The sequence below is a fragment of the Mixophyes fleayi genome, chromosome 6 (assembly GCF_038048845.1).
Source record: "Mixophyes fleayi isolate aMixFle1 chromosome 6, aMixFle1.hap1, whole genome shotgun sequence".
NCBI lineage: Eukaryota > Metazoa > Chordata > Amphibia > Anura > Limnodynastidae > Mixophyes > Mixophyes fleayi.
Genome location: NC_134407.1, coordinates 55,355,093 through 55,499,271, shown reverse-complemented (window position 1 = coordinate 55,499,271; position 144,179 = coordinate 55,355,093). Strand labels below are relative to the sequence as shown.

Sequence of the window (144,179 nt, the reverse complement as noted above, 5' to 3'; positions counted from 1 at the left end):
TTTGAAGGTAAAAACCAACAGAAATCGTCCCAAAATGATTGCTTAAAAAATATATAAAAAGTGTAGTGGAATAAATAATAATCCTATAAGATAAATCATTCATTCACATATTTGAGACTTGCTAAATACTAATATTGCAGTGAATGTCACAATTGTAAAAAGCCTTTCAAGCTTTTGATGTTCAACCTGGGATAATACGTGCAGTTTCCTAGATGGTGGTTTTTATGTGGATGATAACAAATGAAAGGTGTGAGATATAATGTTCCGATGTACCATACGATGTAACCTGAATGTGGTTTTTGCAGTCCAGCAGTAGGGCAGTAAAAAAAAAAACACAATAAGGAGCACCAGTCCCCCTGGTTATATCAAATAACAATTAAACATATATGGCAGAATACACTCAGATTCCTGATAGTCATAAAAAATATTTATTTAACATAAAATCAATAACATAAATTATGTATATAACTATATTGCTATTATCTATAAACTTAATTAACATTCATATCACATATAAAATATTCACACAAATGTATATGGTTATGGGGTTGTCCAAGATGGTAAGAACAATAATTACCAGATTATCAAATCTAATGTAAAAATCACATATTTTATATATATATTATATATCCTAATATCAAGTCCTCTCTGGACATTGTTAGTAATTCAAACAGTACCTGGAGGGATCGACTGGCCAGCTCACCCTCCTCTGTAACTTAATCACTCGTAATGTGATGGACTGTATGATATCCACGTGTCTGGAAATTCAAATATGCAGCAGTAGGACAGCGTCTCTTTCCAAAAATATATAAATGATAACAGAATCCATAGAGGTCTGAGAATTTTCAAAGCATTTTCTATTATAGATGATTTGGAATTAAATAAAAATGGGAAACCACTCTGGACAATTGTTCCCTGACTTTGATGAGATTATTGGTGTCCTATAGGGAAAGAAAGATTAAAGAGGTGACCAATAAGATAGATGAAATCGAACTTTCCCTCCTTGAATTTAAAGAAGCACATAATATATCTCTGTTAAAGAGTTGTAAACAAACGAATAGAAGAATATGAGAGGGAACTGATTTCCCATAAAGATACAAAGTTTACTAGAGATGCATCTGATCAGGCCAGGTTAGAACTTATTGGAAAAAACAATATTTTTAAGAGAGCCTCCACCTTTCCCTTGTCCCCCTATATATCTGATCCTTTTGGTGTTAAATCTAAAACCAATGATCACAGCCCACATCATCAATCCACATCATCCAGAATGTCTAGAGAAGAAAATACTCAAAATGATATCTCTTATGTAAAGGATTCTACCTTTTCAGAGGAACGCACAAAAAGAGAAATACTAGATATCATACCAAGACTCAATCTGCTCCCATAACTCGCCCAAAGAAATCCACCTCATCTTTATATGAAGGAGAAAGCACTTACCCTTTTTTAGAGAGATAGACCAATGCCGAAAGGTTCTTACACAGAAACTGGTATCAGGAGCTGTCTATAAGATCCCCAAAAACATATCGCAAATACGAGGAAAGAGAGTGGGGAGAATGCTCAAAAAGGCGAAATTATTATTAACTGATTTACAATCGATTTTTAATATATCAAAGGTCACTTTATCTCAGGATCAAACACAATTGCTTGCTAAGGGATTCAATTTTACTCTCAGTTCTAATCCCAATTTATACAATTTATTCACTGAGCTAAATAGGTTTGTTAGATCATTATGTAGAAGATATTTAGCACAGAAAAATCTAAACAGTAAAGTATGTAAAGTATGTGAAGGACTCCCCATTGACCTAGATGATAATAGCCTAACCATTCTAGAAAAATTATGGGAAGAGAATCAGTGCCCCGTGAGTCCTATTGAGACTACCATTCTTCCCATATTTCATATTAACAATAGAAACAATTTGGAGGGGACCTCACAGAGATCGTTATTCAGAAAAATATCTAATTTCTTTAATTTGGTTAATTCAAAAACCCAGCTATACAAATGTTTTTATAAAAAGACACTAGGGGATTTTAAGAAGCTGTGTGATCAACACCGTAGGAAAGATATAGGATATCGAAATTTATCTAAAGGGGAGAGAGTAGCTCTGAAACCACTCCAATCCAATCCAGCGCTGACTATTCAGCTGATAAAGGAGGTGGAGTAGTGGTTATGAACACCACATATTATGTTAAATAATCTTTGAGACAATGAGATGATTTTTCCTTTTATAATAAGTTGAAATAAAAAGCCCACTGGAGAATATATGTCTGAACTAAAAGTACTCTTAACTAAAGCACTAACTAGTGGAGTGATTTCCAAGGAGGAGTTTTCTTTTATTTCACTGAGCACCCTTATCACCCCTATTTTTTTTTTTTTTGTCTAAAGTTCACAAATCATTTATTGATCCACCGGAGAGACCTATTATTTCGGGAATTGGGTCTATCATTTCTAATCTGTTTTTTTTATGTTGATCATTTTCTACAACTACATGTTTTGGCCCTAAGATCATTTATTTGTGACCCTACATTTCTTTTGTCTCAATTGGAGTCGATAGTATGGGAACCAGATTACAGCTTCCTTACGTTAGATGTACAATCTCTGTATACAAATATTACAAATGAGAAAGGTATTGAGGCCATTTGACAAGTCCTTACGGAAGAAGTAACTATTACAGAACTTCTTCATTTATTTATTCTGAATTCCACACTATTTATTCTCACTCACAACTATTCTTATTGATACCATTTATTATTTACAGACACTTTGCATGGCGATCGGGACCAGGTTTGCCCTGAGTTTTGTCAATCTATATGTGGGCCAACTGCTGCAGGAAACCATACTCTGGAATGGTCTTTTTGGGGCAAACCTGGTTTACTATGGCCGCTATATAGTTGATTTATTTATTATTTGGGAAGGGGTTATGATCAGGCACTACAATTTGTTTCATATCTTAACACCAACATGTTTAATATGAATTCACACATTCTTTTGATTCACATGAAATTAACTTTTTGGATATCAAGCTCTCAGTCCAGGATAAGATTATCATTTAAAAAAATTATAATAAATCTGTTAATGTTAACAATTTTTTACATTTTGCTAGTAGTCTTTATAAACTGTGGATTACCAACATTCCCAAAAGCCAAATGAACCATTTGAGATGCAATTGCCCTTTAGAAAAAATATTTTTTTGATACAGGCAGCTGATATGTCTCAGACTTTTGTATGACTAGGCTATCCAGAAAATATAGTGCAAGACGCAATAGATTGGGCTATGAAAAAAGAGTGTACGGCTTTGAATGCCGCACATGCGCCCCAGATATCTTCTCAGAATGTATTTCAGATATCATCTTTAGTTTACGAAAAAAACAAATATTGAGGAGAAAAAGACTAAAAGACATTATCATATTAAAGATGGGGATACAATCAAGATTCTCTGACATTTATATCCAAATTCAATAACAAATCTCTATCAATTAAAAAAATCATTATGACGAATTCAGATCTTTTAAAACAAGATGCATTATTAGAAATTTATCTGGATGAGAACTTAAAAGTGGTCACCATTGATAACTGGCTACCACCAAAACCTTCAGGGTGTTTCAAGTGTAATAAACAGATTTCTTTAACATGCAACACCATGACTAATGTTGTATTCCCTATTAGACAATTTATTAATTGTGAAACCACATATGTATTATATTTATTACAATACCAGTGTGGAGTACAATATATTGGTAGGACCACTAGATCATTAAAAACTTGTTTTAGGGAACACAAACTGAACATCAGCATTGGCCTTCAGATGCACAGTTTATCAAAACATGTTTTTCATGCACATAGTAAGAATGTGAGTGGCCTTAGATTGTTTGGATTGGAACATATTAACAAAACTATTCGAGGAGGAGATATGTACCAACATCTCTATGAGGCAGAACCCATATGGATTTTTAGAATGCAGACAATTATTCCTGATGGTCTGAACAAAACTATCGATTTTGTGGATCCTTAGGTACAATGTCGTGTACCTATTCACGTTTGTGTGGAGAGTTTATAGTTTACTACATTGCTTTCATTCTAAGATTAATCCCTTTCCACATCGATTGATTGATCCGGATAAATGTTGTAAATATGAGAACGGCTCTCTATATCTATAAGATACTAGGATCTTATACCTGGAGACAGGTGCGTATAGCTACACACACATATAATAATAATTTTTATAATTTATTATTATTATTATTATTATTATTTATATATTTTAGGAATTATCTATGTACAATTTATTCAAATTTAGCTGCAATTGATATAATATGATTGGGCTTGTTTAAATTCACATAACTTTAAAGATCAATCAGTTCAGGGAGATTATTTCACTTTAGTGCTATATTCATTCTTCTTGGGTATATGTGTTTATGTGCACATTTTTATGTGTTTATCGAGCTATAGTTTATTAAAGTAATTTTATCGCTTACCAATAAAACATTGTCCAATGCGATTGTTGTTGTTCCAACGCACAATGTATTTAATTGCAAAATATAGCAGGATTTTACAGCAAGCCATTATTACATATTAAAGATGTTACATTAAAACAGGAAAGTATAAAAACACAGAATACATTACATCTTCCTTATAGTGTTCACCCTGCTCCAGTGAATAGAGCCATGCTCTCAAGTGGCCAGGATCAAAGAGAGGTTGAACAAAAGCCAGCATGCTTGTATATACTGTACAGATAACACTTAGTGAGGTCTTCATTGGTCTAGGGTTAATGATATTCCAGTTCCTTGCAAGTTATAGGTCAGTTCATTTGATCCTTGCAAAGGGTGAGGGGAAACTGACCCACACAATAGTATTTTTGAGCATTAATCTCATATTGCTTGTATCTTGCAATCGCTAGATGCGATCGCTATTCCGTCCACACCGGGTTAATCTTGGTGAAATAAGCTTTAATATGAGACCAAACCCTTTACCTTTTAAAACACCTGAACCATAAATACCTTTACTACAGTATTATATATGCATAAATAAACAATCTAATATATTTTACTAATAAATGAATGTGGATTGGAACCATAATAAATATGAACTATATATAAGTGAATGTGTAAGTGCGAGTGTATGCGTGCGTTATTTATCGTGTGATTGCGCCATGACACATGGAGTACTAATTGCAATCGCAAGGTAAAACAATATTAATCAATATACTTTCTTTCATCCAATTATTCGACTTTGACAAGTTATATGTATATGTAAACTTATATGTATTTTTTAGTTGCTATTTAAGCACTTCCTTGTAGGAGTAGGGTTACACATATATAAGAGACAATATTGTGGAGATCGTTATGAGACACAGGACTTTTCCAATGAATTAATTTTCAGGGTTGGACTTACCACCTATAAAAGAAAGCTGGGTAAGGACTCCCTCATTGTCTTTGAAAAAGTCTAAGAGACTCAGACGAAACGCGTCAGTCAGATAGGATACAAGGTCCACACTTTGTTTTTTATTTATTTTTCATATTGACTATATTTCAGTTTCTTATTGGATAATAATAGTAGACTATTACCATCATGCTATGAACCTAAGCCGATTATGCTAAGAGACTAACATCTACCGTGCAGAGTTTTGTGGGATAACTCCAGTATAGGAAGCGGGTGTTTCCACTTACACTGCCTGATGGCTGCAACATCATCCAGACGACAGCGAGTGTTCTATCAGCGCTCCAGCGTGATACCGCTACTATGGAGTCCACATTTGTGCCAACTGATTTCAAATTAAGAAACGATTGTTCATATTCCTAATGCTCAACTGCAAACACCACATTCAGGTTACAATGTATGGTTCATCGGCCCTTGTAGTTCGACACCGCCATCTTGGAATCTGCACTTATTATCCAAGGTTGAACATCAAAGGTTTGAAAGGCTTTCAACAATTGTGACATTGACTGCAATATCAGTATTTATCAAGTCTCAAGTATGTGAATGGATGATTTATCCTATGGGGTTATTCTTTGTTTCCACTACACTTTTTATATTTACTAATTTTGGGACTATTTCTGTTGGTTTTTACTTTCAAAGTATTTACCCATCAATGTATTGTTTCTAATTAGTATTTTTTGGTAATGAACACTAAAATCTTAACAATTGATACTGCTAATTATATGCATACCAGTGCCAACAGAAGTGCATAATTACATGCTGGAGAGTAAGTGCAGCTTGGTGAATGTGCATCTCGCTAATTATACATATTCCTAGGTGTTTTAACACCAAAACTAGCATATTTATATGGTTTTCATTTGGGTATTTGTCTTTAATTTAATATATATGTTTCTTTTTTTATTTTAATGATTTTGTATAATAAACTTATCATGTTGATATAAAGAGCCGTCCTCCCTCATATCTTCAGTAACTATGCCAGATTGGACATTTATTTGATTTTATTAATATTACTCATTATATTATTTACTCTTTGTATATATTTTTTCTATATACTTTATCATAATTTAATTTTATAATTTTCGGTTATGGACAACGTTGTATACTAATCTTTTTTCTTCCTTGTAAGAAAAGGGACTTTGGCATGATCTTTTTTATTACAGCTGCGACATAACATATAATATTGGTATCATTAGCTCAGCGCTGGATAGTTTTGTATGCACAGACACATATAATTACCATTTGTACCTCTTGAGACTGAATTTGACAAATAGTGTTTGGATTTAGAGGACACTTTCGACAACTTTTGCATTACTCCTGCATTACTTTTTTACTAGTAATACTGCCAGTACTGGTCTGCTCCTGATCTGTACAGTGATCCATGGTTGCCAAGAGGAGTAATGTTACTTGAACAGATTGGAGCTTCTTGTAGATGCCTGTCACCACACCAGGGGACCGCTCAATGAGACAGGGAAAGGAAGGATTGTTATCTTACAATTCTTATTACACTGATCCACAATATACTTCTAACAAACAACTTTTATATTTTATTGGTTGGTTGTGCTGCTCTGAGTCACCGACATGCTCACCCTCTTTACTTTTTTGGGGTGTGTAGCTGCTGCTGACCAGCACACACACTCTTTTTTAATTTGGATGTCACTGAAAGACCCTTCTAAAATCGACACGTATTGAAAAATAGAAAACATTAGAATATATAGTGCTTTTTTGGGGTGTGCAGCTAGCTGCATGCTGACCCTCACAAACACTCTTTTTTAAATTTAAATTTCACTGAATAACCCTTTTAAAATGGACAAGTATTGAAAATAGAAAATATTAGTATATAATAATACAGTGTTTTTTGGGGGGTGAGCAGCTGCTGATGAACCTCACCCACAAACACACTTTTTTTAATATGGATGTCACTAACTGAGCCTTTCAAAACTGACAAGTTTTGAAAAATACTTGAAAAGATTACAATGTAAATCTGTTTATTTTTTGCCTTCTGCTATTAATAGACAACAAAAGCACACTGTTTTTTAACCAAGAAAAAAAATATACTAGTTCAGAATGAAATCTATCTAACTCAGTCTGTATATACTGTCTAGCGCTATGATATCTATTAACAACAACCAGTTGCAAAAGTGTATAAAGTGTATTTCAGATTGAAATTAAAAGCAATTGATCAGCAAACTATTCTAGCTGACAATTCTCTACAGAACTGCTTTACAATAATGACACGGTTCTATTTCTTTCCTATGTTCCTCGTTCACCCTGAATGCTGTTTTCTGAGCAGAGCACCACAGCTAACTTCCTCCTTACACACTGTCTGTTCTAAACGGGCACTGAAGAAAATGAGGGAGGACTATGTATACAAAAGAAAATTTTTCCTGGAAATGACGTTTCGCCTTGTTTTGAGATCCGAGCTTGGCGGGAGAAACCGAGTTACTACTTGGTTTCACTCGGATCCGTAATGTCGAATTTTGTCGGATTTCACATAATCCATATAGTCCAGCATATATTTTATATTCTAGGACAATGCTTTTCAACTGAGTTATGAAGCTGAAAAACATTATGGAGTTGAAAAGCATTGTCCTAGAATATAAAATATAAAATATATGCTGAATGCTATTATAATATTATTTAGTTTTAGAAGGATGTAATAACATCATTGTCACTCAGCAATGTTATAATATAACAAATATTCCAAGTCCGTCATTCATCTGCAGTCAATCTTTCATGATACTCTGGGTATTTTTAGACTCTCTCTACTCACAAAAGAGTAATCAGCATATTTAAACAAGTGTTATGGCATTCAACACCTGTATTTTAAATGAGAATAAAATTAGTGGCTAGCCTACCTGAGGTAATTTTATACATTGCATAGTAAAACTATCATAAAAGAAAGATGCATTCCTCTGTTTTGGATAAAATTATATCTCTTTAAGAAACAACAATTTGTAAAACAACACACACACACGCACACATATATATGTATATATATATATATATATATATATATATATATATATATATATATAGATAGATAGATAGAGAGAGAGTAAACTAAGAGGACCAGACAAGACTAAATTCATACTTACCAACTCTTCCTGAATGTTAGGGAGACTCTCTGAAATAGGGGTGATCTCCCTTACTCCCTGAAGAGTCAGGCATTCTCCCTGATGCTGAGCCAGTACAAGACGTGGTTGGCTTCGCCATTTGTGGCATGATGACACAGTTCAGAAATTGTGTCCTATGTCCATGTATTGATGCCTATGGTGGTGGCCATTTTCATGGAGACCAAGATTTAATCATAGACTGACAGGTAAGACAACATGACTTCAGTAATGGAGACAGAAAGGTAAAAGACACTTCAGTCTCTAGAGATTCATTAGCTGCTTTTCTTTAATGCATAGTTGCCTACTCTCCCGGAATGTCCCGGAGACTACCGCATTTCTGGGAGACCTCCAGGGAGAGCAGGGCAACATCCAGGTTCTCGCCCCCGCAATAGATAAGTGGTGGGGGGCGGGGCTTAATGACGCAAATATTGTGTCATCTTAGCTAAAATTATGTGATTCGTCCAGCCCCGCCCCCGCACGCCAACCTCCCCCAGAATCTCCCTGAAACCAACGAGGAAAAGTTGGCAAGTATGACTAAATTATATCTCCAACAACTGAGAAAACATTCAGGCACAGAGTGGAAAATGTAATATAAAAAATTAAAACATTAAAAATAAGGTAAAATCTTTCTATATAAATAATAAATAATATTAAAATATCTACACCAAATAGGCCCACGCTACTGTATTTAGGAATCGCCTACATACCTCTAGAATGGAGACACAAAGAGAAAAAAACAAAAGAAATACAGCGCTCTGAAGACTCTATAGGGTTAATAGTACACTTAAAAATAAAAATAAAAAAACAGTTGCTAAAATAGCAGAATACTGAATAATGAGCTGCAAGCATACACTCTATGGAAAATACATATAATTTTATTACACAAGCTAAACTAATAAAAATAAATATATAAATATATATATATATATATATATAAATATATATATACAAGTTAACCCGTGCATGATACTCATGCATTCTAGTCAAATCAAGCTACTTAAGGTGTTAAAAAGGTTGTTGTCATGCATTTGGGCCTAGCCCAGGCCTCCTCAGGGGAAGAGCGTTACTTCCCGACGCAAGCGCCCTTTTTTAACGTGGTTTTGTCCACATGTCACCACCTCATCATTTTTCTCCATCACCTCATCCTTCATCTTCATCGCCACATCCTTTATCAAGCTACTTAAGGTGTTAAAAACTCCCCACTGTCACCCCCGGCAACCACCAACCACTCCCAACTGTCACTTCTCCTTCAAGAAATATATAGGTCAGTGTATAACTCTGCCAAGCAGGTGGCGCTGCAGCTTGTTTGTTTTTTTTCCACACACGTCACTAGGCATTTATATAGTAGATATATATATATATATATATATATATATATATATATATATATATATAGGGCCGCCGAGAGGGAGGGGGAGCGGGTACTAATTACCCGGGCTCGGGCATGCCAGGGGGCCCAGCCCAGGCCCTCGTGCTGACGTTTTTTTTTTGTTTTTTGTTTTTTTGTTTTTTTTCAAAACTAATTTTTTTTTTTTTTTTTTGTTTTGGTTTTTTTGCGGCTTGGGGGGGTTACTCGGTCGTTGGTGGGGGGAACAGGGTAGTAAAAAAAAAATATATTAATACTCACGTGATCGCGGTGCCGGCATCCCTCCTCTCTGCTGCTCTGTGCTCCATTCAGACTGTCTGAATGCCGGGTGTGACATCATCATGTCACGCCCAGCATTCAGTCAGTCTGGAGCAATGGAGCACAGAGCAGCAGAGAGGACCAAGAAAGAAGAAAAGGAAAAGGTAAGTAAACAAGGGGGGGGGCTGTCATAGAGGGGTTAAAAAATGATGGGGGGCCTGTCAGAGGGGTTAAAAAATGAGGGGGGCCCTGTCATAGAGGGGTTAAAAAACTAGAGGGCCCTGTCATAGAGGGGTTAAAAAACGAGGGGGGGCTGTCAGAAGGGTTAAAAAATTAAGGGGGGGCCTGTTATAGAGGGGTTAAAAAATGATGGGGGGCCTGTCATAGAGGGGTTAAAAAACGAGGGGGAGGCCTGTCATAGAGGGGTTAAAAAGCGAAGGGGGGCCTGTCATAGAGGGGTTAAAAAATGAGGGGGGCCTGTCATAGAGGGGTTAAAAAACGAAGGGGGGGGCCTGTCATAGAGGGGTTAAAAAATTAAGGGGGGCCTGTCAGAAGGGTTAAAAAATGAGGGGGGCCCTGTCATAGAGGGGTTAAATAACGAGGGGGGCCTCTCATAGAGGGGTTAAAAAACGAGGGGGGGCCTGTCAAAAGGGTTAAAAAATGAAGGGGGGCCTGTGATAGAGGGGTTAAAAAATGAGGGGGGCCTGTCATAGAGGGGTTAAAAAATGAAAGGAGGCCTGTCATAGAGGGGTTAAAAAACTAGAGGGCCTTGTCATAGAGGGGTTAAAAAACGAGGGGGGGCTGTCAGAAGGGTTAAAAAATTAAGGGGGGGCCTGTCATAGAGGGGTTAAAAAACGATAGGGGGCCTATCATAGAGGGGTTAAAAAACAAGGGGGAGGCCTGTCATAGAGGGGTTAAAAAGCGAAGGGGGGCCTGTCATAGAGGGGTTAAAAAATGAGGGGGGCCTGTCATAGAGGGGTTAAAAAACGAAGGGGGGGCCTGTCATAGAGGGGTTAAAAAATGAAGGGGGGCCTGTCAGAATGGTTAAAAAATGAGGGGGGCCCTGTCATAGAGGGGTTAAATAACGAGGGGGGCCTCTCATAGGGGGGTTAAAAAACAAGGGGGGCCTGTCAAAAGGGTTAAAAAATGAAGGGGGGCCTGTGATAGAGGGGTTAAAAAATGAGGGGGGCCTGTCATAGAGGGGTTAAAAAATGAAAGGGGGCCTGTCATAGAGGGGTTAAAAAACGAGGGGGGCCCTGTCATAGAGGGGTTAAAAATGAGGGGGGGGCTGTCATAGAGGGGTTAAAAAACGAGGGGGGGCCTGTAATAGAGGGGTTAAAAAACGAGGGGGGCTGTCATAGAGAGGTTAAAAAATGAGGGGGCCTGTCATAGAGGGGTTAAAAAATGGGGGGGTTTGTCATAGAGGGGTTAAAAAATGAGGGGGGCCTGTCATAGAGGGGTTAAAAAATGAGGGGGGTCTGTCATAGAGGGGTTAAAAAATGAGGGGGGCCTGTCATAGAGGGGTTAAAAAACGAAGGTGGGCCTGTCATAGAGGGGTTAAAAAACGAGGGGGGCCTGTCATAGAGGGGTTAAAAAATGAGGGGGGGGCCTGTCATAGAGGGGTTAAAAAACGAGGGGGGGCCTGTCATAGAGGGGTTAAAAAACGAGGGGGTAGGCCTATCATAGAGGGTTTGAAAAATGAGGGGGGGCCTGTCATAGAGGGGTTAAAAAACGAAGGGGGGGCCTGTCATAGAGGGGTTAAAAAATGAGGGGGTCCTGTCATAGAGGGGTTAAAAAATTAGGGGGGGCCCTGTCATAGAGGGGTTAAATAATGAGGGGGGGGGCCTGTCATAGAGGGGTTAAAAAACGAGGGGGGGCCTGTCATAGAGGGGTTAAAAAACAAGGGGGGGCCTGTCATAGAGGGGTTTAAAAGCGGGGGAGGCATGGCACAGTGGGATTGAAAAAGGGGGGGAGAGCAGCATAGTATAGTGTGATGAAGGGGAGCCAGGTGAAGGGGGCAAAATCAGCATGGAGGGCGCAGTGTGATCATAAGGCATGGCGATGATGAAGGGGCACATTATGGTAATATTGGAGCTGGAGGAAGGCCTAATTATTAATCGTGGGTGGTATTGATTTAACGCCAGGGTTGTTTGGAATTATCTAAATGTAGCAATTTTTTCCCAAATAGGGCCTTCAGCATTCCAGGATCGAGACAAGCGCAACTAAAGAAACATGCAGCCACAGGTGGTGAAAGTGAGAAGAACAGGTAGGAGAGAGCAGGACAGTGTGTGAAATGTTGTGATTCTAGTAGGGACAATGGCAATTTTTGGTGAGTGTTGTGCCCAATGTAAGGTGCAGGCCAAGACTGAACTCTTTGTGTACACACTGCATTGTTTGTATACTACACTGTGGTGCTAGATGTCCTGAAAGTCAGGAGTGCTTGGACATATGTGACGCTCCGGCAAATTGAGAGCCTAGTGATTTTGATGGACGTGTTAGCCACGCCCCAATGGTGTATTTGCCACGCCCCCAAATGCATGACCACACCTCCGCAAAATTTTGCTAACATTTTTTTAGCATACTTGACTGTAAGGGGGGCCCCATGAATTTGTTGTACCGGGGCCCTGAATTCCTCTTGGAAGCCCTGTATATATATTGTAGTATAGTCAAGGGAATAGGTACTATCTCCTTGGTGAACATCAGCAGTAAACCACACAAGTCCAGAGGGTTCAAGATAACTGCCACAGCCAGTTTATTCACCAGCTTGTAAACAAAACAAAATATAAACAAAATCCTAGCCGTCTGGCTACTAGCTAATACATTTAGCAAGACCCTCTCTCAGAACTACAACAAATTATTGCTCACTGCAGAAGAGTGTCTCAGGAGGCAGCTCACCTCCTCCCCAGGTCTGAGACACTGGTTGCATATCCCAGCTGCCTTTTCACAGGCTCCTCACAGGTGCATTTCTTGTTCAGTCTGTTTAACCTACAAATGACAGGAACCTGGGACTGCCATTTACCACTTGCCCAGAGCTTCTGTCACATGGAGAAAAAAATTCTCTATAAATAAAATCAACACAGGTGGATCACCATGCGAAAGTGTAAAATGTAGTAACCCCCTACAGATATGGCATCAATAATACTGTGGAGAAGCATTCACTTATTAGATAATGCAGCCTGTATCAGGCATCAATCCAAAAATATCATAGTTCCGAAAATGCTGATTGAGGCTAGTACTCAAGGTCCGTGGTTCAATTTTCAACACGTAACTCTATTGAAATCATGCTTACAATATATAAGCGTGGCCACTTTAGCTACTCAATTTTAAATCTATTGGAGAATAGAGATGTAATGGCTATAGTGCTCCAATGGATTGGAAATTGAATGAACACATGTAACTACAGAAGTAAAAATACATTTTCATCCACAAGACCCTCCAGGAGGAAAAAACACTTATGTTCCAATAATTTAAAGCAGAAAATTGCTTGAGCAATAGAACATATGTGAAAAGCCCATCAGGGATCTTTTTCCAAACCATTTAATGACTGAAATGCACATGTACACATGTACTTTCATATACCTTTCAATTTAGTGTATATAAAATATTGTTTTGTTTTGCTACACAAGCACTATTTTGTGTTTGCGACCAGGTACTAAGACACTTCTTAAAAGGGTACTCATGCATTTATAAGGGATATACAGAGCAAGGATTAAGTTGTTAAAATGTTATCTGTATTTAGCATGTGTTTTTATTTATGTACTGTTTTTCTGCTTAGACAATGATTTACAACGCTGTATGAATGAAATTATGCATATTACAAATGGTGGAGATTATGGGTGATACTATAGCTGTTGCAGGGGGGGCAATGACTGTGTTGTGCTCATGTGAGTGAGGCCCGTCAATGTTAGCCTAAACCTTACACTTGCCCATGCTCTGCTATTTGGAGCATGTACAATGGGGGGATATTGAAGTTGAAATAGCATTAGCTCTATAAAGCTAATAAGTCAAGGTATTGAAAATATTAAATTACCTCAATGTGAAAATAACTTATACCCTACCTAACCTTGTTTCTGGGAGAGGGATTTTGATTGAGCTTTATGCATGAAATGTAACAGGTACCTGTACAAAAAAGTGCTGCTTTCCTTGGCAAATACTTTATTGTTATTACCATTCCAGGCTATGGAAGATGCCAGGAACTTCTGGATCAGGCCTCATCTGCAGTCATCACTAATGAATCTATTTCTCTGACTCATTGATTTATAATAGCAAAGTAAAAAAGTTAAAATGTATTCCTTTGTTTATGTAGATTTGCATGTATTCCCTACATAATGGCATGAAATAAAAAATAAATTTGCTACATAAGAAAAGCCATATCTTCCTCCATTCACACACATACATATACTCATATCTATTTAATGGCTTTTAACTAGGATGCTGAGGCTTGGTACTTTCCCGCATCCTCAGAACTGAAATTATGGCAAACGTCATTGTTTTGTTGTTGGATCTTGCAGGTTTTGGATTCCATAAGTACCTCCCTACCTGGAGATCCAGCGCCATTTCTCAGACAGACACAGGAGGGGTAGCAGCGTTCTTGCCAGTCTCCAGTAACATTGCTCACACAGAAACAGGGGTAGCAGACAGTGTTCTTGTCACTTTCCAGTCTCCACTGACATTGCAGAGTGCCTTTGCTCCCACAAAAACAGGGGTAGCAGACAGTGTTCTTGCCACTCTCCAGTCACATTGCTGAGTGCCATTGCTCACACAGAACATGGGTAGCAGACAGTGTTCTTGTCACTCTCCAGTGGCATTGCTGAGTGCCATTGCTCACACAGAAACAGGGGTAGCAGACAATTTTCTTGTCACTCTCCAGTCTCCAGTCACATTGCTAAATGTCATTGCTCACGCAGAAACAGGGGTAGTGTAATACCATGCAAATCACAGGTATATTACTGTATGCAATCATTCAGAAAACTACAGTTAACAGGAAGTTAAATGCAAATTGCATCTGGTATTTTGGGATGGGCAAACGGCAGTGAATGAACTTGAAAGTTCAAGGAGAATCTTGGGGAAAAGGGGAGGAGCCAAAAACAGACTGGCTAGTGTGAGAAGTGGTGTGTGTGACTGCTGGCTCAGCTAGTGTAGATCTTCCCACAAAGAGCCACTGAATGCTATGGCTGAATTGCTGTCCTGAGGGATGTTTGCAGCCAGCCCAGAAAGAAGCACCTTTGCAGTATAGGAAAAGACCTCTTGCAGCTGCCCATGAGATGTTAGCAGGATTTATATGAAGACAGATAAGTTTCTTTTGCTTTGCTATGTTCAAGTTATTTAAAGGAGACCTCAAACTTTGTTATTAAAACCTCTGAGTGAGACTGTAATATGCTATTGAGAGGTGTTATAGCACTGTCCAAAGGAAGAGTTTGTTCCAGCCAAATCTGCTGTGTTTAAAGTTATCTGCAGGCTGACTGAAACTGCCTAAAATAGTTGCTAATGAGAGAATTGCAAGTTGTTTAATCCTAGTTGCTGGGGAAAAGATGCTTATTCCATTAGATGGATTGCTAAGTGGTTTATTGTGCAGAATTGCTGTTGTTTACGGAGCTTAGCAGTCACGCATGCATCAAGTTAATTACTGCTTTCACCTTGTACAAGTAAATAAACTTCATGTGTCAGCTGAAACTTCGCTTAAACCTGTGGATTATAATTTACCCGCTTGAGTTCTGTATATCATAAGTAGAACTAGAAAGCATCTGACCTGAACAAGTGGATTAATCCTTGTTGCATCTCTGCTGATTTTTGTCTGATAAGTATACTTGGTATAATTGCACTAAAAGTATTGTGATTGCTTGGTCTAAATTATTTGCTGCTGCAGCATTTATTGTAATGGTCTAATTAACTTGTAGCAACTGATTGTCTCCTAAAGTATCTATCCAGTGAAATACATTTCACTGAAGCACAGTGCCTAAATTTAAAGTGGGATATATTTATTCAGTAATCTAAGTGTTGTGTCGATTTATGCTTGCATATCGTTAAACCAAGATTCCTAGAATATTATTTATTTTGTGACATGTTGTATAACAATGGATTTTGATTTTATCATGTTATTACTTCTCTATACTACTGCTATTTATCTGTTGCTGTGCTAAAGCCTTATGCCACAAGCAAAGAGGATAAACCCACAAGTTTATGCAATTTTAGCCCTGTGTTCCTTGTTTTATTCCAACACTACTGGGAGGACCTTTGCCTCTCTACTATACCACCGGGCCCGTAGAATCCTTCTTTATACTACCACCCACCCCGTTACTGTAATAGACAGTAGGGGGTAGCAGTGTTCTTATCACTCTCCCGTGCCATTGTACAGTGCCATTGCTCACACAGAAAAATTTCACGTGTAAAAGCCGAGCTGGAAAAAAACAGTAAGGCAATAGAAGAAACCATATGTTCGGAAATCCCTGAGGATAGTCTATGCACAAGTGCTATGTCTAAGCCTGATCTTTCTGATACTGTACTCATAAAGAAGCCTCCTTTCACCATTTCTGCAAATGTGTAGATGACCAGCCCAAGTGTAGTTGGTGATTTAGAAACTGAGGATGCCAGTATGGATTTGCAACAGAATGAGGGGGATATTTGTGTAGCTGACTGCTAATTAGGATGTTGATGTTGATGATTATGTTTGTTTGTATAAGTCCTATACCAGTGGAATTGTTTTTTTGCCAGTAATGAGAAGAAGACCATTGTCATGCCTGGGTATAAGACCTAAATATCCACCTCTTATATATGGAGTTATTTTTACCCAAAAACCTGGCAACAGTTGTCTAGCCACGTCTAGCATTTGTAAAGCCACGGTCAGTAGAGATAGGGACCTTAACCATCTAGGAACCTCATCCATGTTACACCACTTGCAAAGAGTTCATAGGAAGCTTTTGGGAAAATCAGAAACTTATGCTAAAAAAAATAACATCAAGCAGTTTAGCATCAGCTAGCTCCCTTATCTCAGTTAGGTCACAGCACCTGCAATCTATACTGACAACAACTTTCTCATCAATATCCTCACAAGTGATCAGAGTTAGTCCTGCATCCAGGTTGCTAAGGCTAGATGACTCCTCCCCTATCCAGGATTCCTCTGAAGAAGTCTTGAGTGTTAGGCCCCCTGCTGCTGCTGCTGGAAGGGATTTTCATCCCAGAAGCAGACCAAGAACAAGACTACTAGTAGTTTTCAACAATTGACTGTTAAACAATCCTTTGCAAGAGGAAGCAAGTCCGATAGCTGTCGCACAGGCACTATGGCGACTATGCTAGTATTAGATCTGCGTCCAATATCCACAATTAATGCAGCTGGTTTTAGACAGTTAATTGAGGTCCTGTGTTCCCGTTGCTAAATTCCAACTCTGCACCATTTTACTAGACAAGAAATTCCTCACCTGTACCAGAAGGTTAAAAAATGTAATTATTAGGTTACAAAATACCATTCTACCCACTGTACACTTACCTCTCTCTGTACACTTACTCTTAGGACTCTCCTCAGGATATATGATTTCTGATAACAGCACCAATATTGTGAGAGCATTACAGCTGGGAGAATTCCCTGATTTGCTCACAAAATCAAATGGGTGGTACCAAGCACTTCAGACACAATTGTGGCACTCCTTGTCGCTGAAGTGCTATCATAAACATACCTGTCCTCGTTCCAGTGCTGTCTGCTCTCTGTTGTCGTAAGCCACGCTTCCGGGTATCGGCAGTCACAAGATCGCAAAACTTGGGGCGGGATTTTGAACTTGCTGGCTATTTAAACCTCACTCTGATACTCGGTGAGTGTCAGAGCAACTTGAATGCTTCCTGACTCCAGATTCCTCGTGCTGTTCTGTTCCTTACCTGATTTCTGTGTACCAGTGCTGCCTGTCTGACCACTCTGATTCCCCTGTGTTTGTTTATCGACCCGGCTTGCTGATGATCCTCTACTGATATCTTGTGCTCTCGATCCGGCTTGTCTGACATTGCACCTGCCTGCTGTTTGTTCTTCTGCTGCCCGATCGTGTACCGAACCTAGGAATCCCCTCACACTGAGCTTGCTTCTGATTCTGTACCTTGCCGCCCGATTGTGTACCAGATACAGTTACCTGACTACCTGTTAATCTCATCCGCTAGTGCTACATCCAGAGGCAAGCCAGAGGACCTCGACCTGCGAGCTCCCGGACGCTAAGTCCATCCCACCTTGCGGCGGTTCTTGGTGAACATTGGGGTGTCCCTTAGACTCCACACCTCTGGTTGGCCAGCATCAATCGAGATTAGCACTAAGATCCAGCGTAATCCGTTACAAGTGCTTGGTTTGCTAAACTGTACATGTCCATTTTAACATATTTCCAAGGACAATTCCATATTGCACTGTTTGACATTTAGGCCTTGGTCTATCAGCTTATGTAACAGTCGACAGTTCAGGTGTCAACAGTATTGCTAGGTTGCCAATTCACATGGTGGACAGTATCATTAGGTAGACTATTTAAATGTGGACAGTATTATTATAGGGCTAGGGATATGGGTAAGGACAGGCCTAGGGACAGGTCTAGGGATAGGAATAGGGACATGCCTGGGGATAGGGACATGCCTTGGGATAAGAATAGGGACTGGTCCAGGGACAGGTTTAGAGTTACGGATAACACTGTCTACATTTGAATTGTCAACCAAATAAATACTGACTACATTTCAATTACTGTCCTAATAATACTGTCAATGTCAATATATTGTCAACTTTATAGCCTTGTCTAGTCTGCTGCCCATCAATCATAATATGTCAATCCAACATAAGAGTGGGTGGGAGGGCCCAAAGACAATTCCATCTTGTACCACTTTTCTTTTCTGCCACTGCTGTGTGGCATTGTTTCCTATATGTTATATAAACTGCCGTGTGTTTGTGCAGTTGCTCTGTCACTTAGTAACCAGCCAGCTCGCTGCAGTCTTACAGTTCATTGACAGCACTGTTAGCTTAGCTGCTTAAAGCCCAATGGTAGGTTGTTTTGTGGGTGCCCAAACAAACCAAGCACTTCAGCCACAAAAGTGGCACTCCTTGTCACTGAAGTGCTTGGTTTGTTAAACTGTACATGTCCTTTTTAATATCCAACATAAGGGTCGGTGAGTGAGCCTAAGAACAATTCCATCTTGCACCACTTTTCTTTTCTGCCACTACTATGTGGCAATGTTTCCTACATGTGATATAAACTGCTGCGTGTTTGTGCCGTTGCTCTGTCGTTTAGTATCTAGCCTGCTCACTGCAGTCTTTGGCTAAAAGCAGATGCAAAAAGTATTGTGACCTGTGAGGTGGTCAAAATTGACTGAAAATGACTGCAAATTAGTGTTATTGAGATTAATAATAATGTAGGAACAAAAAAGAGCCAAATTATGTGATTTTAGCAATGTAAAAAAAATATACAGATCCAAAACCAAAACACGTGAGGGTGGTTTTGTCAAAACCAAAACATGAATTTAATACAGATCCAAAACCAAAACCAAAACATGGGGGTCTGTAAATATCTCTACTTTAGACTAGAGTCTTCACACCCTGTATAATGTTATTTTACAGATGATTTGGTTTGTTTTCTATCCATTGTTAGCTGTTTAGCCTGTCATTACTCACTGTCTACATACCAGACTTCTTAAATATTACTGAATTTATAGATTACTGTCTGTTACATTTTGCTTTGTAGCAAATATGTGTCTACTTTATTTTATCAGCTCTCAGTTGACAACAAAAAATGCTTTTAACATAGGCATACCTGTATAGGCATAACACAAAGGTTATATCTATAATATAATAAAAGTAGTACCTATAATAAAATAGAGTAAAGTTTCTAATTGAGTATACTATATTAGATGTATGTTTTTCCAAAATGCTTATGATCAAAAATTGTATAAGCCTGATATTTGAGATGCCAAGATGACTAGCTTTTTGTTCTATATACATTTCTTTTATCCCAAATTATTCATCACACATTGTGGATGACTTTCTTTATTATTTCCCACTTGACCATTGATATAGTCATTTGAATTTGCCTCAGTTGAGTAAAGAATTATAATTTACATTTCTGTATGATAAGGCAAAAATATTTAAATGTATCAGTGATTGTCTTGACCTCTACAAGCTTATGTGCTAATATTCATGATATTGCACGCAACCTTTCATAGAGCTATTAATTGGGTGCATACCTAATCATAACTTGATTGGTAGCTGGTCATAATATTTGCTTAATTAATTTTTTGTGGCAGATGTCTTGCTGACTGTAATAATTAATCTGCATGCTTCTTGGTGTGTTCCATCTCTGACAGGTTCCGTTGCATTGTATATCCATTCCGAGAGAAGTTGACCCTACGAAAAGCTATATTCACCATCGTCATCATTTGGGTTCTAGCTCTAATCATCATGTGCCCATCGGCTGTCACTCTAACTGTGACCAAGGATGACTACCACTTTATGGTAGATGACTACAATAACTTCTATCCTCTTTACTCATGTTGGGAAGCTTGGCCAGACAAGGAAATGCGGAAGATATACACAACTGTCCTATTTTCACACATATATCTCGCCCCTCTCACCTTGATAGTCATCATGTATGCTCGCATTGCTTTCAAACTCTTCAAGTCATCTGCCCCAATCCGAGGATCTGTGTCTGAAGAACATGAAGGTCGTAGGGTTTCTAAGAGGAAAATAAGGGTAATAAACATGTTAATTATTGTAGCACTGTTCTTTACACTCTCTTGGTTGCCTCTGTGGACTTTAATGCTGCTTACAGACTATGGAAATCTCAATGACCATCAGCTCAACCTGATTGCTGTGTATATATTCCCATTTGCCCACTGGCTCGCCTTCTTCAACAGTAGCGTGAATCCAATTATTTATGGCTACTTTAATGAGAACTTCCGCCGAGGTTTTCAGGAGGCCTTCAAAGTTCAGCTCTGTTCGATGAAAAGAGAGCACAAGGACACATATTCAGAGAGAAAGAACAGTGGGTTTATGTTTGGGGTACGGAACAGAATTTTTGTTGAAGTACAACCCAGTGACTCTGCTCAAGGCTCAGACTCATGCAATAGTACCAGTGCAAAGGGTGGTATGTTCTCTTTAAGAAGTGGGAGAATTGCTCATCATGGTTTGGTAGTAGAGGAGTTAGACAATAAAAGCTCCAATAACACTGTCAGTATACCAGCTTGGGATATATAAAATAGACATGTTATGGATGGCAGATAGTGCTGAAATTAATATCACCAGTATCCCTGAGTGTTGATACAGGATTAATGTAAGAAATGAGTAATGTCATTTTATTTGGTTCCCAAGAGGATATAGAGTAACACTAATGTCAGATTGCACATGTTAATTGTTTCAAGTGAAGGGATAAAGGCATTTAATTGACTATCAACATTTGATGAGATATTCCAAATGGGCTTGCATATGTTGTTACATATATGTCGAAGGAGTTTTTAATGACACATGCTAAACTAACAACAGTACATTATTATTACATAAAAGAAATCCGTAGTGGATTTTATTCAAACGTTCAATTAAAATAACAGTATTGTTGAAAGACGATGAAAAGGAACTTGCTTTTCCTTTCATTATGTAGATATCCACTGACTAGTGGTGCAGTGGGGGGGGGGAGCAATTGGACCAATCAAAAGCTGAAATCTCTTGAAGGAGGTATGTGGTAGTGCATTAAACTAACAAAGCCCTGTGTATGTCACTGACTTTGAACCCAGGGACAAAACTATAGGGATTTGACAGCTATAGGGCCCGGTGGAGAGGGCGAGGGCCAGTGAAGCTTCTGCATCTGCTATGCCTGCTTCCACTCTTGTGAGCATGTGCAAGAGGGAGCGGTGACTCCAAGAGGATCAAATATGCAAATATGAGATTACTGTTCTAAAGGGAAATCCTCTGGTTGTTTTTTTGAATGTACAGTACATGAATATGTTTTATTTTTGAATTCTGTCTTCTACAATCTGCATAATGGGGAATATTTAGAGCAAGGATAAAGGTGGCATTGCCCACAACCACTAGTCAGATTAAAAATGTAATTTTTCAAGTGCAGTTTACAATATAAGGCAAACATTTTATTGGTTGCTTTGGGAAACATCCCGAAGCCTTCCTTTGAAGAAGTGACCCTCACTGAATGTTTATGTAGTTTAAAACTTTGGCTGACATGGAAAAACTTTGGACCATATTCATTAAAAAAAACACATTACTTTAGAACACTAAACTGGAGCAAAACTGTTGCACACTTGAGGCATGATTTAGGGTTGAATGTAAAGATGCCCCGTTTGTTTCTGCACACTTTCGTTTCCATGTTTGTAGTAATGTTTGGATGCATCTTAAGATATGTACAACCTTATATCTAGCATATAGATGCAGATATGCATCAACAATTATTATGAACTTCAAAACTTTCAACCGGATTATGTAGGTGCGAATTTCAGATCTTATAGTTAACATAATTCTTGATTTGTAAGATGCATCTCAAAAGGGTCATGTTTGTTATGTACATGTGTAGTGCACCAATTCTGTTCCCAGACACATCTTTACATCGAACAAATGTACTTACATGCAATCCATAGGTAAATTTATAATTGCAATTACACCTTTTTATCATTGTGATTGTTTGCAAATTCTGGAAGTCGGAGAACATAATGCTTATTATCATTGTGACCTTTTATGCCATGAATGTATACAGGTTTGCACAATTCTGCGGCATAAGATAGACACACATATATTCCAATGTAGAAGGACATTATTTAATTCTCTCTTATTGTTATCACTCATCCCTGCCTAAGCACAATGTTAATCATGTAACTTTTGATAAAATATTCACAAGTTAGAAGAGTACAACTTGAAAGTACAACTGTAAGAAGAGAATTTTATAAACCTTTTTTTTTTAAAAAAAGCTCACTAAAAACAGGAAAACAAATTAAGTTATTAAATTAGCAGTTTCAGATGATAAACTCATCAAATGGAAAACTTGCAAGTGGACTGTAAATTAAATTTTACAAATACATGTTGATTTTGCTTATAATATTCTACAAAACTCTCTTTACTGTTTTTACCATAGATTGCAGAGAAGGGCTACTTTATAGTGTACCATACATTTTCATTGAAACAAAAATATATATTCACAGACATGGAGGGCCCTGCTGAACTCCCCAGGCACTGTCAGTCTTTATAAGACCATCTGCCCTACATGTCTGTAAATGTAATGTACATAGATAACTCATTTTTTCAGCTATTAACTATGTTTTTTATGTTGAGGTAAAATATATGGGGTTTTTTTACTAACTTTTTAATGTTCAGATCCAGGTGAAGGAATTGCCAGTACAAATGCAAAAGTTACTTTGAGATTTTACTGTGAAAATAAAACTAGATTATGACTACCATTGACCTAGGTAATACTCACGCTACCGGTCTGCCATACTCCTAATCCTAGAATCATCACTTCAATCATATTACCCCAAATCCAGATAAAATCATTTCAGAGTTTCATTTTTAAATGCGATAGTAAATACTCTGCTCCCAATGTTAAATAAGCAACTTGTGTCAAGGTCATTAGCAGACAGCAAGCTCCATGTCACAAATCCATTCATCATCCTTTCCCTAAATTGCAGAGCATGCACAGTAATTCCTCCTAAATCCCATTACTTAACACCGCTGGGCCTGACAGAACAATTTTGGGACTTGGGCACGTACTCCAACCATCTCTGTTATATACACCCCTGCCACTGTGCCCTTTACAATTAACATGCAAAGCTGTACCATGTTCTAACAATGCATAGCACAGCCCTTTCTCTTCCTGAACAGTTATGAATTTATCTATTTAGCATCTTACCTGATTACACAACAGCATACTGCATCAAAAACCTAATCTGACCTTTAAAATAAATTATTTATAATACTACTAGGGTTTTCCGTCCTTGCTTCCTGTTGCATTATTCATCTTGTTAAATATGCTGCAAACGTGTCTGACTACCAGCACCTATTGCTTAATCTATAAGCATGTTTGTATTCTCTGGACTGTAAATTGTCTGAAGTTCTTATCAGATATGAGAATGCTGTCCGTTGATTTCTACTACTGTGATGCTGTGGCCAGAAAACAGCATTACACTATTATTCATTTAACATACAGAGTTTTGCTAAACCAAATTAAACTTGAATAGCATTTACCATTTTTCCACTTAGATGTATTTATTGTAAATGTGGTGATGGCTCTAGAATCAAGCAGAAACTGTTCCTTGATTTCAGTGATTTTTGATATGTAGTCAGCAATGTAGTAGATAGCAACAAGCTGTGAATGTACAAGTTTACATTAAAATAATAAATAAAAAGTCTGTGTCTTAATAAAGCACTTTTATCACCTTTTGTTTATATTAATATGTTAGTTTAAATATTTTTGGTTAACAGACCTGGGGGTAAATGTTTCAAGCTCCGATTTTGAAAATCCAGCGATTTTCTCGTGGGTGTTTCATCTCGCAGATGTATTAAAGTGAGATTTCATGTAAAATTACTAAATGACTTTATTAAAAGTATGTGGTTGTTAAGAGAGTGTTGTGGTATATTTAACATTTTATATTGTGGAACTACAGGTCCCAGCCAGCCGTGTGTGTCAGGGCATGTTGGCACTTGTGGTTCTCCAAGTGCCAGCATGCCCTGGCTGCCATGGGTATGCAGGTGCTTGTAGTTATACAAGTATCAGCATGCCCATACAGCCTGGGGTTGGTTGTCATTATGGCAGGGGGACCCCTGCCACATATCACCTTGCTATAGTGCCACCCACCTGGCTGGTTTGCCAAGTGCAGGTTGTATGAAAATCGGGGTACCCAACGCAAAAATTTTGCCCCGATTTTCACGCAACCAACAGTAGGCTGGCAGCACTAGTGGTAGGACAGGGTTTACTTTTATCTATTTTTACACATTTGACAGCTGCCGGGACCTCCGTCTCTATAGACAGAACAGTGTAACAGTGATGTATTTACTAAACACGCAGGTAACACAGGAGAGTTAGCTAAACACGGGAGTGTTTGACATCGCAGCAAAGAGCCAGCCAGAGATGATCAGTGATTTTTAAGATCAGAGTAAAAATCACAGTTTAATTCATCTGGAAACTTGGAGACTAAAATCGCGGGTGATAACCCGCGATTTTCCGCGATTTTAAAACGCTAAAAAAAAATCAAACCTTGATACATTTACCCCCTGTTCTTTTATCTATTGCTAATGGACATCTCTAGTCCCAAAGTATCAGCTGAAATCAAAGGGCTTTATAAAATTACATTGTAAAGTCGTGGAATTCTGTTTTACTCATGATCTTTGGAAAAAAATGTACACAAGTAAAATTCTTTACTTTCTCTAATAATAAGACAAAACAATAAATGGAAAGTCTGTGGAAGCTACATGCTGGCACAATTTTGTCTAATGGAGTGCTCATGCTGCTTTTCAGTAGACAAGGTTAACAGTCTGATCAAGCAATTGTTCAGTACAATAATAAAATATGCACTCATATTTTATTTATTTGTATTTTTTCTGCTGTCACAATGTAAAAACAGATATGTACTATAATTATCAGGTGCACACAGGATTTGCAGACTCAAAGCGGTCAACCTGGTTGGAAGTTAACCATGACAGAGACACGAAGTCTAACGTGGCATAGGGCTTCGCCAGAGACCCCCGCAAGGATGTAAGGTATTTACTGCTATTACCGCGCAGATCACAATAATAGCAGTAAATGGAAGTGGAATGTGGGGCTGGACAGAGCATGGGGAGAGAGGTGGCTGAAGAAAAAATGGGAGGATATGAGGCTGGAGAGAAAAAGGGAGGATAGGGGGCTGGAGAGAGCAAAAGGAGATAGAGGGGATGGAGAGAACTATGGGGGATTCATGGGGCTGTCGGTTGGAGAACATGCAGGATTTTCATTGTGGCACATAAAAAAATGCTACATAACTATTATAAAACATAATCAGTAATATATTCAAAAGGCAGTGAGGTCTTTATCAGCAGTAATGGTCTCTACTACATGTGGGGGAATTGTGTAACTGTTTAATTTGGTTTTGGGGCTTGTGAGGTAGAAGGGAATGTTATTAATTTACTTTTGGGCTGCTGATGGCAGGGAAATATGTTTATTAAATGGGAATTGTGATGGGACCAGGCCACACTGCCAAGATAACATCTCCCACCGGCCCTATCAATCTGCAGGGATTACATGGACTGTCACTCCAGGACCAGATCTTAAATTGTGCTCAGCAGACAGAAGGAAAACTTATTGCGGACATGGAGGAGTAAGAAGGAAGGAATAGGAAGTGAGGGACAGCTGGAAGCCCTGACATGTAACAAAAGCATGGAAGAGGTAAATTTCAGGAGGGACTGTGTGTTATTCAAGATCTGGAGGTGGGGAAAGATAAGAATTACCCATTCTCTTCTACGGGACTGGGCCAGACATTGTGGCAGGGACACAGAAGCAGAGCCACTGTGGAAGGCCAGCTCATTTCCACTCCCATTTCAACCCCCTGGCTCAGCACCCACCAATGTTTAAGGAGAGACCAAGGGATTTGCCCTGGGAGGGGAAAACACATTGGCAATTTTACCATGGACATAAAAAGCCAGTCCACTGGGGGTGTGGGTGTTCATTCTGAGGATTGATTCCTTGAAGGTGTGGCACTGATTGGTGTTGAGTTTCTGTTCTCTACCAGCAGACCTGGTGATCATTGCTGTCCTGTACCTGGGGAAGCAGACTTTTGCTTCATCTTGATCCACTTCACTACATCTGGAGATACTCACCAGGTTCTAGGTAAATTGGTGCACCCAGAACTCCACCACGCTGGGAGAGAGTTGGCCAAGCGGCCAGGAACAGCAAGATACCAAGACACCCTGGTCTTTCTGTTGACAGATTATTTTGCCTGTGGAACTTTTGTGTGGCTAAGGTGGGTGGGACTCCTATTGACACTGGTGATTCCCTGACCTATTTTTTAAAGTGTGTAAATTTATAGTCTGTTGTTTTACTGTATGAAAAGTAAAGATATCATTGTATCTTTGGTCCTCCTCCTTGCCTGTGTGATTTCTGAAGAGGGGCTGAGTAATCTAATGAGCTTCAGTTCTCAAAAACAGGTATCCTCACAGAAATGCTATTAATTTAATGTTGGGGCTGTTTGGGAGGAAGGAGGCGTGTTTATTAAGCACAAACAATATTGATTTAATGTCAGGTTGGTTTGGGGGGAGGCCTAATTATTAAACATGGGTGCTATTAATTGGCATATTAATTAAATGTGAATGCTAGTAATTAAATCCTGGGGCTGGTTCAGTGGAAGGAGGTCAGATTGGAGGCATAGATTGTTAATACTGCTCTGCTTTCCAGGAGGTGAATAATAACTATCTCTTTTCCAAAGATTACACCAACATTCCAGGATCCAGCCAAGCAGAAACTGAACGTAAGACACCAACAGCAGCACCAGATAGTTAAAGCTACAAGAACAGGTAGGAGAGTGCAGCACCGGGTTGGAAAATTATCTTGCCCTTGTAGAGAGCTATAGGATGGCTACACCTCCCTGGTGCTGCACCATCACTGAGAGGCAGCATCTACTTAGATCAAGGGGGAGGGGCGCCAGATATCTCTGTTGCCCAGAGAACTGAAATATCTAGTTATGGCTCTGGGCACATATACGCAAGAAAAATATGTTAAGACTAAGGGATCAAATCTTCAGTGTTCCCTGCAAAGCAGACAACTCCTCACCCTTGCAAAATATTTTCTTTAGAAACAGAAGACCATGGGTTTGATTCTGACCAGGGCCCTATCTGTGTGGAGTTTTATGTGCTCTCCTCATGCTTGTGTGTAGGTGCTCCAGTTTCCTTACAGAGCCCAAATACATTGTAGTGGATTAATTAGCTTCTGACAAAATGGTCCCTAGTATGTATGTGTGTTAAAGAATTTACACTGTAAGCTTCAATGGGGTCAGAACTGATTAAATATTCTCTGTAAAGTGTTATATATGGTATTACATAAATTGAGGTTAATAATAATAAAAGGTTCTATATTTATTGACACATTCATACATAAATGCAGACATTCAACAACTGTTGTTTATGATGTTGACCTGAAACTCCAAACAGGGCATACATCACAGACAGAAAAATTACTTGATTTTCCTATTTAGAAAAATGTCACAAGTAATGTTCCTTAGGAATAGAGTTTTGTTCTTTCACTGTAGTTTTAAGCTTTCATGCTGGTTCATTTTCTACTACTTTCCTTATTATTCTAGAGATCCCTACTCTTTACCGACTTTATTATGCATACATTCGCAATTAGAAACCTCATTAGTGGGAGGGGTTGCACAGTATAACCTCTTTTCAATATAGATTGCCTGTGTGCAGAATCAAGGTTCAGGTAGAGTGGAGGGATAAAATAGATGGAAAGTATACTGAGGTTATAATTCCTTATCATATGTAAAATAAAATAAAAAATAAATCAACCTTGAACTGCTCTATCAGCCAATAGGGGCTTCACATCAGAAACCAAATATACTTGCAGAATATGTTTGAAATAAACCACATTTGCACAGAGCAGTGAAGGGTCATACTTTATTTGCACATGATGGGGAATGGAGAAAATCCTTACGCGTGTATTATAATTTCATGCTCACAACAGAGCCGTAAGGAGGGTGGTGCGGGCGGTGCGGTCAACCAGGGCGCAAGGCCAAGGGGACGCAGCAGCCGTCCGCTACCTGCCTCTGTAGGGCTCTGGTTACGTGTTAAAGGGAGCATGAAAACCTTCTGACCAAGGCATTCCATTGGGTACCAAGATAGAATCACATATATAGCCCTTAAGTTCAGCAGTGGAACGCAAATGCGTTCCAAATGCCGAACTTCCTGCTAGTGGAACGCACTGCAGAACTTAAGGGATGAAGAATCCAACTCTCTCGTAAAAAAATAAGATCTCTCTCTCTCTCTCTCTCCATTAAGTGTTAATTGGTACAATTACACATGTTTACATGGTTATAGTGCTGGCTTTGCATAAGGAAAAAGGGGAGCATTACATTGAGCTTTCATTTCTTTTCTACAGAATGTGACCATATTTTTCATCCTTTACATATAAAACACAAATTCATTGGTGCAATTCATTAACCCATCAGGACAGTGTGGACATCTCTAGAAATGTATCTTATGTTTGTTAACCAAAGAACAGTTTCCTGCTTTTGTATGACCCAACACATGCACCTAAGCTGATCATTTTTCAACTACAAATGTTTTGTACTGATTGGTTCAGTCTAATACGATCAGACTTTGTTGAAATGTTCACTTTTGGTTTTTTTTCAGTTCAATTAATTTAGCAAAGTAGGCACTTTTTAGAAAGATTTAAACTCGGTCTACAAACGTGCACTCCATGTGCGCGTGCAATTGCTGTTTTGTGTGTTCTTTTTTTGTTTGACATTTTTCACCGGACATTGGTGACCTTCAAACCTAACTGGTGTTTATTGGGACTTTGAGGCACTTCAGGCTGTTTTTAATAACAATTATTTGTTATTTAATCTTAATTATATCCTTTATTGGGGCCCTTGAAATAAGCTCTAACAAAGTGTTTTTGTTGTTGTGTTTTGTTTGTTATCCTATAGTAATGCTCCCTGCCCCATTGGGACTTACAGTCTAAATTCCCTAACAGACAGACACGTTCTTATTTGAGTATTAAGTGCATGAGATATTAGAATACCTTTCGCTATATATTTTTTGCATACTTTAAATGGTCATTAGGGCAGAGAGCCGGTTGTTAATTTATTTCAATCCCACCACTGTATGTATATATATATATATATATATATATATATATATATATATATATATATATATTTATATATATACACAAGTTAACCCGTGCATGATACTCATGCATTCTAGTCAAATCAAGCTACTTAAGGTCTTAAAAAGGTTCTTGTCATGCATTTGGGCCTAGCCCAGGCCTCCTCAGGGGAAGAGTGTTACTTCCCGACGCAAGCAGCCTTTTTAATGTGTGTTCATGAGGTAAAATTACCTCACGAAAATGAGTTTGACCCCTCAACTTATAAATTTAGCCTTTACTACCCCTCCCACAGGGGGAAGGGGGGATGATGGAAGTTAACTGACTTGACTATTCTAATTTTTTTATCAAATAATGTCAGTATACCAATTTTCAGTTCAATTGGATGAGCCCTTTCTGAGAAAATAGTTTTTTCCACACACACACACACACACACACACTAACGCACACCTCTACACATGTGTGTTCATGAGGTAAAATTACCTCACGAAAATGAGTTTGAGCCCTACCAAATTTCAGCCCTTTTTGAATTTTTTTTCCCACACACACTAAGAATTTAGTAGGTCAGTGTATAACTCTGCCCAGCAGGTGGCGCTGCAACTTGTTTTTTTTTTTTCACACACACACAGATGCCACTAAGCATTTATATATTAGATATATATATATATATATATATATATATATATATATATATATACACACAAGTTAACCCGTGCATTATACTCATGCATTCTAGTCAAATCAAGCTACTTAAGGTGTTAAAAAGGTTCTTGTCATGCATTTGGGCCATGGCCAGGCCTCAACCACCAACCACTCCCCACTGTCACCCCCGGCAGCCACCAACCACTCCCAACTGTCACTTCTCCTTCAAGGAATATATATATATATATTTTAAATCTTTATAAACACTTTTAACAATTAACAAATTAAATTAACAAATTAAAAACATCTTAGTATACCAAATTTCAGCCCTTTCTGAATTTTTTTTTTCCACACACACACACTAAGAATTTAGTAGGTCAGTGTATAACTCTGCCCAGCAGGTGGCGCTGCAGCTTGGTTTTATTTTTTCCACACACACACAGACAGACAGACTAACACACGCCACTAGACATTTATATATAAGTTATATATATGTATTTATATATATATATATATATATATATATATATATATATATAATAGGTATATATAGATATAGATATAGATAGATAGATAGATAGATAGATAGATAATCATGCATTTGCAAATATGTGTAACAGAATTATTTCAGTAAAGTGCTAGCCACACCCATACATTAGGTTGGTCACACCCACTTGTCAAATGCCACTCCCACTTAGATGGGGGGCACCGGTGCCCTGTCTCGCCCAGGGCACTAAAATGTCTAGTTACGGCACTGGCTCACAACACTGGGGGAATGGGTTTGATTTGAGATGATCGAGTTTCCTCCCACAGACTGTAAAAAACATACTGGTAGATTAATTGGCTTCTGACAAAATGATAGTGTGGTAAGGAATTTAGACTGCAAGCTCCAATGGGGCAGTGACATTCACTGTTATCTGGAAAACATTGTCTTTCCTCCTCCCAACCACCCATCCCACCATGACCTCTCCATTGTCATTAACAACACTACCATCTCCTCTGTCACCCAACTCCGCTGCTTGGGTGTCACCCTTGACTCCTCTCTCTCTTTTGCCCCCCACATTCATTCTCTTGCCCAAGCCTGTCGCTTCTAACTACGCAACATCACCCGCATCCGTCCGTTTCTCTCTCAGGAGGCCACCAAAACCATCATACACGCACTCATCATCTCCCGCCTGGATTACTGCAACCTCCTCCTCACCGGCCTCCCCCACTCTCGTCTCTCCCCCCCTCCGCTCTATACTCAACGCGGCCGCAAGACTCATCTACCTCTCACGCCGCTCCTCCTCTGCCTCCCCTCGCTGCCTTGTCCTTCACTGGCTCCCCTTCCCCTACAGAATTCTTTTCAAACTCCTCACCACCACTTACAAGGCTCTCTCCCACTCTACTGCTCCTTATATCTCCAACCTCCTCTCCATTCACACTCCCGCCCGCTCCCTGCGCTCGGCCAATGACCGTCGCCTCTCCTCCACTCTGATCACCTCTTCCCATTCCAGAATCCAGGACTTTTCCCGTGCAGCCCCCCTTCACTGGAATGACCTCCCTCGCTCCATCCGCCTCTCTCCCACTCTGTGCTCCTTCAAACGTGCACTCAAAACTCACCTTTTTCTCAAAGCCTACCACCCATCCACTTAACCCCTATCTCCTCCGCTCATTCTCCCCTCTCTCCCATTGCCTCAACTGGCTTCTCTTGTGCCTGGTCTGTCAACCCTCCCTTAGGATGTAAGCTCGAATGAGCAGGGCCCTCTTCCCTCCTGTCTCCTTACCCGTTCTTCTGCTCCGTGTCTATTGCATCTGCTTGCCTGGAGTTTCTGAAGTATTGGTACTTTTTGTTTATTGTTCTGTACTGTTATACCCCGTATAGTCTACTGTTTGTACTATGTGCGGCACTGCGGAAACCTTGTGGCGCCTAACAAATAAATGATAATAATAATAATAATAATAATAAAGCGCTGTGCAACATGGCAGTGCTGTACAAATGAACAATAATAAATAAATAATAATAAAGACTTGAGCTAAACATGGTCAATGAACTTCTGAAACTGAGGAGTGGAAAATCCCTTCCTATGGAATGTAAGCTCTCATGGGTAGGGTCCTCTCTACCCTAAGTCTCATGTTCATCTACCTCGTAACACCCTGATGTCATGTCTTATGTTGAATTTTCTGCTGTTTGTTTATTGGCACTAATGCAATTTGTAGCTTTGTACATACGAGCTGTAATTGTTAGCTCATGACTATCCATGTTTGTGTTATGATGCTTAATTGTATTTATGTATCTGTTATCATGTTTATTGTATTCATATATGTCAAATCTGTATGATGATTGTCTGTCACAACTGAATCTGTGGCACCCTGTAAATAAACGCTGATGATTATGACGACGATGGCAGGCTTGTGATATATGATGTAGAGTGGATAGTGGTTAAGCAGTCCTATAACTCTTCTCCACTGGACCTGAGATGTGGAGTTTTATGGGCCCCGAGGGAGAAGAGATCATTACAGTTACGGAACTCAGAACATTTTTTTTCAGATTAGACTGTAAACTTAAATGTAAAAATTAAATGAATTTTGTGCAGCAATATCATAAAATAATTTGCAGACATGACAATTCGCTCTTTAAAATCCCACTTTGAACTTTACAACATGACATGTCCCTCTCTTTCTATAATCCATGAGATGTACAGTATATCCAGTCTCCTGTGTACACATGAATTTTCAACATAATTTGTAAAATATCATTGGGACAAGAGCGGAGGCAATATCAATAAAGTCCGCCTGGGTACTGTTCTTGGTAGAAAGAATGCCAGTGCACTTCCACACGGGTTCTTAAATGTTTCCACATGGCTTTACCACATGTATTTTGTATTTACTGTTACCTTTGCTGTAGCCACCCTGGGACACTAGTACCGTCGAAATGGCACAGTACACTGCATCCATAGACACAAGGCGCTGGTTGTTACTACTCCAGGTACCAGGACTTTGTGCCTTAGCAGCCGGCCAACTTGGACTAGAAGTGATGGTCCAGAGTCCAGGGACTGCTGAGATACCCACAAGTGATAAAATGGGAGTAGGACTATGCTATCACTATGTACATGATAACACGTTAACTTAAGAAAACACTACTCCTTTGTTTATTTGGTCAAAGTTTACCAATATTCAGTACCACTAGTGTAACTGCAGAACCTCTACCAGGGGATAAACTAGAACTATTTACAGTACCCTGCAGTGTTGCTCAACATAAAGCTGAGGAAGAGCTAGAGCAAAAACTATGGGAGAACAAAAACGTATCAGAAAAACATTCAAAATGAGTTTGAATCATTGTTGTAAATAATTTCATTTAGTGTGTTAGTTAATGGGATTCCACCATGCCATAGATCAGGAAGTGGACATACACCTTAGTGTCCAAATATTGTAGCCGTGTATCATTTCAATACAAAATCAATCAAGAATACATTAGATTTCTTCATGTCATTTCCAGATTTCTTTGTTTTATTTCACCTTTCAGCAATTAAGCTTTAGCTTAACAGAAGTGAAATAATGGAATATGATTAGTAATTTACATATGTGGAATAATGGAATATCATTACTAGTTTATGTTTATAATCTAGTAACAAAGTGAGAGGCTGACCTCATAGTCTGTGAGTGTTGAATTACAAGCAGCAGCCATCAGAAGTGTGTGTCAGTGAGAGGTGATCACAGACAGCACATGTGTGATAATCAACAAGCAGGTCTTGGATGAAAGCGGTGTCAGGCAGGAGGAAGCTGGGAGAAGTAACAGACTACAAAATAATGTTTTGTTCTTGTGCGCTGATCAGTGATGGATGAGATAGACATTGTATAGAGAGTGGTCAATGTGAGGTTTAGGTGTAGGGATCGTCATTTCATATTATTGTTTGTGATTATAACTTTTGCAATTAGTGTTTGTGAAGTAATCAGAAGGTTTTACTGCAGAAAAGACATGGGTAATCAAATAAAGGTGTACTTGCTAGCTTAGTATTAATATTTATAAATTAATTGTTTAGCACCTCATTAATCTTAAGAATAATATTTATCACTGGATATAAAACACTTTAGGATCTATTTATCATAGGAAGAAGAGCCTGAATCTGGTAAAATCAGGGGTTTTCATCAGAGATAGGGCTTCTCTCTATTTAGCAATTGCTCAGCTCAGCTGCCTCGGGGATCTTATAATGATAAATATTGCTGATTTTTGTAAATAGACCCCATACTTTGTTTATTTGGGAATGTTGACCATCTGCTGAATTTATGTGCAGCTGATTTTCATCTGAAGTGTAGTAGTGTTCTCCCTTTATTTTAGTTGTAAGGGGAACCAAGATTGAATAAGCAACCATTAGTACACCAGCAATCATTGGTAAACCAAAAGTCCAAGGATCCTTAACCAGAAGTTGCTTTGAATTTTTGAAAGTCTAGCAATATTATCTGAGGTGAAGCATAGTAAAATCTAAAAGGCTAGAGATCTGTCTATCACTGGTGTGTGTCAAAATAGGAACAGCAGAAAATGGCATCATGTTCTTCAGGCTTTCTTGCCTACTGCAAGATTAAACTATGTGTAACACCCTCCCAGATAGGGTGTGTACAGGGGTGTGTGTGTCTTTATAGAATATTCACCTTTTACCTTAATGTCTTCTGTGCAGTGTCATCACCTTTTCAGGGTTCAGTAGAATCTTCGCTGGGTAATGATGATGAAATAACAACACCCGAGTGAGACTAAGGAGCCCTCTGCCCACCTACTTTGGACCACAGACACATAAATGACAAGTTAACCCGTGCATGATACTCATGCATTCTAGTCAAGTCAAGCTACTTAAGGTGTTAAAAAGGTTCTTGTCATGCATTTGGGCCTAGCCCAGGCCTTCTCAGGGGAAGAGCGTTACTTCCCGACGCAAGCGCCCTTTTTTAACGTGGTTTTGTCCACATGTCACCACCTCATCATTTTTCTCCATCACCTCATCCTTCATCTTCATCGCCACATCCTTCATCAAGCTACTTAAGGTGTTAAAAACTCCCCACTGTCACCCCCGGCAACCACCAACCACTCCCAACTGTCACTTCTCCTTGAAGAAATATAAAGGTCAGTGTATAACTCTGCCCAGCAGGTGGCGCTGCAGCTTGTTTGTTTTTTTTCACACACGCCACTAGGCATTTATATAGTAGATATATCAGTACACCAAACGGATCTTTAGAACCCACACAGGGACATTTAGTGGTGGGTATAGACTCCTAAAGTTATTTATACGTTTTTTCTATCAAAATTTTATATCATTCTTTTTCAAAGGGGTTACTGAGGGTATTTTATAAACATAGATCAAGGAACATTTATTTACAATGGTATTTTCTAAACTGTAAAAATATATTTGTCAAGCAATAAACACAGTTAGTTTATATGCTAATTACAATCCTTTATATCTCTAAGAGGTACTTCTTTCCCACTTATGCTTGCTAACTATTAACCTACAATTTTACTATAATTCCTAAACGCAGTTCACATAAACCATTACATATCATACACAAACATTGGCAGCATAAACATATATTAGCAAATATATTTTTCAAATCTTGACTTTAAATATAATCCACTGGGCAAAATGTATGAAGTAATGACATAGTTCTCTGAATTTCTCAAGTGGGTACAAAAATTGCAGCTCCGTAGATGATCATTCATGTCACAAATCACACTTGCAATATTTTTGCTTAAATGAAACATGTCTCAAAATCCTGTCTCCCTTTCCCTGCACTATACTCTTGTCACTATATCACAGTCCTGCAAAAGCATCTCACAAATTATCTTCAGGTCTCCCCACTAAGTCCAGATATATACACAAATATGTTAAAGGTGATGTACTAACCAACGAATCTCCAACATCCAGTTGCAGCTTGGCTCTCCTCTGCAATGGATTCTGGTAGTTCCCTCCACTCGTCACCAAACCATCTTTTCTGTTTGGTCCACACCCCTCTCTCAGGCTTATATTTCCATATTTCAGCTTCCTCCACTCTCCAATCAGCTCTCCAGCCGCTTAACAGGAGTTTTCTGTCCCCTATCAGCTCCATTTCTGCTACTTTCTCTGTTCTATCTCTCTCTGCTCCTTTCTTCTTCTTCTGATGCCCTTCTCACCCCTCTCTCAATCTGCCACTCTCAATCTGTCTCTCTACTACTTGTTCAGACACTCAGAATCTCCAACTGCCATTTGTAACTGCACCTTTTCTCATGCCCTCCTCCCCACTGCATGTTGGGGATGTAGTTCTCTACCTGCAGGGGAAGTTTTTAAAGTGCATGCATGGACCATTCGGGTCCCCGATGCTACATATGCTTGCAATCTAAAGTTACAAAGTTGAAAAGAATATTGTGCATTCCAATTGTTTACTTATTATAAATCTGTATACTTCTCAAACTATGGTTACTATGTTGTTGTTGCTGTGCTTGAATTGTTTGTTATATGTGCTTTTTTGATATATTATACATTATAATCTTTTTTTTTATTTCTTAATCACTATAATAATATTTACATATTATAAATAAAGAACACATATTTAACGCAAAATACAAATGTATCAATTTCTTTTTTTAAATCATTTTTTGTTATATAAAGAAAGTGCTATACAGGGAATATAAAGAATCCAGATTTAGTTATTCACCCCAGTAGTATGTAGCATATATGTGCCTCGAGATAAGTTAGTTATGTATCAGTTGTTTCAAAATTAACTTCTTGGAAATGTACAATAACTGTAAATAATAAATGTAAAAAAGCAGCACATTTTTGTAGTATTTGAAATATGTCTCACAATTTAATGTAACAGTATCACTGCTGATGTTAGCAATACAACCTTTGCACAGTTATATATTCCTGCATGAAAAAGGTCACGATATTGTACTCTTTTTATTCCATTGAAGTTTCGTTATGAAGCAAAAGAATGGGAAGGAGGGCCGGGTTAAAGCGTCAGGAGATGGTAAATAGGTTACAGTTTTGGTTATTTGGTATGGATAGTGTTTTTTTTAATTAGTAGTTCATTCCTCCCAGGAGAGAGATGCCTAGCTGCTTAAAAGGGGAATTTCGGTATATAAGGCAGTACAGGACAAAGATAAAGCCCGCACCAACCGTGAGCAAGGGAGAGACAATGTCTGGTCTGTAAGTACACATAAAGGTCCTATTTCAAGAGCATTCATTTCTTTTGTAATTGGAGAAATAACAGGAGGACGTTTCCCCTTAAACATGGATCTTCATAAGGAGATGTGCTTTGTCTCCCTGAAGTTTAGATAAATATCTGGACTCACTACACTTAGGCCAGAGAGGGTGGAGAGTTTTAGAAGGGCAGGGGATAATATGTACAATATTGTTGGCATTGTCCAAAATTTTGTGTTCAATGTGGACAAGTATATGGAAGGGGGGGGTAGGGTCTGGCTTCTGGGGGGAGTGAGAACAAATTTATAGGGTTAGGCATATAGCAGCTTTGTGTTCCATATCTGGGTAACGCCAAGTCACCATATTTCTTGGGAATATGTAAAGAGACTGTAAAATGAAAAAGAAAGCACTTTAAAGAGGGAAATAAAACCTTATTAAAATGTGCTTCCATCTCTAAGTAAAGCCCTGAAAATGTGAACAGTTTATACAGTTTGTTAAACTTGGAGGAAACATCATTAAAGTTCATGCTCAGCAGTATGTGAGAGAACCATTAATGGAACAAGCTAATTAGCTATGGGCAATGATGTGATGTCAACAGTCAATCAAAAGCTTTAATAGTCTTCTGATTGCAAATTTATGAGACCATTTCCCTCCTACAAATCACCCTCCTGGTTTATGGAAACACCATTATATCAAGATATTATAAAAGAGTTGACACTTTTCAAGGAATCTGTTAGAATGTAATCCTCCACATTTATTAAACTTACTTTAAACATAGCTTTGGTTTAGAATATTTTGTATGAACATGATATTATTCAATGTACAATAAATATATTTTACAACTAAAATAAAATTTCACTTCACTTGAAAGCAATACTGCAGATAATGGGCCTAATTCATTGAGGAAAGGAAAGTAAAAAACAGAGTAACTTTGCACCTTGGCAAAACCATTTTGCATTGGAGGGGGAGGTAAATTTAAAATGTGATGGCAGATTTGGAGATGGTGTAGGGCATGTCCTAGATCAACTTTAAATTTCAGTGTAAAAATAAAGCTATCAATAATTTGTGTGTTAGATGAAAAAACAGGCAGTATTTAACTTATGCACAAAATAATAAACTAATTTGCACCCCTTGCATGATTTGTCCAGGAGAAAATGTACTCCTTTTTTTGCCTTACTTACCTTAATGGCTCAGGCCCAATATGTTTATTGTTTTAATTCCCTATGCTGCAGTTTGCTATTTCAGATCTCTTTAGTGAATTAATTTTACATGTGTTCACAGTGCAGATTTAAGCATTGCTGTTAGATTTTGAATATTTTTGTACAGAAAAAAGCCTATTGAAACAATCATGATATCATTTAAACTGTCTTTGGTATCATTCACGCAAAAAAGAAATGGAATGAAACCATGGGTTAGAAAAGAGATCATGTCAACTCATATAAACAAACAATGTGTTGCAATACTTTGGAGATCAAAGAAACACTCCCTTCTGAGTCCACATATATTTTATATGAAACATTTATAATTCTAGATGAAAAACTTTTAAACACAATTTAGTTTACACAATTAACCTAATTTACTCCACCCTCAGACACTCTCTTAGAAAGGTCTGGTAAAAGACTATTTTTATAAGCTGCTTCACTGTTCTTGTTCCTTTTGCTAATGTCAAAATTGCTGCTGCAGAATCTCTGGGAAAGCAATCAGCAGTATTATACACTGATTGAAGTGCTTTTATTTACAATCAAATAAAAAAGGGGTCACAGTGTCCAAAATTATATCGCTTAAACACCACTGTAATTTAAACATAGTTTAGTCAGCAGCCAATTACATTACCAGTAAATGTTTTTTTCTTATGTTGTGTCGCTTTTCTTACATTTTCTCCTGGTGCACTACAGACTCCAGCACACCCTGGATGCCATGGCATGCTGGCACTTGTGGTTGCATGCCCAAACACTTAAAGGCACCTGGACATGCTGGGACCAGTAGTGCACCAGGTCAAAATTATTGTTTACATCTATCTTTTACTTATTACATACTTGCCGACTTTAAGAAGACGGCATCCAGGAGCTCCCTGGGGGAGGTGGGCATTTCGGGGCGGGGGTTATGCAAATCGCCGGAATTTTGGGCCCAAAATTCCCTGAGAATCGCACCATTTTGGCTCTAATTCTGCCCACTTCCTAGTGAAGTGAGCAGATGCAGGAGGCTGCCATACTCTCCCAGGAGTCTGGGAGACCTACCCGGAATCCGGAATCATGTACGACTTATTACTACACACCCACTGCACCAGGGGTGTGGGAAGAGCTCTAGTGCTATTCAGCACGGGGCTGGTCAACGATAAGGGGGTACACATTTCTTTTACAGGCCCAATCCCAATAGGGAATACAGCCTTATGCCAGCTGTCACTATGGCAGGGGGATCCCATGCTGCCGGATGTCGTGCTATAGTGCCACTAGTCCAGGCTTGTATAACCTAGTGCAGGTATTGGTAATTTTGGGAGGATCCCACTCTATTTGTCCCCCTGAATTTGCCAATACCAGCCTAGGGTGGCAGCACTAAGGCTAATTTGGTCTTTTGGGGAATGTGGGTGTCCACTTTTTGACCACTATTCTTTATTTGTCAGGTTTATGGCCCGTAACGAATGATACTCTTGAAGCAAATCTTACTAAAATTGAAGCAAATTGTGTACAATTCAGATTCTCATGCATCATAAGATATCTGGGACTCTGAAAACAGAGTAAGGTACATATTTTAAAAGGACGCAAGTTACACTTATTTTTTAAGCATAGATTGCATCCAACACTAAATAAGGCCCTCAAAACTAAAGTGTGCTCCAATATTAATGACTCTATAAAATTTTAGATGAAACATTTTGTGAATTATTCAACAGCATCTGTAATATACTTGTTGGAAGGTACATGCTGTAAGTCAATATAGAGGAAAAAACTAAGCATCTCATGAAATAGAGAATACAAGACCATGGCAGAAAATAAAGCAGAAAGCCACTCTGATTCATTTTAACAATAAACACAATTAAAATTCCTAAGATTTTTTCATTTAAATCATAAAACTTGTAAAAAAAAAAAATAGGGAAAGAGAGAGAGACATTCAAAAAACACTTTCCCAAAGGTAAATGTTTTGGATGTATAGATACATTTGCCTGTCTCATGGTCTACATGAAAGTTACAAAACTGCCTGTTATTTATAATATATTCAGAATATTTTTTAAAAATATATCTTCTTATATTAGTTTAACACTTGTTGCTCTTAGTATATTACTGTCCCTTTCCCTTCTGGTATTTTATTTGTGTATTATGAAAACTGTTTTATTGTTGTATTTTTATGACATCAATCAAACAATTTTGATTAAATCATATTTCTTTATGTTTATAAACATACTGTAAATTCCATAAATGTTGGATTACCTGTACTTGGCAACTATTTATTTCACCATAGTTGCATATATCATACTTACCTACGATTCATACCTTCCTTCCGGAAGATGGTATGAAAAGTGGTCGTGGTTGGGGCTTGGTTATGCAATTTGCATATTCAGGTAGCCAGGACAATGTGTATGATACCATAAATCACATCATCATGTTTCTGATCACTCAAATTGCTGGGCTTGATGATGCGAATTGCATCATTACGACATATACCCACATACTTCACAGGCCGGTGAGTGGCCTTCAGAGAAAATTGCCTAATCCCCCGGGAGTCCAGGGGGTCTGTCAATAATCCAGGATTCTCTCAGACAGTCCTGGAGAGTAACTGTGACTTATACTCATATATGGGCTATAGGACAAACATGTGGCACATATTCTATGCTTTTCTACATTTGAGATTACCCCCGCAGCTTTATACTGCTCTTTACCCCACCAAAGATAGCAGCTGCAGTCTAACATGGCTCTTTTTCCCACTGAATAATGCTGCTGCACCCCTATTGCACATGAACAGCTTTCTTCAATTCGGTGGTAGTCAGCATATTGATGCTGACTACCCCAACAAGACTTACCCCGACGTGTTCAGAGCGAATGCCTTCTTCCCGACCAGGCTCCTTCCCGACTGCTGTGACCAAAGACTTGAAGGCATTGCGACAAATGAAGATGGCAGCGACAGTTGATGACATCACCGGCGAGTGCGACGCTGTTATCGGTGCTGTTAAGGGGGTAATGTAAGTATGCGGCATGGACAATGTACTTTGCAAAGTGTTGATAATGATTATCATTATTTCGTACCCCACCCCTATTGCAAAATAGCACCTTGCCATTTTGTCGCATAGACTCCCACTTGTACTTGTGCGGTACGAAATGCTGATTACCACAATTGCGACAACAGTTACTGCAACACTAAAATGCTGATGGGTACAATTCCAACATGTACGAAATACACAGTTACCTAAAAACTAATAGGCAACATTGCCGCCAGCCGTGCTATAAATGCCGACAGCAGAAAAATGCCAGCAGTGTGATTGTTGTCACTTAAAATCGCGATAGTTACATTGCCAGTATTAAGGGGGCAATGCAAGGATCCGTCATTGTGGTAATCATAATGATGACTACTACCAAAAACATCCATATTGGAAGTGTCTGCTGCATGTGCACCATAGGGAATGAAATCTTGGACACATATGCACTCAATACATAATATTGATCTTTAGCTATTATAAATACCATGAAGGTTTATGAGCCTTTATCCCATTGAGGATGTCAATTTTAGGAAGAAATGAGTAATGGATATTATAAGAACTCAGATAATTTCTTGTGATTAATGAATATTCTATCTCTCTGAAATCCTGAATTGTGACCAACTAATAAGGAGAAACACAGAGGTCTTCAAGATCATATTTTACAGATAGGTATAATATTTTATAAGTCGCCTAGCAGTTGATTTCACTGATTAACTGTTACATAAATACCCTTATCAAGAGATAACTTACCTAAGAAATAAAGACATCTGAGGTTTGTTTGGCAAAGAAAGGTGAGAAAATGTATTAAAATTAAAGATGTTCACTGACACCTGTGTTCTGGTTTTGGTTTTGGATCTGGATTCACTTTGTGTTTTAGTTTTGGCTTTGATTTTGGATCTCGTCTAAGATCCCTATTTTTTTTTTTTTGCTAAAATCGCATATTTTTGCTTATTTTCCCCCTACATTATTATTAAGCTCAATACCACTAATTTCAAGGCATTTGCAGTCAATTTTGACCACCTCACAGATCACAATATTACTTACATACACTTTCAAACAAAGACTGCAGCAGTTCTTGCCAGTGATAAGAAAAAGATCATTGTCACGCCTAGGCATAAGACCAAAAAATCCACCTCTTATGTGTGGAATTATTTTTACCTAAATCCTGACAACAGTTGTCTAGCCATTTGTAGCACTGTAAAGCCACAGTTAGTAGAGGTAGGGATCTTAACCATCTAGGAACCTCATCCATGTTACCTCATTTGAAGCGAGTTCATGGAAAGCTTTTGTGAAAATCAGAAACGTATGCTAAAAAATAACAACAAGCAGTCCAGCATCATCTACCTCCCTTCTCTCATCTAGATCCCAGCACCTGCAATCTACACCCCCAACACCTTCATCATCAATATCCTCACAAGTGATCAGAGTTAGTCCTGCATACAACTTCTATGGTGAGATGACTCCTACCCTATCCAGGACTCTTCAGAAGAATCCTTGAGCGTTAGGCCCACTGCTGCTGCTCCTGCTGCTGGGTGTGGATCTTCAACCCAGAAGCAGACAAAGAAGAAGACTACAATTAATTTACAATGATTGACTGTTAAACAATCCCTTGCGAGAGGAAGCAAGTATGAAAGCTGTCACCCAGTCGCAAAGCGGATCACAGAAGCCATGGCGACTATGCTAGTATTAGATCTGCGTCCAATATTCACTAATAATGCAGCTGGTTTTAGACAGTTACTTGTGGTTTTCTGTGCCCATTTCATAAATTCCATCACAACACCATTTTACTAGAAAATCTATTCCTCACCTCTACCAGAAGGTTCGTAAAAATGTAATTATTGGTCTACAAAATGCCATTCTACCCACTGTACACTTAACCCTAGATATGTGGACAAGCAGAACTGGGCAAACTAAAGATTATATGATTGTGACAGCCCACTGGGTTGGTGATTCAACTTCACCAGCAGGGACAGCAGCAGCATGTACCCAAGAGTGTCACATTTTTCAGAGGCTACTCTGTGTATCATCTGCTTCACTAAGAGGCATATTATTATTATTATTATTATTATTATCATAGATTTGTAAGGCACCACAGTGCTCCACAGCGCCGTGCAGTAGGCAAGACAAGGACATACATAAAACAAGACATACGTAAAACAAACACAGACAAGGCAGACAAAATGAATGGAGACATGAAAACAAATGATATGGAGGACCCTGCTTATTAGAGAGCTTACATCCTAAAGGGAAGAGGGCACAGCTGAAACAAGAGGAGCGAGTGTGGCTCAGAGTGGAGATTGGGATAGTTGTAAGGGTGCATTAGTGTGAATAGTGTTATCGAGGATAAGGTCACCTCTAAAAAAGAGATGGGTTTTCAAAGAGCATCTAAAGATTTGAAGGCTGTGGGAAAGTCTGATTGAGCGTGGTAGAGAATTCCATAAGTGTGGAGCAGCATGGGAGAAGTCTTGAAGACGAGAGTGAGAGGTGGTTATCAGGCACAAGACAAGGCGCAGGTCAGAGGTAACACAGCTGACAATATGTTTGAAAAACTGAGGGATGTCATTGAATCCTGCTTGGACTCTCCTGAGGATATGTGATTTCTGATAACGCCACCAATATTGTTAGAGCATTACAGCGGGGGGAATTCCATCACATTCCCTGTTTTGCAAACACAATCAAGTTTGTGGTACAGAGCTTTTTAAAAAATGACAATGACATGCAGTAGATGCTGTCTGTGTCCTGAAATATTTAGGGTCATTTTCGGGATTCTGCAACAGCATGTAGGAGAATGCAGCAACTGCAAGAAGAATAGAATTTAGGGGGAATGTACTTTAGTCCAGCGCAGTGGAGAATACTTTCCGTGTTGTGCCAGGTGCTGAAACCACTTGAAGTAGTCACCTGTGAAGAGGGTGCAGACACTGTTAGCTTGAGTCAAGTAATTCCCCTAGTTTGACTTCTTGAAAAGCAGCCAGAGAAATGAAAGGAGGACATGAAACAAAGCAATTCCGTTAATTATGTTGGATTTGTAGATTAAGTACTTTATTCACTTCGCCAGGATCCAAGAGTTATCAACATCTTGAAATCGGATCATTACATTTTGGCAACTGTGCCTGATGCTAGGTTTAAGAGCTCTGTCTTTTCTTTCTTTCACACTAACCCAGATCTCAAGAGATGCAATGAGCTCCTGGTCGGCAAGCTGACAGCTCAAGTGGTACATGACAAAATAACGTCTCCTCCTTCAGTTTCTCTGGAAATTGCTGCTAGGAAAAAACTTAGCTTTCCCAAGACACCCAGTGGTGATGCAGATGAGTCTGAACAACATTTTTACATTTGGTCTGGTCTAAAAGAATTGCCCACAAATCGTAACAGCTCTTCCATAAAATGAACTACAAATTCCATGAGGAAGGCCATTACCGGCATTTACATCAAAGTACATAGACTTCTGTAATGGTGGATTCCAGCGGGGATGAATTAGTGATGTTTGAGGATGATGTACACACTGATGAGGGTAAATATGACGCTGCCCAACTGCACTGGAGACTGGCAAGAACTGTGCTACCCCTTCTGTATCCCTCCCGGAAATGGTGCTGGATCGCCGTGGAGGGCGGTACTTATAGAATCCAAAACTCATGAGATCCGAGATCCAGCGATGTAACAATGACGTTTTGCCTTGTTTTCAATTCCAAGGGTGTGTGAAATTACCGATCCGGCTAGGCTCGGTACTCGGATCTGCTAAGTTCAGGTGTGTTCAGTTCTCGGGGAACCAAGCCTGAGCATCTCTAATTAAAATTAAATTAATTTAATTAAAGTGGTGGCATATAAAAAGCACGACCAATCAGGGAGAGTGTTACTAACAATGAACCTTCCTTCTAAAGAAGAGTGTTCCACTGCACCAGAATGTGTCATTTATGGCTGTTGATTGTTATGCTTTCTGCCACCAAGACCCTTCTGAAAGAAAAATACAGATTCAACATCAATTACACATCATAATCAAAAAATAAGGGACTGTGTGGGCAGGGAAATTTCCAAAGGCAAGAGGCAGTAGCCAACCTATGCATATGTTTATATAACCTCCCCAGCTCAGGCCGTCCTCCAAAACCTTCACTGATTGGCTAACAAATTGCAATTAACAATCCCTGCATTTTATTAACTCTTGCAGGACACAACTTTTTTATTTTACCACAACTTGGGCTCTTTTGGGCCAATTACCTTCCCTCTGTTATTCTTATATTAGGTATACATTCACTTTGCACCCTTAATTATGAGCACATTATGCACTTTACAAACTTACTGCACTAGTAGGCACCTTTCCTATTTCTTTCAGATCCACATCACTTAAAACAAAAACAGGTGCCATAAGGATGGCAACTAACTTAATACCTTTCAGGGATTGTCTATATACTTTGCACTTTGAAAGTTATTTTACACTGAAACAGAGCTTGAGTACATTGAGAACAATATGAAACACTTGCAGAAACCTGCATTTCCTTCTCTTTATTGCTACAAGAAACTGAATATATCATACTTTAAATGTCAAATGAATGAATCATTAAATGAATCCCAGACCTAAAATACAAATGTCTCTATGGGAAAAGAAAATGTTGCAACATCCGAATAGGTTTCTATAATATGAAGTGTCAGAGCTAAGGCACGTGTCAAATAGGATGCAGATTGTCAATGACTTATTGCACTCATCCCAATCCATACACCTTCCCATATTTACCAATAAAGGTTGTTTGTGTGATATTACCCATCAATGTTCTCAAGCATTTGCATAGCAGTTCCAACAGTCTGTGAGAGCTAACACACCTGCATATGATAATCATCTTATATAACCAACCTGTTTCTAGGTTGTATTAGTACAGACATATACTAATAAAGATTTCAGAATTGACATTGCCAGCATTGTTAGGAAATCATTTTTGGTGCCTCAAATGCTAATTTCCCATTGTAAAAGTCCAGCATTGTAAAATGTACCTGACACCACTCACCAGCATGACACATAAGAAGCACCCACTGAATTCAGGGAAGATAAAAATAAGACATACAATGGCAGAAATGGGGGAGTGACACATACTTGCTAAACTGAAAGGACCATTGGTTTGAGTCTTTAGCAGAAAACCCTGTAACATTAAAATACTAAACAAAAGTTGCTTCCTAGTCATCTTGCTCAGCAGTAACCAATGTATGTAATCTCCAGTTCATCCAGAAAATCAGAAGATCCTTTGTATTTCAATGCTTAAATAAAATCTCCTCTTTGGCAAGACATATTCACACACTATAGACATTGAGATCCTAAGAAATATTTGTATGGGGTTTCCAAATATAAACTATATAGAACAATGGAGTGCTATTCAATTCTTCACATCACGTTGATATATTCAGTATATTTACTGAATATATCCCTTGCCTGTGACCCTAATGCTAATTTAACAGTGAACAGCTACCCAGACACCAGACAACTTATTCAGCTTTGGTAAAACTGAACAATAAAAAGGACAAGTTTAAATACTTTACATTCATCCAACAGCCCAAGCTTTATGGACAAGTAACACTCCCATTTTGCCTTTTAAAAGGAGTTATCTGCAGGTGTTCTGCTTGATTAGCCCCACTGCAGACATACCCTGTCACCTTGATGTTAGCTGTGGAAAAAGATGCTTCTAAACCACTTCAAAATATGTCAGATAAATCACACTCTATACTATTATACTGTCACATATATGCCATCCAGCCACCTGTGTATCTTTGAACTAGGTGCACTGCTGTATCTAATTCCTCTCCTAGAGGTCTGTGGGCCTTTGTCACAATATATATATATATGTGTATGTATATATATATATATATATATATATATATATATATATATATATATATATATATATGTACATACACATACACCAGCATGGTATATGAGTCCTCCAGTATAGTCTACATTGTACAATAAATATGATTCAATGGCAGGACCTGGAGGGCATAAGTGACATTGCAGGTATTTATTTCAGTATTTAATTGAACTTTCTTGACATTTTGAATAATGCTTCTTGACTTTTGACTCAGATATTTCAGGCTCCTGTATTCCCCCAACCACCCCAATACATGCCAGTGGGTCACATTAGCCTCATATATTAACATTGTTTTTATTGTTTTCATTGCTTTTAGGTCCTCTTTGGTAATCTACCTTTCTCCCCTGCTATTTGGGGAAGTGTAAGTGACCTACACCAGTCTAGCAAAGGGGATGCTATGGATTACCGTAAAGTCATTGGCAACATCTTGGACCGACTCTCAATAACCCCAGAAACTTATCAGCAGCACTTGAGACTGGAAGTTTTCTCACTGAATCATAGGCTTCAGGCCTTAGCCCAATGTTAGAATGATTAAGTCAACAAATGACTCCAGTCGGGGGTACAAACAGCTGCTAAGATTGTGGAGGCCATGGTTTCTGAGTGTTCCTTGATAGAGTTTTGTTATGTTGCATGGTGGGTTTGCTTTTATCATGTTAGGATGATTGCAAAGGTTGTCAGATGTTTATTTATAACCTTATCAGTAATATTAACATTATCATTTTTATTTATACTTTCTTTCTGTCTCACCACCCCAGAATACGTGCACATCTTCTACCATTTTATCCCCCCCAATAATTTATTTGTATTAGTCACTTATGTCCTTGACATTTTGAAATGTGAAATAATATTGAACCCACTAAGAAAGCCACAAAGCCGTGACAAAATACATTATAAACAGTTTGAATCCTTTCAATTTTCACTCCTTACATGCGGACATACCACTAAAAGAACAACCACACATCCATCACAAACTTCAAGTTCCTTTCTATGAATTCAACAATCTCTACAGAGTCTTTATGTTGTCTAGGAGAATAGTAACCTATCTTTCCCACTTAAGGCTTCTACACTGTTGCCTCTCTCTATGCATTTTACAATTATACAATATTGTACTATCAACTGTGAGCATAATCATGTCACATTTAGCCAGGAAAGTGAAGCAAAGATCATGCAGAAAGCTTTACTTAAAAATAAACACTTCAGTTATTTTAGGCACATTATTTCATTCAGTATTACTCAGGCGTTCACATATGTGACTTTACAATAATGGCTTTACCTGCTCCTTAGATAAATACATTTAAAAGAGAGCAAAAACTGTAGATTATATCCACCAATTAATTATATTCATGATGGCACATAAAAAAGTATGGTAAGTTTATCTTCCTTTCAATGATGTCTTAATGGTCGATGAGAATCAGCAGGTAGCCTTGGGAATCCACTTATCCACAAAACCTTTGTGATGAACAACAAAGTGTTCTGAGGCGTGCTTCAATGCGCCCAGAGCACAAATAAGAGCATTATCACATACAAATACTTGAGTCAGGTTCCATTATCCCTATACTCCCATTCGACCATTCACCTAAGCACTCAAGTTCCTTTCTGTTTAGTTAATCTATTTAGTTTTTATTTTAAGTTTTTATTATTTTAAGTATTTTTTATATAGCAGCAAACATATTACATCTGCTGCAGAGAGACTAAGGGCTAGATTTACTAACCTGCGGGTTTGGAAAAGTGGAGATGTTGCCTATAGCAACCAATCAGATCCTAGCTTTCATTTATTTAGTGCATTCTACAAAATGACACCTAGAATCTGATTGGTTGCTATAGGCAACATCTCCACTTTTTCAAACCCGCAGTTTAGTAAATATACCCCTAAGAAGTCATTCCCATCATTCCCACACCCCATTGGAGTTCATCAGCTAAATTTCCTACCAAACAGACACACACAAACACAAACATACTTGTTTTTATTGCATCTTGAGTACACATGTCTGGAATTTGCCACATAAGGACACCCCTTTCCTAATGCCCTATCAACAGGACAATCAAACAGGTTATAATCATGGACAAGCATTTCATATCACTTAATTATTTTTATTTCTCTCAGTATGGATAGCTCAGCCAAGATGCATGCAATGCAGTCATGCTTTTCGGGCACCCTGCATCACTGAATACATTTCATCATGTGCTTCTCCACAGCTTTGACCATGTCTCTGTCCCAGGTTTTTCTGCACATCATGAAAGTGAGGAGAATTGTCCATTACAGATGAATCTGTGAAACACAGAGAAAACCATATGCTTTGAGTAGCTACAACAAACTTTGAAAGTTGTGTCTGCACTTTGGTCATGTGTTTCCGCATCTTTACATTGTTTCCCTTCTGAAATGAAAGTGTCGACTGAATGGATGCCCATTTGTCTCTCTGGTTCAGGGATTTCATCATTATCTGACTCATCTTTGGAGCTTGACAGGTTCTAAAGCAGAACGGATATATAAATAATAGATTTAGATGATAAACATGTAATCCACATATCGGATTTAAGATTTCTAACCTACCATCTGGATCAATGTTCATCTCTTCCAAGTTCTTGCCTTTGAATTCAGCTAGTCTTCCCTTCTTGAGAGCCATTAAATGCTTGCTGATCTTGGATAGTTGAAGGGTATCTTCTAGGAGGCTAAAATTCTGCTGTTGCACCCTGATGTTGCAGCTGATCTTGGCAAGTTGAAGGGTACCTTCTGGGAGGCGGTAATACTGCTGGTGCATATTGATGTCATGCTCAAGAAAGTCTGCCAACTGATCCAATTCTGTGTCGTTTAGGTTGAGAACTTTTGAAAGAGTAGCAACATGCTTTCGAAGCTTCATGAAAGACAGTGGGAATTTTTAGCTCCACATTTCTGAGCAAAGAGGTGTATACAATCAGAGCCTCTGAAATGTGATAAAGTGGCTGGTCTTGCAAACATGTAGACATTTTCAACGCCCATTCTACATTCTTCAAGCTTCTCTGAAAGAAGCTCCATTGCACTTTGCATTGCTGGTGTCAGCAGGTTTGGAACTTTCCTACCTCATTTCTCCTTTTATTCGCTTTGAAGTGCCAGCAGAGCTTTGTCTCAAACGCAGAAAGAAATACTTCCCTTTGAATTCAGTTAGTCTACCATTCTTGAAAGCCAGTAAAAGTTTGCAGATCTTGGCAAGTTGGAGGGAACCAAAGAAGCCTTCCAACTGATCCAGTTCTGTGTCATTTAGGTTGAGGATCTTGTCAGAGTGACAACATGCTTGCAAAGCTTTGTGGAAGACAGCATGTGGGGGGATGTTTGGCCCCACACTGTCATGGAAAAAAGGCATATGTAATTGGAATCTCTGAAGTGTGACAAGGCAGCTGGTCTGGCAAACATGCAGACATTTTGGGTAGCCACTCCACATTCTTCACACTTCTCTGTGAGAAGTACGATTGCGCCTTGCATGGCTGGTGTCAGCAGGATAGGGACTTTTCTCCCTCATTTTCCATGGATTTCAATCAAAGTAAAGTGCCGGCAGAGCTTTCTCTCAACCTTGGAAAATACTAGGGCCATATCTTTGGGGAGATCAGCGGTATCACTTGAGGAGAAGGTAGTCAGCAACATCTTGGAAACTTCCTCTTTCCTTCTTCAAATGAAAAACATCATCTGTGGGTGACCTTCGCAAACAATGCCCAGATTTTAAACAAAGGCTCTGTGAATAAATAGTTGTGGTACGCCTGGTGTTTCTCATTAAGATTTAAGTGCAACTTGTCGCATTTTCAGTGAAAGGTAAGAGATGAGGCATGTTTCATTTAGACTCCTTCAGAGATCTTAAGGCAGCTGATGAGATCATCTTGTCTCATAGATCTTCCTGAGGTTGCATTTTCTACTATAACAGTGCAGCCCTTCATAATTTCTTCACATTTCACAATGCTTGAAATCTTTTGCAAGCCATGCTCAAACTTCAGTGCCAGCCAGGGGCTCATTAATGTACCGGTTTCATCATCATAGCTAGTTACCAGCTTGATCTACTACCTACTTCGTCTACTACGTGCATAAGGCTACTGTTACATGCCTTACTGGCAAGTTTTTGAAGGATGTGCTCATGTTTGCCAACATCTGACCCAGTTCAAGATATGCTGTTCCATCTGTGCGATGTAGCTAGTATATAAAATGTAATCTTGGGTCAAATCACTGAAAAGCTTCCAAAAGCCACCACTGATGTCAGGTGGAACAGGCTGAAAAAAGGCACATAGAGACAGATTTAGGTTTGTCACACCTTGGTTTAGCTTACATTTCTTCACGGTATACAGGTATTTTCTTGCAAACAAGCCTAGGCTAGAAGCACAGTGCATGAAACCTTTGAGATCCATGTCTCTTCCTGGTAGCTTGCATGGAATAAAAACACTGTGTCCTGTCCTTATTACCTCATAATTGTGTAGAAAGTTGCATACGCCTTTCCTGCTGCCATCAGATTGAGGATTGTTGTGCCTAGTCTCTGTGTTCTTTCATTTTGTTCTGCTACTTCCACAACAGTACATCACTGCTGCTGTTGCTGGTGTCTGAACCATTCTCCTCTGAAGGGTTAGGGACATACTCATCTCCACTGCTCTCCAGGCTATAATCCAACCCTTCACTACTGGGCTGTGTCAAGTCCCACTATCCCTACTTTCCTTTCAGCAGGAGAAGGCTGTGATAGTCTCTCTGTTTCCCGTTATGTGTTAAAGGAAAGAAAAGCTGCAATCACCTTCACTTCTGGCTCACATGGTCAAATGTGTGTATTAGCCTGCAGTTTCACCAAATGCCAGTGGTGGGGTGCACACACTTTCCCCTCCACGACATAAACACACACCAACAAAAGTGACTGGATATGCTAGAGTTTGATGTTGAGTATATTTGCAAGGTCTCCTGCATTGAGTAGCAATAGTCAGTATCTTGGGGACCTTATTTTGTGTCCCCATGTTGTCTGAGTTTCACACAGTGTTGGTGTGTAAACAGGTCAATGTTCCCACATATATAGCAATACAAGCACACACACAGGGTCCATTTCTTTGTCAGGAGCCAATGAATCTTTTTGAACTGTGGGAAGAAACCGGAGTACCCAGAGGGAACTAATGCAAACATTGAGTGAACATATAAACTCCTCACAGATAGGGCCCTGATCAGAATCAATTATTGACCCAAACGAGGCACAAGTCTACAAACATCTCCTTACATATGGACATATGTAAGGACACACACTTGGTGAAGTCACCCTCGTAGAAACTCAGTAGCTGTTACTAAAATTAATCTGAAGCAAAGACAGAAAACTGTGCAGATGTTAGGTCATGATGTTCATTGAACCATTGTGGGTAATTACTTTATATTTTATAGATCTAGTACAATTTCCTTTTAATTATTTTGATATATATGTTGCCACCTTGAATATTTTTGAGAATGCTATCAATACCTATAAAATTGTATTCCTTACTTTTGCTTTGGATGGAAAAAAAATGTTGCTTTTTAAGTGGTTTATTTTGAATTAAGCATTTATTACTATTTTATTAATATTAATATGTTCAAGCACTCTGGTTTTCAATTTATGAATATGTTTGTCAAAATACTGTATACCACATGGACAGGTCTAAAGAGTCTAAAGATAAAAGGCAGATTTGCTTTGGTAGATGATTTGTGTTTTGATAGCGAATGTCTCTTTACAATTGGAGCATTTTAAGTAACCAGCATGTGGTATAATATGCAATAGAGGAGTTGTAGGTAAGGGAGTTTGGGAGTACGTTAATAAGGTTTTCGGTTTTAAGAAAAATAATATTCAGACAGTCCTTTTATCTGTTAAGGCTTTGTTTCTGCATTTATTAACATGTAATACATTTGTTCTGTTCATTCTTTTCACACTTGCTAATGCTTTTAGTAATTGGTTCTGGATATTTTTTTGTCTAAAGCTAACAATTGTTGTTGGCCTGGAAAATATCTTGTGCAAACTTAGTTTAATCATTAATAATTAACTATAAGGAATATTGCTGATGAAATATTTGCTGTGGCAACAGGTAGGATCTAAATAGGAGTTTACATTAGTAGTTTTAAAATAAGTAGCGGTGCGTTTGTCACTGATTTTATACAGATCCTAAGACACAAGTAATGTATTACTTCTTTGAAAATAGAACTAGTAATTTTCAAATTGTATTAAATATTATCCAAGTTAATTAAAACAGAAAGAATGGAAGACTAATCCCCACCCCACACCATAAGGAATAAAACATAAAACCTTAGTTTAGCAAAATAAATACTGGCACCCCTGCACTTTTTTCAAATAGCTCACTATTTCCTCCAAACACAGCTGAAATCAACAGCTATATTTTGTCTACAAATTTATTTATCTGCTAATATTACATAACTTTTGTTTATGAGTCTGAATTTAAAACTGTATATCATTTTAAATAAGAAAATGAAAAGAAATGGTCTTGACAAAATCATTGACACCCTAGACTTAATACTTGGGAGTGCAGCCTTTGGTCAAAATAACTGTAATCATCCACTTCCTATAGCCATGGATGTGCTTTCTGTACCACTCTACTGGCAGTTTGGTCCACTCTTATTGGGTGAATTGCTCCAGTTCTCCCATAGTTGAAGAGCACCTTCTCCCAACTGCTGTTTTCAGATCTCTACATAGGTGTTCTATGAGATTTAGATCTGAACTGCTTGCTGGCCAATTCAGAACAGTTCAGAGTTTTGTCTTGAACCATTACTGAGAGTTTTTTAAGTGTGTTTGGGGTAATTGTCCTGCTAGAAGACCCATGACATTCGATAGAGACCCAGATTTCTGGGTTCCTGTCGCGGCAATAGGGTTTCTGGAATCTGTCTCGGGACCCCTGGGACTAGCTGTGGCAGAATTGTAGTGGAAACTGGGAGAGGGACCACACAGAAGATAACAGCTGGAATCTATACACAAGCAGTTGGAATGAAGGTGAATCCACACGAATAATAAATAACCAAAGTATTTATTTCAGCAGGCAGAATAAAGCTGAATTCACACAAGGGTTATTGATTTGCAGTTCACATAACAGCAACAGGTTGAAGCAGCTGAATTCACACAAAGGGTTAACGGTTTGCAATACATATAACTGCTACTAGATGAAGCAGCTGAATTCACACAGAGGGTTATTGGTTTGCAGTTCATATAACAGTAACTAGATGAAGCAGCTGAATTCACACAGAGGGTTATTGGTTTGTAGTTCATATAACAGCCAGCAAGATGAAGTTGAACTCACACAGAGAAGTCCATAACACAGCTGCAGGAAGTGGCTGAATTTCTTCAGAGGATAAATGGTGGCGATCTGTATACAGCAGGAGGATTGAAGCAGCAACCAGGGAAACAAACAGCAACTGTGGAGATCAGGAACCAGGAACTAGAAAAATGTTGCACTGGGAATTTGCTGAGTGTAGGAGGAGACTCTTATAGTCTGCAGACAAAGCCAATTGGTGAATGAGATCAGGTATTCAGACTCAGCAGGACATTTTACAAATGTCTCACCCAAGATGACCGCCTCCAGTACTGCAGACAGAAGTCACGCTTGTCCCAGGAAAGAATGCTGCATTCGACCAGGAGGGAGATGTACGGTGATATGGTACCGCCGAGTGGTGTAAACAGGACTAAAACCCCAATTCATGACAGTTCCAAAATGACCTGATAATCTCCAGATTTCATGATTCCAGTGCCAGATGCAGCACCACAACCCAAAAACATCACCAAACCTCCTCCATGTTTGACTGTGGGAAAGGTATTTTCTTTGAAAGCTTTATTTTGATTTCTGTGAACCTTGAGATGATGTGTTTTACCAAAAAGCTCTAATTTGTTCTCATATGTCCACAGGATATTCTCCTCCAAGGAATTTGGCTTGTTCGGGTGTGTTTTGGTAAACTGAAGTTTTCTAATGTCTCTCTCAGCATTGGGGCCCTTCTGGCCTTCTAATATATAGCCAACTTCAAATAAAACAGAAACCATTGTACTTTGAAGCTGTTTGGCAGTTGATCAATTTGCTTTTACCAGCATTCACACAAAGTGAAGGATAATCACCTGCTTGAAATCTAATATTTCTGACTACTTCTAAAAGGTTTGCCTGACCCATTTAAGGACTTCTGTGTGTAATAAGCTATGACTGTTTTATTGTGTTTTATTCCACTGCAAACCTAAGAAATATAAATGTGAATACCAAAATATTTTTCCCTTTCACCAATTTTCTGACAGAAATAGTGCATTATTAGAAAAAATTGTAAACATGCCAATATTTTTGACCACAAATGTATGAAAAAGTGATTTTTCCTATAATATAGAATTAGTATATACTTTTATTAGAAGTGTAATTATTTGATGCTAAATGGTTAACAAACCAGTAAATGGTCAGAAATAATGTACAATATTTTTCAGCTGGAAATAGTGGCAATTATGAGCAATCACAGAAAACTTTCAAGTATAGAATGGTGTAATATTTATATTCCAGGTGGTTAATAAAATACATGGAAAATGAATAAGCCACATTCCAATAAAGATATAAATACTTAGCTAAGTGCATGGTCTTCTCATCAGCTGGTTTCCACTGGTTTAATTCTGGGGATGTGGAAAGCCTTGCTGTGAACAGAAGGAGTCTAGGTACATAGAAGTTGTTTTCTTGAAAGCTTTAGGCTGCAGAAATCTGATGTGCGCTGATTTGCAAGTGAACTGAATTCTGTAAGCAGCTTATTCTCCATTATGATTGTGTTTACAGAAATATTAACAGTGTTCCATAGAGTTATTAACATCCCTGACATCCCGTAATTGTACTGGAGTTGCAGGTATGCAGAGTGAGTGCTGCTAGTTGACTTAAACATTATGTTTAAATGATTCGTAGTTCTCTTTCTTAGTGATAGTGATAGATTTGTCCACAAAGTCTAGAAAGATTATTTTAAAAAGTAACCTAAAAGCAGACCTAGGGGTAAATGTATGAATCTCCGGATTCTTCATCTCCGGCGTGTTCAGCCTCTTCAGCGCTTAAATTTAAAGTGGCGCTGCATTGTAAAGGGAAACTACAAACACTAAAAACTGCTCTGTAGTCCTATATGTGAGTCAACTCACCTCTCCCACTGATGTTGTCCGTTCCTCATTGGGTAATAGAAGAGCTGTGAGCAGCCTATCTGAGCTCCAGGACGTTGAGCTACATGGGATCTCTCTCCCTCCTGCTTGTGCTGACCCTGCAGCCCACCCTCAGTGAAAAGCAGCCTGGTGATTTACTTCCAAAACTGCTTCACTGTCAGCCGTCGGGGTGCCCCCTTGTGGTCGGAGTAAAAACAACATGCATAAAAAAAAGACAAAAACAAATGAATGAATGAAAATGAAAATATAAGATAGTGTGTGCCGCCAGGCCCCCTGGTGAGCCTGGGCGCTGTACAAGAGTACCCCCCATACCCCCCTGATAGCGGCCCTGGCGTTGTGTACAAAATTGCCCCTATTGCGAAAATCTGCCAATTACATTCACCTTTCTTTTGAGTGTCTGGGGAATATCATGGACCAGGCTACTTCAGTCTCATTGCAGTGAACATGCTCCATATGTCATGCTATTTTTGAGAGAGGTTTCTCACAGTACAGGCAGTACTGATTTTTGTTATACTCCCTGGAGCCAGCGCTGTTTCTGGATAGTTTCTGGCTCTGTGTTTAAAAAATTGCTGCCAGCAGGTCGAGCGAGAATGGTCGTGCATAGAACACATTTCTGGGTAACTGCACTGTACTCCACTGCCAGGCAATGGGACATCACCGCTGGTGTCTGAACCTCTCTTCTCAGAATTTCCAGGGGCATACTCATCTCCACAGCTCTCTGGTCTACAGTCAGACCCACAGATGGGCTTTGTCATACTCCACTGTCCCCATTTTACTGTCAGCAGCAGATGGATGTGACCATGTCTTATCCCTTTTTTGTGTAAAAAGGCCAGGAAAGCTGCAGTCTCTTCCTCTCCTGCTCGTAGTGGGCCATATGTATTGAAGGTAAACTGACCTCTAGCGGTGGCATGCACACACACACTTTCCCCTCAGATCGAACACACGCACATTTTTGGTCCGACAAAAGTGACTCGTGGGGACATGCCAGATTTTTTTGCCAAGCATATCAGCTAGGTCCCCTGCATTGCATAGCCTTGGTAAGCTCTGCGGGGACATCATTTATTGTCCCCACTACGAACAAGGTCCCCAAACTGTTGGTGTGTAAACAGGTCAATGTCCCCACAAGCAAAGGAATGCAAGTACACACATTTGTTTTCTCTTTTTTTATATACTTTTTCAGTTATTTTAGGATCTATTAGAAAAACTCAACACAGAGGAACAGAGGAAAACTGCCATTAACACCAGGAACCTCATCTAACCCATGTAGCACAACAATGACCTGCAGTGTGCTCTGTGAACCTCCTGGACAGGCACTAGTGCCGGACAGGAAGAGGTTATATGTGCATGAGTAATACTTTAGCAGTACAACTGCTTCTTGTGTGGGCAATTGTGGTTAGAATTGTACTGTACTCTCTAGTTCCAAAAAGTTAAATAAAACAAAAAAAGCAAAATAAATAAAAAAGATCCCACAGACACCTAATTAAGATGTTCCCCTGCCTAAATAAAAGGCAACAGGGCTAAGCAAAAAACAGTAATTTACAAACAGCAAAGGCAGACATGCAATGCTTTTTATGTACGCATATGGACCTCTTTGTTAGCACAGTTCTTCTCAAGATACACTTTCACTTCAAAGACTTTGGAAATACCACTGTGAAGGCATTCTGTGCCTAGTTTGGGGTTTGGCGAGTACACACAATTGTTGGGTAGGAACAGTAATTACATCACATCAAAGTCCAACCTAATACTTCTTTAGGAACAGCCCTGTCTTTAAACCTTTTTGTTTCTCTCCCAAAATACTGCTCAGTTCAGTTTTATTTATGAATTAAATGAATCATGAGAGTTAGGGGACATTGGACGGCCTTTTTTTACATATGGCACTTTTGTATATTATTACATAAGTCCAGTGCAAATGGAAGGTGCATATATAGATATAAGGACAAGACGTGTTTTTTTTCCAATTTTGCACTTAACAAATGTCCTTTACAGTAATTTATAATTAACCTGGTTTTTATTTTCAACCCAGGCTAAAACATCTTAAGAACAAGTCTACATTTCAAACCACTTAACTGATCCCATAGATCAATACCATCAGCTCCCGCATTACTGACTACCTAGTTTGGATGTTCTTCTAACAATGGACAATTAAGCAACTCATATCAATTATCTGCCAGTGGCAAATGTCACAAATTAAGTGCTCCATATTTACTGAAGGTTCTTAGATGTAAATGTAGATATATATGATTTATATGCATTTGGCACAATGTATAGTTTTGCATATTGTGCATTTTCTATTTGTAGCTGTGAGGTTTTATGCCATATGTACTTTTTTTGTGAAAAGCAGAGATTGTGACCTGTGATCATGCGTTTGTGGAAGCTGTACATATACATTATCAATGTAATTGGGGCAGTCCAGACTTTTACAATGTATACTAGTTTTAGCTAGTTGATCAGTTTTCTTTAATTATGAAATTATAAATGTAGAAAACATAAAAATCGCTCAAGTGAATTATAAATAGAAAGCTGAAATTTTGAAAATAAAGTATTTACGCATGAAGGTGTGATCGCACATAGACGGTTTTTTATTTACTTTACAGCAAGTTTTGCACCTCTTTATTAAATGTGAAACTGAGCTGACAGTCATTTTCCCCGGTGGCTTTCCTTTAACCTAGTATTCACTTTGCAAAATCGGTCTGTGGGGAAGACAGGTCCAGTGCTACAATGAGGCAGCTTCCTAGAGCATCTTTTGATGCAAATTTATGTGTTAATGATGAAAGTAATCTCTATATATTTCTTCCTCTCCTCATCCGCTCCCCGTTTGTAGGGTGACTGTCCCAATTCAATGCTGTGTCTGGATGTGTCCCTGACTGTCCATTGTTTCCTCCAATTGTGGGGGGCATGATCTGCTATATTTAAAGTTTTTAAAAAAATAAGCTAATGGCGTGCTTTCCTGAAAGCTGCATGTAACATACATGCACTTACTCTCTATTCTAACACATGGGAAAAGGCTAGACCATACGTTATGAGATGTTACTGCTGTGCCTAATATTAATTTACCCTTATTGCACTTATTTGCTGGTCTGAATTGTTGCAGCGGCTTTTATGTAAGAATTCAGCACTGCTGAAAGGGGAAAGCACAATTAAAACAACCCTTACCTGTCACTGAAATATGAATATTTTACATGCAATGTATATAGAAAACAATATATATGTATTACCCTGCTAGTAATTCTGATCTGCAAAAAGAAGACATTGTATTAGTACAATTTCTTTTATTCATGTCTTAAACACACTCTTTCTGGTTTAAAGAGTAATCAGAGGACCTGTGTATTAATATACATGTGGTACATTTAGATCAGCACATGAATGAAATTGTATATTAATTATGTTCTCTTTGTGACGTAATGTTGTCTGTGTGATGGCTGTGTGAAGGGATAGGACAAGTAGCAGTAGAGAATGGTGTCTCAGGACCCCCTGTCCCTCAAGACCCCCCGCCCCCCAAAGATGTAGGACAACTATTAAATGGTGTATGTTTAGCCGTAAGCACTGTAACTAAGAAGTACATACACCTCCACTTTCCTTGCCAACAATTCCTAAGTGCTTCCTCTAGGGGTCTGTGGAAATATTTGTAATCATAAAAGAAAATATCATTTATATTATTAAGTTTTATTCTGTAATAAAAAAAGATTGCCAGCAGTTCATCAACAGTACAGAGAAACTGTATAACAGAACATAAATTACACATGACTTCTTAATTCAAATGAATTTATTATGAATCAAATTACATTTTAGTCATGTTTAAAGTCTATAATGTACTGATGAAGTAATGATTTGTCCTTTATGGCCCTGTTTCATATTAGCTAATTTCAAAATATTATCTCTCTTCTTTAATATGTAGTTCTTAATATACCTTGTCATTGTGTATATATGCACAACTGAATAATACTATGTAATTTGGTCTTCATGCTGGATGTAATTTACAGTATCTGTTATTTTTCTTTTTGTTGTGCATGATTATATTTATTGCAGGCAATTTTCTTGAATATGCATAAAAAGGAAGCACTTGTTCTCCGTCTACTATATGACCAACCAACCAATTGGCAAAAAACAACTATTATTTTATTAAACATATCATACACAACATGTACAAATGCAATTCAAATGTATGGACAAACCTGTAATAGATAAAAGTTTTGAAAATAGTACTCATACATACATGTATACATTTTCTGTCTATGTAATACCTTGGTGATATTGTTTTATAAATGGCTTTCTTATTATAGTGTATTATTTGTGGGGATAGGGAGCTTACTTATACTACAGGGGAAAGGGTCAATTTTATAAAATAATTTTAAATATTTATAATTGTTCAAAACCTGATCCATCCTTATGTACAAATAGTGTATCTTACATTGCTTAATTATGCTTGTTGTGATTTGTCCTGTAGTATGTTTATAGTTATAATATATATGATTATTAGAGATGTCCACTGACCCCCGTGTTTTTGTTTTTGTTTTGGATCTGTATTAACTTCTTGTTTTGGTTTTGGAAAAACAGCCCTCTGTGTTTTGCTTTTGGATCTGTATTTTTTTTAAAAAAATTGCTAAAATATGCTAAAATCACATAATTTGGCTCTTTTTTTGTTCCCACATTATTATTAACCACAATAACACTGATTTGCAGTTCTTTCCAGTCAACTTTGAGCACCTTAATTTGACCAACTTTGACCACCTTATAAGTCACAATATTATTTTCATCCATTTTTGGCCAAAGACTGCAGTGAGCTGGCTGGATACTAAGCAACAGAGCAACGGCAAAACCACACTGCAGTTCATAGCACATCTAGGAAACATTGCCACGCAGCAGTGGCAGAAAAGAAAAGTGGTGCAAGATGAAATTGTCCATGGGCCCTTCCTCCCACCCACACATATGTTAAAAGGGTTTTTAACAATCTCACACAGAAACAGAAGGGTTAACAGGTACAGTTTAACAAACAGAGAACTTCATCAACAAGGAGTGTCACTTTGTAGCTGAAGTGCTTGGTTTGTTTGGGCCTCCACAAAACCACCGCGCCACTGACCCCTTCAACTCAATGGTAATGACAAAATATTCATTTGATCAACATAGAGCACAATAGCATTTAACATATAATATACAACTGGTGAGTATAAGGCACAATTGCGATAACATCTTCAATAACAATAAATCAATTTTTAGGTAAATCACTTAACATTAACATTCAACTAAAACATTTGGTGCACCAATATTATCCCTGGTAACGTTACCATATTTTACACTCAGTCCTGGGCTGACCTGTGCACAGGAATTTGTAGTACATTAGATCTGTCAGCATGGAGGAAAGCAAGTGGAGGAATCTGTGACAAAGGGGATTTGCAGACCTACTGTACTTTCAACCAGAGTTCCTTCATATGATGGACTTCCAGCAGTAATACCTCTTATCTCCCTCAGCCTGTTCCTGAGGTAGTGAGCAGCTACATGGAAAGATTCAACTCAGATTTCTTATCTCTCGGTCTGTCTTCTTGTCACTCATAAACCTCATCTCTCTCCCTCAGTAGTCTAGAACTTTCCTCTCCCCACTGCCTTCTGGGAGTTCACAGTTATTACCAAACTCAGTGGACTTGTTGCTATGACACAAACTCCTCCTTCCTGCACATCCTCCTGGGTACTGACCTTTTCAGTTCAACTGTCAATTGTCAACTGCCATTCCCACTGTATCTCTCTCAGCCTCTATTAACCCCTTGTAGCCCTGCATTCCAAAAGCGTATATGTACTTCCTCTGTGCTGTTTAACAGGGTTTTGGGGCACCACACATGTACAGTTTAGCAAACCAAGCACTTCAGCGACAAGGACTGCCACTTTTGTGGCTGAAGTGCTTGGTTTGATTGAGCCCCCACAAAACAAGCTACCAATAGTTCAGCTGCCTTTAGCCCACCAGTGCTGTCAATGAACTCTACAGTGGCAAGATGTTGTTGGTATCATCCTCACACTCATCAGAGTGTACATCATCCTCACACAATGTTAATTTATCCCTGCTGGAATCCACCATAACATAAGTCTCCTCATGGAATTTGTAGTTCCGTTTGATAAACATCATCTTTTCCACATTTTTAGGAAGTAGCCTCCTATGCCGATCGCTGAAATTTTTTTCTGAGTACACACTGGAGAGTGGGCAGCTTAGGTATTGCAAAGCGAGTTTGTACATGGGTCTCCAAATTGCCTTCTTGCGTCCCAGTATGTAAAGGGACTGTCTGACATTCTATTTGTACGCTGTCATTAAAATAATCCTTCACCACTCTTTGGATGTTAATAGTAGGACCAGGTGGAGTTACGGCATGATTTTTGGACAATTCTTTTAGACCAGATCAGATGTCACAATGTTGTGCTGACTCATATGCATCACCACTGAGTCTCTAGGGAAAACAAAGTTTTGCAAAGCACACTCCATTTCATAGCACATCTAGGAAACATTGCCATACAACAGTGACAGAAATGAAAAGTGGTGCAATGCTTGGATTGTTTGGGCCCCCCCAAACAAGCTACCAATGGGCTCAAGGCAACTAAGCTAACAGTGCTGCCAATGAACTGTAAGACTGGTGCTAGCTGGCTGGTTATTAATCAACAGAGCAATGGCACACAGCAGTTCATAGCACATATAGGAAACATTGCCCCTTCGGCCCTACCAAGTTATGTTTGATTGACATAACATGATTGATGGGCAACAGACTAGACAAGGTTATAAAGTCGACAAAACATTGACAGTATTATTAGGACAACAATTGAAATGTAGGCAGTATTTATTAGGTTGACAATTCAAATGTAGGCAGTATTATCCCAAACTCTATCCCTAGACCAGTCCCCAGACTTGTCCTTAATCATATTCTTAGCCCTATAATAATACTAACCACATTTGAAGAGTCTAACTCATTATACTGTCCACCATATGAATTGGCAACCTAATTATAATGTTAACATCTGAATTGTTGACTGTTACACAAGCTGATAGTCCAAGGCCAATATGTAAAACGGTGCAAGATGGAATTGTCCTTGGGCCCATCCTCCCAACCATATGTTAAAAATGACATGTACAGTTTAACAAACCAGGCACTTCAGCAACAAAGAGTACCATTTTTGTGGCTGAAGTGCTTGGTTTGTTTGGGCCCCCACAAAACAAGCTACCAATAGCTTAGCTGCCTCAAGTACAACAGTGCTGTCAATGAACTCTACAGTGGCAAGTCATGCACCAGTGGGAGCAGTTCTTGCCAGTGATAAGAATAAGGCCATGCCTGGGCATAAAACCAGAAAATCCACCTCTTATGTGTGGAATTATATTTACACAAATCCTGACAACAGTTGTCTAGCCATTTGTAGCATTGTAAAGCCACAGTCAGTAGAGGTAGGGACCTTAACCATTTAGGAACCTCATCCATATTACACCATTTGAAGAGAGTTCATGGCAAGCTCTTGGGAAAATCAGAAATGTATGCTAAAAATATAACAACAAGCAGTGCAGCATCAGCTAGCTACCTTCTCTGAGCTAGACCCCAGCAAATACAATCTACACCGCTAACCCCTTCATCATCCATATCCTCACTAGTGATCGGAGTTAGTCCTCCATCCAAGTTGCTAAGGCAAAATGACCCCTATTCAGGATTCCTCTGAAGAATCCTGGAGTGTTAGGACCGCTGCTGCTGCTCCAGAAGCAGACCAAGAAGAAGACTACTAGTAGTTTAACACAACAATTGACTGTTAAACAATCCTTTGCAAGAGAAAACAAGTATGCCAGCTGCAAGAAGAATAGAATTTGAGGGGGAATGTACTTTAGTCCAGCGCAATGGAGAATACTTTCTGTGTTTTGCTGAAAGCATTCGAACTAGTCACCTGTGAAGTGAGTGCAAACACTGTTAGCTTGAGTCAAATGATTCCCATAATTAGACTTTTGGAAAATCAACTCCAGAAATTGCAGGAATAGATGAAACAAAGTAATTCCGCTAAATATATCAGATTCATAGATCAAGTACTTTATTCACTTCGCCAGGATCCAAGAGTTATCAACATCTTGAAATCGGATCACTACATTTTGGCAACTGTGCTTGATCCTAGGTTTAAGAGCTATGTCTTCTCTTTCTTTCCAACTGACCTAGATCTCAAGAGAAGCAATGAGCTCCTGGTGAGCTAGTTGACAATTCAAGTGGTACATGACACAACAAAGTCTCCTCCTTCTGTTTCTCAGACAACTGCTGCTAAGAAAAACTTAGCTTTCCCAAGATACCCAGTGGTGATGCAGATGAATCAGCACAACATTTTGACATCTAGTCTGGTGTAAAAGAATTGCTAAAAAATCATGACAGCTCTGCCGTAAAATTAACTACAAATTCCACGAAGAAGGCCTTTACCAGTAATTACATCAAAGTACAGAGAGCATACCAGTGGGGATGAATTATTATTGTGTGAGGATGATGTACACACTGATGAGGGTGAGAATGAGGGTCAAGATGATGGCGCTGACAATGGCACTGGAGACTGGAGAGTGACAAGAACACTGCTACCCCTTCTGTTTCTGTGTGAGCAATGGCACTGGAGACTCGAGAGTGACAAGAACACTGCTACTCCCATACTAATGGAATCCAAAACCTGCAAAATTCGACAACGCAACAATGACGTTTTGTCTCGATTTCAGCTCCGAAGATGCAGCTTGGTACTCGGATTTACGATGTTGGAAAACCGAGCCTGAGCATCCCTAATGATTGAGTGATTGATGATTAATTACTATGTATAATAGTTCTCTGTAGGGTTGCTTTCTATTGTTCTCTGTATTTCAACAGTAGTGCGGTCATTGCTTTGACAAGCTGTGACAAAATACTTTGTAGTTAATGTTGTACACACAGATAAAAATAACCCTCCTACCTGTTATTTCTTTTATTTGTAATGACATTTGGTGGTATTTTTTTTAAAGTACTACGTTCTGCATGCTTCCAAAAAAGATGCTGTCTGAAGTCTGAGTTGAAGTCATGTATTCCTTGACATTTAAGACCAACACTATTTACCCTTCATTGAACCAGCCACTGCATCCTGTGATCCAGAAACAGTGGCATACTGTCCCTGGTGCTAGTATAACACTAGTGTCAGTGTTCTTAAATACCACGCCATGCCAGCTTACATGATCCTATATGGCAAAATGCTAAGCACCAGAAACATATAATGTAGTTAGTAAATATGCCAATTTGTCTTTAGCAATAATGTATATTATTGTTTTCCTTTCACGAAGTCCTTTGACTTCAGGTTCACTAAGAAATCTTTCATTTGGAAGACATCAACAAGAATTCACAAGGGAACATAAGAAAAATAGGATTACATTTGCTGAAAGATCTTTCATGGGATTATTGGATAATAACTGAATATATAAATGCTTGAGGGCAAAATGAATAAGGAAACATAAAAGAGAGAATACCAGACTGTCAAAGATTTTTCAGATTCTTCAAAGTCAGAAGGATGTCTTCCAACTCTGTTATCTTGATCAAAATGGCACTTCACTCCGTTCAGTAATGGGCAGATTCTTTTTGGATAACAATTCATACTTAAAGAAAGAAACAGCACAAGGAAAGTTAGCTCTTTTGCATCTAAGATGCTTGCTGATCAACCATGTCATAAAAATGATAACGAACAGGGTTACCAGTAAAATCATCAGTCAAAATGTGGAGTTTTTCCAACTACAAAATAGTAATTACATTATAATGTTATTTAGGATTAGGACTGTGGAATTAAGTGGGTGGCCAAATTGGATGATTTCTGTCCATTGGCCATTAAAGAAAGCAGCTGGACAAGTTTTAGACAACATGGGGATCTGTTGAATATAGAGTTCAAATATAGCATTACACAAAGGATGACAGAAATAATCCTTTGTGTAAAACTGTGGATTGCTATCAGGCTTCATGTTCATTTTTTGGGCTCCACAAGCATTGATATTCGGCCAGTTGCCTGGTATTGTCAATTATATTGTGTTATCAGTGTTATCAACAAAGCTCCATAATAACTTTTTTAATTTTTAACAATTTTTTATTTTTTTCTGATAACCTAATTGTGTCTTTCCTACCCCTGCAAGGTTAATGTTTATGCCTTTTGTATATTGTAAAACATACAAATAAGGATGGTTTACCCAAGGGTTTGGTCTCTATTTCTGGAACAGGACATGCCGCAGTAGAGAGGGTGGCAATTCTTGAATGCATAAACTGGATATTCATCATTAAGGTCCCCACTAAAGGTGCATGGGCAAGAAACAAAGCCATAGATTAGGAATCTAAGGAAGAATGGTTAGCAATAGGATACAGGTAGCAGGACTCACTGCTCCTACCTACATCTAGATTAAGGACTTGAATCATAACTTGACCACACTGAAATGACTCAAATTGAGGGCACCAGAACGGTGATTCTAGGAGAAGCAAGAGCAATAACATGTCTGTAAGGCTAGTGTTTTTGTAGGCAGTTAATGAGGGAACCTGGATAAGTCAAAGTCATTAAAGAATAGCACTGAACTCACCAGGGAAAAGACCAGTACAAATAAGCAGTATCAGTGGAGTAGCATCTGGGGCTGAAACAATCTGCTTACGTAAGAGAATTAGTGCCGGTTGTACGTTCTACATACGATCTACGTCACATCCACTGTTATCACAGTGCTGGTACCCAGGCACTTGTAACAGATTGGGGAAAAGGAACAGAGACCTGGCAGTGCACTGCATCCACTTACACCTGAAACTTCCGCATGACTACACTAGGAGCATCTATGATCAGAGTGACATTCATAGCGATATGGTCATCTCTATCATTAGAGATGCTCATATCCCCCAAATGGGCGGAAGTGGATGTATCGCCAGATAAAGGTATCTGAAGAGTTTGATTTCATAGAGTCATATTCTGTACAATAGGAGGGGTTGTGTCTGCAATGGAAGGATGTCGCTGCAAAAGAGGGATTTCTGTGCAATGGCTGAGAGGGTCTCTTTGTGCAATGAGTGAGGAAGATATCTGTCCAGTGTAATGGGTACATCACTAATTAATAGGGCGGTCACTATAATGGGGTGATACCTGTGACGTATGAAAAGGGGGGTCTCTGTGCAATAAGTGGGTGTTTGTGTAATATGGGGGTATCTCTATCCACAGTTTTGGATAATAAAGAGATGAGATCTGTCAATTTAGACTGGCACTTCCATATTTACTTTAAATCCACCATTAACAATAACCCTTCTTACCCAGTGACATAAAACTACTGCTCATTTTGTGATTCATATTATGAAGTGTTTAGCTTACATTTCATTTTATCAGTTCAAAAGTAAGTCTGCCCCTAAACTATATCATTGTAACTGAAAAGCTTGACTTATTAAGGTGTGATCATGACTTATGTTTAAATTATAACTGGAGTCTTGTTCTAGCCTGGAGATCTATTCTGAGGACCTAACAAGAACTCTACCAAATATTACATACCACAAACAGATACTCCATGAGAAGCATTGCTCATGCTACCATTTCTGATCTTCTGAAGTTTTTCATTTACTTCGATGAAATTACATATAAGCTGTTAGGTGGTTTATAAAAGTAAATAAAAAGATCTGACCACTTTGAAGAGCAAATTTGAACAAACCATGTAAGAATCTGAAAATGTTACTTGGCAAGGTTTGATATTTAGATTGTTCAACTGTTTGTGTAGAACATCCAAAATTGCCCAGCATAATCATAGGTTAGAAAGGGGAGAATCTCAAAAGGAGCCAAAACCAGAAATAGCCACACAAGTACACTTATATATATATTTACTTCCCATTTACTGGTATCCTTGCACTATGCATTCTAAAAGATGTTACATAACAGTAGTGGCAGTGTTTTAATAGTCAAAAGTGTGAATGTAGAGAACAAGCACTGAAATATATCTTATGTAGGAGAAATCTTTCATGGTCCTGGTAAAGGGAGTTGCAGATAAAAGAGCAGCAACTTTCTCTCAGGCAAGCTTAAAAATCGTTTTTACAATTTTATATTGACCAAAATTTTTATAAATGTAACTAAAATACACCAAAAGTGTTACAAGCCGGAGCAGTGCCCAGCCACCGCTACTCACTGCTCAGCTGCGTCCCGGCCGTCTCCATGATGACCAGAACGTCACTTCCGGTATTCGGTTAGCTGTCAGAACGCTGTCCTTTCTAACGCCTCATCCCGGCATCGGGTGCAGCCGGGAGCATGCGCATCTGTCTAAATTTATCATTATTCATCTGGGGGTATATTACCTCCTCCTGAGCTCCCCTGCTCCCATTGGCCAACTTGTTTATATAAGGCAGGGAGGGCTTAGCCTCCCTGCCGGTTATAGCGCTCAGTTACCTGTCTGCTTGCCTGCTCCTGTTGCTTGTGAAACCTTTGGATTGATTACAGTGTATGACCTTTTACCTGGAACCTGGACCTTGATTGTTTGCTCGTTGTCCTGACCTTTTGCCTTGTTACCCGGACCTCCATTGATAGCTACCAGCACTGACCTTTTGCCTGTAACTGACCACGTTTTCTGCTTCAGACCCTAAGATGTTTGGCTTGTCCCTTACTCCGCTTATACCATCTCCCGCTATCTAGGGCGGCAGTACATTCATAAGCTTGTACTACATTGAGTTTAAGTCCTGGGGGATCTGAGTACCTGTGAGCGTAACCAGCTCTACGGGAAAGGCGGCTGCTAGAGGTGAAGACCTATACAACTGGTTCTACAAGCTTATGATAATACTGTCAGCCGTAACAAACAGTTCTCCAAAAGTAAAAGTAATAGCAGCCTGTAAATGAGACAAAGGTTCAGTGATGGTAAGTTGCTCATAGCCCTTAGCCCTCATAGAACTCAAAAACGGATCCAAATGAAGAATCTCATGGTTTCATCTAATATCATCTTTTATCTTGTTAGAACTACTATTAAAACAAGAAATGAATATAGGAACATTATTAAAATATCAACTTTAAATTTCAGTGTACAGATAAGCTATCAAGTATTTGTGTGCTACAGTCAGTATTTGTCTTATGTGCAAAACAGAATGCTAATTTGCACCCCTTGCATTGTAACATGGTTTTGTCCAGGAGACTGAAATAAGAAGTTTCTCAAGTTAAGATCCTTAATGAATTAGGCCCTGATTGCAGATTAACCCGGTGTTGTGTAATAGTGATTTTTTAGTGAAGCAGTGCTTTTTATTAATTTTACATATTTTGAATAAATACTTTTTTATATAAGATGGAATTCTTTTATTAATTCAGAGATCATGAGCACAGTCACATTTTTTTCCTTTTAGCTTTTAATAAATGTGTATCAGTTTACACTGCTACAAATTAACTTGCTTTAGTAACTACTTCTGTAGCACAATAGAATTACAATTATAATTGACACAAGTAAAAAAAATAGATAGAAGTATATATTTCTATAATCAGAACAGATATTAGTAGGACAATATTGTTAGTATTTGCTAGCAATGTCCAAAGCATGCTTTACTGTCTAAAAGAGGCTTCTGAATGGAGTATCTTTTAGTTGTTTATTTTTTGAAGTTTTGGTGGCCAGATTATAAATTTTCTTACATTTATTATTATTATCATTTATCATTTATTTGTTAGGCACCACAAGGTTTCCGCAGCGCCGCAGAAATACATCTGAAAAACATAAAGCATAGGTTGAGATATATGATTCGTTTTCATTAAAGCATAACTTTATCAATCTATTGGTCTGCCCAATACAAATGTTGCTACATAGGCATTTAATAAATATCAGCTTTATTGTCACATGAAAACTCCATCCACTACCGGTCCAAGCACAGTTGTCAGTGCTTTCCAATTTTTTTAAAAAAATGTCTGCAGCCAAAGGTGAATTTGCCTTTTCGAATTATTGAAGTTTGGGGACTGTTCACTCCATCCAGGGGCTCAACCGCGGTCTGCAAAGATGGGTGCTGTAGTCAGATCCAGTTTTATGAAGAACTTGCCACAGTGGTAGAGAGGTTTGGTGCCTTTCAGCAAATGACCAAAGCACTTGCACAAAAGTACTTTGAATGTGGAAAGCCAGGCCACTTTCACTACCGGAATCCATGCTGTTTTGTTACGCATGTTGGGCCTGCTTATCCAAGCATGTTGTCCCACATCAGTAAGTCCTTATTTGTTCCGAGTGACTGTGCTTATCAAACAAAATCTTGGTTTATCGCCTGCTGCATATCCTGTGTACCACTGATCTCTGCTTACATGTTCCACTCGCTAGTGGTAATCGCTGTGATCAACGCCCGCTACCTATCCTGCATGCACCGCTGACCTCCGCTGATCCATTCCACCCTCAAGTGGTAATAGCTGTGGTTCATCGTCTGTTACATATTCTGTGTACCGCTGACCTCTTCCTATCTACCCCTCCATGGATAGCCCTATATGGGTCATCACCTCCTCCTCTCCAGTGTTCTACTAGAGACTCATGTGCCCTACCCTTCATTGGGTCTCATTCCTCTGTCTCAGTTAACCTCTCAAGTTACCTCTCTGTTCTGTCTCACTGGGAACTTCCCTAGAGGGCTGCGACCTGCAGGGTGGAAGCCGCTAAGCACAAATCTCCTTGATGGGGTTAAGTGCCTCGGTTCATCCAGTAGTCCTGGTGACGTCTCCGGCCTCCTCTGCTTTACGCCTGGCTACGCCTTATAAGTTCGATGGTAAGTCTTGCAGGGGCTTTCTGAATCAATGTCTTATTCAATTTGAACTTCTCCTACAGAACTTTCCTTCATCAAGGTCCAAGGTCACGTATATCATTTCCCTCTTATCTGGGCAAGCGTTGGCCTGGGCTTCTCATCTGTGGGAGCGAATGATAATCTCCTAAATGATTGTTCTGCCTTCATTTCTACCTTCCAAAGGATTTTCGATGAGCCAGGGCGAGTCATCTCCTCAGCCTCCAGTATCCTCCGGCTACGCCAGGGTTCACATTCTGTGGCCCAATATGTAATCGAATCTTGGACTCTATCCTCCAAGCTACAGTGAAACGATAAAGCCCTGGTGGCTACCTTTTGGCAAGGTCTCTCTGACAAGGTCAAGGACACTCTTTCCTCACAAAAATTACCAGTTACCTGCTTAGGCGCTCCTCTGTGTCCTTCAACAAAATCTGGTATCCATGGGCTTCATATTGCAACCAACCCCTGCTTCAATTCTAGTCGTATTCGATTTGTTACTGGAAATCCCAGATCAAATTATCACCTTCTGCTAAAAACTTAAAAGCGTGAATTCCCCCTCCCCTCCATTAACCATCCCAATCTGCTCTTTCCCCTCCCCCATTTTGCCCTATACCATCCCCTTGCTGCCCCTTCTTTACCTTTTTCCTTTTATTGATATAATTTAAAACAAAATAACATCTTTATGGTACCATGCTCAAATGAAGCTGAATTTGTTTGTAAAAGCACTGTGAGAGGGTGTTACATACACTGCTAAATTTGTTAAATTTGTATGTGCATTTATCACTCACTAATATACCTCCCAAGAGTTTTATATTCTGTAATGCTATTCAAGATTAGATGTTATTAATAAAACATATTTAAAAGAAAAAAAAAAAAATTACCAGCTACCTTGGATGCCCTAATCTCATTATGCAACTGAGTGTACATCAGATTCCATCAAAGGTCTTCTGAAAAGGAGAATCCTAGACGTTAATCCTTCCGGTTAGTTCCCCGGTTTCAACTTCCTAGCTTGTCTTATGAGCCTATGAAATTGGGTCATTCTCGCAGAAGACCTCATCGCCGACTGACTTAAAACAGCAATTAATAGCCCCAAACCACCTCACCTTATATTAATAGGACCCAATATTAAATTAAATAGCCCCACCAATAAATTAAATTGCCCCACCATCACCCCACAAATAAAATAGCACTCATTAAATAATTAGCCCCCACCTGCACCCAACCATTAATTAGCCTACCTGCCATGCTACATTAAGACCCCCCTTCCCTCACATATATTAACATACTGTCCCCACACAAACTATTTTAACATACTGCCCCCACACGCATTATATTTATATACTGTCTCCCCACACACACTTTATTTATATACTGCCCCCCCACCACACATACTATATTTATATACTGCTCCCCCCCCCCCACACTTACATACTATAGTTTATATAGTGCCCACACACACACAATAATTTATATAGTGCCCACACACAAATATATATATATAGGGCCCACACACACAATATATATATATATATACTGCCCACACACACACAATATATAAAGCACTACAGAATATGTTAGCACTATATAAATAAATGATGATGATGATATATAGTGCCCACACACACACAATATATATATATAGTGCCCACACACACACAATATATTTAGTGCCCACACACACTATATATATAGTGCCCACACACACACTATATATATATAGGAGGCGCTGCCACATGCTTTAGTAATGAACCTTGTACACCCAGCGCCTCCTTAAATTACTACCTTAAGAAGTCGGATCACATTTACACTCTTGAAGGTGACGTCATCGCCCGCTGCCGGCTTGTTCAGGTGCCGCAAATGAAGAAAGTCTGCGTTGGAAGGTGTCATTGTTTTCAGACAGTTGGTGATGAGCAGGGGCGGGCTGGGCCAGACAGAAAATTAATATTTTGGGCCGGTGCATGAACCGGCCCAAGTCTCTATTATTTGGTGGCTGGCCCCTCCTCGGCTTATTACATGGGACGTACACCACGTGACAGGTGTGTACAGGTCCTTGAGGTACTCCACTGGTAACCTTTCCTCCTGTGAATGCACTCCATTTACTATAACTCTCTGTTTTCTACCCTGCAACCAAGATCTTATCCATTCAATCATCTTAGAATCAAATGCCAGGCTTTCAAGTTTATTCAACAGTCTGCAACGTGGGACAGACATTTAGTGGGGGCCTGACTTCTAGACCCTAAAAAGGAAAATACCTTAAACAAATATACAATACAGTAAAAAGCACCACCACACAATGGCCACCTGAATACAGTACAATGTGGACAGAACGGGTGCACTCTTGAAAGGACATGGAGCCTCCTAACTGCTACCAAGCCTGATTTACACAGGTCTAGTGCCTGAATTATGTGCCCACAGGCTAATCCCGTTCTTTATTTGGCCACAGACTAATCCTGTAATTTAACTAGAAACACAGTGTAACCCTGCAATCATTTGGGAACATAAGCTAATCCTACAATTAAATGTGGACAGAAGCTAACACTGCAATTAAATTGTGCTACAGGCTAAACCTCCAATTAAATTGTGCCCAAAGAGAAAAATACAATTAACCTAAACACTCTTAATTACCCAGGGCCCCTACTGCTGCACGACAATAATGCCCGAAAGATGCCAAGGGATTTGTGCCCAAAGTGTATGGAAAGACAGAGTGCAGGCACGGGCCTGGAAGAGGGCTGCCCAAAGCGTCTTACCTGACTCTTATAACTTTCATTGCAGCAGGGGGAAATTGTGATAGCTCTTAGCCATCGACCTGCTGCTTCTTCTGGAGAGAGTCTTCAGCAGTCTTCTTTCTTTCGCAGCTCTACGGCTCTGCGCAGTCAGCGTCTTCTGCCTTCTCTCTATCAGCTTCTTTCGTTCTGTCCAGCGCCTTCTTTCTTGTGCTTGCTGCTCTCTTCTCTTTTTTTCCCTGGCGTTTTCTGTCTTGGGGGCACATTTATCATTATTCGGCAAAAGTGAGAAATAGTTATCAATCCTTATCGCAAGGATAAGGATTGAACTATTTCTCACATTTATTAAAAAGGGAACACAGAGACAGCAGTTCCGAAAAACTGCTGTTTCTGTGATAGAAAAAATCACACTTACCTCCCTCTTCGGACGCGCTGTCTCGGGATCTCCTCTTCTTCCTTCAATTGCGCATGTGCAGTGCACATGCGCACAAAGTCCCCACTCTGTCTCTGCAACTATCGTTGCAGAGAGAGCGCGCTGAGTGACAGGGAGGGATCATGTGATCCCTCCACACATGCGCTGTCCAGCTCTGCTCTCCGGAGCAGAGCTGACAGCAGTGGATTTGTTCAATTAGGATGATGTACGCCAGCTTCAGCTGGCGTCGTTAACATGACAAGTTCCCGAAAAAAAACATTTTTCGGGACTTGTTAGATTGCGGCCAGGAGCAGTCACCATTCTGTTGAATGGTGACTGCTCGCAAAAACGATCAGGAGTGCAAAGCAGCAGATATCCATGATATCTGCTGCGATGCACCTTTAATAAATTTGCGGAGGGCACATCGGGACTTTAATTCCACGGTAAGTGCACAATAGTGCACTACCGTGATTTGTTAAATATGCCCCTTGATCACACCGTCTCTCTGGAGCTCCTTTCTGGTGAATCTCCAACGTTCAACTGAAACCACTCCCAGCAGGATGGCTATATAATAGCTGCCTTGTGGGTGCGCCAAAACGTCAATTGACTGGCGATGAGGCCTGGCTGGCTCACTGTTCCTGCCACTGATAGACTGGAAACGATTTACTGTCACCAGTGTCAGAACCTCGAAGAAAGAAGAACTTACCTGCATACAGCCATCAATCAGTCTCAGAGGGGCACCATCTCACAGCTTGATAAGTTGTACAATGTGGGTTTTTTTGCTCTGACTGTTACAGCCGTCAGGACATATTATCAGGGGATCAGAGTGAATTGCATTTTTCTTATTTTATATATATAATTCCACTTGAAACTAAATGATGATTTTTCCATTGGGGTTATCCTTTAAGCCTGTAAATCTTAAATTTTGAATGATGTTGTGAGGAGCACATGTCCAGCAGTAAGGCGTGTCTTAAAAAGAACATTTTGACATATACGAATAAGGTGCTTAAAAGTGAAGTCCAAATATCTGTATTCATTTAATGATCAGACAGTATCATTGATAATATTATTGCAATTTTTCCAAGAGTTGTTTGTGCTTTTACCATGTTTCTTGTTTGTCACAAAACTATGTACGAAAGTTTAATAAACACCCTGATTCTTGCAATGAAAAAACTCATCTGCACAATGTAAAGCAAACTGCATTTAAGTAGGCTGTCTATCAGTTGGTTGGAACAACTAGGGCATTTTAAACATTGTTTTATTAGGGCTCCTGAGATAAAGTAATGAAGTAAATGCCCTTTTGCTTTAATTACTGTACGTAACTCATCTCTCAGTTGTACAGTGCTGTGGAAAAGGCTGGAACTGTAACGTCCCAGCTGTCTAATCTCTGCCTTGCACACACGTGGGACACTGACATACTCTGAGCCATTGCAGTATAAACTCCACGTGGCGCCTGCACAATACCGCGACGTCAGGCATCGGGCGTGACTCCAGCTTGCAGAGCCCTCATGACATCAGCCGCCTTTCATTCATTATGCAGGCTGTGCCACGCCTATTCCTCACATCTAGCTGCTATTGGCTAGCGGAGAGGAGGGTATGTGCTATATATTATTATCCTTTGACAGAAGCTCAGGGAAGTAACGCCCACGTCCTGTGCAGCCAATGAGACGAGACCCAGGAAGGCGTGTGAGGGGGATATGTTAGCGCTGCACCGCCCGGCGTGTCCTCGCCTTCTCTTCCATCAACCCTGAGCAGACGGCATCAGATCAGCACCATGTCATTCAGCACTGAGCAGAGGGCTAAGGCCAACAGCCTGGAGTACCGGCTCTTCTTCAGTGAGTGAATATGCTGCGGTATATACAGTCCCTACTGAAATGTGTACTGGAGCTGGGAAAGGGACTGGGTAGTTTCTATATGGAAGGCCTACATTATACAGTTATATGGAGTATTACATAGGGCGCAGATGTGAATTAGAGAGGTGTTCGGAGCCTGGAGTGTGCTCAGTTTATTGATTCATATTATAAGGTTCTGAAATGGGCTCCAAATTAACAGAATATTCTATAGGTTCTGAAATGGGTTTACAGCTAATACAGGATAGTGGTTTTGAAGTGTATATATACAGTTCTTAGATTGTTATATGGTTTTAAGTAAGTGGCAAATCCTACAAAATTCTGTTTGGGATAATTGTATATCTTAATATGTAGGAATAACCCTACATGCTTGATAAAGACAAAAAAAAGTCTCAAATCAAGTGATTCAATAACTCCTCTTATTTTGTTATCTGCTATATATATTAATACTACCAAGAGTTGATAGGATCTAAATTGCCGTGTGTGTCTGTGTGTGTGTCTGTGTCTCTCTTACCTTCTGTCTCTTATTTTAAATATGGGTGTCAGGATATGTTCTGAATTGCTAACAAGGTAATGTGTACACACACACTTTGCATAATGCTGCATTGAGATGTTGGTTTAGAAAAGTTTCCATTCCAAATATTGAGTTTTGTGCTGCTATATTTATTGGATAATGCAATCAATAAATATATTAGAGGTCATTGATAAAGTGCCATTCATGTTCTGAATGTACTAGGGGACAACATGACACTTTCCTGGTCGATAACATTTGCAGAGTATTCTTCTAGGTACATTGATACTGCAACTTTCATCAATAGCATATACAGTTTGTTGGCAAACTTGGTTATAGGTCATGGGTTTCCAAACTTACAGCTCCTGGTACACCTTCCTCTTGTATAACATGTAAATTAGGGGACACACTAGTTGAAAATGACAATGGATGAGTAAGGCTGGGTACAAACTAGAGCTTTTTTGTACAATAATCGGGGAATTCAGCCGACCTACGACTGTTCGGTTGGAAGTCGGGTTAGTGTATAAAGTGACACGATGGTCGGAAGTCGTTCTAAAGTGTTGCTTGTCAGCTCATTTAGTTGGTTGTACAGGTTAATATTTAGTGACTAGAACAGTGGATTCCAAACTTTTTCAGTTCAAGGCACCCTTAAGGTCTCAAATTTTTTCAAGGCACCCCGAAGCCAAAATAGTTACCAAGTAGCCCCCCGCCTGGCTTACCACTGTCCCTGGCCAAGGCACCCCTGTGAGATCTCCAAGGCACCCCAGGGAGCATAGGCGCACAGTTTGGGAACCACTGGACTAGATTGTTGCTGAAGACTGGTGGTGAATGAACTTGGTCATCAGTAATAAAGGTTTACATGAGAATGTGCTGAGGGCTGTTTATTACAATTCGTGCATAGGAACCTGTTTGGTTAATAGACCGGTAACTGTCCACAAAAGTCTTCTAACCAGTTAGACCAATTATATTTGAACTTTTTTCCCCCTTTCTCCTTGAAAATCGAAGATAGTATCTATGCTTGCTATGGGTTGCATTGTGTTTTTTGCTTTGTGTAACGGGTGGGGTACGCGTACACCTAGAAATCCTCTAACTAAAAGACAAATCTGTAAAAAAAACGATATAAAGAAAAGCAGACTTGCCTGTATACCGAAGTTGCAGCTGTCTGATTGGTACAGGATGCTGACCCCAAGCGAGTCCGACTACTGAGGTGTCCGTCAAGAGATTTGAACGTCAGTGTGACTTGTATTCCTTTTAATTTAAAGCTGTAATGTCAAACCTTGCAGGTTAAGTGTTGAAACACTTAACCAAACATTGCCGTTTTAAATTAAAAGGCATAGAAGTCGCACTGACGTTCAAATCTCTTGACGGACACCTCAGTAGTCAGACTCGCTTGTGGTCAGCATCCTGTGCCAATCGGACAGCTGCAACTTCGGTATACAGGCAAGTCTGCTTTTCTTTATCGTTTTTTACAGATTCGTTTTGTAGTTGGAGGACTTCTCTGTGTCGTTATGGTGGTAATTGTAAAAAAGATTACCACCGATGTGTAACTATTTCCTGTTGTAGCTGTGTTCTGCTAATGCAAGTTGGTTGTTTGGACATTAAAATGTAGTTGTTACAATGGCAGGAGATGCTAAAAAAACCAAAATGTTTACCGACACACACATACTTTTAATATCACTCTCTTAAAGTAGTGGAACAATGGTCTGTGGTTGGGACCCTTGAGGTTTGGGAGATGCTTGTACTAAGGGTGTCCTAGGCTCACTGCTGGATGAACTGTTCTACACCTTAAGAGGGGAACACAGGAAGTCCCGTCCACCTGTAATGTGATTAGAGCTAAATAGTTTATTCACTGCCCCATCCCTACCCACTCTCCAGCCTCATGCTGCCTCTCCACCCTCATGCTGCCTCTCCACCATGCTTGTTTAATGTTGATGTGTAAGGAAAATGTACAAAAGTTAGCCAGGGATTCTATTAAGTTTGAAAAATCTAAGGGAACCCAAAGAGAGACCCAAAACTATATACGTTCAATACTCACCCTTAATCGCTTAGCTGACTGTAACCATAACAATTTCATTTCAAAATGTTGCATTTTATTTACACTTATATTAAACAAGTTTGCCTGAGCGTTTACAAGTGCCTGGAGTAAGAGCAGTGAGTGGTACAGGGCCTATTTTGCTCTCCTATTACTCTGCATTTGGTTTGAGCTATTTTGCTTTGTACTAGTATGGACATTGGTTACTCGTATCTGTAGGTTCTAGGTTTGTTCAAATAAACAAAGCCATTTCTAAGCTGTCAAACACTCCCTACTGCATTAATTCCCTGAGTTGTACTAAATTACTTGCAGGGCAGTGTACGTGAACGACATGCAGTTTTGAGTCTGTTGTACTATACAATAAGCATACCTATATATTTTACTTCCTGTAACAGTCAGAAATATTTTTCTCCTTAGGTGTGGTGTAAGTAAACGTGGAACATGGGAATCGGCAATGTTACATCTGAGGTGTTCATGGGTTATAGTAAAATAGGCTGTTTGCAAAGTGGATTATTGTTTTTTTGTGTTACTCCTTTTAATGGCCAACTCAGTCCTTTGCAGAATAGTTATGGTTATTGTCTGAAGGTTTGTAGGAAAATATACTGTGTGCACATATGTTACAGTACTCTCCACGCTCAAGCGCTATTCTCTCTGCTGCCTGAGCTGTGCTTCCAGGTCATATGACTGCAACCCGGGATGGGGATTTTGAAATTGCAAAACCTATTTAAACCATGTTCTGACACTTGGTTGGTATCAGAGCAACTTGTAGGCTTCCTGGCTCCATTATTATTGTGAACTCCTTGTGCTGCAAACTTTCCTGCCTGACTCCTGTATACCTGTGCTGCTTATCTGACTACTCCAGTGTTTTGTGTACCGACCCAGCTTATCCTGACTTTGACACTGCCTGCTGATTCTGTACCCCGCTGTCCGATTGTGTACTAGATCCGGCTTGTTCTGACTACGAGAATCCCACTCAGCGGTCTGATTACTACTCGCATCCTCTTCCTACATGCCTTTCTGTAGTGCCACATCTTCGGTGGACCACGACCTGCCAGCTCTAGATTAGCACTAGATCCTATTCACTTTGTTACAATATGTGAGGCAGATATATATATATATATATATATATATATATATATATATATATATATATATATATATATATATACACACACACACACTTATTTGGTCATTGTATGCCAATACAGTTTACAGCACAGTGGTTATCATGACAACACCTTGTCAGCAGCAAAAATTGTGATTGTAGAGCTGATGGCGGTAATGACAGTGGGTGTAATAATGCACCCAATGTGTAAATTATAAGTCATTGAGATCTGCAGTGTTTTGGGACAATGAATTAGGAAGTGACCTCTGATATCCTTTTACAATAGAGGTTGTGTAATTCTTTAGATTACATGAGTATTAGTTTTTAAACAAAATTTTTTTTTTTTTAGTATTTTCAATACAATTTTAATGGCCATTTTATTGCTTGGCGGTTTACTCCCTTTATGATCAATTTAATGTTCATGTTTTGGTGTTGTACCTGTTCCACGAGAACAAGCTATTTAATTTCCTAGTACACACAAGTGAAGTGCTGTACAGAGAACTCGTTCACATCAGTCCCCGCGCCATTGAAACTTAGTCTAATTTCTCTGGGACACACACACACACACACACACACACACACACACACACACACACACACACACACACACACACACACACACACACACACTAAGGTCAATTTGTTAACAGCCAATTAACCTACCAGTATGTGTTTGGAGTGTGGGAGGAAACCCAAGCAAACCATGCCAAGGTCAGGAATTGAACTTATGACCCCAGTGCTGTGAGGCAGAAGTGCTAACCACTAAGCCACCATGCCTGCCAAGGTGCTCCCTCAATAACAACATATTTTCCAAATTGCACAAACAGGGCTACACTCAAGGACTGGCAATCAATATAAATGACTTTAGCATTCAGCAGGGATATAATTTAGATAAATACTTAACTGATCTAATAACAAAGAACATCTGGAAAAGTGAGTAGAAGGTTCAGCAAGAATCAGACTTCCGGTCACAGGTCACCTTAGTGACAAGCATGTGTCCTTAGTAACTGACAGCAGCAAGGGGTGAAAGTGTGACGTGAACTAAACTTCCTGTGACAGCCTACTTGGTAACAAGCATGCGTCCATAGTAACCCTTTCTATGACAATAAAAAGACCTCTAACAGTGTTAATTTCCTAGCAAAACCACTGAAAGAACACGACAGTGGGGCACACCTTATGGAACCCATTATTGGCCTTTGTCAGTCGCATCTTGAATCAAAACACTTATTAGTGAACTACAAAAATAAGCAAACATGCAAGAATAACAGATGCATAACTAGGAGAGAATGTGAACAAAGGAAAAAAAATATACAAGCAGGCTAGGCTGGGGATGTTAGAGAAACTATGCCAATTTACATATACAGCTTTTTTAACTTGAACATTCCCAGGCTATGTATTTTCATGACCAGACCTACCTGGGCATGAGTGACATGTGTATGTGAAAGGGTTAAGCAAAACCACCTGACTTGTCTAGAAATGACCAAATCACCCACATCATATCTAGAACATACTAATAAACACAAAACTCAACTGCCATTAAGAGTTAGTTCTTAATGGCTATTTTATGACTGATTCCCCCAGAATGTAATGGTTGTTTAATCAGTTACTGTAAACCAAACCATTCCCTGCATGTATGTAGTGTTCTAAAAACAAGCCTGACACAGGAATTTTTTTAAGAGCACAAAGTCAGAATTTTAATATTTTATGACAAGAAGTCTGAGCTTTAATTAATAAAAATGGTGATAAAGTGACCTCTAGAAACAAATGTAAAGCAGTATACATTTCATGCACCTATCTCCACGAGAAAGGCTTGAGGGTTTGAACAATTTTCAGTAGTAGACTAATTCCCCAAAATTATCAATGTTTAAGATAATTTTCTAATTTTTTTTTTTTAAAAAATCTTCTTCGTTCTTGACCAAACACTGTTATGTGACATCACAGCAAGAGTTGTGCTGGTGTGCTAATCTGTTTTGACCTGCTTTATTGCCCTTTGTACATTGTATACAATAAAAACTGTCATTGCAAAAAAAGTTTTAAACAATTTAATAGAATGTTTTTCAAATATCTGTGTTTTTATTTCTTTGTCAATAAATAGTACTTGTGTATTAAATTGTGCACCCCTACTATGAAATATATATAATATGGAAGTTGTGAAGGATTTCTGTGCTGGTTTTATATGCTCAGGGGACTCCTAAATGACTTAGTCAGGGCCTAAGAGATCCAGCTTCCCTAGACTAATAAACATTTAATACCCCCCCCCCCCCCCACCCCTTCATGTTTGCATTCATATTTTGCATTCTGCTGAATATCATACTGAACACAACCACTCAATGCACATAGAGAGCTATGTTGACATATGTTGAGCATATATCTGAATCTTATTAATGAATAGTTCGGCGTATAGGAATACTCCTGAATGTGAATATTCAGGAGTATTCTCCAGCAGTCAAATTTAGACAGACTATGCTTTTCACTTTTACCTGTTCCATCTTGTCATTTGTCTGGCTTCTAGAAAGTTGGTGTCCTATTTTTAAATTATGCAAAAAATGTATTATAATGTAAAATGTTAACAAACTCTGATTAGGCGCTTTTGTTCAAACCCAGCAGTCCATTATGGCCAAAAAAACTACCCATAGCACAGGCATATAAAGGCAATAAAATATATGAAAACTTGCAAACATCTGCCAGCCCCATCTAACTAGTATTGTGACTGCCACATGATGCGGAGGTCATGCCCACCCCCCAAAGCTGCTCCCTTCAGGTTACTTAATTTGCCCCTTAATCAACCCCTTTCTTTTCATCTCGCTATTTAGGTTCCTCTCTGCTTCCTCCTTCTGCAGGGTCCAGCACTGCAGCTATCTGTAGTTGACTGTAATTCAGTTTACACAAATTTCCATGTATCTGGTGTATTCAAAATTAATTGTGCAAATGTTGGAAGAGGGAGATATTTGAGCAATGTGGTTGAGTTTTTTTCCAATAAGGAATCTACAATGGGCTGGTATGTTAGACGTCAGTAATCCTGGCTTCTTCATTGCACTGCAGCGTATGTGTACCTTAAAAATGAACAAAGCTTTTTGACCAAATGTGCATCCACTGTTTGTTTTATTTTTTCCATACTGTTTGTAATTAATTTTCTTTAATGTGGTGTAATCACAGCACACAGCCCCACCTCATCTCTTTTAAGGTCTGTCCATACTAGGTCCCTAAAAATTATACAGGTTTGGCAAGGAGGGATGTCAAACTTGCCTTAAGTCATTATTTTAGATTAAATCACATTTCCTTGTTTTTTGAATTATATGAGGTCTGATATATAGATCTATATCGATAAGTCTCCCATATATTTATAAAGTGTGCTATGCTTAGATTACTTGTCACCTCGGAATTTTAATTACACTAATATGTAGTTAAAAAGTTGAGAAAAAAATGCACACAAAGGGGGGAAAAACAGTTTACCTGTTGGTCCTGAAGAGAGCTTTTATTTCGGCAAGCTATTCATCTATTCTGTGCTCTCCTCAGTCTCCTTTCTCCAGATTGCACAGCAGTAAAGCTGTGAGGTGTTGGAGGAAACTGACATGGGAACCATCACATTGCAGTATGAAAGCTGAAGGTGAGTCACTGTCAGAGAAGAGCTCACTCCTGGGACCAGCTGTCTCTGCAGCTCTACTGTTGTGCAGTCTGGAGGAAACTCTGGTCATGAGCTAAGATCTAAACTAAAATGCAAGTTAACAAATATATATAAAAAAAAATCCAGTATTTTCTGTAGCTGCACACAAGCTATTTTGTTACCCACTGTCTTAGACTCAGGCAGACTGCAGGCTGCTTCAGTAGGCTGAAGGAGCACATACATGTTGCAATATTTTGGACCATTTCAGAACTTGCTGGCTGCAAATCACACTAAGTCTTAGACCAAAAAGACTGCAGTCTCCAGTCAAAACTTAAAATATAAAGTTTATTGTCTGCACCAGATGCAACAATTATTCATGTAAAACTTTCAGTGGATTTTCCTATATTTCCTATCTAATACATTTTATACTATCATCACTGTGGGTGCTCTTCCAGAATGTTTCACTTTTTGCCATAAAAGGAAGAAAAAAAGATTCTGTAGAAGACACCATTCTAATCGGGATCTATCTGGATCTTATGGTGCTATCCGTTGGCCATACTTACCTACTTTTCTCTCCTCTCATTTGGGAGGGGAACTCCAAGTGGCAAGTGCAGGGAACATGTTGATACTATTTACGTTGTCATGACCACAGCCCCGCGGCTCAATGTTGTGTATCTGGTGGCAGGGCCTTGTTGATATGATTGGTGCAGCATGGTGGCTTAGTGGTTAGCACTTCTGCCGCACAGCACTGGGGTCATGAGTACGATTCCAGACCATGGCCTTATCTATGTGGAGTTTGTATGTTCTCTCCGTGTTTGTGTGGGTTTCCTCCCACATTCCACAAAAACATACTAGTGGGTTAATTGGCTGCTAACAAATTGACTTTAGTCTCTCTCGGTCTGTGTGTGTGTGTGTGTTAGGGAATTTAGACTGTAAGCTCCAATGGGGCAGGGACTGATGTGAATAAGTTCTCTGTACAGCGCTGTGGAATTGGTGGCGCTATGTAAATAGATGATTGTCAGCAAACTGTCATCAAGACCCCCTCCCATTTCACTAGGGAAGATGACATGATGCACTACGGTGGCCCTCTCTCCCGAACGTTCCAGCAGAGAAGGCAAGCATGGTTCTGGCCAATTGGCCCCTCCGGTCTTTTAGATTTGGCCACGTGTCACTCAGCAGGGGCAGGATGGAATTGTGGATGGCAGCTTTTACAGACTGGAATCCTGCTTTCATCTTAATGAATGTTAATAATTCCCCCACTGTTTTTTGTTTTTAGTGGGTTTTTTGGGTTGGTTTTTTTTTTTGGGTGGGGGGGGGTTGTAAATGAAAAAGGGAGATTACTATACTAAACTATTACAGATAATCAGGACTTTACTTATGTGAATATTGTTGGCTCTAATTTCCTGATTGTGTAATATGCCTTTATGTGAAGCTGATGCAACACTCTGGAGCATGTACTTTGTCATACAGGCACTGATGTTCTCATTACTTTCACATGCACACTAGCTGTCTGGATGGGGCTTCATTTTAGACTATGACAAACATATCATTCACTCCACTGCTAGCACTGAAAGCAAAATTAAAACACTAGATCTGTTCAGATCTTCACCTAACCTAGATCATCGTAAAAGTATCTAAAGCATTTAAATTGGGTAATTTACTTGTGCAGAAAATGGCGAGGGGGGGGGGGGGTGGGATTTTTCGTTTCTAATATACAAATCTTTGTGACGTCCACCCTGTCCTCTTATTCTTTTAGTGGCTGACTTCGTATTGGGATTCCCTTACTGTCTGTAGCCCGTCTTTACTGACCACTCCTACAGGTGTTGCACTACCAGACACTTACCATCTGTGCACTAGTTGTAGGAGAGTAATTGCTGCCACCAACAGGCTCCTTCACCGACACCTGGAACTACTTTCTTCAGCTGCTGCAGCACCTCTTTGTTGGTCACTATACCTGGTTCCTCAGACTGCTTACTTAGAATCAGTACTGCAGGCAGAATGTTGAATGAAGTTGCTGGCTTCCACACACAAAAATTAGGGATTATAGCCTTTGTGCAGCATCTTGTTGGGAAAAATGGTGTTTATTGCTCATGTATATTCCTTACAAAGTCTGTTGCCCATCACTATGTGGTAGTGATGATACACCCAGTTGGAATACAAGAATATAAAGAGGACATTTTGCTGTACTCTGGACATAGTGCCAAAACCAGTCTCCACTCTTGCAACAAATAAAATAATCACTTGAAATAAGTCCACTAGGCCGATGCCAGTGGATGATTTGAGCAGGGTGGGCCAATCTGGGAGAGTGGTAGGCTGCACTGAGCCAGTCAATGAAGGGCTAAATTTGACTGCACAAAGGGCTTTATGCTGATGTGCAGCTCATTTCTCCCCTGGGTTTGAAAGAGGGCAGATCTCTACTAGTGCAAGCGATATTATATTAATGGTTGCTGTTATGAGGTAGCTCTGGCCACAGGAAACAGTTCATTATCCAAAATTGGGATTTACAGTTGCTTCTCAACTGCATGTATAATCATTGGGTTGGCTTCATATTATCATTAACACGTCACATAGGGACCCCATGCTAGACATTCAAGCAAAGGAATATGGCTGTCAAAGTGATGCCTTCCTCTTTATCTTGACTCAGGCCAGATGCTAAGTTACATGTGCAGGGGCGAACGGAGGATTGTGCATGCGCAGCAGCTCTGTTTCTTCAGCGCTGTCCTATACAGCAGCCGCGGCGCTGTCTAAGAAGCGTCCGCGGCGGTGCTGTATACACAACAGCACCGCCGCAGACGCTTCTTTGACAGCGCCGCGGCTGCTGTATAGGACAGTGCAGCTATAGTGGCCACTTAGTTAGCGCAGGGGGGGGGGTTTCTGGAGACTCAGAAACCCCCCCCCCCCCCCTCTGCGTGCGCCACTGATGTGGAGCACCCTGGTGGGCTAGTCCGACCCCGTTGACTGTCAATTTAAACTGAAGCTGCATGAGCCAACAGTGCTCACAACTGTTGTAACAACTTTAGTTGGTCATTCTAAAGAATTTTTTCATTTTGCTTTGTAAATACAGGGCCAGATAATCACTTTAACACGTGTGCATATTTCTACTTATTGGGAGGGTTGGGGTGACAGGGGAGCCCATATCTGGTTGTTTTATGAAACCATCTAAACAAATGCGCGCCAATGCTTGATAAAGCATCTTCTGAATATACCGACAAATGCCTGATATCCCTATTGCATGTATTTTACTGGCTATTTACGGCAAGAGTGATGTGTATGTTAACACATTTTACAAGTCTTTATACCAACTGTACAAATAGCAGTCTCTGATAATGCGGCAGAATAGTGTGTGTTTATTTTAGTGACCAGAGCAGGGGGGAGTGTGATCTGTTGTAATCGCTTGATAGGATTTCTATCTATAAATAGCTGCTTACTTCTTGACCTTTCACAAAAGATGTTATGCGGTCTAATCCCACGATCTGCAGAGATTGTTTCTACACTAAAGATTACAAATTTGGATTTGTTTTGCATTTTTACCTTTTTGTTTCATTTTATTTAGCTTCATATAGTCTATTGGTACAAATTAACGAGCACTGTTGGGTTTGCTGATTCATTACAGATTAGTGTAATTGTCAGGGTTCCACATATGAGTGGATTTTTCTTCCTATGCAACAAAACCTGCAGATTCTACTGTCCGCTAGAAAAGATGCGAGATGAAGGTCTTGCCCATCTTGATCTGAATTGGCTAACTGCTGTATGTTCTCTTACTTGCCTATATAGCTATAAAACATTTTCAACCTTTTGATTATAATTTAAAGTGACTTTGTTGTTAAGCTGAAATGAGTGTTGCTGGTTTCTCAAAAGATCCAGGCTCAAACACGGCATTCCTAACTATTCCCACCACATGGCCAGGTACAGACATCCATTAAGTAAGAAAATATCTCTTTAATAAAGGTAGCCTGGAGTAGGACAAGTACACCCGCACCTCCCCTTCCCCAAATTTGGAAGCTGGGTATAATTTCTAGCTGGTGCATTAAATCCCTCCCTCTGCGTGTGCTCATAGGTGGAGCGTTAATTCAGCGCGTTGTCTCCGGAGCAGTCCGGAGACAAATCAACGCAATGTTCAGTCAGAAATCTCTGCTCCTTTTACCTCAGCCCCATAGAGGTGCACAGAACACAGAGTAGAGTTTCTTTACCAAAATACCCAGCAATGTGCACAGCCGGACATGGAGCCGATGACCTAATTGAATTTTCCTCATAGAGTAAGACTAGACAAAATAATGTAGAAATGAGGAGCCAGTCTGACAAATCTAGGAGTCAGCAGGATCTATCTCTGTGTCTGACCAGTGGTGCATCCATTGACATTTACTCTCAGAAGTAATAGCAGTAGACCCTTTTAGGCTCATTGAATACCTGCTTTCTGGGATTGGACCAGCCCTGTCAGACTGTTTACAAAACTGATCAGCAGAGCCCGCCTTCCAACCCCCCCCTTAAGGCACTGGGACCCTGCTGTATTGCATGTGCTGCGGTGCATGTCGCAGGGATGGTAACCTCATCAAAGTTGTATTGTGCTATGTCTATCTGTTGCTTAGGTAACCATCTGATCGTCTTTTTAATTATGACATCTTTATTATAACTTATACCCAGGAGATGTTGTATTTTTAGTTCGGAATTTTCAGAAAGCAATGCTAATAACTGGATCCAAGCGACCTCATTATCTTCCAAGCTCATAATGCATTAAAGGAAGCTTTTAGCAAAATAAACTGTACCATATGGACAACAGGTTAGTAAGAGGCTTCACTATTGTAAAGTCACCATAGAAACCACTACTGCCCACTGACTGTTGCTCAGCAGAGCTTATCCCAACATGAGGTGTCTTGTAAGCTTGGTAAAACTGCTCCTATATAAGAAGTTATTTTCAGTGTCCCCACAGCATTCACACTTCTGGTTTTAGAAGACATGCTTTGCTTGCTGTGCATTTACATGTGTCCAAGATAAGTTGAAGTCATGTTCTACTAATAGGAGAATGCAGCTAGCTGTAGAGATCACATTAATTAAAACAATTTCTCCCGTTCTTTGATATAAATGATGTATTTGTGAGCTTTCCTGTGATCTCTGATCACGGATAGTGCTTTTTTTTTTTTTTTTTTTTTTTTTTTTTTGTTTTGTAATGACTGCTTGCACTCTTAGAGCCTTATTTCTTGAACGCATATGCCAATTTTGAATGTATCATTACGCAAAATCACACATGAATGCCCAGAACCAGACCCTATGCCAAGAAACAGTCATGTCTGCTCCGTCTTGGATTGCAAAGGACACGACAGCCTACAATTTGGGGAGTGAATGGGGTGGGGAGGGGGCATTTACCCGTAGTAATTTACAGTAGTGTGCCAAACTTAAGCTCACAGCCACCTTCTAATCAAGCTCTGGGCATCACAAAGCTCCTTCTCCAGCTACAGGGCTTGTCTACGTCTTCCGTACTGGTGATGTTTGTTTCATATGAATGCTGTAACATGTGTTTGCAAATGGGAGCAATTGTAAAACTGTATTTTCTGTTCAATAGATATTAAGAACATCCTAATGTATATAATTATCACTGTCTATATTTTGAACAGGTCCCATAAATTTAGTTTTATTTTAAAAAAAATTCTGTGTTTTTTGTGAATTTATATTCTATACAGGTTAACCCGTGCATGATACTCATGCATTCTAGTCAAATCAAACTACTTAAGGTGTTAAAAAGGTTCTTGTCATGCATTTGGGCCTAGCCCAGGCCTCCTCAGGGGAAGAGCGTTACTTCCCGACGTAAGCGCCCTTTTTTTAACGTGGTTTTGTCCACATGTCACCACCTCATTTTTCTCCCATCACCTCATCCTTCATCTTCATCGCCACACCTTCATCAAGCTACTTAAGGTGTTAAAAATTCCCCACTGTCACCCCCGGCAACCACCAACCACTCCCAACTGTCACTTCTCCTTCAAGAAATATATAGGTCAGTGTATAACTCTGCCCAGCAGGTGGTGCTGCAGCTTGGTTTTTTTTTTTCCTTCTACACGCCACTAGGCATTTATATAGTAGATAGGTATTGGACGTACCGTGTCTTGTGTAGTAGAGCAGACCTACACCTGAATTCATCAGGTCTGCTGTGCTCTACTACACAAGACGGTATCTTCAGATCCATTCCCCATTGAACTCGGGAGTACGCAGGGCCAATTTACATGTGGTTTTTGAACAAACGCACATTGCGCTCAGAATGTGTGCCTTGATGACTGTCCCTCTGCATTTTGGGTTCCAGTATGTTATCAACACACAACATAAACAAACATACCATGAGAACATAAAACTTCAGGGAAGGATTAAACTGAGGGCAGTGTTCTGCACTAGTGTCGCAACAAGAGTTTGTACCTGTCGAGCAGTAGATCTCTAACGTGAGTTAAGAGCAAAGCAAAAAAAGGAACAAACTTGATACTAGGCAAATCACGTTACAATAAACGTTAGTATTTATGTGCAAAATAATAAACTATTTGTTTTTGTTGGGCATATAGCGCACAAATACTTTAATTTTTTTTTGACTGAAATTTAATGCTGATCTAGTATAGTTGGGATAGCACATGTCCAGCTGTCACCACATTTTACATTTGCCTTCCCCTCCAAAGCAACATGGTATTGCCAAGGTGCAAAGTTACTCCTGGTGGTTTTTTTTTGTTTTTTTTTTCTCAATGGTCAAATGTGTATAAACAAAAATTATATACTTCTGTCAACATTTAAAAACTGTTAGCTTTTATTTTAGCTCTGTATTTTACTGAATGTATATGGTATAATTAACGTAGTCCTTTTTCTGTTTTGTAGAAGACGGCAAGGGACAATACATCTCTCCATTCCACGACATTCCTTTGTATGCCGATGAAGGAAATGTAAGTATATAAAATATAGCTTTTACAACGCTAATGCACAGCATTGTAGTGTGTATGAGGCTGGTAAGTGTGACATAATGTCAAAGAAATACAGTATATATATAATTGGATGAGAGATTCTCTTTCATATTTTTATTTTTATTTTTTTATAACTCATTAGGAAATTGATAAACAATAAAGCCCTTTGAAGATTTATCTTCCATCGAATGCCTCATTAAAGTGAAATATTTCTGTTCCAGTTAACAGCTTATTTATACAATTACTGTACCCCTCTTCCTCCTTCCCCTGCAGCTTACTAAACTTCTCTTTGAAACTACTGCATCATTTTCAGTGGGTATATTAATACATAGTGATTATCTGCACAAAATAGTATAGCAGTATTGTGCAAAGTGTCTTTTACGCTCTAAAAATATCTACCCCTCCAAAACTTTACATCTGGATGTATTGGGCAAAATATAAGACATTAATAACGACTTTCATTAATAGACCCAAAAAAGTCTATGTTCATGTTATATCCTGAAAGTAACATTAAGGGGTCTGTTTAACAAACGGTGAAGAGCCAAAACAGCAGTATGAACGTCGGTAAAAAAAGGTTTTTACCATTTTTCTTTTTTATTTTTTTATTTTTTTATTTTTTTTATGTAACAGAGGTTAAGACCAGAGAGATCGAATATCTTCGCCATTAACTAGTTGGCCGCGTTTACCTAATAACTGTATTAGGCAATTTATTAAGCTGCGAAAAGCAAAGCGGCACCATCTCAGGGTGATTTTACTCGACTTTTACAATGGGATCCAGCTAAAATCTTTCAGTTGACGCTTGTTTATTGCGCTGCCTCCATTCGCCAGCATTGTTGGAGAAAATATTGTCATATGAGGGAGAGTCTTTGTCAGGGCTCCTAGTGCAGCCTCGGTATGGGAGATAGCAGCGGTACTTCATTATGTATCACTGCAATGTGCTGCAGTAAATGCCACAAACACTGATCCCACTCTCACCACTGGCTGAGAAGAATGCTAAAAATGTTAAGGACTACCAGGGTGCTAAATATCATTGCTGCATTTTCTGAATACTACTGGACCCTCTCCTCCCATGGTCTTTGTGCATTAAGGTAGTGAAGCGGTTTCATTTTGTTGTACTTTTACATGCTGGTGAACAAGATTGCTGACATATGCATTGGGGCGTTAGAGCATGTGTGCAACCTGCTACTTGATTAGATTACGGATGTATAGTGAACAAACCTCATCCTCTCACAGCAGAGACTCTGACTCAAATTGCGCAGCCAAGTCCCGCCTACTTCACAAGAAAGAAGGGGATTTGGAAAAAAGGCCTACTCTCCGGGGGACCCCCCCTGGACATCTGGGAGAGTAGGCAAAGGTGCTACGACAATGTCCATGTGTCATACTAAACTGACTTCTCTAATGAGATTCGCAAGCAAGCAAAGGACTTGGCTGTTCTGATTTTTCTAGGCATATGTAAGCTGAGCATACGCCATGGTTTTTCCAGCAAAACTATGTATTGATGGCAACACAACAATTCTCTACATCCCTTGTAACTAGCCTAGCATTGCTGCAGTCTGTTTCTCATGAAGTGCAGGGAACGAATGATCTTTCACAGCGAGCCCCAGTCTGGTATTTAATATGGTTATTTGCAAGTGATGATGCATGAATATGTGAAGATTGGTTAATGTAACATTTAACCTATTTACATGTCATGCTGGCACCCTTCTTACTGAGAAGTGATACTGTGTCTGCTTTACACTTTACTTTATACCTGAGATTAGTTGTTAATTTCCTTGGGTTTGGTCATTCCTCCCTGTAACAAGGGGTTCATTACTTTGTGTGCTAGATAGTGGTTTACTTTACTTATCAGAGTTGGATTTATTATGCACTGTTATTGGTTGGTCGACTGAGTGATCCATTTGTATTGTAGGGGTTTGTGTTGATGAGCCTATTGTTCAAAGTACATTTTAAGAGGTACACAGCCACTTCACTTCCCTTGAAAAGGGTATACACCTACATTTTCTGGATCCACCAAAAACAGTAGGCACTGATCATTCAGATGCGGCCGTTGTGGCGCACAGAAACATGCACCAATATGTAAAAACTAGTACTAATGGTAATATGATATTGCAAAGAACAATTTGCATTTGTCAGACGCTGTCCCACAATCTCTCCGGGACGGCCGCCTGTACCGAATCCTCGCTCACTTTCGGCCGCCCGGCCTTACTGCATACACACGCGTCCCGTTGCTAGGCAACGGGACGCTACCTTCTGCTCTCGGTGATAGCTGATTACAGCACCACTGCTCTCCATCTCCCCATTGGTCAGCCACACTATTTAAGGCACTTCCTGGCTACCTCCTGTGCCAGAGTATCGGGTCCACTTACCTGCCTCCAATGTTCCAGTATTCCAGTTCCTAGCCTGTTTCTGACTCTTCTGCCTGCCTATGACCTTTTTGACCCGGACCGTTTTGACTACCCCTTTGGCTCTTCCTGTTGTACTGCGCTTCCTGAACGTTACCGACCCGGCTTGTCTCACCATCCTTTCAGATACTCCTTGTTTACCTCCATTGCCAGCACAGTTACCGACCCGGCTTGTTTGACAACTCTTCTCACGTGCCTCGCTATCTGACTCGTGGAAGGACCACGACCTGCGTGTCTCCTGCGGCGGAGTCCATACCTCCTTGCAGGGGTCCCTGGTGAATACCAGGGGCACGTTGGATTCCGCACCATCTTCCGAGTAGTGCCAACGATAGCAGGTACACTACGCATAGTCATGACAGCATTGCATGCAAGGATAGTTATAATGGAAGAGGAACATATTTTCATTGATTGTGCAAACTTCTCCTTTCAAACATTCAAGTGTGTATATAAATTGTCCAATATGTTTTTGTTTGAAATTAGAGCACAGATTAACTCTCCAACATTGGGGCTGGTGTGTATCTGTCATTAGCTCACCTTCACTACTTTCTATAAAACCATTTCTAGTGTTGTATAAAAAGTTTAATATAATCATAGCTTCATCTTTGTATTCAAAGGAAAGATGGTGGCATGCAAAAAAGATGGGTTTGTGCTGGAGATTAGAATTGAAACTCTATATATCCCTATTGGCTGTTTACCACGTTGGTCTAGATTAGATATAGGCATTCAGGTTAAGGAGGTATATTTTAAGCTGTATGAAGGTCTAAAGTTACACGTGTAAGGAATAAAGATCAGTATCGACCATAGAAAACTCATAAATCAAATTGGTCACCAGCTGACAGATTTGTTTCCCATCCTGTCTCTCTGATAACAAACCTGTACTTTGATATGTCAACCTGACGGCCTTAAAGTCACAAGACTGGAATGAACTCTGCTGTTTTGATCTTTTTGTAAGATAAAATCAATGTAGTCAACTGCTGCAGACTTGTATTTAATAGTTCTCGAAGTTCAATCATTTTAATCTGCTTCAGACCTGTGAAATGTTGGCTCTTATGTCTTAGTATACAAACTTATGAAGTGATATTAAGCTGCAGGATAAAAATTTAAATTGTTGTGCCCTATTTTATTATTTATGGTGATGGATGTGATCCACTGATCTGAGAGCCAGGCATGTACAGAAATCCTTCCATATATAATATGGGGAGTGTCTTTTAGCCATCTTTTTCTTGGTCTAAATTGTATAGTATCTGCAGTGCTTTAGGTTCTTCTCACGCCTTAATTTTAGTTTCGACCAATATTTTGATTCTTACATTGCTCATTTTGTTCTACTTAATCAGACATAGAAGGTAAAAGTTAAATGTAAATTGGTTCTGCCATCACCCAGTCCATGTCCAAATGTACAATGTACTTCCTTTCACTGTAACCACAGAACATTAAACATTAAACCAACTCTCGCACCTTCAGCCAAAAGTTAAGCAAGCGATTCTGTTTAAAAAATAAATAAAACAAAGACAAACTAAAGAGATTGGGGTTATCCCATGCCACTGCCATAAAATCTGTATCCTGGCATGTAAAAACGTATACCTGTGTAATAAAAAGTCTGGCTAGCATGTGGGGGATATATATATATTTATAATTTTTTATAGAGTGTACATATAGGTGCTCATGGACACACAGAATGATGATGTGGATGGCTTTCTTAGAGACTCTCATGAATGAGTGGAATATTCACATGAAACAGAAATATGAAAAAACAATATAGTGTAATATGGTCAAAACATCAAAATCCTCCACCACAGAAAGGCCACAAAGTCCTCAAAGAATAGAGAATTCTCCAGTTTTTAAAAGTGAAGAGGTGATGTACTCCTCAACCCCGTGTACTGTGACCACAACTCTCATGTTCAAATAAATCCAACCTTCTAGTGCATTACCACTTCAATAGCAGCAAAGAAGATAAAAATGAAAGATGATAAAATATACATAATCAAAACCCTAAGGATAGGGAGGGTACTCCTACCAGATATCTGCACTATATAGACTCTTACAGGTCCCTTTAGATGGGAAATGTCCCTTCTACTCCAATGAATCTGTCCAGAAACTGTAGGAATCTACATAAACGGTCTGCCTATGTGTTTCTACTCCTAACTGGAGTCTTTTTAAGGCAGTGTGTATACTTACATGGCAACCTGTTGACTATACATTTGTAATCCAATCTAACAGACTTGAATCGTGTTGCGGCAAATCCGGAAGTGTCCCTTGAAAACAAGACTCACAGGATATCAAAGTAGGGCTTGGACAGCCAAAACGAGGCTTGTATCTCATTATTGAAATGTGACGCGCACAGTATTCAGTTGAAAAAGGCTTGGAAGACAAACTGTATTGAATTGAAAATGAGCCTATCCCAGGTATATGGGACTCCATAGTTAGCAGGGTAGCACTGTTAAACAGCAGCATAGTGGCAGAAAGTTTTGCCTTTATTGTTTGCTTTTAAGATTTATTAATGGTTAAAAAAAAAAAAAAAAATCTCATTTACAAGGGCATATTCAATAGAAACTTGAAGTATGTCGACATAGTGGGGGTTTCATATTAATGTAATGGGCTGTCTGTTTTTATGTGTCTCTACTGTCCTTAATGCTCATTGGGTTATTGTGGATTACTGATTTTTAATTGTATTATACTTGTGGTGGCCTAAGATAAAAGAAACTCACTTACTATATCCCTGTTATCACCCAATCACATTATCGTATCTGTATTGTGCAGCTTGTTGGAATGTTGTCATGGGGATGCATTTGATTCCCTGTACAGGACATTCTAAACATTCTGTGGTTTACTTTGAAACACATTTCTGATGTGACATCTGCTTTGAAAAACCGCATACTGCCAAGAAGAAATCGATAATACTAAGGAACAAAGCAGAGAGGTTAGAATTGGGACCATTCAGGAAATTGGTAAAAGGCTGTAAATCTCCTGTTGTAAAGTCACAGCATAACCCTGAGTGGCCGTGATTGAGAAATTGTTCAGTGGGTTAACAATTTGTATGCTTAACTAGAATAGTTTTCACTGACTATATATTTTTCTACCCATAAATGTCTCTTATTTTCTAGGTAAAAATCAATATTCCTAATACACATAAAGAGAAGGCACATGTATGTATTTAGTTGTAGGTCATATAGTTTAGTACAGTTTTAAGGACTAAATGTGCAGGATCAGTGTTTCATGATTGAGAAACAATTGAAGGATATATGTGTGCGTGTGTATATATGTATTATAATATACTTTTATTTTTTTCTCAATGGAGCTATGTAAAATATAAAATGAAACACTTTTGTTTACAAAAGTGGGATATAAAATGCCATGATCTCTGGCATTCAAGTGAACCGTAACATCAAACCTGTTGAAAGTACAAGATGACTCTTGTAAATACTTCTACCAACTATTCTTAAAACTTTAATGAATATTAAATGACCTCCCTGATTTTATGGGAAGCACAGACCGAAGTAATAAGGGAGCACCTCAACACTACCACTCAGAAGATATTATGAATTTCCTCTTATAAAGCAAAGCTTACCAGGTTGTCTCGCTCTGCTGCTCTACAACTCATTGATAAAATCACACAAGCTATCAAAGACCAGAAAACGGCTACATCCCAGGGCTAAGTTGGCGTCGCTGCAGCCTATTTTACAAAATCTGAAGACGGACTGGTATTGACAGAGCTGTCCTACAGGGTGCCTCCTTTCCAAAATCTATGCCGGAAGCCAGAACAGTGGTCATACATAAGGAGAGTAAAGATCCTTTTGACTGTGGGAGCTACAGACCCATCTCATATAGTTTTAATTTTTTTTAACTCTATTTTACACTATGACCAGGTGGGGTTTGTTCCAGGGTGACAGGCCAGGGACAAAACAGGGAGAGCGATCGATCTTATGCAAATTGTAAATAAGGGGAAAATACCTTGTTCATTTAATTCCTAGATGCGGCGAAAGCCTTTGATAGAATTTCATGTTCCAAATATTGCAGGTCTTTGGCTTTACGGGTGAAGTTTGCACAGGTATTGCTGTTCTTTATGCCTCTCCCATGGCTCCCTGCCGGGTGTTGTCCCAATTTTCAGTGTGACTAGACAAGGTGGGCCCTTATCACCTCTGGTCTTCACCCTGGCGATAGAACCACTTGCTGAGATAATCAGAAATTCGGACTCTGTTCACAAAGTGGAGGTGGGGGGTTCAGCGATATAAAATTTCCCTATTGAGGAAGATATCCTTTTATCCCTATCTCACACCTCAAATGTTTATTCCCGACTTACACCATATAATAGAAAGATATGGTAGTCTTTCTGGTTATACAATAAACTTTTCCAAATCAGAGAGGCCATTCTGCTGCATATCCCACTGCATATCAAATCGAAGATGCAATCCAACACTTTAGTGGCACCAATACAAACTTAAAGGAAATAAGAGGTAATAAATATTCCCAGGTATTTATCAGGAGAACTTTCCTCAACTTTTTGCTAGAATTAAATCTGACCTCATTGCTTGGAGGAAATACATGGTCTCAAGGCTGGGGACGATAATTGCAATAAATTTATTTTATTTCAAGAAAATACTACACCTTTTTCTGTCCTTACCGGTCAAAGGCTATAACTCATCTTTAAAAAAAAAAAAAATCTGTAACTAAGATTTGTTTGGAACAATAAGCACCTAGGACTGCTATTTCTATTTTCAAGGAACAGGAGTGGCAGAGCTTTTCTGGTATGAAGCTCTACTATCTAACTTCCCATGTGAGCCAAGTACTGTTTGCCCCACCCAATACCATTACATGGGTAGATATTGAAACTACATTTCTGATACTAAATTACCTTCTATCTGGAGGCCATCTCAACTAAAGTCATTCCCTCTTTTAAATTCTTCCTATCCATATGGCACATAAACAGACCCCAATATAAAATTTATGACAATCTTCCCTATTACCCCACTTTGGGATAATCAAGAATTTCCCCTAGGGCTTAATGCCTCAGGTTAAGCATTGGAATCAGGCTGGTATAAAATGTAATTATAATTTTAATGTGCAAAAACAATTGGGCCTCTAGATGATCACAAGACGACCCCTGTCTTTCAAATCCGGCATTGTATTACCTCCCTTCCTACTGATTCATTACAGGAGCCAACCCATTTGAAATCTACCTTCACACCCCAACGGGAAAAGGTATGATTTACAATTGATGTATAAAAGTTTCCTTTGAGTCTCGGGGGTTGACACAATGGAGTGGGGAGAGATCTTGGACCCAACCCCTGACAAGATTTGTTGGGAGGATATCGGAGAAGGGATAGCTACCCGTTTGATCCCAAGAGTAAAATTGACAGCGTATAAAATCTAATACAAGTGTTCTTGTACCCAAATGTTGACTCTTCTTCCGGTAGATCCTGGAGGGGAGGTGAAGAATGAGGACAGAGGGGCTTATAATACAACATACATACTAGCTGAGCAGCAAGGTGCAATAGTAGTAAAGTACAATATTACGGTACAGGCATGCAGCTAACGTCTAAAGCTGAGAAATGACCATGTTCTTGCTCACATACTGTACATTCAAACTTTGATATCTCAACAGCATATATACAATTTGTTTTGGCTTTAAAACACTAATACAGAAAAAAGTTTGTTCTCTGGCAATCTACTTGTTTTATGAGTTGGTGGGTTTAAAAAAAATAAATAAACCTTTTTAGATGGCTCTTTAAAAGTAATTGGTTTGGTGTCACCTTGTAAGTATTCATCATTTTCCAATTGGTGATGCTGTTACCAACAGTGCCAGCACTACTGCAAGTAATGGCATTACACCAGTCCATCAGCTACACCTCTGGAGGTAGGTGTATCATGGCAGGATGCCTCTGGACCTGCTTTTTAAATTATATGGTGAAACTTTAGCTGACCCAGTGAGCGGTTTGGCTCCAGGTATTTGCTGCTGTTGGCAAACCAAAGTAGCCAGGTAGGTGATTGTATTATACAAGTTAACCCGTGCATGATACTCATGTATTCTAGTCAAATCAAGATACTTAAGGTCTTAAAAAGGTTCTTGTCATGCATTTGGGCCTAGCCCAGGCCTCCTCAGGGGAAGATCGTTACTTCCCGACGCAAGCGCCCTTTTTAATGTGTGTTCATGAGGTAAAATTACCTCACGGAAATGAGTTTGACCCCTCAACTCGTAAATTTAGCCTTTACTACCCCTCCCACGGGGGGAAGGGGGGATGATGGAAGTTAACTGACTTGACTATTCTATTTTTTTTTGTCAAATGTCAGTATACCAAATTTCAGGTCAATTGGATGAGCCCTTTCTGAGAAAATAGTTTTTTACACACACACACACACACACACACACACACACACACACACACTAACGCACGCCTCTACACATGTGTGTTCATGAGGTAAAATTACCTCACGAAAATGAGTTTGAGCCCTACCAAATTTCAGCCCTTTTTGAATTTTTTTTTCCCACACACACTAAGAATTTAGTAGGTCAGTGTATAACTCTGCCCAGAAGGTGGCGCTGCAACTTGGTTTTTTTTTTTTCACACACAGACAGACAGACGCCACTAAGCATTTATATATTCGATTGTATAGGAAATAAAACACTACTGATAGAACTTCAAGGGTTGACCTCCACAGTTCTCAAGTTACTCACTGTACACGGTATGGCCTGAGTTTTTAGTAACCAAATATAGTTTCCTGGACTATCTGCTCAACTAATTGGGTTAGTATTTCTCAAAAGAAATTCTTATATTTGGAGTAACTCTTTTTTGCCAAAAGTCAGAATATAAATCTAAAACAAAATTACAGATGAAAATCTTTTACTCCTCTCAAAACATGAGGCTGTCTTATGGGATTATACTTCAGCATGCTGTTATTAGACTTCGGATTTCCCTGTGAAGTGCTACAGAGTGTTTTCAGCACTGCGCCTTGAAGTGCAAATTCCTCCTGTGATATGAATAAATAGAAAACGGTACGTAAAGTATATCTAATCCCATTCAGAGTTTGAGTTGAGTAAAATGGAATTGACTTCATGCTTTTTTTCGCTGCCAGCAGCTTTCACTTTTAAATCCCCTTTTTCAAGGTCTTGCTGTATTTTCTGCCAAATATTGAGGATTTCGGAGATGTGTGCACCTGCAACTCGACCCTGGGTACCCACCATTGCAATGCGCTATAAATACATTAGGATAAAGCCATCTGCTGCTGTGTGTAAACTATAAGCTTTCACAAATTAAGGGATTTCTTTACCTCCTATCAGTTGTATTTTCATGTGGAGTGAGTGTGACATCTGACTGATTTATTATTTCTAAATAAAATGCGAGTCTGTAAATGGCTTTCAAAAGTCTAGATTGCTTTTTACTACTGCCCAAGCATCTAGCTATAATTGTGCAACACACACGCACGCACACGCGCGCGCGCGCGCCACAGATTGATTGTCTCATTACAATGGTGATGGGGCTCATTGATGAGTTTGGGGAGCAAAGGCTAACCAATATTGTCCAAACCCCACAGACGATCTACTGTAGCACAAATTGCGGGAAAAGTTAATGCTGACTATGGAAGAAACGTGTCAGTACACACAGTACATCACAGCTTGCTGGTTTGGGACTGTGTAGTACAGTGTCCATGCTGACCCCTGTCCACCACTGAAAGTGTCTTCAATGGGCACATAAGCACCAGAAGTGGACCATGGAGCAATGGAAGAAGGTGGTCTGGACTGCTGAAACACATTTTCTTTTACATCATGTGGACAGCCAGGTGTGTGTGCGTCGTTGCCATCTCATCCCCATGTAATCAGAATGCACTATAGGAAGAAGACAAGCCAGGGGAGGCAGTGTGATCCTCTGAGCAATATTCTGCTGGGAAACCTTGTGTCCTGTCATTCATGTGGATGTTTCTTTGACATATACTATCTAAGTATGGTTGTAGACAAAATACACCCCTTCATGGCAACTGTATACCTTGATGGCAGTGGCCTCTTTCTGCAGGATAATGCAGCCTGCAACACTGCAAAAAATGAAGGGTGTGAGGAACATGACCAAGTTCAAGGTGTTGACTTGTCCTTCATATTCTCTAGATCTCAATCAGAGCGAGAGTCTGTGGAATGAGTTGGAGGTTTTACCTTGCAACTTACAGGACTTAAAAGATCTGCTGCTAATGTCTTGGGGCAGATACTACAGGACATCTCTAGAGGTCTAGTAGCATCCCTGCCTCGATGGGTCAGAGCTGTATTGGCAGCACGAAGGGAACCTACACAATATTAGGGTGGTTTTAATGTGGCTGATCGGTGTATACATGCACACATATACCTATATACATACACACACACATACACGGCTTGATTCTTTTGCATGTATTGAATTTAACCATGACACCGACACTTGCTCAATGTCTATACCAGTGTCATTTGTGATCTCTACCACTCTATCCCCGGTACCAAATATTAGATTATCAGCTCTATTGTGCACAGCAGGCTGTAAAATTGTAATTCCGAAAAATGTTGTTGGCAGATGCATGATGTGTTCTGGGTTAATTGCACTGCAAACTTGTTAAGTGGCCTAATGATTAGAATTCGGAAATTGCTATTTTCAGAGTTAATATATATTGTGATCTCAGGCTGCTGCCATATGCTCAATCTGTGACCCTTCTCCCTGGAGGCTGAGCATCAACAGTTGCCTATCAACATGGATATGGACTAGAAGGAAGGTGGCCGAACTACATGCAAAACTTGCCAAGGGGAATTTAATGACACCTGCCCATGTCATTAGAGATACTTGGAATAGCCAGTTGTATGATCTAGGAGATGTACATGACTATTTTAGTTTGTTCAAGATTCTATACCTATATTGTATTCTCAATTCTACCTCTGCCTAGGTTATCAGAGGCAAATGCACTTGTATAAAGTCTGTAAAGTGTTTGTCAGCCGTCGTTCCACGGTTGCTTATAGTTTCATTAGGGGCATCTAGAATCCCTCTATTCTAATGTGGGCTATATGACTCCTTTTATACGGTCGCAAAAATCCTTATTCTATTCCAAGCTCTAGAAGCATTTAGTTAACATGCATGTGGATCAAATGGGTTTCATGCTTGGCAAGTAAACAGCAATCTATATCTGACTTCTGACCAGAATTCAAATATCTCCTAATAACATAGAATCAAGAGTGTTCTCGTTTTCAGATGGAGTTATGACCTTTTGACTGTGTAGAATGGGAATATGTTGGTTGTGGTAAAATTGGTCATTGTTCAATAAAATAAAGAATCTTGACCTTTTTTTTAATGAAGCGCATCATTACCATAATAACTGTAATAATGCACAGGCCGTGTTACTTTTACCAGTAACGCTACCAATTGAATTATCCCCCCCCCCCCCACACAAACTCTATTCTCACACTGCCTTCAATCTTCTACTGTTGTAAAGCCACAAAACTGGAGTGTCCTTTTCTCTCTGGTCTTATTTGCCATATCTATACTTTTTAGATCAGAAAAAACTGCATTGCATGTAAGTAATCTTTTGTTTTCTAAAAGGTTTCATATCGTTCTCCTAAAAACAGTAAATGACAAGTCTGGATTTGACTACAATATGATTTATGAAGTACAAAAACAATAAAAGGAGGACCGTGGGAGAATATGGTCTTGTGTGCTTTTATAATGTCGTAAAATAAAAAATTCCTTAAAAGAATCCTGTAGGCTTTTGTTTTTTTCCATTTAAAAATTTCAGTTACCTAAAATAGATACAGGAACGTAAAACAAGACTGAAATCATGGGCTCCAGTCATTAAAGAATGTATGTGTTGATTTTGTGCATATCCTCCACAAAATCACTCTGCACGGGCTTAGAACCGGACGATGTTCAACGGAACGCAGCCACATCCAAGTCATCGTCGAGCACAAATGACTTACTACAGCCTACGATTTCAGGGAACTGGGTGGGGAATGGGCGTATGCACGTAGCCACTGTACAGTAAGGGTGTCAAACTTGGGCGCACACAGAAATGCGTTTTCTTTTTCTGCCGTATCTCTTGCACCAGTTAGAGGTCTAAGTCCTGAGTCCTAGTTATTTCCGTATTGTATGCATGCTATAAAATGTGTTTGCATTCAGGAGCAACTGTAAAAATGTCTATGTACAGTAGATATTAAGGATGGCCTAATGTCTTTCAATAAACAAAACATTTTTCTTTAAATTTCCATGTTTAATCATAAATGACTATTGACATATAACATTAATTTACTATATATACATTCCATGTAGGTATTGTACATATCCTGCAGTGTCTGGTCTAGTAGAGCAGAGTAAACGTGCATTCATAGTCAACACCACATGTATCTTGAGATCTGTTGCTAGTTGACTTCTAGAGTATACAGAGCAGAGATACATGCAGAAAACCAATGCCCGCTGTGCTCAGTATGCGTGCCTTAATGACTCTGGCCCATGTGTTATGAGTGGATGTTCCTTTTTTGCTAAGAAATGTAAAAATACCCCTTAATAGCTGCTTTTAAACACAAGATTTAGTACTTTTGTTAACATTTATACATTTCTTTAGTGATTTCTTTTAATGCAGTGAAATAAGTGTTCTGGCTCTTAAGATTGGATTCCATAAATGCCGGGGACAGTTTTACCCAAACCCTTTTAATAGAGCAAACCTCACATTTCTAATACAACAGACATTTTTATTTATTGTAAGAAATAAATTGTCCATCTCTGGAAAACAAAATAAACTTTTTATTCCCAAGTTTTATATATGATGGTGATCAAGAAATGTCCATTGATCTAGGTCATACTTGCTGACTTTGGAGGTCACCCCTTTGGGAGATCTCCAAGGTTGGCTGTGTCTTGTGATTAGCCTGGCCATGCCCCTGTCATTAGACACTGCCCCCTGCTATACAATACCAGTTTTGGCCTATTATAGCAGGGGATGGGGCCAGGATGATGCAATTAGCCCAGCCCCCACCCACTTTGCCAACAAAGCAGGCAGGTAGACAATAATGATGTAGGTGTTCTTGTCTGCCAGGTCATACACTGAACACCTTGGCTTAACATTTTCTAAAGCGGATCAGGCAATGATTTCTGACTCTGTAATATGATGATTACTCTGCAACACCTTTATTGTTGCCTCTTATGTTCGTACATAATGTTGTACAATCATTTATCTAACATTCACACTGAATAGATGTAAGTAACTACTGTGTAGCTTTTTTTTCATGTGTGTACATGCAGTATTTGTCAAAGTGCCCAATGTCTGCTTGATCTAGCACATTAGTAATTGTATATATTTTATACTCGTACGTCCAAAACCTTCTTGCATTTTTCTACGCTGTCTTTCATTGATGTTTTGTCTTAAAACCCATCCCACCATTTTCATCCTAAAGGAGGAGACTGATAATTGGCTAAATGACCAGAATAATGCAGAAGTATTCCATATATATATTTTGAAATATAAAAAAAATGCAAATGTCGCTATTTCTGCTTTAAAGCAAATCTGTCACCAGTTTCGCTACTGTTTTGTTTGCTTTACACATTGTACCTTATGTGTCCCATTCATCTGGATGAATATTTTGCAAAGTAATACCCCTAATGTAATTGTGGCCTACATCCACTCAGGCTGAGGTTCATGTTGAAATTAGACTGACTCCATGTAAGGCTCAAGCATGGCCCTGTGCTGGCTACACCTATGGGCTTCCTTCAGTTCAACACTTCAGGCTGGTCACTTTCAAAGCTCCAGTGCCAAATATTTTTGCTTTGGGGCCATTGCCAAGATAATGTGAGCAGCAGGCAAGGCCAGTATAAGACTCTGCACTTTTGGGGTTCATTATGGATTTTGACCTCCACAATGGAAAGACAGATTAGCAGAGGGTAACCCAGACAAGGGACCCCACAATTCGGGTAAAGGAGAGGGGAGTCGGGCTTTAGTCTTTTAAATTTTCAGTCCAAAGATGGAATTTGCCTTTAAAACAAAGTGTCTTAAATCCATGTAGAACCAGTATGTTTATAGTAAACCTAGTGGTGGTGTTTTAAAATCCAACATTTTAAAATCTGGAGGCTTCAAGAATAAAACAGTGACTCTGAAATGACTAAACATACTAAAATAATGTTGTATAGTGTTGGTGTTCATAGCTCTACAATTTGCAGTACAGTAAATAATTTGCAGAGTTTTGGCAGTATAGTACTCTATGGGGCGTATTCAATTGTTAGCGTTAACGCTAACAAACGAGCGCTCAAAAATCTTAGCGTTAATACGGTAATAACTCGCGGAATTTCAGCTCGCTGCTCCCTGAGCTGCGAGCTGAAATTCCGCGAGTAAACTACCGTATTAACGCTTTTCGCGCGCAATATTACCGTATAAACGGTAATATTTTTCAGCGTTAACGCTCACAATTGAATACGCCCCTATGAAGGTTGTTGGCCTCTGTAGCATTTTATCTATTGGTGGTGGTTTTTGTTTTTAAATCCCCAAAAACTAAAAAAAGTTCAGTATTTTCTTATTTGAGTCAAACTAAATATTAGATGAGAAATTGTCAGTATGACAGAAAAACAATTTTTTTTTAACCCTTCTGTTTCACTTTACAGAGTATATTCAACATGGTGGTAGAAGTCCCACGATGGACCAATGCAAAGATGGAGGTTGGTTTAAATATATATTATGGTAGTATAGAAAAATAAACTGTATTCTAGAACATTATCCTTTTGACAGCAGTTTAAGAAAACTAAGCAGTCGTTAATGGGTTACACGCTGCTCTTTTATTTCTTTTTTGCCATGAAAGTCTGTAAAAACAATAAATAAATTCACGCACTTACACTCCATTTGTTTGCTCAATTATTTGCCTCCCAGAAGCCAGGTAAGAAAAGCATACGGAAGCCTACAGCGTTCCTTAGTAGTCCTCCCAAGATTGCCTGGAAGTCTACCTCGTACTGAGTCTCCTACACTGGGCGATTTTTCTTTTATCCCTTGCCTGATTAAACACATCTGGCTCCTCCTTAAGTAAGCACAAATATGCTTAAGGGTGTGTGGACTACTACAGGTAAACAGCACACTAGCCTGGACCCTGGTGTTTAGCCACAGGGATCTGGCCCAGTCATAACTAGCTGTGGCATAAGAAATTAATATGGTCCCGATATCTCATTTGCCCGATTTGAATGAGTGTTCCTAAAATGATTTCTTATAAGGTGCCACAAAGGGTCCGCAGAGCCGTACATAACTTGTGTTATGGATCACTGTTTTCACTAGAACACATAGCATGATGCATGAAGAACAAAATACAATGACCAGATATATTGAATGAAGCAGATAATGCAGGTAACATGATAATGCATATCAGATTATTTGTGGAACAGTGAGTGAGATTAATGGTAGTAATCAGGGAGAAGTAGGCCTAAACTTAATAAAATAGGCCTAGGGAAGCAGGCCAAGAGGTACAGAGGGTGATGAAATATTAGGAGAGCACAAAGAATTAGGAGCCTGCTCGTGAGTTTTCATCCTAAAGGAGAGGTGGAGTCACACATAGCCTTGTACTGACTGGGGTAGAGAGCTGGGAGTTAGGAGGAAGACTGATAGACTTGAATAAAGAAATGAGTCTTAAGGGCACGCTTGAAGCCTTTGAGAGTAGAGGCTAACCTGATGAAGCATGGGAGATCATTGCACAGCGGGGGAACAGCCCAGGAAAAGTCCTGGAGGTGGGTGTGGTGAGAGGTGATTAGTGAAGTTGTGAAGTGGTTGTCATTGGCAGAGTGGAGGGGGGCGGCAGAGTGTAGGTAGAGGTGGTGATGGAGATGTAGGCGGGAGTGATTGAGAGCTTTGAAGGTGAGGTTGAGCAGTTTACATTTAATTCTGTAGACCATGGGGAGTCAATGTAGGGACTTCTTGAGGGAGAGATAAATGAGGCAGACAGCAGCATTGAGGATAGACTTAATAGGGCCAATGTGAGAATCGGGTAGGCCAGAGAGAAGGAAGTTTCCCAAGTTGGAAAGTAGATGTGTGCCTATAGCAGCTAGCAGGTCGAATAGGCGTATAGTATAGTTGTACAAAACTAAAGGTGCTGGTCATGTACATATTTTGCTGTTGGTATATGTCCTTTTTATTCTGTTCTCTAACTTTTTTATAAGGCATTTTAATGGTTTGTGTACTGTTTGGCTACTCTTAACATACATGCTTTAAATTTAAAATCATTGTGCCGTAATACCTGAAGGACAACATTCCATACTGTATAAGCTAAATTTTAAGTGTTATGTTTTACATGTGTATCTCTAGAATAAGAAGTTCTAAAAGTCCACAATAACAAAGTCCTAAAAGACATTTGAAGTGCAACTTGGTGTACTTTTTCTTTGAAAAGACATTTGGGCCAGAAAGGAGAAATCTACAAAATAACGGCTAGGCTACAGTAGTGATTTGTTTTTGGTTTTTTTTGTGTTTCTTTTTTTTTTATGTGGTTTTATGTGACTAATTGCATTATAGTTGGCAAGATTTTGATGAAGCCTGCTGCATGTTCTGTAATTGAAATGATTGTATCCATTCAGATTTATGGAAATTGTTTGTCATAGCCTAGTTTTAGTTTGATTAAATTGCCTTTATTAGATTTTAATATAAATATTGTGTAATGCTCTAGGATCTCAGTATTGTACATAAGTATTCTAAGTAATTATAACATGCATATCTTTTGTATAACTTTAACACAGACACACTAGTACTAAGAACACCGAACAGAAGAGCTTATTACACAATCTTGTTGTATTAAATTACAGGAAGTCGAACAGTGTCAATGGGAATCGCCACAAAATGTATAAAACTAATCGTACCTAGTTGGTATGCAATTGGTCACATTTAATTCAATGTCTAAAAACTGCTTGTTTAGTCGTAGCCCAAGTTGAGTTTTGTTTTGTTTAGTTTTTTTAAACCTTTCTCAGCTTTGTCACCTTACGTACTAGTCCTCTTATTAGTGCATTTCCTCTAATTAGACATAATTCAATGTTGTGATACACTGGAGACTCGGCTGTGAATACATTGCTTATATGACATTAATTAATATCTGCAGCTTTCCTACTGCAGCTGCTTTTATGTGTAGCAATGTGTCCAACTCTCTTATATTTACAGATTGCCACAAAAGATCCTTTGAATCCAATTAAACAAGATGTAAAGAAAGGCAAACTGCGTTATGTGGCCAACGTTTTCCCTCACAAGGGCTATATATGGAATTATGGAGCCATACCACAGGTAATCATAGTCATTTAAAGTCACAACTTGTGTATAAATAATATTTTCTGTACTGGCACGTGTACAGTTCAATATGCCAGATGTTGTGGTGGTCTGTTATTTTATTTCTTTATATAGTAACTTGTGAAATCAGCCGTGGTAAGTCTGTTGGAGCATAGCATCTGTACATGCAGGATTCCCAAAGTAACCTTGTAATCACAATACTGTTTTCAGTAAAGTGGTTTCTCTCCCCCGCCCCCATTCCCCCCCTTTTTATTTTTTTGAGATTCTCCTCTTCTCGGCACTATTTTTGGGTTTGCGGCCTCTTGGAGTGCATTTATCGTTCCATCTTGCGTTGCTTGTTTTGACTGCAAGCCTAACGCTACACCGATAACAAGGCACCATTCATGCTAAAAAATAAAGAGCTATATGGAGAGACCCCTTAAATTGTGTAGCAGAAGATAAAAGTAAATATGAATGACCGCATATGTTTAGCACAACAGACAAGCTAATATATTTGACTCTTCCTGCACAGAGCTCAAACACTTCTCCCACTATCCTAAAGTGGACCAAGTGTGGTGCTACATCCAAGCAGTATATAGCCCATTGTTCTCCAATTGCTATTTTTTTAATGACTGCAGAGTTAAAGGGTAATGGGTATGTAGCAACCTGTCAAGTGGTCCTTTTTTTCTCTCCAAGATTGTAGTACAAGACAAACATGAGATAGGCCTGGTTTAAGGCTCGGGTTTATGGTTTGGTTCTAGGTTTAAATATTTAATATCACCTTGGTCAAGCAACTTATAGCAGTTTCGCCTTTTAGAAACCAGTTGTACTAGGATACCTCCTTTAAATATTCTCCTTAGGCTCCATTACTAGGAATAACTAATGTTATAAACTGTTCCTTTTTCATAAGGTGCACTTAGGTTCTGTGACTGGCTGATTAGGGCGAAGTAAGATGAGAACTTCAAGTCCCTATTTCATCTGTTTTCAACCAACCACATATCTTTTGTCCTTCATTAGCCATAATAAAACTAAGTCCAGACATGCCCCCGAAGTCTCAGGGTGTGAATTGATCCAGTAATATTGGGATATGGTGGTAGCCCTACACACTTGACTTAATTGGCCTGCCATGTATTTTTATTACTGGCACCCAACTGATACAGTTGTTGGTTTCCAAAAAGCATGTGCTCCTCAGTGCTGGTCCTTGTTGCTGGTGAGCTCACATTGTAGGGTAGTCTGGAGGTGCGTCTTGCCTTCCTATTGGCTAGCACTGATGACCTGGATGACTTATGATAACCAGGAACTCGCCAAGAACTATGTGAATGAACTAAGCCCATCCAGGATAATCAGAAGCGAACATCTTCCCTTTATATGAGAAGGTGTAACCAGTGTTACCATAAAGGTATATTGAGGATCCAGATAAAGATTTTCAAATTATTTTAAATGAATAGGCTGTATTTCTTGGCATTAGAATATGTTGATTCAAGTTAGAAAAATACCTTTTATGATTGTTTCTGTAAATAAAAGTGACTCATTGAAAAATATCCTTTTGTCATAACCTAGGCTTAGGGGCATATTCAATTGACGGCGGGATTGCCGAAAATCCCGCGCTCATAAAATATTACCGTTAATACGGTAACATCTCGCTGGATTTCAGCTCGCAGTTCCCTGAGCTGCGAGCTGAAATCCAGCGAGTAAATTACCGTATTACCTGTTTTCCTGGCGCAGGATTCCCGTAATAACGGTAATATTTTTCGAGGGCGGGATTTTCGGCGTTCCCGCCGTCAATTGAATACCCCCCTTAATCTGTAAATATTTACCATAACAACACTTAGCTAGTGTCTACTGACAAAACACTTACTCAGTGGGCAGGTGGAAACATGCACTGCTGTTTCCAGCACATGGGTGTGTATTGCAGGTTGGTCTTTCAGTGCAACTTCTTGGGGGGGAAAAAGAACAAAATTATATAATTTTTTCATACTAAAACGGCATACACTTCCGTCAGCATGTCACCAGACAACCTATCCCTGTCTAGACACCGGCCACTGTCTGCCATCGGTCACTCCCTTTGATCTGATAACCTAAATTAACCACCTGATCTAATTACCTCATTAGACCACCTGTGTGTTTAGGCTAGGGGCTTTACTGTGTAAGGACTTAACCCTCTATGCAGCCTTCCTCTGCAGACTGTCGGTTGAATAGCTAATTCCAATCGATTTTGTAAAATGCTTTTTATTTAATGAAGCATTTTGTTAACTTATTTTTTTTCACATTCTTTCTTTTTCTGCTATCACAATCCTGATATGGCAATAACAGAAGGATTTTGGTGTTACTTGTTAGTTAATCCTTCTCCAGCAAGATCCGGAGAATGTCTTCACCAGCAGAGGCTACCACCAGCGATAGCGGTGCTGTCGCCAGCAGTGACCCTTTGATGTACAAGACAAAGCCCTATCTCCGGAGACAACCCCTGTTTTAGCAGAAGATGGGGGGGGGGGGCTTTTCACCCTTTAATATATATATAGAGCCCTTAATGCATTCAGGAGGCAGCAGGATATTTTAAGGAGACAGGGAAGGTACATTAATACAAATGACTCCGATTTTAAGCTTTTCAGCGCATTGGCTACCTGGCTCTTGGAATTTGCCCAACCGTGATCTATGTTCTATTTAAGACCCCAGGAAGGAACAATCCTAACACCTACAATACAATTACTTATGATTGTCATTCATATATAACAAACTCGTTAAACTAGGAATGAAAAAAATCTAATAACAAATCTGAAAGGAACTAGATCAGCATTTTGTAATTTTTAATTACCGATGGGAATAAGACAGTTGGATAAACACTTCAGCTTATGGAGTATGCACCACCTCTTTAGGTATAATAGCAGTGAATAAAATCTGATCCTGTACTGTGGATAAGTTTCTTCCAGCAGCTTGACTTGCCATGGGCATCTGTCACAAGAAAATATTTTAAGAAATCCTATTTTCTTAAGTGGTTCTGAGCTTCATTATGTGCTGGAAGGGATAATATTAATATTTAAAAGGTATTATGACCTGATTCATGGATCTCCAAGTAACTTCTGCTGCACTAATCTCCGCATGCATGGATTTAAGTTTCTTTTGCGTCAGTAAAACGTTCAATATTTATATCCTCCAGACACTTGCCACTTGTGTACTTTAACACCATTGTATTTCATTTTAAACATGGCACGTTTGATTCTACATTAGTATTAATGACTTGTTACTGCTATTTGACCAGGAATTTATAGAGCTCTTGTATCTGATGCCAAATAATTCAAGAAACAGACTTTTTATTTTCATATTTAATCTAGTTAGAAGAAATATTCAGTTGACGAAGAGGGAACTTTGTCAAGAAGGCCGGGGCATACGTTCAATCTACATCATTGTCGTGGCGCTTTGTGCCAGGGATGACCGGTGATGAGAATGACTGACTGTGGGTAAACCTTTCTACAAATGAGCGAAACAGATAACTACTGGAGATTAAATAGGTTTCAGTGGTGACCCACCGATTGCAATAGGAAGGCTCTTACTTGTGTTAATTGTAGTCATATTTACATATGTGTTCTGATACCCCACCTTCCACAAGGGTTTCAGTAAAATATCAAATTATCTCCTTCATATGGGTATCTGCAAAGAGCTGAACAGGTATTCTTTTGGAACAGTTAATTCTCCATTTCGACCATAAGCACATATCCTTGGATAATTGGGAGAATTCCTACATAGTTTAAGTGTTGGTCCAAGTTTAACTCCCAAATAGTCTGCTTGCTGGGGGATAAATTCTTGGACTTGAAATTTTGTAGAACTCATTGAGTATGGCCAGTTCCATGGGTAATGTGAGGGGTTTTGTCATGGTCAGTAGGATGTCCTCAGCAAACATGCTGCATTTATACTGGATTTGTCCTATAGTTTCCTGAAATTTCAGTATTTATCCACTCCCAGCAATAGCAGAGACCGCAGGCACTCCTGTCTCATCCCTACTTTTTCTGAAATCGGAAAAGCCCTTCACTGTTACTCTGCCTGTAGGTCTGGAGTAATAGTTTTGTTGAAAGATCCTTCTAAACATCAAGCACCTTCTTAATGTCTGGTGATAAAAGGTGAGCAGGTATCTTGTGTTTTAGCATACAATAAAAACTCTTATGTTCCCCTGACAAAGTCATCATTGTCCAGATACATTCAAAGAACCCAATTTAATGGTCATCTTTTGGTCAAGATTTTCAAATCAATCTTGAGCAACGTCATTGGGTCTGTAATATTTACATGAGAGGCATTCTGTCAGGTCTTGCTATGAAAGAGATGATTGGCTAATTTACCCTGGCTAAAAAAAAGTATTCTCAGCCATTAGGAATTGGCTGCACGACCAAGATCTATATGAAGACTCCTCCACACAGAAAAAAAAAAACCTTTTACCAAACTTTGATCTGAAAGCATTCCTATACCCACGTGACCAGGAAATCTCACGGTAAATAAGGCACAATCCGTTCTAATGGGACACACCTAGACTCTGGATAAGTTAGGTCTTGTTTGTGTCTGAGTGTGTGCGATTTACTTACCACTACTAGATAATCCTGAATTACAGGAAGGTATGACAACTTGCCACTTTATGATCTGGAGAGCAGGCTGCGTAAGTACAGTCAACTAGCATTTCAGGAGGCCGCAGAGAAATTTGAAACTACTACGGCATACCCCATAGCTTTTCTGCAAGCACAGCACTACATAACTGGATCAGAAAGTTTTCTAATTCTGATTAGCAAAACCTCTTGGGTCAACCACTAACAACCCCTGCTCCCAAACATTAAGCAGTCACCATTTACTATAACCTACTATGAGAGCTGATCACACTTAAAACGAGTCTAACTCTATGGTTATGTCACTTCCCCACACTTCTGACAATTATATTATTGTGTACACTCAATCTCGTGCTGGTCATTTACAGCTAGTACATAAACCACAATGTTCTTAAACATCTTCCACAATTCTTTGCTTGTATCATAGAAGATTTCAGAGCTTCACACAATTGTTTTCGATGCAATTCTGCCAATGCAGACCTATTGGGCATTTTTGGCTTTTGGTAAAGAGATGTGCAGAGGAGAATTTGATTATTTATATGCCATCCACCCCAGAGTGTGCAATATTGGATGTTTTTTTTGGTTTTTTTGGTTTTTTTGGTTTTTTTTTACCTCAAGGCTTATGAAGTAGCCTGAATCCAGCCATTTGTTGTATGTATCTATCTACCCAGTCCAATGCTGGATAAAGAGAAGGCGGGTGAATTCCTCGACGAGTGGGAGAGCTTCACTAGCCAGCTACAGAGATGTCTGACATACATACATTGTGTGAGATCCTTAATGTGGCTAATGATCCTCCTCTCCAATGTTAAAACGTAACCCTAATCCCTGGAAAAAGCCATGCGGACCTTCACCCCTTCTAAGGGAGTTGTGTAAAAGTAATGTTGGGAACTAAAGTAATGTTTTGATAAAGCCAACAAATACCAAAACATGCAAATCATTATGTATTGTTTAAAGTTATGCAATTGGCGTATTTGCTGTTACTTTCTTATATCAAGTAATCAATGGATGAGCTGAATACTTTACATAGCCCCTGTGTAGTTATCGGACAAAATTGCATTAACCAACGTCAAAGTTGGATAGAATAGAAATAGTATAGGTATAGATGTAAAACCTAATAAGATATAGGAGGAAAAATTGGTAGAAAATCAGATGTTAAGGAGACAATAAAAGGCTAGAGCTCTAATAGAACTAAAGAGAGTAAAGGAAAAGATGAGGTGGGGGGGGAGAGGGGAACAGTGGAAAAATACTAAAATAAAGTGGGAAAAGTAGAAAAGGTTTGGAGAGGATGAGTAAAAGCAATCAAAACCATATGAAATGCAATGAAAAATGACATGAAAATATAAGTCGTGATAAAAACAGGATGAGTAAAAGCAAGAAGAAATAAATGCAATGAGAAATAATAGAAAATATAACTAGTATTATAAATAAGCAGGTTGTAAACTGAGTTAGTGTGGGTATGTCCCAAACACGGTTCACCACATTAAGAGGCTTCCTCGGTAGGCTCTGTTGTCCATCATACAATACATACACTGGCAAAGCCTTCATTGGCTGTACTGCCTGCTATTGCTGCTTGAAGTTTTACAGCTAATATTTTATATCTTGGTACTGTGGGGTTTATAGAAGTTATTATAAAAAAAAATGAAGGTTCTCCATAACTAGTGGCACTGCATTCTATTGCACCACAAGTATTCTTCTTAAATGGTGCAGCAGAGAAAAATATAAACTATTCATACCTATACCTTGGTGATTTCTCTGCAAGAGACTTTGGGTTTGCAAGCTTCCTGTACTAGCTTTACTCAATTTAGCAGGTGAAAATAGTAGGGTTTCTAGAGAAGGGGGGGGGGGGAGGGTTCCAAACAGTTTGATTTTGAGTAAATATACACAAAACAAAACTTGCAAGTGTAGATGAATTGTGTAAATGTAATTTAACAGATTCCTAGTGTATATGGTCCAGGCCAAATTAAGGCTATGATGGGGAGGGGGGGGGGGGGGGGTTGCAGCCTAAAGAGTATACACACCTGCCCACCATGCCTTTTACTTTCCACCATGACCTGCGTGACTACTAAGCGAAGTCTCTCCAGCTGTCACCTGACTACTTCAGAGCCAGTAGGGGTCAGGACAGTTGTGTGCTTACTCCATCCACAAGCTTCATTGCTTCCTACTGCATTGTGGGAGGTGTAGGTTGTCTCGTCTATTAGACAGCTGATGCTTCAGCTGCAGGAGAAGTGCAGAGAACAGCTAGACGAGACCATGGCAAAGACACATGCAGAACTTATGGCCATTCTATGATTGCACAATTTGAGCATGCAGAGTGGGAGGGTTTGAGACAACAGGAAACCCAACCCCTTCCCCTCTAAGTGCGTACCTGGTAACCGTGCTCTATCTTTATAACTGTAGTCTGGAACATGATGTATGTATTTGTTATAATGACAAGTTTTGCCCCAACATTCCAGAAACCACCTTGCAAAATAGACCAGGCCATTGATGCACCCAGTCCATGCCCCAATCTGACCAACCACTTCCCTATTTTGCAGAGGCTTTTTCTACAAATTGATGGGCTTCAACACTTTTTGCTGCAGCAAGTCGGGGCTGTGTTGGTTATAGAAAGATGAAACTAAAAGAACATCAAAATTTACCAAGTTCACTATGTTGCCCTCTTTACAATAAGAACCTATTTCTGGCAATGTAAAGAAAGTTGTTATGAAAAGGTCGCTCTGTATATGTGTTAAGTAATGAATTGTTTTGTGTAAGATTCTCTATTCTGTTCAGGTCCTGCCCTGCTAATACTGTGATTGTTGTCTCAGGTTTTTGATGATTAAATAGGTAAATGTAATTACCCAGAAGTATGTGCCATATTTTTGTAGTTGCTTACTTGCAGCTAATGAAGTAAAGCAGAAACTATTTCTGCAGACAGACACGGCTCAGGTACTTCAATTATGGTCTCTGAACAGAGGATAACTGAGGCTTAAGTGGATGACGACAATAGATAAAAAGCTGCTGTTTTATTTCAGACCTGGGAAAATCCATCTCACATTGACGACAATACTGGTTTTGGTGGCGATAATGACCCTATTGATGTATGCGACATTGGGAGTAAGGTACTAAAATGTATACGTTTATATTCTAAATGCTGATTATAGGAGACTTGACAAGTTTAAATAAACAACCTCGCCCAAATGGTTTTTATAGCAATTTGTATCAGTGTCCTTTTTGGCTTATAAGCACAATAGATTATTTAGCTGCCAATTGTGTATAATGTGCATTATCTGAAGAGCCATTGTAGTTTTTGAGCAGGAATAGCAGCACAAGTCACTTTTTGCAATCTCCCTATTGTACATCAAAAGCTATGCCATGTTATATATAGGATGCATCGGAACACAACATATAAAAATACATTCTAAACTGTTGCCTTAGGTTTGTGAAAGGGGAGAGGTCATTAAGGTTAAAGTCCTTGGGACCTTGGCATTGATCGATGAAGGAGAAACTGATTGGAAAATAATGGTCATTAACGTTGAAGACTCTGAAGCTTCACTTTTTAATGGTAAGTAACATCTGTAATGATCCAGCAGCATTCCAATATTACGATGTTACAATTTGGACCTCAACCTCATGGTGACTTGTACAGTCATTTATACCCTGTACCCATTATTTATTTTTATTTTTTTTATTATGATTATTAACGTGTTAGAGAAGAGATGACTGTATGTCAAAACAGATCCCGTCAGCTGAAAAAAAATTGGAAGTTGTGCACTGGTATATTTTTGTTTAAGTTTGTCCAACAGATGAGGTCAGTATATAAAATTTCACAGCCTCCACTTCTATCAATCGCTAATATTAGTGATTGGAGTCTCGTGATTTTATTGTTTAGGCCCACTGAAATTTCTTGGTGTTCAGCTAGCATTGTGTGCTACTTATCTTTGTATAGTCTGATGTTAAGTGTTTCTTCCTTATTGGATGATTTAAGGCTTGTAAAACACAGCTGTATTTCATTTAAAAAAAAAAAAGAAAAAAAAAACCTCGTTCATGGGTCCTTTTTCCTAATGAGAACTGTTCATTGTGCCATTCTGATGATTGGACGACTTGACTTGTTCACTTCGTGGACAGAAAATGAACAATAACCGCATTAGGCACCTCTATTCCCATAAGGCAAATCTAATGGCTCTAGTTAATTGGTTTGTGTTACAATAATAGCTGCTTTTTGTTCTGGTCTTAGACATCGAAGATGTCAGAAGACTGAAACCCAATTATCTGGAATCCACTGTCGACTGGTTTAGAAGGTACAAGGTTCCCGATGGAAAGCCAGAGAACCAGTTTGCTTTTGACGCAGAATTTAAAAATAAGGTAATTGAAAAGAATGAAAACATAAATATATATACCAATGTGCCCATTACATCTTGATTAAAAGAGACAAGCGAAGTACAAAGTAATCATCAGGTTAAAACAATTTTTTTTTACAAAAATACTTTCTGGGATAAGTGTCAAATAGAGGATAAGGCCAGCATATAGTATGCCAAATTGATATCTCATTTATAATGGTCTTCTAGCTAAAGAGCAAATGCAAGATCTTGCTTTGCGGTTAACGAAGTTGTATAAAAATATAATTGGAATCTGGTGGCATTTTCGCTCTCTATATTGCACAGTAATTATAACCTAAGCATTGGATAGAAGAAATCAGTGTGCACTGAAAAAGTCTTTGATGGCTTCTATTATGTGTGCCTTTTGTGCAGGATTTTGCAATAGACGTGATCAAATGTACCCATTATCAATGGAAGGCGCTAGTGACCAAAAAGACAGACGGAGGAGAAATCAACTGGTAAGTATAACTTTTTGCTAATTTATGTGCCTTGTAATATATGTATACAATGTCTTGCATACACTCGTACTAATGGCTATCATCATTCATGTGAAGAACATTCTCCATTTTCTTAGACCTCATTACTTCATAAATTTCCCACTTATAAATAAAATGTCTGCCCTCTGGGGCTTTAATACCTTTAATGCAGTTCCTTAATGTATTTGCACAGTGAAATAACATAGCTTCAGCCATTTATAAAGAAGGGCAGCACTGTTTGATTCCCGAACAGGGCCTTATCTGTGTGGAGTTTGTATGTAATTCCTGTGTTTGTGTGGGTTTCCTCCCACACTCGAAGGTAAATTGACTGCTGTCTAAATTCCCTAACATGCACACGTATATATACATACATAAACACACACACACACGTTAATTTTGACTGTAAGCTACAAATGGGGCAGGGATTCATGTGAGTGACAAATGTTCTCTGTACAGCGCTGCAGAATTGGTGGCGCTATATAAATAAATGGTGATCATGATGAATTTATAGCCCTTATTCCAAACTAAACATAAAGTACAATTAGATGGGGGGATGGTGTTTGTTTTGTCATTTTAGACATTGTTCGTATGTAGGAAATAATTTTAATGCATTCTGCATGTTTTATTTTAAAATACCATATTCTTGTTCAGTGAAACTTAGCAAGTTGAAGAATACATTGAACTTGTTTTGTATTCCATGTACCCTAGTATAAATAATACACCATGTAACCCTGTTTAAGGTTAACCATGGCAACACATGACTAGCTGATATACCTGTACTTCAATACATCTGCCCATGTTTTGTAGCCCTGCGTTGTGTTCAATGAATAGGTTACAGCGTAACTATCCATTATTGATCAGTATGAGGAAAGCTTTGTCTGTGTTCAGTGCTCTTTAGTCAAATGTTAGCTAGATCCTCAATGCGCTTTATTCTGTCTTTTCGGGTTTTTTTGGGCTGTCTGGAATTTTAGTTTCCTCCGTGATGAGCTGGTCACTAATTTAAAGTTCATCTACATCATAAGACAGATGAACTTGCAGAAGCGAAACATATTCTTGGTAGAATTATTATTCTGATTTATTATTAATTTTTGCTCAGAGAATTTACATTCTAGAGGAAGGGTTGGTGAGACAGTAGGAACAACTGCAATGAAATGGAGATTGTGGGCAATGGAAGAGGAGGTGATGAATAAGATGGTCAGGAGGTGGTAGGATAGGTGCGCTTGAAGAGGTAAGTTTTGAGTGAGCATTTGAATGATTATAGGTTGGGAGAGGGTGAAGTGTTGTGAGTTAGGTAGTTCCAAAGCTTGGGGGCAGCACAGCAGAAGTTGAAGAGTAGAGTGAGGACCACAGACAGTTACAGGAGGGTAGAAGCAGATGGGGTGATAGAGAGGACAGGCAAGGAGATTGTGACTCTGGCAAGAACAGATATGGTTGTGGATAGTCAAATTTGTCTTTGAAGTAGGACTTAGAGCTTCTAAATCTTATGACCCAAAGCATTATCTGGTTTATAACTGCTTGTATGTATACAAACATGGAGACATTCATTCTCCTCTCCTACATCTATGCATGGACCTGTGAAGTTAGCTCTTTAATTTGGACTTGATTCCCATACCTGAATTTTCGTTCCACATTGAATTAAGCCACTGCTTTTTATTATTGGTGGGGGAAGGAGTCTCACACCATCTAATGTAGGTAAGCCAGATGTGGTGGTAAATATGAGCAGAGACTGGTTTTCTAGCCCTGAGGAGGGTGTTCACTACTCGTGAAGAGAACCCTCTGGATCTCCAAAGGTCAGCTTCAACAGCCATGTCATTAAATTCAGCCGAGGAAAGACCTGATGTTTGAATAGTCCCTGTAGAAGAAGGTCTTTTCGAAGAGGTAACCAAAGACCTGGACCTACCGCCATCAACAGTATTTCTGGATGCCAGACCTTCCGCGGCCAAGCTGGTGCCACCAGTTTAACTGGAAGGCCGCCCTGCTTGACTCTCTCTGAAGAACGTGGGAATCATGGAAATGGGGGGGGGGGAGAGAGGGCAGGTATCCTAACCTGAAGTCCCAGTGCATTGTCATTACATCCACTGCCAAGGAGTCCCTTGCTCTTGAGCAAAAGTGTAGGACCCTTTGTTTGTGACGAGATGCCATTGGGTCTCTGGCCGTTCAATGGGGGACCACGGAAAGAGACTGGCGTCTGTGGATACTAAGATCCAAGACGATGGGGCAAAGGACCTGCCGACTAGCAAATTGTCCTGGGCTAGCCACCATCTGAGGAATTGTTCCACCTGTGGTGACAAGCGAATCAATTGGCGTTCTAACTTCTGATGGGATCCTGACCACTTTTTAAGAGGTCCCATTGGAAGCAACAAGAGTGATTTCGACTGTAAAGGAGCGTCTCGAAGGTCGACACCATCTTTCCCAGTAAGCGCATGCATAAGAGGACCAACTGTCTACGGCAGGACAAAACTCGAGTCTTGCAAGGATTCTGATTTGTCTCCTGGCAGGAATACCTTCTGTTTGCTGGTATCCATTATCGGTATCCATTATCAGTCCCAGAAAAGTCATTCTCTGGCAAAGGGTTATCTGGGATTTTGCCCGATTTTATGAGCCACCCATGCAACTCCAGGATCCTGATGGGGAGCTGTAGATAATGGTCGAACAGGTGAGCAGAGGCAGCCTTGATTAGTAGATCGTCCAGGTAGGGCACTATTTGCACACCTCTGGAATGAAGACAAGCCGCCATCACCGCCATTTTTGTAAACGCCCTTGTTGCTGTTGCAAGGCCAAACGGGAGAGGTCTGAATTGGTAGTGAGCGGGTCCCACTGTGAAATTGAGAAGAGCCTGATGTGCCTCCCAGATAGGAACGTGAAGGTAGGCATCTTTGATGTCTATAGGCGCCATGAACTGATTAATAACCGACCTGAGGGATTCCATTTGACCTTCAGGTGTAGGTTCAACTGTTTTAGGTTTAAGATGGGGTGGAAGGAGCCATTTAACTTTCGGACTAAAAAGAGGGAGTAGAAACCCTGTCTCTTCTGATGATCCGGAACTTCCCGGATGACTCCTGCAGAAAGAAGAGAGGCAACACAGAGAAGCATTGCCTGTTTTCTTTGTGGGTCGTGGGGCAAGCTGGCTGCGAAAAATCGTCAAGAGGCAGGGCCCGATAGGTCTATTATGTAACCACTTTTCATAATCCTGCGCATCCAACTGTCCTCTGATTCTGCCCACTGGTCATTGAACAGAACCTCATCTTGAATATGGAGTACAGTTCTGGGCACCACTCTATATAACAATTATATTTTGGAACTAAAAAGGGTTCAGAGAAGGGCAACAAAATTGATAATGGGTATGGAGTAATTAAGTTATGAGGAAAAGTTAGCCAGTTTAGGCATGTTTATTTTGGAAAAGAGGCGTCTAAGGGGAGATATGATTACTATGTACAAATACATTAAGGGTCAATACAGAGAACTTTCATGGGAACTTTTTTACCCCAAGGACTATACACAGGACATGTGGTTACCCCCTAAGGTTAGAGGAGAGGAAGTTTCACAACCAGCCAATGAAGGGGTTCTTTACAGTAAGGAGAGTCAAGATATGGAATTCACTGCCAGGGAAGGTTGTGATGGCAGATTCAATAGATATGTTTTTTTTTAAAAAAATGGTTATGCAAAACTTTAGTGGAAAAGTGTATCCAGGGATACGACCGTTATTTAAAATGAAGGATAGTAGTGGATATAGGGAAAAAATAGGACTGCAATATTGGATCATCATCATCATTTATTTATATAGCGCCAGCAAATTCTTTAGCGCTTTACAATTGGGAACAAACATTAATAAGACAATACTGGGTAATACATACAGACAGAGAGGTAAGAGAACCCTGCTCGCAAGCTTACAATCTATAGGACAATGGGAGTTAGAAACACAAGGGCATGTGCTACATCATATTGCACAATGGACCAGCTAGAACGCAAAGGTAATAGTATTGAGTGGGCTGTGTGTGTTGCAATGTTGGTCAGAGGGTTGTTGTCTTGTGTTAGCAGTGTAATAGGGTAATCTAGGGAAATTAAGATGGTGGTTGCGGAATATCATAACCTTGTCTGAAGAGGTGGATTTTCAGAGAACGCTTGAAGGTTTGAAGACGAGAGGAAAGTCTTACTGTGCGAGGGAGGGAATTCCACAAAGTGGGTGCAGCCCGAAAAAAGTCCTGTAACCGAGAATGGGAGGATGTGATGAGAGTGGAAGAGAGACGTAGATCTTGTACAGAACGGAGGTGTCGAGTTGGGAGATATTTTGAGACAAATGAGGAAATTATGTCGGTGCAATTTTGTTGATGGCCTTGTATGTTAGTAGAATAATTTTATATTGGATTCGTTGAAATACTGGCAGCCAATGTAGAGATTGACAGAGTGGCTCAGCAGAGGAATAACGGTTAGTAAGGAAAATCAATCTAGCCGCTGCGTGCAAAATAGATGTAGGGGTTCAAGTCTGACTTTGGGAAGACCAGTAAGGAGGGAATTGCAATAGTCGATGCAGGAGATGATGAGTGCATGAATTAATGTTTTTGCGTTGTCTTGTCAGATATGTGAGTATTCTGGAAATGTTCTTTTAGGTGTATGTAACATGATTTAGATATAGAGTTGATGTGGGGAATAAACAACAGTTGTGAATTAAGGATTACACCTAGGCAACGAACTTGCGGAGTGGGATTTATGGTCATGTTATCAATAGAAATGTCAGACAGGAAGCTACTGTTTTTGGGTGGGTCTGGTGGGATTTTTCCAGATTTGAAATGGATTGGTGGTTGCTTAACCTGGATCAATTTCAAATAGAGGTGAGGGATCACAGAAGATCCAAAATAGGTTGAACTTGATGGACTGGTGTTTGTTTTTGTTTTTTTTGGCTTTTTTTTGCAAATGACATGTCTCTAGATGACTTTTCATATTGACCCTTAAAGCATACCAAACTTAAAATACAAAAATCTTTTCATATTGAGTCATCTTGTAAAGTTCAGAATTCCTTTAAAAAAATTACCATTCCATGGCTCTGTGATGGAACAGATGATATGACTATAGGACTGTCATCTGGGGGTTTGTGGAGGGGATGTTGCCACCTAGTGAACATTCCCTGTAATGAACTGTGAAAACTTGATTACATGAATATCCATTTCTGTAGAACTATTAGAGCTAGAAGCAAGTTTGATATCAACCATGACCTGTATATTTTTTTAAAATAGATTTAATACATTACAATGCAGAAAACTTGATTCTTAATGGTTTGTTTTCCTCAGCACCAATACCACGGTAGAAGGCAGTCCCTTCATTTGCAAGACCGGTGAAGCTAAAGCAATCGTTGATGCTGTGAGTTAATTACTGGATCTTAACCAAAACGTATACATCTCCAATATTTTCATTAGATAGAAAATATGCAATTGGGTAGCATTCATTGGATCAACGTCTGCAATTTCTGTATCCTGCATTAACATAGGTCTCTGTGCAGCTTCTAAATTAGGGACTCATTGTTTGTTTAATACACAATCTGATTTGGGATGGAGAGATTATGTATTGTACAGAGAAGACTTTCTTTTTATATTTCTGTTATCGGAGCAATAGCAAAATGGTTAAACGACCATAATTCAGTCATGCTGGTTGCGTTGTTAGTAAATGGCATATACGTCAGTGTGACCATATCACAATAGAGTGCTGATTAATTGTAATGTTCATGTAGCAAATTATAGAGCATGCCAGTTCAGTGATGGGGTAGACTACTCACAACCAGATTTCCTCCCTCGCAGTATGACATCTGTGTAAACAAATGCCTAAATTGTTGTGATCTGGCTGCCATAATAAATGTGAACGCTGTGGTATGTCTAAAGTTCTTACATGTAATCGTTTCAAATGGATGAACAAACATAGCTGCATCTATCTCTTGCTTTACAAATAGTCGCTATGGGAAATTAAATTTTCTTTCTCAAATGAGGTATAAGAAGCTTTCTGCTCTCTAATTCACACTTGGGCTGATTCCTAGACGCGTTTCTCTTTACCAATATCCTACTGGTAGTTCTGCACCATTAGCTGAGCTGACAGGGGTGATTGCTTAGACAAAAATAACTTGATAGCATAGAGTAATCTTGGTTTGGTCTTTCTGAGACCTAGTTAGCTGAAGTTCTCTGTGCATTTTAAAGGAACACAATTAATCTGTTAGAAATTCCTGTGTCCCTCAGCAGCATTTGGTGCCCTAGCTCAGTTCATTGGTACATCTGATCCATCCCCTAGATCTACTCTACAAAGTAATCACAGAAACCCACCAATTTATATCTACCAATTTAACACCGTTCCATGAACGATACAGGTTCTACTAGCTGTAGCTGAAGAGAGGTAGTTTCCAGGCAGATTTGCCTATAGGGCTTGGGTGCACTCTGCTCTGGGCCCATGATCACTTAAGCTACCAGTGATACTGTTGAAACAGAAAAAAAATCTGTATATGGTAATTATATGTTAATTGGAAGCTTTTTGAAATCTGTTCTCAACACTGCTTAAAGTGTTTCTGGTTTGGTATGAAATAGAAACATTATGTAACTGATTGTGTACAAAATGTGATTGATTTATTTGATTTCAGGCACCTCCATGTGGATCAGCCAGCCCTACCCCAGTAGATGGTATGTGGAAGGATCTAATACTTTAAAACTTTAAGTTGTATGCAGTCCTATTGCAGACTGGTCACTGGTGATGTTTATTTCAGAGCAAAAAATAAAATGGTGGCAGTAGTTTTAAAGACGCATTGTAATGAATTTATTAAAGTGGCTAACTCACTTTTTAATTTGGAATGTTGTGCATGGTTATTGTTATGCACTGTATTCATGAATGGTAAGAAAGATAGTCACTTAAGTTTCAGAAGTTGCAAATGACAACTTGTCATTGAAATGATTTAGAAGGGAATTGGCAACTTGGGCAGTCAGGTGACTATCGCCAGTGGAGTCATGTGAGATTTTTCATGTGCACAATACCCCCTACCAATCCGGCAACGGGGGCTTGCACTCTCCATTGTGTCTTTTCCATCCATCCATATGTCCCCAGCCACACTGCCTTGTTTCCCTGCCCAACTAGTCTTTACACCACATCTACTGGCGCTCTCATGTTTCCTCCGTCCCAGTGATGTCTGTGGTCAGCAACCTCCACTGTATATAGGACCATCACATATTGTGTAACATGGACTGACCCTTTAAATTAAATCCCGTGACAATGCCTAGGTGCTTAGTTTACAATTCAAAGCAATATAATCATATTTTAAAATGCAAATAGCCATAAAAAGACTCTTCCCATTGTTTTTAGTATTTTAGTTCAAATATCTGTTCTACAAAGTGTATTTCAAAGTTAAAAATTGCCAGTCTCTAAAAATAACTTATTTGTATGAAATGATTGTGTGTTTTTAATCTTTGCAAATGATTAAAATGTCTTCTTTCCTCCCCCCTCCTATTTGTTCTTTTCCTATTGCATATGCAGTGGACAAGTGGTACTATTATCAGAAGAACTAATTAACAGGTGGAGACCTCTCGCTATTATTGCATGCCTTTCCCCGGGCATTTGAATCTGCAGCATAGAGAAGATATTGACGGAACAGACATATTTAAGTAAACAGAGGCTGCTGTAACTCTTCTAAGTGCTGAATGGCCCTATTCAAGGTGGGCTATGGATGATAAGCTGCTGCTGCACCAGATGGGTCACCATTAATAACGGACATTATCGTCGCCATGCATCAGCAGTTTTGGCTTCTGTTTAGGTCCTGATAGTTTTGTAAAAGAAGACTGCAGAATTGGCATGCTGAATTCTGCTACATTTTCCAACCTCTCTAGATTCAATGTACAATAGAAGCAAATAAAGCTACTTTTATTGTTAAATCCTGTGATTCATCCACTATGTGTTTAACCATGTATTATTCGACGAGAATTAATGTCTGTCCAGCTTTTTGCTGAAGAAGGGGGGGGGGGGGATCTCCTTGTGACAAGTAGTAACTAATTAAAAATATGTATGTATGTGTGTATGTTTGTGTGTGTGTGTGTATATGTATATATATATATATATATATATATATATATATATATATATATATATATATATATATATATATATATATATATATATATTGCTTAAACAATTAGAGGTATATTTACTAAACTACAGGTTTGAAAAAGTGGAGATGTTGCCCATAGCAACCAATCAGATTCTAGCTGTCATTTTGTAGAATGTACTAAATAAATAACTAGAATCTGGTTGCTATAGGCAACATGTCCACTTTGTCAAACCTGCTGTTTAGTAAATCTGGCCCTTAAGGCTTGTATCTAGCATTTGTAACTGTAATGTACTTTCTATATATAGATATAGACAGATATGTGTGTTTTTCTGAAATTCTGTTTTTAGATTGGCTTTTCCACTTCACTTAACCTTACTGAGGTAACTGACTCTCAATAAAACCTAAATAAAGGTGCAACACAATCACAGCTGTCATGAAGAAGTATTGTAATGTAACCAGGCATAAGGCCAACAAGTAACTGGTTCTGATGACACAATTTTAAACTGTTCAACATCTACATTGGTGGTGGTAAACTGACAGCTTAAGCAGCACATGTCTCCTGGCCAGGAGTAATTCTGTCCCCCCCCTCCTTGGTCCTTTTCATGGGGAGTCTGATGTTGCTGAGTGTGCACAGTGCATTCGGTCTATGTAGCAGGTTAGTCTAAGAGATTGGCTTGGGAGGTCGTCTTTGCAGATTGGTTAGCCAATCATACATTACGGTTTGGGCTGCATGAACACTTTGTGCTGCTGCTCTGGTCTCATGAGTGTTCAAACCAGGGTTAAAATTTTAATATAAATGAAATTTAACTTCTCTGCAAAGGTTTAGTGAAAAATGCTAACCTATAAATTTTCTTTTCCATCACAATACTAAATCGTAATGCATACATATAGAACAAATTTTATAATAGGTCTGTATCTAAAATTAATAGGATCATAGAAAATTTTTATAGGGACCATGACATCTGAAAGCCATTACCTTCCATTGCTAAAGTCTCTAAGGACCTTGCACATTGATATGATCCATGCACAACTGATGAAGCATTGTAGTTTTAGTGCAACAAAAACCGTGTGCTGTAGTTTGAACCGACAAGAATATTGGAACCTTTGGATACATATAACTGTGCATGGGGGCGCATCTTTCTGAAGTTATAATGTTGGTTAACAAGCACTAAATATACATTTTCTATAGTTATGACGACCTTTAGTTTGTGTTGCAGACACAGTCCAAAGCTTTAAGCGCTCTGCAGTGCATGCAAACCATAAAAAATATATTTAAAACTAAATTGGTGTATAATAATGGAATGAGAATCACAATAGTTACTTCAGAGCAACTGTAGTCACTGTTCATTATTCTGGTATCTTTAACATTACAGGCTGTTTAAATAAGACTATAAGTGAATAATTAACAATATAGCATAGTTATTGCAGCAGCAAAACATTTAAGAAAGAAATAATACTATCCAAAATGTATGATACTATGGAAAAAAAAGTAGATGGAGCAAAAAAAAAAAAAAAAAAAAAACAAACCTAATCAAGTCAGGAAGAATACTAGTTTATCGCATTTGTCATGGATCGGTCATTTGAACAAGAGCATCCCAATATTTAGTGCTAGCAGTAGTATTACTTTTAAAAGAAAAAAAGATCATGTAAGAAGAATGTCCAATGGGGCCCTCCAAAAACCACTTCATCTCTCCCAAAATAGGTCTTCCAAGTTTAAGGGAAAACATAGTAAATGATTACTGAAATTAACTTAGAAGTAAAATAATAGCTTTACACCACTCTCTGTGGTGAGGGAAGGCTCAGACCATGGCCACGTTTTATTAGTACTGCTGTCACTTCTCATGCATCACCTTCTAGTTCAAACTAGAGATGTCGCCTCAAAAACAGGAACATCAAAGAATCGGAAGAATTCTGAGGCTGAGGGACCACCCTTAGGAGAGCCTAAGGGTGTCCATAACTTGTATGTCTGACATTTCAGAGCCTGACACTATAGAGCAGCTTGCACCCTTTCCCCAGTTTGTCAGTCCTTTGGAAATGTGAGGATGGCAAGTAGGGATGAAGGGTATTTAGAATTTTAAGATACTACTTTAGAAGTTCATATGCTCAAGGAGGTGAAGGTGAGAATGATGGAGCATGTGTTTTAACAAGTGTATGATGAGCAGGTTAAAGTAGGGCAGCCTCCAGTACCAGCACATGCTGGACCATCAATATCATAACTGATATCAATCTAAACTTGATCGGCCACAATTTTATCAAAAATTAGAGAAGTGAATGCTGGCTGTGGCCTATAGACTTTCTGGCCATTTTCAGTATTTGGGAATCTCTTGTACAACACAAATATAATCTTCCATATCACAAACTGAAACAAGAGGAAGTAACAGGGTGGCATTCTGCATTTTTATATTGTTTAGTGATTTGAGGAATGGCAACAAGTCATCAAGAGCTACACAGCTAGCCATGAGATGGGGAGAGGAGGGACATGTTACTCCAGCACACTGGAGTATCCTTACTGGTTTATGCTTACTAGTTCAACCTTTTGAAATTGTAACACGTTTGATACTGCCAGTCTGGGTAGTAGAAAATCAGCTGGAGAAACTGAAGAAGTCTGAAAAATGAAGCGGAGTATCTTTGCCCTGTAGATCAAGTTCTTTATTTGCTTTGACAGGACCAAGGGTGTGCAGCCTACTGAGATATGATTATGTAATGTCTATGTACAGACATAGATGTAAATAATATCAAATCTGGTCACATTCCAACATCAATATTGGTAATTTTGTTCATGCAGTGTCCACATAAATTATAGCTTGGAAATTTGTTTTATTTTTTGTGGTATTTATTTTTATTAAGAAGACAATTTTCACAAAATACCATTTAGTTTTCTTGATCCTCCTGACACTGCAAAAAAACCATTTGTTTTTATTCAAACTTCAAGAAAGGGAATTAGAATCAAATGTGTTTTGTGGTTTTTGTTTTTAAAGACCACAAAGATATTTTTTTTTTTTATTTTTTTTTTACTAGTACACACTGTCTTGAATGATCTTTATAAAATGTGTTTAGGATTAATATGGGTAGCCCAACAAAGCATGCCATTTTGCGAACTAGACAAACTACAGCATCAAATGAGGGTGATCACTTTTCTAACCCAAGCCTGGAATGCACACTAGTTTACAGAAGGTGGGGCAAAAGTGGAAAATAAAAATATTGTTTTCCTATGTTTACCAAATAAGCATGGATTGTCATGTCTTTCTGAATAGCTACACTTTTTGAGTAGGAGGTACCAGGAGTGCAAATATGCAGCTGCCTTTTTTTATTGGTGAGATTTTTTTAGGGTGTTTTCTAATATCGGACGAATGCATGAAGGTCATCCAGGCATGAAAAACATAAAAAAACAAAATGCGTCAAATGAGGGCACCTCCTGTAATATTTTTTTTTAAGCCTGGAAGGATCTAGACACTATCAGCCCCCTCCCTCCCCCATATCTTGAGACTTCACTTTTTCTGTAATGTTGGTTATCATTGTCTGGTGATGACCACTTAAGTTACCACTTGAGAGAGGGTACTATTCTCTTTTAAATGAGGGGTTTGTTGGAGCCACAATGGGGATGATCTGGGAATTAGAACACCCCTACCCCTTACCTGGGCTGCTTAGTATTTTCTGTAGTGTAGGGTGTTATTTTATGGTGATCATATGTAATGCCAAATGTTCCCTTTTGATTAAAAAAAAACAAAAAAACAAAACATACCAAGTTCAAGAACTGACTCTCCTTGCTGTCTAATATATCCCATCCCAGACAGATCCCATTGTAACAAGATAATCAGTGTTATTCACTTTACTTGTCAATGGTGGCTGATCGGTGCAGAGATGTGGGTTTTTAAACATAGGTTTACATTTACTATATTTACAGCTATATAGTTTCTTCTAAATTAACTGTTCATGTCCCCATGTAGATAGGAACATATCTACCTCCCTAGTAGATGGCTCAGTATTAATAAGAGTGATTTTCCAATGTGCTGACATGCTCACTGTGCTTCTGAGAAACCTTCTGTGACATTATCAAGCTGCTAACTTGCAGCACTTGGAATTTGTTATATGGCATTTGTGTCACTTGATCTTTATTGCACAGAATGAACCACCTCAACAGCCCTATTAAGTAAAACATCACTACAGATGCAGTGTGTACATATTGTGACCCTTGCTATTCCAATAGATGATTTTGCTTTTGACATGATTATTCAGCCCACTGATTTCACTTGTACAGGAACTAAAGGGCAACTTGCAGAAAAAGGGGTCACTTTACATATTCTCTTGAAAGCTCTTTATTTAACGTATACATTATTACAAAATTAAAACTGGCTTCCTTATTCTCCCAAAGTGACTGAGAATGTTATTGATTAAATAAAGATGCCATACTGTACTGAACAAGGCCATGAGCAGGGGCGGGCAGGGCAGGGAGCATATGCCCCTTGGGCCGGACAGCAAACGATTGCTTTGGGCCGGTCCCTACAGTCAGATGGTGGCCCCTCCCCCAGGACCAGCCACCTTCTCCCGTTTGCTGCGGATCATTAGGATCCATCCCCCCTCCCTCCTACTCTGTGTGCTTCTCTACTGTAGTCACATGGGACGCACACTACAAGATTGGTGCCGTCCCATGTTTGAAGAAGAGATGAAGAAACGGAGCGCATGGATGGAACCAGGTATGTGAGGGTGGGGGTGCGGTCGTGTGTGTGCATATGAATATAGTGTGTTTGTGTCAGCATATCAATGTGTGTGTGTGTGGCCAGCATATGAATGCAGTGTGTGTCTGAGGGGGGCAGTTCTTGAATGCAGTGAGTGTGTGTGTGTGGGGGCCAGTAAATTAATGCAGTGTGTGTGGGGGGGGGGGGCAGCATATGAATGCAGTGTGTGTGTGGAGGGCCAGTTCTTGAATGCAGTGAGAGTGTGAGGGGGACTGTAAACGAATGTAGTGTGTGTGTGTGTGAGGGGGCCAGCATATGAATGTAGTGTGTGTGTGTGTGTGGGCCAGCATATGAATGTAGTGTGTGTGTGTGAGGGGGCCAGCATATGAATGTAGTGTGTGTGTGGGCCAGCATATGAATGTAGTGTGTGTGTGTGTGTGTGTGTGTGTGGCCAGTTCTTGAATGCAGTGTGTGTGTGAGGGGGCCAGCATATGAATGCAGTGTGCGTGTGTGTGGGCCAGCATATGAATGCAGTGTGGGTGTGGGTGGGGCCAGCATATGAATGCAGAGTGTGTTTGAGAGAGGGGGCCAGCATATGAATGCAGTGTGTGTGAGGGGGCCAGCATATGAATATAGTGTGTGTGTGTGTGTGTGTGTGGGGGGGGGGGGGGGCAGCATATGAATGCTGTGAGTGTGAGGGGCCAGCATATGTGTGCAGAGTGTGTGTGTGTGTGTGTGTGTGTGTGTGTGTGGCAAGCATATGTGTGCAGAGTGTGTGTGTGTGTGGCCAGCATATGAATGCAGTGTGTGTGTGGCCAGCATATGAGTGCAGAGTGTGTGTGTGAGGGGCCAGCATATGAATGCAGTGTGTGTGGGTGGGGCCAGCATATGAATGCAGTGTGTGTGAGAGAGGGGGCCAGCATATGAATGTAGTGTGTGTGTGTGTGTGGGGGGGGGGGGGGGGGCAGTTCTTGAATGCAGAGTGTGTGTGTGTGTGTGTGTGAGAGAGGGGGCCAGCATATGAATGCAGTGTGTGTGTGGCCAGCATATGAATGTAGAGAGTGTGTGTGAGGGGCCAGCATATGAATGCAGTGTGTGTGTGTGTGTGTGAGGGGGGCAGTTCTTGAATGCAGTGAGTGTGTGTGTGTGTGTGGGGGCCAGTAAATGAAGTAAATGAATGTAGTGTGTGTGAAGGGGGCCAGTAAATAAATGTAGTGTGTGTGAGGGGGCCAGTAAATAAATGTAGTGTGTGTGAGGGAGGACAGTAAATGAATGTAGTGTGTGTGTGAGGGGGGCCAGTAAATAAATGTAGTGTGTGTGAGGGAGGACAGTAAATGAATGTAGTGTGTGTGTGAGGGGGGACAGTAAATGAATGTAGTGTGTGTGTGTGTGTGTGTGAGAGGAGGGACAGTAAATGAATGTAGTGTGTGTGTGAGGGGGACAGTAAATGAATGTAGTGTGTGTGAGGGGGGACAGTAAATGAATGTAGTGTGTGTGAGGGAGGAGGGGGTCCTTATATAATGTGAGAGGTTGGCTATTAATTTAATTGTGGAGTACAGGTGTGGGCTAATTATTTGGTGCTATTTTATTTGTGGGGTGATGGTAGGGCAATTTAATTTAAAAGTGGGGCCTATGAATCTATAATGGGGTAATTGGACCTTTAATTTAATGCTGGGGTGGTTTGGGAGCTATTTATTGATTGTGGGCTGTTTATTAAATGTGATTATGTATTATTTAATGCCTGCGATTGTTGTGGCAACTGGTTATATTTGTTAAATGTAAATGCTATTTAAATTATTGCTGGGGCTGTTTGGAGGGAGGGAAATAGGTTTATATATTAAATGTGTTTGCTATCTAATGTCAGGGTTGGTTGGAGGGAAAAATTTATATTTAGCTAATGTGAATAATATTATTTTAATGTTTGGTTGGGCTAACTATAAAACATGGGGGCTATTGCTTTAACACTGGGACTGGTTGGAGTTTTCTAAATTTTATGCACCCATTTTTTTTCCAAATAGGGCCTCCAATATTCCAGGATCCAGACAACCAGCACATGAGCTAAATACACCAGCAGCCACAACTGGTGAAAGTGACAAGAACAGGTAGGAGAGAGCAGGACAGTCTGCCAACTGTCCTGAATCTGGTGGGGCAGTGCCGAATTTGGGTGACCGTCTCACCTTAGGTGTGTTGTGGGTGTGGCCAACATGGGGCATTGATACATACATTATAATACATTACATTTATCACGCACTCCCAGCCACATCACGCCATCCCCCCCAGGCACATTATGACACCCCTACCCCACTCTACTTATCTATGTTTCTGATGCTGCTGACATCCATAAGAGTAGGAACTTACTGTAGAGTGAGCAGGGAAGCTCCTTGTCTCACGAGATTACCAAATCTTGTGATACTTAGACTGCAGAGCAAGCCGAGGAGCTCTGTCTCCTGTCCGGGAACTGGGAGCAGCTATCGGTTCCATTCCCCTAACCAGAGGTGGATTAAGGCCCGAGGTATTTAAGACAGCAGGGCCCCTAACATTTTTATAATTTTAGACAAATACACAGGCACTACTGTTAGAAGCACACAGCTCTGCCTTCACAAGCAGTACGTTGTGAAGAGGGACATACCTCCCAACTGTCCTTGCAGTCGGACCAAATCCTCACTAAGGGAGACAGTCACCCAAATTCAGGACTGCCCCACCAGATTCAGAACAGTTGGCAGACTGTCCTGCTCTCTCCTACCTGTCTTGGTCACTTTCACCACTTGTAGCACCTGGTTTCTTTAGCTCAGTTCATTCTTGTCTTGATCCTGAAATATTGGATGCCCTATTTTGAAAAAAAAAATAGGTACATGAGATTTAGAAAACTCCAACCAGCCCCGGTGTTAAAACAATAGCACTCACGTTTTCTAATTAGGCCTCCCTCCAGTCCCCACAATAATAATAATAATAATTATAATATTCACATTTAATAAGTAGACCTATTTCTCTCCAACCAGACCCAACATTAAATTAACAGTATACCCATTTACTCAAAACATATTTCCCTCCCTCCAAACAGTCCCAGCAATAAATGAAATAGCATTAAAGTTTAATAAATATAGCCATTTTCCACAACCATCCCTGACAACAAATAATTCATATTCACATTTAATAAATAGCCCTCCTCCCCAAAATCAGCCCCATATTCAATTGATAGACCTAATCCACCCCAGCATTAATTTAAAGGTTCTTTCACCTCACCTTAAATAATTATCCCCCACCTACACTCCACCATTAAATAGCCTACCTCCCACACTATTTTAAGATCCTCCCTTCCCTCACATATTATATTAAAATACTGCGAGCACACAAACACACTATATTTAAAATACTGCGCACACACGCACGCACTCTATATGAACATGGCCAAACACACATGCACAAAATTAGCCACACACACTATTAGCCCCACAGCCACACTATTAGCCCCACTGTTTGCTTGCCCCACTGTTTGCCAGCCCCACTGTTTGCCACACTATTACTTACACACACAGACACTTACCTTTTTACATCCAGCAGCAGCACTCTGCGCGCTGGTCAGTGAACGGAGAATCAGTGACTGCCGCCTATGCGAGTAATCACATGGGACGGCACCTGTTACGTGGTGCCGTCCCATGTCATTACTCGCATAGGCAGCAGTCACTGACTCTCAGTCCACCGAGCAGCGCGCAGAGTGCTGCTGCTCGGCGGACATGCCGTATTTGTCTAAAATTATAAACATGCTACATCATATGGGTGAAGCCTCATTTTTGTTTATTAATCATTATAGTTGATATTGTGATTGCCTTTGAGCTTTATTACACATGAATATATTTTTTAAATTGGTAAATATATGCCTAGAAAGGCATTTTTAGGTATAACGTAAACCTAGAAGGAGCTACCACCATTCCGGTGACAGTATATTCTGATTTCCACTACTTCCAAGGATGTGGAAAAGTCCTTTTTCATGGGACCTGCAAGCTTGGAAACATCAATGTAGATCTGTATCCATAAATCTCATTTAAATATTTAATCACATGAAACAAAATCATTACTTTCCGTGTGGGTGTAAAATGAGTAACATGAGAGAGCCTAGTCCTCATTTAATTTATTTCTCTTATCACTCCCCAATCCACTCAGCACTTCTTGCTAAATTAGGCAAAAATTTTAATCCTCTCAAGCACCACCATTCCACTTTTATTCAAAAATAGGCGCAGGTGGTATTTGTAGGTATACACTTTGGGGACTCTCTTACTAGGCTTCTCTGCTTTATTCCTTTCTTCCTCAGCCAGACATTACAGCGGCCACAGAAGTCCCAGCCACATACATGCACCCTCACCAGCCACTCCATCAAACAGGGCTGAGTGACAGATTTATTTATTTTTTTACTTTTTATTTCAAAGTGACATTGTACAGGTACAAACTGACATTAAAGACAAAAAGGATAAAGTAACAAAATAATGTTATGCAAACAGCAATGAGTCATTCCAATGTACATATTTTACTTTTATATGTCACAATAAAATATATAGGGGAGAGAAAAATCTCTGCCCAGCAGCTTTAAAAATGCATGTTCCTCTCTGCCCAGCACCTTTAGTCACACATGCCCCTCTCTGCCCAGCACCTTTAGTCACACATGCCCCTCTCTGCCCAGCACCTTTAGTCACACATGCCCCTCTCTGCCCAGCACCTTTAGTCACACATGCCCCTCTACCCAGCACCTTTAGTCACACATGCCCCTCTCTACCCAGCACCTTTAGTCACACATGCCCCTCTCTGCCCAGCACCTTTAGTCGCACATATCCATCTTTGCCCAGCACCTTTACTCGCACATACCCTTCTCTGCCCAGCACCTTTAGACACACATGCCCCTCTCTGCCACCACCTTTACTCGCACATGTCCCTCTCTGCCCAGCACCTTTACTCCCACATGGCGCTCTCTGCCCAGCGCCTTATTAAAGTAATTCTATCGTTTTCAAATAAGCATTGCCCAAGCGATTGTATTGTGTTTCCAACGCACAAAGTAATTTATTTTAGCAGATGCAAAGTTTAACAGTTCAATACATGATTATAATATAATACAGTACAGTACAGCCAATACCAAAAGATACATACATACTGCTGCGTTCGCATGCTCCCACGGGTACCAGTGGACAGTAGTTCACTCTAGAATACTGTGGTCAGAGAATGACTGAAGCTGTGGGAGCACACCTATGATTATATACATTCAGTGTTACAGAGAGAACAATGCAGATGACGTGGCTTGCTTCTATAGGTCCAGGCTTGAGGTGGGTCCAATGTAAACAGGTCATAGGCTAGTTCAAACAACTCCCTCAAAGGCCGAGAATCAACATTCCAGATGATTCTCCCGCCCAGAAACCAGTTACAACTAGTCCATTAGCTTTTTACAGTTTGGTATCACTCTGACTATTTATTCCCTAACATCAATAACTAGAGTATGCAATATGCGATCTCTTCGGCGAATGAACCGGACAGCTGCTGATGAATAGGGGATTAAAATGATATCAGACATGACACATTTCCTATAACCTGAACCTTAAATAACACTGAAGTGTACATATAATCATAATATATAAACTAATAATAAACCAAATACTATCTGCTCATAAATAAATATAACGGAACCAATATGAATATGAATTATATAAATAACTAAATATTGTAATGCGAGTGTGTGCGTGCTTATTTTACCGTGCGATCGCAGTATGCCACGTGTAGCGTGGCATACTGAGTGCAATCACACACTACAGCAATATTAACCAATATACTTTCGTTCATCCAATTATACGACTTCGACAGCCTTTAGTCACACATGCCCCTCTCTGCCCAGCACCTTTAGTCGCACATTGCGCTCTCTGCCAAGCACCTTTAGTCACACATGCCCCCTCTCCAGCATTCCTTCTTCTTACCCTATTCTCCACTGCACAGCACACAGGACGGGAAGATATCCAGTAGCCCACCCGCACTGAGTACCATGTGACTGCTGCAGTCACATAACCTGGTGATCTGTCAAAGTGTGTCTGAAAGTACCGATCCCACCGACACCCGCGAGCAAAAAAATAAAAAAGGACTGTTGCATTTTTTTTTTTGAACTATAGAACTCCAGTGGGGTCTCGGGCCTGGGTAATTTGCGCCCCTCTTCCCCCTGGTTATAATACCTGACACGCTGTCGAGACTGGATCAGCTCAACTATCCATCTAACTGCCTTTCTCTCCAAAGGCCTGCTCCTGCCGTAAAATACGGGTGTAGTACCATTTAATGATACTCACTACCCCAACAGTGAATACAACAACATGGCAATTCCAAAGAGTACTACCCCGACATGGGAAAAACAAATGACTTACCATGACACAGATGAAGTCATGTGACGACCTGATGTGTTGCCGACTGAGGAAAATTACGTCATATCAAAACGCGACTACTTTAAAAGAGCCAAAAAATGGACCCGGCTTGTAAAGGTAAGGTTAACCCTAACCTTAAATACTAACCCCAACTCCTAACCCTAACCCCTAAAATAATACTTACAGTGGATGAATGGCAACCGGGTCCGTCAATCGGCGCTTTAAAAGGAGTCGCGGTTTGAAGTGACGTCATTTTCCTTAGTCGGCAATAGATCGGGTCATCACATCACTTCATCTGTGTCATGGTAAGTCGGTTTCTTTTTCATGTCGGGGTAGTAGTCTTCAGAATTGCCATGTTGTTGTAGTCGCTGTCAGGGTAGTCTGTATCGTTAAACTGAATACCACTGGTAAAATACAGAAGAGAGTACCTAGCAAGTATCTTTTATGTCAGTGTGTGCACCATCGACAGAGAGAGAATTTATTTTAGATGCAATTATTTGAAACTGTCCGTTTATAGCATGTGTACGGGGCAAGGAAATAAGATCGAAAACTAGGGGCTTAGATCACAGGAAAATGCAGGGAGGGGTTATAGTAGACCAGTGTAGAAATGCTGTTTTCAATATAAAAAGAAGGTACAGCCATTTCTAGCATTGCAGAAGACCGGCGCTGCTTCGTGTTTGGGAGGCAGTATGATTTAATAAATAAAGTATTTACAGCTTACAAATATGCAGAATATAAGCGGGAAAGAGGCTCAACACAGAAAGTGTGTCAGCAAATGATTGAATTGGTAGTTTTAAAACAATTGATGTTCAGTTCAAATACCCTCCATATAGTGCAGATGAAAAACAATGTTCATCAAGCCCCCTTTAATGCAGTTCTTAATGAATGAATAAAATCCAAGTATTTACACTGCTAATAGCAAAGATAAGAGGGTTGATAGTGTGGTACTTACTTTTGGTAGAAAAGTTAACTTCTCTTGTGCAATAAGTATGTGACTGGATCACTTATAAATAACTTATGGTATACATTTATTTAAAGGAAATAGCGCATTGCGCTTATTTATATAATTGCACATGCATTTATTTTTGATATTGTGTATATTTTGGTAAGGGAAATCTCTAATTTCTGAGACCAGGGGGAGAAAAATTTTTTTTTTTTCTGTTTTAACATCTCTAGAGGAAATGCCTCATTTCTGATGTATATATCTGATACAATAAGTGTTTGTTTTGAAAGCCTTTTGTATATCTTGGTTATAGGGAAATGTCTTGTTTGGGGTTTACAACTTTTCCTGGGGAGGGGGGGATTCTATTTTTTGGAGGAAATGTGTACTCTGCAACTGTGGAAGAAAGGACTCATGCTAATTAGATCTTTTGATATGTGAGGTGTCATAGGGAGATGTAATTGGACTTTCTGTCCACTGTAAGATGCAGGATATCACAGCAAGGTTTTAAGATATCACATATAAGCTTAAATATTGTTAGCCTTGCAATGCATGTAAATCCATGTTTGTGTAAACACATTCCATCCTGATTCTAAAAATAGTCTGTGTCCAAATCAGTATAAAAACACTGTCTTGTACACTGTTGTTCCATCTGAGCTGACCACTTATACCGTTAACCAGTGGAACTGTCCTTGTCAGGGCACCTGAACGTAATAAAACATCACTCTTTGCTTCAAGACCCTGCTTGACAACTTCTTCAAAATTTCTGTAATCCTGTGACCTGCAGATTAGACCCTAAATATAATCCATTCTCCGACTGTTTCTGATGTTGGACCCAGTTCTTCAGTACCACCACTCTGCCGCTACCCAGCAGCTTTGGCCGGTGTGATAGGCCAGGGGGATCCATCCACAGCACCCTGATCCATAGTAAGCAGTTAGCGGTACCAGCCCAAGTGTACCAGCAAGGGAGTACACTAGCAGTGACAGTTACCCAGAAGGAAAATGGTTCTGGGCACCATAAAGGAGCGCAGTGGTGGCAGCAGGCTTCTCCTACTGTGGTAGGAGGGGCGTATTCGGAATAACGAAAGATGTCAGTGGCAAAGTAAGCCCAGCTGGTTCCCAGCAACAACAGACAGGGTGGCATAGGCGGTACATCCGGTTGGAGTGTTCCTAGTGGCTCCTGTGCCATAAACACTGCTGTATAACAAAATGGTAGTTTCTGGTGTGAGTGTCCAGCTGGGGCATTTGTACTGCGCTTCTGATATAGTTTCAGAATGTTAGTATTGTGGTGCTGGCCATCCATTCAATGGGATTGCCAAAGTGTGGAACACATGGGCACTTCCTGGTTACATGAGCCATTGAGGTCCAGAAAGTTGCAAAATACTTATAAGTCCATACTCTGTATTGCATGTGTCCAGTGCAAAGTAAGTGAGAAGTGTGGGTATGTCATACCTCTCCACATCAAGCACTGATTAGAAATCATCTTGGAGTTCCTTGACCTGTATAAAAGCACAAGGTCTGCAGTGCTGCATTTTTGTATGGTCACAGAACTCTTCAGTGGACTCTAATATCCTTATATTTCACAGTTACACAGCTGCATATTTCTAAATTTAAAAAGTTTCTGGAGTGAAAACATATCAATAATCATATGGTACTGTCACAACCAGTAGGGTCAGAGGAGTACCCGTACAGTCAGCTTACGTTGGCACTACCTCCTAGAAGTCACGGAGTCTAACGGAGTAGGAGGTTTCACCAGAGGCTCCCGCAAGGGCGCTTGATCTTCATGGCTCCCTGACCGCAGGTCATGGTTTCCTAGGAGGTGATGAGCGAAATTGTAAAGAGAACCAGGACTATAACTGAAGATTCTTCAAATGAGGAGTAGCAGGATGGCTGAGAGATTAGAAGACAGTAGAGAAGTGTGCTGATTAACACATGAGGCTGGAAGCGATGGTAGCAATAACCGGCAGAGCGTTTACCATGAGGATAGGGGAGTAGACACTGAGGCTGTGATGATCTGCGGATTGATGTGCTGGAGTCTTCAGAGAACAGGTAGCAAGCAGGAGCCAGGGAATAGGTCATTTGAACAGAAGAGTAGACCTGAAAATCTGGCAACTTGGTAGAGAAGGCGGTGCCTTAAATAGACAGAGCTGACAGACAATTAGCCAATCAAGAGAATGCAGGAAGTATTGAGCAGACCAGGTGTGTGCCTGCTCAGTTCAGCCCAGCAAGTGAATGCAGAAAGAGGGAAACAGGTGAAAACAGTGACCATAATGCAGGTTTAGCTGGTGCAATGTGTGACAGTTACATTTACTGTGTTACAACTACTGTATGTTGTGCTTCTGAGAAGCTTGCTGTGACATTATCAAACTGCTAACTTCTAAGCAAATCTAATCAATTATATAACATTTGTCACATTTGTGTAACATGATGTTTAGTCCACAGGACTAACATCACCAACAGCTATTTAAAAATGATGCCTAACACTGGTGATCACCGATTAGCAAGATTAGTGTCCAACTTCCAGAAAATTCCAGAAAAAATCAAAACCAAGATGTGCTGAACAAGAAATAGAGATGAAAAATGATACTTAAAATTAAATAGAAAGACATACAAGTAGGCTGGGCACTACAGGTTTTTCAGCCGACTATTGGGTTAATCGAGTGATAAATGACTGTTCAGGCCAATATGGCATTAGTGTGTACAGTCATGGCCAAAAGTTTTGAGAATGACACAAATATTATTTTTCACAAAGTCTGCTGCCTCACTTTTATGATGGCAATTTGCATATACTCCAGAATGTCATAAAGAGTCATCGGATGAATTGTAAATAATTTCAAAGTCCCTCTTTGCCATGACAAGGAATTTTATCCCAAAAACAACATTTCCACTGCATTTCAGCCCTGCCACAAAAGTACCAGCTGACATCCGGTCAGTGATTCTCTCGTTAACACAGGTGATGAGGACAAAGCTGGAGATCACTCTGTCATGCTGATTGAGTTAGAATAACAGACTGGAAGATTTAAAAGGAGGATGGTACTTGAAATCATTGTTATTTCTCTGTTAACTATGGGTATCTGGAAGGAAACACGTGCAGTCATCATTGCTTTGCACAAAGAGGGCTTCACAGGCAAGGATATTGCTGCTAGTAAGATTGCACCTAAATCAACCGTTTATCTGATCATCAAAAACTTCAAGGAGAGAGGTTCAATAGTTGTGAAGAAGGCTTCAGGGCACTCATGAACGTCCAGCAAGTGCCAGGACCGTCTCCTAAAGTTGATTCAGCTGCTGGATCAAGGCACCACCAACACAGAGCTTTGCTCAGGAATGGCAGCAGGCAGGTGTGAGTGCATCTGCACGCACAGTGAGGCAAAGACTTTTCGAGGATGGCCTAGTGTCCAGAAGGCCAGCAAAGTAGCCACTTCTCTCCAGGAAAAACATCAGGGACAGACTGATAGTCTGCAAAAAGTACAGGGATTAGAGTACTGAGAAATATTGACTCTTTGCATAAACATAATGTAATTGTCAATAAACCCTTTGACACTTATGAAATATTTGTAATTTTACTTCAGTATACCATAGCAACATCTGACAAAAAGGGCTAAAAACACTGAAGCAGCAAACTTTGTGAAAACCAATACTTGTGTCATTCTCCAAACTTTTGTCCATGACTGTATAGTTGAATGATGAACGACTGTCGTTTCATCATTTTGTTTGATTGTTCAGCAGAATCTCGATCCAACTGCTTTCTGATCCTGCAGTGTGTAGGAAATCATGACCAATTGCTCGAACAAATAGTTCCTCAAACAGCGACTCCTTTCTGGGCATGTATATTTAAATTTATGATGTTATTTCTACCTCTCCTACGTGGTGCGGTGTCAGAACGTCAGTCAAATGGGAATAATGTGCTTTTAATGGAGAAGCGATAATACACCTGTTTTACATAGTCCATAAGGCATTTATGTGTTCCTGTATGCAAGTGAATACAACATGTATTCTTACCACATGTGAAAATATATATTCTCGTTAAAGTACATTAATTTTCTGATGTGACATGTGTCCATGTATTTGATTTTGCATGATTATATGTAATTATTTTTAAAATACAATGGCATAACAGCCCTATATTTATGTAATGATTGTACCCATTATGGACATTAAAACCTACATCAGTACAGAACTTTCTTAAAGTAATGGCTGAGTAGGAAGCAATTTATATAGCTGTGTATTGCATATGTCTCCTTGAACAATTAAACACCAATGTCCATTCTGTTTAGACAAAAAGAAAAGAGCTGTGTATTGCATAGATGTGTATTGCATATATCACCTTGGATAAATTTTCCCCTGCATTCACCCTGTGTGTCTCCTAGGGTGGGGTATGGGTTTCTGATGAGCAGAATCCCAACAACAGGGATGTAGACACTAAAATGGTGATGGGTATTATAGCGAGCACCCAGAGCCAGGATAAGATATAACTGTTAATACAAAAGCTAAAATAAAAGGCATAGGGGTCTGTCTTATAAACACTATTAAGTGTAGCACTGCCAAAGTTAATAGTGTTTATAAAAAACACCCCTACCCATTTTATTTTAGCTTTTATATTAACAGTTGTACCTTATCCTGGTGTCGGGTGCTCACATAGCCCCCTTAAGACCAGCATGCTGGTCAGCAAGTTAAGAGACAAAAAGATGTTGTGAAAATGTACATTCCACATTAACCAGAGCAAATGTAGAGTAGGCAAAGGGGAAAATGCAGAACCTGAAGAATGTATTTAAAAAAGAAATGAACAAGGCCCTTAAAAAATCAGGGGCAGGGACTGATGCTGTGTATGTGCCCAAGTTGTGGTATTTTGACCTCCTGCGCTTTGCCCCTGCTGAGGAAATTGCTAGACAGTCCACCTGCAACAAGTAGAGAGAGAGCAGTTCCTCATCTGAACTTGAAGAAACAGATGCAAGTGCAACAGTAAGTAAAACATACAACATTGTAAATGTGTAAAATATTTATTTGCTTACGTGTACCTCACAATACATTTTACAAGCATACAATGCTACTGCCCATATATTATACAATTGCATTCTGCCAAGGCACAGCACCCTCACCATTAAAATATTGTAAATAGGTCTCCCAGTTTAATTTTGCCATGAGACTAGCACTTGGGATAAATCCAGTGGTGTCAACCTTACAACTTCCACAACTTCTAGAGTGTTCTCCATATTGCTAAGCGTACTGCGCACACTGGGGCTTTTACGCTTAAGGAAGTTGTGTAGGACACAACAATCACCACTTTGTCTACTTTGTCTAGGTGCTGATTTATAGCTCAATGAAAAATTCTAAACCTTTTGCTCAAAATACCAAACGCATTTCCCACAATGCGCCTAGCTCTTGACTATCTATAATTAAAGATGCTTCTTGCTGGTGACAGATTTCTTTGCGGATAAGGTTATGGAATCAGTGGCGCTATATAAATAAATGGTGATGATGATGATGATAATAAATTGGTGTGTAGCACAACTGCTTCATCAGCTACAAATACAAAATTTAGTCCATATTTCGTGTTACTTGGTGTTGGCAAATTAAGATAATTGTTTTTCAGTTTGGCATGGAAAGGAGTTTGCTCTAATGCTCCTCTACCTTTCCATTGTTTCCAATGTTCACAAATAGGAATTCATAGTTAGCATCCACTAGGGCCATCAGAATAATGCTGATTGATAATTTCTAGTTGTAGTAATAGGATCCACTTTCTAGCATGCTTGCCATCAATGGCAACAGTTTGGGTAATTCCAAAGACTTTCAAAATCTTCAAATTTGCAGGAAACTGAAAGAGAAAAATTGTTGAAATGTTACATTGGTGCATGCATGTAATGTTACACTAACTAGCTTACATTCTGTTTTCATTACACAGCCTGCTGATGTATCTTAAGCCGCAATCTCTGATGTGGCAGAGCAACATGGCACACCCGCAGCCAGCTGACTGTAGACAGGCAGGACATCACAGATCGACCCACACAGCTACAAGGGGATTAAAGCGACAGGAGGAAAAGCAAAAAGGTCCACGATCTCTGGCAAAGTGATGCATGAAATATGATTAGATAGAGTCTGCAACCCAATTGTTGTCATAACGATGACCAGACAAATTCGATCTACTAGGAACACCTATGGTGAACAAAATGAGAAATGCATTCAGAGATGGAATGTTTAGAGTATGACATAATTTGTAGGTCAACAATAAGGGGGGAGGGGGGTCTCTCACCAGACACTGTATTAACACGATCCTCCTAAACACAGGAGCAAGGAAATTTCAGGCCGACCCAATCATAATCCTTTCGGCCACTACCACATGCAACAACCCGTC

The 144,179-nt window shown here is 39.5% G+C and overlaps 2 protein-coding genes across 3 annotated transcripts in view; both read left to right on the top strand.

Moving 5' to 3' along the window:
• NPFFR1 (neuropeptide FF receptor 1) overlaps positions 1 to 21,701 on the top strand; it is a 170,341-nt gene extending 148,640 nt beyond the window's left edge. Inside the window, exon 4 of the mRNA XM_075215201.1 lies at positions 20,483 to 21,701. Coding sequence (XP_075071302.1) covers positions 20,483 to 21,371 — 889 coding nt within the window. The 3' untranslated portion in view covers positions 21,372 to 21,701. The remainder of the gene's footprint in view (positions 1 to 20,482) is intronic.
• Positions 21,702 to 76,397: 54,696 nt separating this feature from the next.
• PPA1 (inorganic pyrophosphatase 1) lies at positions 76,398 to 125,674 on the top strand. 2 transcript variants are annotated; one of them, XM_075216591.1, is made up of 11 exons: positions 76,398 to 76,559; positions 90,670 to 90,734; positions 105,733 to 105,786; positions 108,251 to 108,370; positions 115,947 to 116,033; positions 116,350 to 116,476; positions 117,149 to 117,276; positions 117,663 to 117,748; positions 123,052 to 123,121; positions 124,380 to 124,419; positions 125,264 to 125,674. In XM_075216591.1, exons 1-11 carry the CDS (start codon positions 76,499 to 76,501, stop codon positions 125,293 to 125,295), a joined length of 870 nt encoding a protein of 289 aa, XP_075072692.1. In that variant the 5' UTR covers positions 76,398 to 76,498; the 3' UTR covers positions 125,296 to 125,674. The 2 variants fall into 2 exon arrangements, with proteins under 2 accessions (XP_075072692.1, XP_075072693.1); XM_075216592.1 differs by lacking the exons at positions 76,398 to 76,559; positions 90,670 to 90,734 and adding an exon at positions 106,330 to 106,459 and having other exon boundaries at positions 105,757 to 105,786.
• Positions 125,675 to 144,179: the final 18,505 nt, after the last annotated feature.

Coding starts and splice junctions, on each gene's coding strand:
- PPA1 (XM_075216591.1), top strand. CDS start 76,499: ATGTCATTCAGCACTGAGCAGAGGGCTAAGGCCAACAGCCTGGAGTAC. Junction 108,371..115,946: donor ATTATGGAGCCATACCACAG/GTAATCATAGTC, acceptor GTTTTATTTCAG/ACCTGGGAAAATCCATCTCA. Junction 117,749..123,051: donor GACGGAGGAGAAATCAACTG/GTAAGTATAACT, acceptor TGTTTTCCTCAG/CACCAATACCACGGTAGAAG.